The following is a 142,938-nucleotide window of genomic DNA, read 5'->3' as shown; positions in this document are numbered from 1 at the left end:
TCTCTACCTGCTGACCCTCCTGGAGAACACGCTCATCATTTCCCTTGTCTGCAGTCATGGTGAGCTCTGAAAGCCCATGTACTTCTTCCTGGGCAACCTGAGCTGCCTGGAGACCTGCTACATGTCAGTGACCATGCCCAGCTTGCTCGTGGGGCTGAGGTCCAGTGCATGCCATGTGCCCTTCACAGCCTGCATAATTCAGCTTTTTTTTTTTAATTGACCCTTTTATTTATTTATTTATTTTTAATTAATTAATTTATTTATTTAATTTTGGCTGTGTTGGGTATTCGTTTCTATGCGAGGGCTTTCTCTAGTTGCGGCAAGTGGGGGCCACTCTTCATCGCAGTGCGCGGGCCTCTCACTATCGCGGCCTCTCTTGTTGTGGAGCACAGGCTCCAGACGCGCAGGCTCAGTAGTTGTGGCTCACGGGCCTGGTTGCTCCGCGGCAGGTGGGATCTTCCCAGACCAGGGCTCGAACCCGTGTCCCCTGCATTGGCAGGCAGATTCTCAACCACTGCGCCACCAGGGAAGCCCAATTCAGCTTTTTTTATTCATCTCTCTCACTGGCACCAAGTGCACCCTCCTGGCCTCCATGACCTACGACCACTATGTGGCCGTCTGCCGCCCACTACACTACCTGCTGCTCCTGAGGCCCCAGATCTGCCTGGGTTTAGCTTTGTCCTCATGGCTTGGTGGACTGCTGGTCTCGGTGGTCAAGATATCATGCATCGCCAGCCTGTCCTACTGTGGCCCCAATGTCCTCAACCAATTTTTCTGTGATGTCTCCCCTCTGCTCAACCTGTCCTGCACCCACGTGACCCTGACGGAGCTGGTCAACTTCATCTCTGCCATCGTCATCTGCGGGACCCTGCTAGTTGCTCTGGCCTCGTATGCGGCCATCACGAGGGCTGTGCTCCAAATGCCTTCAGCTGCTGCCGGCAGCAAAACCCTCCACCTGCGCCTCCCACCTGATTGTGGTGGACATCTTCTGCTCAGTGGTTCTCTTCACGTATTACCGCCCCAGTCGTGTCGAACCCACTGACCTCAACAAGTTGCTGTCCGTCATCTACACGGTGGCCACGCCCATGTGCTGCCTGATCTAGTCTACTGCCTGCGGAACAAGGAGGTCCGTGCAGCGCTGCGGAAAACCCTCCCCCAGCGCCGAGTCTCTTCAGCGAGAACTGACATTTCCTGCTCCTGATTTTTAACACTTTCGTGGCCAAAACACGTGCACAGCTTTCAAAGGCAAATAGAAATCCGGAGGAAAATATTTGCAACATAACGTATAAAGACTTCTTTAAATAAAGGAGAAAAATATGAAGACCTCCACCGAGAGAAAAACCAAAAGGAAAATGGTCATGAACAGGAAGGCTATTGAAGGAAACATGTAAGTGGCTGATAACCTACAAAAAAGATGTGCACGCCCTCTAGTAATACAAGAAATGGAAATTTACTCCTTGCCCACTGTAAAAAAAATGTATAATACAAAATTTAAGTACAAGAATTTTTATTGCAACACTGTGAGATTTGGAATAAACATTATTTTATTGGAAATTTTTGCAAATAACTCAAATGTCCACCAACGTGAAATTATTTAAATATGTTACATTATATACATAGTGTGAAATAACAGGCATTCATTAAAGACATTAAACCAGACTTGCAGATACTGCCATGGGGAGACGGTAGGTTGTTTAGTTAAAAATGAAAGAAGCAGTATAAGAGTATGTCAAAGATTTGTAAAACAATAATAATAGACTAATTGCAGTAGTTATTTATGTTAATAACTAATAACCTAGAAAGGAATCTGAAAAGATATATATCAAAGAGTTATTAGCTATGTTTTTAGGCATGAGACCACAGGGGACTCATATTTTCTATTTTATACATTTGAATATTTTGCAATAAGCTTGTATTACCTTTATAATTGAATAAATATGCATTTTATAAGAGAAAACAAATTCAAAGAAAGACCTTCTATAGAATGACTTACTACCATACTAGCATATTTTTCATTTTTATTTTAAGTAATAAAAATTCATGTTGGGGGACTTCCCTGGCGGTTCAGTGGTTAAGACTCCGTGCTTCCGCTACCAATGGCCACATAGGAGCGACTCATAGAAATGACCTGCATAGGAATGCAGGTCAGAGCAGGCAAGCTTGAGCAGGGCCAGGAGCTCACACGAGAAGTGGTTGATTACCTGGCAAGCACAGAACTCCAAGGGCATGGTTATCACAGGGACTACAGTCAACAGGAAGCCTGAAGTCCATGAGGTCCCAGCCAACAGGCTACAAAGTCGGGGCCCCATGCGTACTGAGTAGTGCAGGGGGTCACCAATGGCCACACAGCGATCATAGGCCATGGCAGCCAGCAGGAGACACTCACAACACCCAGGTACTGTCCTGCAGCCATCTGGGCCAAGCCCTGTCCTAGCAAGATGATAGGGATCGTCGCCAAGCAGTTGACCAGCATCTGGGGCACACTAGATGTGGTGTAACACATGTCCAGGAAGGACAGTTTACTGAGGAAGAAGTACATGGGCATGGAGAGCCGAGGATCGTAGTAGCAGGATAAGGCTGTTCCCAAGAAGGGTGACGACATAGGACATGAGGAGCAGGCAGAAGAACATGGTCTGAACCCGTGGGTACTGGGACAGCCCAAGCAGAATGAAGTAAATCTTCTTTGTGCTATTCTGGATGTCCATGCTCCTTCTGAAACTTAGCTGGGTGGGAAAATATGGGTCATCTTGAGTGAGTTGTTCAGAAACTGACAGCTTCATATAAGTATGGTTTGATTCTTTCAAGGCACAAACTCTAGTGGGTTCCTTGGCACTGCTGCTCAGATCACTACTCCTTTACCCTGCATTGCTATGTCCCTTGGTGGGAATGTTGCTTAATATAATCCACCATTCAGCATCCCTCATTGACTCATCCTATCATATAATCATTCATTGATTCATGGATTGATGGATTGTTGGATGGATTGGGTCAATCATTCATTGACTCTTTTACATGTTGGCTAGTGGATTATTTCATTCATGCATTTCTACTTGAGTCATTTATTCGTAAATCCATTTATGGTTTGATTCGTTCATCGTTTCTTTTTAAAAAAAAATACAGGTAATTTTTTTTTTATGTGAACCATTTTTTTTAAAGTCGTTATTGAATTTGTTACAGTATTGCTTCTGTTTTACGTTTTGGTTTTTTGGCCACAAGGCATATGGGATCTTAGCTTCCCGACCAGGGATGGAACCAGTGCCCCCTGCATTGGAAGGCGAAGTCTTTACCACTGGACTGCCAGGAAGTCCCCATTCATCGTTCCTTTAGTAGATTCATTCACTCATTCAACAAATATTTTTGAGCAGCTACTAACTCAGTCCAGACTCTATCCCAGGCAATGGAACTACAATAGTGAGCAAGGAGAATAGGCTCTGCTCTCAAGGAATTGGCAGCCTAAAGACAAATTTGAACAGTAGCACTAGTATGTTCAGTCTGGCTCTCATCTATGCTTTAATTGGATCACTTCTTAGCTGTGAAAACATTTAAAATCATCTAGAGATTGGAATGTGGACCTGCCCTCTTCGGATGAGGATTCTCTCTAGCTCACCACAGTCTCCAGGACAGTTGCCATTTATCATCTTCCTAAAGCTGTAGAACTTTTCCTTCCAGACTGATTCACCTATGGATAGATCTCCCTGGAGTCCATATTGGAATTTATGAGTCATCATCTAACAGCAAGTGTGGGATATAGAGATGGCTTTCTTCCCTCCTACTTCACTCATTTAATTCCTTAAATGAACCAACTAAAATTTTTTAGGTTTCAAATTAATATACATAAAACGGATATTCTTGGTCTACACTTCTATGTGTTTTAACATATTTAGATTCCTGTAACCACAACCAGAATGGAGATAGTGTTGTATAAGACCTCGGCTGTCACTATAGCCCAGGTTTAAATCCTAGCTCTGTCCTTTAGTAGCTGTGCAAACTTGGAAAAGCTCACTCAGAATACTGAGCTCATCTGTAAAATGGGAATCATTAAAGAATCTCCCTCACAGCAATGTTGGAACGATTACAAGCAATTATGGTTAAGAAGTAACAAGCACAGCCACCAGAAAATTACTAGAGCTAATCAATGAATTTGGTAAAGTTGCAGGATACAAAATTAATGCACAGAAATCTCTTGCATTCCTATACACTAACAACGAAAGATCAGAAAGAGAAATTAAGCAAAAAGTCCCATTCACCATTGCAACAAAAAGAGTAAAATACCTAAGAATAAACCTACCTAAGGAGGTAAAAGACCTGTACTCAGAAAACTATAAGACACTGATGAAAGAAATCAAAGATGACACAAACAGATGGAGAGATATACCATGTTCTTGGATTGGAAGAATCAATATTGTGGAAATGACTATATGACCCAAAGCAATCTACAGATTCAATGCAGTCCCTATCAAATTACCAGTGACATTTTTTACAGAACTAGAACAAAAAATCTTAAAATTTGTATGGAGACACAAAAGACCCTGAATAGCCAAAGCAGTCTTGAGGGAAAAAAACAGAGCCGGAGGAATCAGACTCCCTGACTTCATACGATACTACAAAGCTACAGTAATCAAGACAATATGGTACTGGCACAGAAACAGAAATATAGATCAATGGAACAGGACAGAAAGCCCAGAGATAAACCCACACACCTATGGTCAACTAATCTGTGACAAAGGAAGCAAGGATATACAATGGAGAAAAGACGGCCTCTTCAATAAGTGGTGCTGGGAAAACTGGACAGCTACATGTAAAAGAATGAAATTAGAACACTCCCTAACGCCATATACAAAAATAAACTCAAAATGATTAGAGACCTAAATGTAAGACCAGATACTATAGAACTCTTAGAGGAAAACATAGGAAGAACACTCTTTGACATAAATCACAGCAAGATCTTTTTTGATCCACCTCCTAGAGTAATGGAAATAAAAACAAAAATAAACAAATGGGACCTAATGAAACTTAAAAGCTTTTGCAAAGCAAAGGAAACTACAAACAAGATGAAAAGACAACCCTCAGAATGGGAGAAAATATTTGCAAACGGATCAACAGACAAAGGATTAATCTCCAAAATATATAAACAGCTCATGCAGCTCAATATTATAAAAACAAACAGCCCAATCCAAAAATGGGCAGAAGACCTAAAATAGACATTTGTCCAAAGAAGACATACAGATGGCCAAGAAGCACATGAAAAGCTGCTCAACATCACTAATTATTAGAGAAATGCAAATCAAAACTACAATGAGGTATCACCTCACACCAGTTAGAATGGGCATCATCAGAAAATCTACAAACAACAAATGCTGGAGAGGGTGTGGAGAAATGGGAACTCTCTTGCACTGTTGGTGGGAATGTAAATTGATACAGCCGCTATGGAGAAGAGTATGGCGGTTCCTTAAAAAACTAAAAATAGAACTACCATATGACCCAGCAGTCCCACTACTGGGCGTATACCCAGAGAAAACCACAATTCAAATAGACACATGCACCCCAATGTTCATTGCAGCACTATTTACAATAGCCAGGTCATGGAAGCAACCTAAATGCCCATCGACAGACGAATGGATAAAGAAGATGTGGCACATATATACAATGGAATATAACTCAGACATAAAAAGGAACAAAATTGGGTCATTTGTAGAGACGTGGATGGATCTAGAGACTCACATACAGAGTGAAGTAAGTCAGAAAGAGAAAAATATTGTATATTAACACATATATGTGGAACCTAGAAAAATGGTACGGATGAACCGGTTTGCAGAGCAGAAATAGAGACACAGATGTAGAGAACAAACGTATGGACACCAAGGGGGGAAAGTGGGAGGGGGGTGGTGGTGGGATGAATTGGGAGATTGGGATTGACATATATACACTAATATGTATAAAATAGATAATAAGAACCTGCTGTATAAAAAAATAAATAAAATTCAAAAATTAAAAAAAAAAAAAGAAACAAGCGCAGAGGCTGAAACATTGTAGATGCAAAATGAAGGCAAATCTGGGCTTCCCTGGTGGCGCAGTGGTTGAGAGTCTGCCTGCTAGTGCAGGGGACACGGGTTCGAGCCCTGGTCTGGGAGGATCCCGCGTGCCGCGGAGCAGCTGGGCCCGTGAGCCACAACTGCTGGGCCTGCGCATCTGGAGCCTGTGCTCCGCAACAAGAGAGGCCGCGATAGTGAGAGGCCCGCGCACCGCGATGGGGAGTGGCCCCCGCTTGCCGCAACTGGGGAGAGCCCTCGCACAGAAACGAGGACCCAACACAGCCAAAAATAAATAAATAAATAAATAAATTTTTTTAAATGAAGGCAAATCTTTATGTTACTCATTATCCTCAATGTTCAATTAATCATGTTTAAATTTTTCAGAAATAGAAAAAATATTGCAAAGATTAAAATAAAATAAAACCCGTGAGTCCATTACCAATGTAGCCACTGTTAATATTTTGCTATAACTCTTTTGCAACGTATTTCTTGGCATACACAAAAACCTAGAAACACACAAATGCACACCCAGAAGCAAAACGGGAATGTATATTTCATTCTGTTTTGTAAACTGCTTTTCTTCACTTATGAAGTTAGCACTGACATGTTTTCAGACAAATGAATCATTTTTCCATAATTCTTTCAAATCATTTTATATTCCAAAGCATTGATAAGTGTGTCATGGTTTATGCATTTAATCCCTAATTTTGAAATTTTAGATTATTTCCATTTTTAAATTACAATGAACAATTTTTTGTGAATCATTATTATACATTCATCTTTACACACTTGTAAAATTATTTCCTTAAGATAATGATCAGGAAGTGAAATTACTTAGTAAAATGATATGGATGGATATTTTAAAATAATTCTAAGAACAAAGTGGAGATATAAAGGAAAAATAAAAGGAAAAGACCAAGCCCTATCTATCATTCACTCACTCATTACTCCAACAAATATTTATTATGCATTTCCTATAAGTCTATTCTAGGTACAGAGACAGTAATAAAAAAGTAAAGGTCCAAACTTTAAATAATTCCAATCAGTGGTGGAGACAAGGATATAGACAATAAGCATGTAAATAAATTAACAATCAAACCCTCAGACCCTGCAGTGCAATATCATGGGAACTGAGGATAAAGGGATACCAGACAGTGCAGGGTTTTGGGGGCTTGGTGAGGAATTTGAGCATCTTACAGCAAAGGGTCCCTAAGGGGGGCTGTACATGGCACCTACCTCACAGGAAGAGTCACCGCACTCCAGAACTGGTGTCATCATCACCAAGTCCCTTCGCTGTTCATGGTCTCAGCTCTTCGTCTGGGAGATGGGAAGAATCACCCCCACCACGTAGAGAGGAGTGTTGAGGGGTTGAATTAGAAGAGAGTAGTAAGGCAGAAAACTGTCTGGTCCATCCTGGATGCTGAAGTCTTTTCTAGTCTTCCCTTTACAAGTCCAGGGTCTCCCACTGCTCCTGGAGCATCCACGGACCTTGATCTGTTCCCACTGTGCTCCGTTCCCTGACAATCTATAGCTGCATCCTTTACCAAGTTCTGCAACTTCTAGGACGTTTTCGTACCGATGTGATCACACGTGCAAAACGAGAGAGCAACAGGACTATTGTCAAACATTTTTTTTTTTAATGTAAGTACTAGGTTATATTCCAGAAGATGGAAAACTATCTCAATATCTATAAATATGGGACTGGGTAAAGAAACTAGGATCCATCCGTAACACAGAATACTATGCAGAAATGAAAAGAATAAGGAAACTTTTTATACTTATAGAAATAGATTTCTAATACATTGTTAATGAAATGGATGGAAGAGTGAGTTTGGTGGGGGCAGTAATTAGGATGCCACAGTGAGGGAGAGAACAGTGGGTAGGCTACAATTTTTTTAACATGAAGGAGGAAATATACGTATATCTTTATCTCCTCCTCTGACCTGACATCCAAATTGAACGCTGTCATTTGAAAGGGATGAGAGAGGACATGCCTGTACTAGGATATGGAAACACAGTGGGAACACTAAGTACCTGCCTAGCACTTGTAGGAATCTGAGTTTCTAACATGAGCAAAAGGGACTCTGCCTTAATCTGAGAGGACAGAAATGCTTCCTGAGGAAGTGATGGAAGAGTGTTGGGAGGGGAAAAGGTGACCCTATTAGCATGGCTGGGAGAGGGAAGAGGATACCAGGCAGAGAGGACATGATGGATGGATGGATGGATGGATGGATGTTGGATGGGTGGATGGATGGATGGATAGATGGATGATTGGATGCATGGATGGATGGAAGTATGGCTTGGATAGATAAAGCTACATCAGGTAAAACATCCTCTTCCCACACTTCTCCCTTACCCAACCACACACCTGGATCCAGTAGGGTCTAATCCAGGAACTTCACCCATTCTTTCCATGAGGAGACCACACACGAACAGGAGTCAGGCTGCTCTGGAACCTAAGGGAGAATAAGAAAGTAAATCTGAGGAGCCCATGTGAAACTTCTTGGATCCCAGCACTTTCTGAAGCGGTCTCCCTGAGAATAAAGGCATCCCATCTCCCTCTCTCTGTATTTTCCCCTTCAGTCTCCCACACAGTCTCCTGAAAGTCCTGCGGGAATGGGTGGAGAACTGAGTAATTGAAGACCCTTCCCCCTGTATCTCTGGAGATTCCTGGGCACCACCCGGGGAATTGTGCTCGTTAGCAGAGATTGGGCTGGGACGTTGGAAAAAAGAAAACTTTCTGCATCGCTCAGAGTCGTAGAGGAAAAGGTCTGTGTGAGTGGATTCCTCCCTCCCACCAGAATCTGTGTTGTTGTGCCATGCAGGTGACTCCAGATGAAAACTCACAGGGTTGTCATGGCAGCTACATCCTGGATTGGTTAGGGGGCCTTTCTAAGAGTTACATTTCTTGTGTGTGAAATGGACAGAGAAGTCCAGTCGCCGTGGCCCAGAAAGGGCTCACAGACCTGGAGTGAGAAGTCTGCAGGTGACTTTAATCTGAGATAGAGAGAAGCAGCTCTTGACACGTACGAGTGGCCTGGCAGTCACGGCTAGGCCTTGGTGTCCTCCTGAGGAGCAGCCAGAATGTCATAGCACACGGCCAGCAGACATGGCCATTCTGTGACCGTGTTGGAGGGAAACATAAACAAGACCTGTAATCATGGATGAACTCAGACAAAAACGAGTGTTAGCCAAAGAAAACAAGGTCTCTCCAACGTTAAGGGTGAGCAATGTACTCTGGTTTCCCCAAGTCTGCCCTGGTTTCAGCACTGAAAGTCCTGCATCCCAGAAACAGTGCTGAGCAAACCAGGAGGGCTGGTCAGCCTGCTTGTAACCTGAGACAGCACATGCTGTCCTTGGAACTTCTTCTATCCAAAGAAATTGAGGAGACTGGACTCTGTTACTAGTTTTCAAAATCCCTCTTTGCAGAAAGTTGGGAGTTTTGATTTGTTTGTGTGGTTTTGGTTGGTTGGTTGGTTGGTTTCTTTTTTGGCCCCAAAGAAAAAAAGGCAAAGCTTTCTGGAAAAAAATTGCATGATCTCACTTGTACATGGAAGCTAAAGAAGTTGAGTACATGGAAACAGATAGGAGAATGATGGTTATCAGGGGCTGTGAGGTGGGGAAATGGAAAGATGTTGGTTAAAAGTTGCAATTATATAGGATGAATAAGCCTAGAAATTGCGCATACAGCATGTAGACTGTAGTTAAGACTACTGTATTGAATACTGGATATTTGCTGAGAGAGTAGTTTTCAGGAACTCTCAGCACACACACAAAAAAAATTGGTAACTTTGTGAGGAGACGATACGTTAATTTGGTTGACTATAGTAATCATTTTACTATGTATATGTACGTCAACTCATCATGCTGTAACCTAAATGTCCATCAATGATGAATGGATAAAGTAGATGTGGCATATATATACAATAGAATATTAGTCATAAAAAAGAATGAAATAATGCCATTTGCAGCAACATGAATGGACCTAGAGATGATCACACTAAGTGAAGCAAGTCAGAGAAAGACAAATATCATATGATACCACTTATATGTGGAAACTTAAAAATGATACAAGTGAATTTATTTACAAAACAGAAACAGACTCAGAGACATAGAAAACAAACATATGGTTATCAAAGGGGAAAGTGGGGGAGGGATAGATTAGAAGTATGGTATTAAAAGATACACACAACTATATATAAAATAGATAAGCAACAAGGATTTACTGTATAGCACAGGGAACTGCATTCAATATCTTGCAATAACCTATAATGGAAAATAATCTGAAAACATATGTGTATAACTGAATCACTTTGCTGTACCCCAAAATTAACACAATAATGTAAATCAACTATACTTCAATTTTTAAAACTTTTAAAAATTATCATGCTGTATACCTTAAATAGATACAATTTTCACTTAAAAATTAAATGACATTAAAAAGAAGAATTAAAGAGGACCTACATAAATGGGCACATGTTATAAACTTGAGTAGTCAGTAATTTTCACTTTTCATTTTTACCTATATTAGTCTGTAGATTTTGTGTCATCCCAGTCAAAATCCCACAAGGGTATGTGTGTGCATGTGTAAGTGTGTGTATGTGTGAAACTAAGCAAACTGAATCCTAAAATTTATATGCGAAGGTAAAGGACCAACTCTAGTGGAAAACAATGCTTGTCTCAAAGCTACAGAAATTAACAATAAGGAAATCTGACCAGTGAGCTAGCAAAGAGAGCAAAGAACTGAGCCAACACACAAATGTTTATTTAATTGATAAGAAAAAATGGCATTGCAGAGAAGTGAAGAAAGTAAAGGCATTTCAATAAACGGCCTTAGCCCAATCCACCACTACTAAGAGAACATGAGGGGACTTCCCTGGTGGCACAGTGGTTAAGAATCCACCTGCCAATGCAAGGGACACCAGTTCAAGCCCTGGTCCGGGAAGATCCCACATGCCTCGGAGCAACTAAGCCCGTGTGCCACAACTACTGAAGCCCTCGTGCCTAGAGCCCGTGCTCCGCAACAAGAGAAGCCACGGCAATGAGAAGCCCGCGCACCGCAACAAAGTGTAGCCCCTGCTCTCCGCAACCAGAGAAAAGCCTGCGCGCAGCAACAGAGACCCAACGCAGCCAAAAATAAATAAATAAATAAATAAATTTAAATTTAAAAAAAGAGAGAGAGAGAATGTGAAATTTTCTCAAGCTCTTCTTAAAACTATGTGCCCTCTATAATATACATATATCGAAACTAACACAACGTTGTAAATCAACTATACTCCAGTAAAATTTTTTTAAAAAGATAAAAGACCAAAAAAAAATTATGTTCTAAAGGAAGAAGGAAAAGTAAATTCAAAATCAATAAAACTCTTAGAAGATGGTAGAAGACACATTGCTTTGGGGTCTGTTTAGACTTGGAAACAAGCGCAACTGGTTTAATTATATGAAAACTAAGCACTCTATCACACACACACAGTGAAAGGACTGAAAAGTCAAGCTATAGTGTGGGAAATTCTTTGTAACACATATATTTGAAAAAGAGTGTATATCTTGAACACAGAAATAACGTCTATAAAGCAAAAAGAGGGAATTCCCTGGCTGTCCAGTGGTTAGGAATCTGTGCTTCCACTGCTGGGAGCCCAGGTTCGATCCCTATTCGGGGAACTAAGATCCCACAAGCCGTGGGGCGAAGCAAAAAAAAAAAAAAAAAAAAAGCTAAAAGAGAGGAAAATACTTCAGAAGAAAACAGTGGGGAAGAAACTTAAACTAGCCCATCAGAAAGAAGAATATTGAACTGCCATTCAATAGATGAAAAAATACACAAACTCGTTAGCAATCAGGAAAATGCAAAAGAAAAACATAATGAGATACAACTACAAACCTCATATACAGCTAACACCAAATCGTGCTTACTGCCAAGTTTTGGAATGGGAAATAGATGGAAATACTCATTCACCACTGCTGGGGGTGTAAATCGGTCGACTGTGGCAATAAAATTGGCAGTATCTACTAAAGGTTAACACACACAAATTTATGACAAAGCAGTTCCACTCCTACATGTGTATTTAGGGGTAATGCATGGACTTGAGCACCCAGACACGTATGAGAATATTTATAGCAGCATCAAACCAGAAACCACACAAATGTCCATTAACACCAAAATATGAGAAAAATTTAACCAAAAACAAACACAATGAGAAAAAAAAGAAAAGAAAAAATAAAATAAATTAAAAATGTCACATTCTTGAGATAAAATTTCATTGTAAAAAGATGGACCTAAATGATGGGGGGGGGGGGAAAGCAATGAAAATGACCAAATGACACCTAAATGCAACAACATAGTTAAATCTCACAAATGTGTTGAACGAGATATCCAGAAACATATAGTGTACGAAGCCACGTATATAAAGTTCAACAGCAGCTAAAACAAATTATCCTGTTAGACACCAGTATTGTACTCATGTCTGGGGGGAAGCAAGAGGGTAGTGAGGAAAGGAATCAAGAAAAAGTCTTTGAACATAAGAAAGTGTATGATTTTACTAGACAGGGGTACGGTTATATGTTAAATATTATTCGTTGCATTGTAAAATCTTGTCCTGTGTACTTTTTCTACATGCGTTATTTTTCACACACACAAACATTTTTTTAATTAAAAAAAAAAAAAAAAGCCTGTTTACTTTCCTACGATTCAATGGCGCCGTCTAGCGACCTCACAGGCACTTCATGAACTCAAAAGCATTCCCTAAAATTGAAACAGAAAATAACCGAGATACTTTTGTTACTTCGTATTTTTAAGGGTTTTTTGTTTAATATGACTTTTCCCCCAAATTATGATAATCATGCACACGGCCTTGGAAGTCTGTAGAGCTTTGGATATACAGCACAATATTCTGTGGGATTCCTGCAGCCCTGGCGTGGACGTGGCGTGGGGATGGAGTTAGGCTGGGTTTCACATCCCCACATCTCCTCGGACGGTGCCTACCGGCAGCGTGAAATATGCACACCGTGCCCAGCAGTCCTGACTGTCAGCGAGGTCCTCGGAGCATCTGCCCCCGACAGATGAGAACGCTGGGCTCAGAGACGGGAGGGTTCCCGGCTGTCTGGTCCTGAGACCCTGTTCCCCGCGTCAGCCCCCCATCCTGCCCCCGAACATCCAAGGAAAGGTAAACTGGGCCACCTCCAGTAATACCTGCTACACACCTGCTTTTTCTGTCCTCAGACATCGACCCTCTCATCTTCATTGTCACTGGATTCCTGTTTCCCTGATAAAAGTAGCAACAAGAAGAGAATATTTCAATAATTTCATAGGAAATCAGGAACAGTTAGTTGTTATCTTTTCTCTTTGGATCTTTTCAATTCCCAGTGAGAAGTATGCACCAGCAGAAACCCAGAAACTTAGCTCCATTCTTTGTGCCATCGTCCTAAGAGTTTACATTCCGATGGGGGAACATGCAGTAATGAAATAAGCAGACAAGAGAAGCATCAGGTTTGTGATGGAAACAAGGCAGAGGTGTGCACGGAGGGCCTCTGGGGATGGTAGTCAGGGTGGACTTCCCTGAGGAGGTGACCTCTGGCCAGAACCCTGAATGGAGACAGGAAAGAACCACATAAGGACTCAGGGGAGGAGGGACGGGAGGAACAGCAGGTGCAGAGGTCCTGAGGTTGGTTCTTTGAAAAGGCAGAGAAGCCAGTGTGGCTGGAGTCCAGTGACCAAGGGGGAGATAAAGTCAGCAGGGCCTGGCCGGCCACAGAAGAATTTGAGTTTTATTCTGAGCAAAGAAAGAAGCCCCTGTGGGGTTTAATCTGACTTGTACCTTAACTTCATTTCCTCTGAACATTTCTTTTGTCTGCTGAGTGGAGACTTGAATTGGACTGAAGGGGATTGGAGCGGACAGGAGACAAGGGAAGGGGGTCTTGGGGATTCAGGTGAGACACCTGAATGAGACACCTGGATGAGGTAATGGGGAAGGTGGAAAACACCAAGAACATTGGCCGCTTCTAATCCTGCCTCAGACGTCTGTGCAGGGAGATTACAGATAGTGTAAAGAGAGCTTGGTCTGTGGGACCTCGGGCAGCAGCAGCCACCCCGGGAATCATGGAGTTGGGGTCCCTGGGGAGATGTCTGCTGGGAAGTTCACCTCAAACCTCTCACCCCAGCTGCGGGGGAAGGGTTAGGAATTCCTAACATGAGCTGCAGGGGAGGGGATGGATCTAACTGCCCCCCCCCTCCAACAAATCACTGTGTATGTTCTTTCTCTCAATTCCTGAATTCCTTTCTCTAAGTCAAGCTTCCTCCTGCAGGTTACCACGGCAACCAGGACATTCCATCCTCTTAAAGATGTCTTTGATACACGTGTACGATATTCTGGAAAATGTGAAATTACAGAGATGACAACCATATTGGTTGTTGACAGGGGTTAGGGGAAGAGACAGGAAGTGACTATAAAAAGGGGAAATGAGGGGGGATTTGGAGGTGGTGGAGTCATTCTGCATCCTGATTGTGGTGGTGTTGGTGGTATTGAATATATGCATGTGTTAATACTCATAGAACAATACAGCAAATAAAGTCAACATTTTTAGACAGTGTTGTTTCAATACTGGCAGCCATTAAAAAAATATGTTGCAGAAAAAGTCTTAATGACAAAAAAAAATAGTTCCTGGTATGTGTAGTTAAGTGAAATAAAAACGAGATTACCAAATGCTATACACTGTATAATCTCTTTTTTTTTTAACATCTTTATTGGAGTATAATTGCTTTACAATGGTGTGTTAGTTTCTGCTTTATAACAAAGTGAATCAGCTATACATATACATATACCCCCATATCTCCTCCCACTTGCGTCTCCTTCCCACCCTCCCTATCCCACCCCTCTAGGTGGTCACAAAGCACCGAGCTGATCTCCCTGTTCTATGCGGCTGCTTCCCACTAGCTATCTATTTTACATTTGGTAGTGTATATATGTCCATGACACTCTCTCACTTCGTCCCAGCTTACCCTTCCCCCTCCCCATGTCCTCAAGTCCATTCTCTATGACTGCGTCTTTATTCCTGCCCTGCCCCTAAGTTCTTCATAACCATTTTTTTCTTTTTAGATTCCATATATATATGTTAGCATACGGTATTTGTTTTTCTCTTTCTGACTTACTTCACTATGCATGACAGACTCTAGGTCCATCCACCTCACTACAAAAAAACTCAATTTCATTTCTTTTTATGGCTTAGTAATATTCCATTGTATATATGTGCCACATCTTCTTTATCCATTCATCTGTCGATGGACACTTGGGTTGCTTCCATGTCCTGGCTATTGTAAATAGAGCTGCAATGAACATTGTGGTATATGACTCTTTTTGAATTATGGTTTTCTCATGGTATATGCCCAGTAGTGGGATTGCTGGGTCGTATGGTAGTTCTATTTTTAGTTTTTTAAGGAACCTCCATACTGTTCTCCATAGTGGCTGTATCAATTTACATTCCCACCAACAGTGCAAGAGGATTCCCTTTTCTCCACACCCTCTCCAGCATTTATTGTTTGTAGAGTTTTTGATGATGGCCATTCTGACTGGTGTGAGGTGACACCTCATTTTAGTTTTGATTTGCATTTCTCTAATGATTAGTGATGTTGAGCATCCTTTCATGTATTTGTTGGCAATCTTTATATCTTCTTTGGAGAAATGTCTATTTAGGTCTTCTGCCCATTTTTGTATTGAGTTGTTTGTTTTTTTGATATTGAGCTGCATGAGCTGCTTGTATATTTTGGAGGTTAATCCTTTGTCAGTTGCTTCATTTACAAATATTTTATACCATTCTGAGGGTTGTCTTTTCATCTTGTTAATGGTTTCCTTTGCTGTGCAAAAGCTTTTAAGTTTCATTAGGTCCCATTTGTTTATTTTTGTTTTTATTTCCCTTACTCTAGGAGGTGGGTCAAAAAGGATGTTGCTGTGATTTATGTCATAGAGTGTTCTGCCTATGTTTTCCTCTAAGAGTTTGATAGTGTCTGGCCTTACATTTAGGTCTTTAAACCATTTTGAATTTACTTTTGTGTATGGTGTTAGGAAGTGTTCTAATTTCATTCTTTTACATGTAGCTGTCCAGTTTTCCCAGCACCACTTATTGAAGAGGCTGTCTTTTCTCCATTGTATATTCTTGCCTCCTTTATCAAAAATAAGGTGACCATATGTGCATGGGTTTATCTCTGGGCTTTCTATCCTGTTCCATTGATCTCTGTTTCTGTTTTTGTGCCAGTACCATACTTTCTTGATTACTGTAGCTTTGTAGTATAGTCTGAAGTCCAGGAGCCTTATTCCTCCAGCTCCATTTTTCTTTCTCAAGATTGCTTTGGCTATTCGGGGTCTTTTGTGTTTCCATACAAATTGTGAAATTTTTTGTTCTAGTTCTGTGAAAAATGCCAGTGGTTTTTAGATAGGGATTGCACTGAATCTGTAGATTGCTTTGGGTAGTATAGTCATTTTCACAATGTTGATTCTTCCAGTCCAAGGACATGGTATATCTCTCCATCTGTTTATATCATCTTTAATTTCTTTCATCAGTGTCTTATAGTTTTCTGCATACAGGTCTTTTGTTTCCTTAGGTAGGTTTATTTCTAGGTATTTTATTCTTTTTGTTGCAGTGGTAAATGAGAGTGTTTCCTTTATTTCTCTTTCAGATTTTTCATCATTAGTGTATAGGAATGCAAGAGATTTCTGTGCATTAATTTTGTATCGTGCTACTTTACCAAATTTGTTGTTTAGCTCTAGTAGTTTTCTGGTAGCATCTTTAGGATTCTCTATGTATAGTATCATGTCATCTGCAAACAGTGACATTTTTACTTCTTCTTTTCCAATTTGGATTCCTTTTATTTCTTTTTCTTCTCTGATTGCTGTGGCTAAAAGTTCCAAAACTATGTTGGATAATAGTGGTGAGAGTGGACAACCTTGTCTTTTTCCTGATCTTAGTGGAAATGGTTTCAGTTTTTCACCATTGAGAACAATGTTGGCTGTGGGTTTGTCATATATGGCCTTTATTATGCTGAGGTAACTTCCCTCTATGCCTACTTTCTAGAGGGTTTTTTTTTTTATCATAAATGGGTGTTGAATTTTGTTGAAAGCTTTTTCTGCATCTATTGAGATGATCATATGGTTTTTATTCCTTAATTTGTTAATATGGTGTATCACATTGATTGATTTGCATATATTGAAGAATTCTTGCATTCCTGGGATAAACTCCACTTGATCATGGTGTATGATCCTTTTAATGTGCTGTTGGATTCTGTTTTTTTGTATTTTGTATTTTGTATTTTGTTGAGGATTTTTGCATCTATGTTCATCAGGGATATTAGCCTGTAATATTCTTTCTTTGTGGTATCTTTTTCTGGTTTTGGTATCAGGGTGATAGTGGCCTTGTAGAATGAGTTTGGGAGTGTTCCTCCCTCTGCTATATTTTGGAAGAGTTTGAGAAGGATAGGTGTTAGCTCTTCTCTAAATGTTTGATAGAATTCGCCTGTGAAGCCATCTGGTCCTGGGCTTTTTTTGCTGGAAGATTTTTAATGACAGTCTCAATTTCAGTGATTGTGATTGATCTGTTTATATTTTTTATTTCTTCCTGGTTGAGTCTCAGAAGGTTGTGCTTTTCTAAGAATTTGTCCATTTCTTCCAGGTTGTCCATTTTATTGGCTTATAGTTGCTTGTAGTAATCTCTCATGATCCTTTGTATTTCTGCAGTGTCAGTTGTTACTTCTCCTTTTTCAGTTCTAATATTGTTGATTTGAGTCTTCTCCCTTTTTTTCTTGATGAATCTGGCTAATGGTTTATCAATTTTGTTTATCTTCTCAAAGAACTAGCCTTTAGCTTTATTGATCTTTACTATTGTTTTCTTCATTTCTTATTCATTTATTTCTGATCTGATCTTTATGATTTCTTTCCTTCTGCTAACTTTGGGGGGGTTTTGTTATTCTTTCTCTAATTGCTTTAGGTGTAAGGTTAGGTTGTTTATTTGAGATGTTTCTTGTTTCTTGAGGTAGGATTATATTGCTATAAACTTCCCTCTTAGAACTGCTTTTGCTGCATCCCATAGTGTCACCTATTTTTAAAACTGAGAAAAACCAGATGTTGACAGCAACATCCTTCATCCCAGAGAGAATGTGGAAATCACATAAATGGTCTTCAGTTGAGGATTCGCTAAATAAATGTAAGGTGTAGTTTAGGTACTTGCCAACTTTGGACTTCTTTAACCAATAAGGGATAGAGAGTTTCAAGCCATACTTGGGAATACATTTTAGCATGGTAATAATTATGCGTTAACGGGGTTGACCCTGAAAGAAGAGGTCTGGAAACAACGTCACTTGAGGAGTAGTTGAAAGATCTTTGCATCTATTTTTTATAGAGGAGGAGTGTGTGCAATTCCACTAGTGTGTGTGACCCCAGACTATATCCGATTCCTTATATTTATGTGTGTGTGTAATAGATTACCCAAAAAGTGAAGCTAATTTTCCACCCTTTCTTGCATCCACCTGTCTTGCAACATTTCCATTTTCCCACTCCTTGAATCTGGACTGTACCTGTAGTTTGCTTTGGCCAATAGAATGCTGTGAACATGGAAATGCATCCACGTGGAGCCTGGGACTCAAGTGGTTTTGCAGATTCTGCTCACACTCTTGGAACCCCACCCAGCTGCCATGTGGACAGGCTTGGGCTAGCCTGTTGGAGCAGAAACGAGCCATCGCAGGTGAGGTCACCTCAAATGAGCCAGTCCCCAGTCAGCCTGCGGCTGACCAGTGATGCATGAGTGGGCCCAGAAAGACCAGAAGAACTGCTCAGCTGAACCCAGCCCACAGCTAACGAACTAAATCACAGCTGTTGTTTATAGCCTCTGTATTAGTTGCTAGGACTGCCGTAACAAAGTACAATGGACTGGGGGGGGGTGCTTAGGAAAGAGAAATGTATTGCCTCACAGTTCTGGAGGCTGGAATTCTGAAACCAAGATATCAGCAATGTTGGTCCTTTCTGAGGGTCTTGAGGGAAGATCAGTTCCAGGCTTCTCTCCTTCCCTTGTGGATGGCCTGTGTCGCTTTACATCATCTTCCTTCTATGCCTGCCTGGCTCTGTATCCAAATTTCCCCTTTTTATAAGGACACCAGTCCTATGGGATTAGGACCCACCCTAATGACCTAATTTTAACTTGATTTCCTCTGTAAAGCCCCTACCCCCAAATAACATTCTGAGATACTGAGGGTTAGGACTTCAAAATATCATTGGCGGGAGGGGATGGGAGGGAGACACAATTCAGCTCATAACAGGTAAATATAACTTTATAAAGAAAACTATTTTAAAACTCACATTTATCACTTATATGTGGAATCTTTAAAAAAAAAATGACACAAATGGGAATTTCCCAGCAGTCCAGTGGTTAGGACTCAGCACTTTCACTGCTGGGGCCCAGGTTCAATCCCTGGTCAGGGGACTAAGATCCCACAAGCCGCATGGTGGCACGGCCAAAAAAAGAAAAAAGAAAAAACCACAAATGAACTTATTTACAAAACAGAAACAGACTCACAGACATAGAAAACAAACTTATGGTTACCAAAGGGGAAAGGGGAGGAAGGGATAAATTAGGAATTTGGGATTAGCAGATACAAACTTCTATGTATAAAATAGACAAACAACAAGGTCCTACTGTATAGCACAGGAAACTATATTCAATACATTGTAATAAACTATAATGGAAAAGAATCTGAAAAAGAATATATATATTCAGTTTTATATATACATATGCAAATATATTTATATATAAATATATGTATATATAACTGAATCACACCAGAGACTAACACAAACTTGTAAATCAACTCTACTTCAATAAAAAATAAAAACAAAAATATTTAAAGGAAAAGAACTTTGAGCTGTTTCCATTGTCCATTCTTTGAGGAAAATGTCCCCTCTCATGATTTCAGCAAGGGCGGACAAGTATCCATAAACCCTTAAGAGTGAAGATAATATTGGGTTGGCCAAAAAGTTGGTTCGGTTTTAAGTAAAAATAAAAGACATTTTTCATTTTTCCGACGAACTTTACTGAAAAAATATTCATTAACTGAACAAACTTTTTGGCCAACCCAATTTATATCACTGTAGTAAAATCACCACTATTTTTCATTCAAGAAAAAATATTTTTTCTTGGTATAAATTGAACTATTTCTGCTTTTCTTTGGTAAAATCATACTTGGTGTTGTTGTCTATCCAAAATGAGGCTAATTTTAGTTAAAAACCACCATGGACTTCTGCTTCTGGCCAAGTTGGAGTAACAGGGACCGTATTTTCCCTCCCTTATGAAACAACCATAAAAGGGGCAAAACATAAAACAGTGCTTTTTAAGACAGTGCACATCAGGCTACGAAGGACAGTGGGACATGGGAAATGAATGAAGGGAGCCCTACAATTTCCCTGGCTTACTATCTTAAGAGCATTTCTAGGTCACGGTGCAGGGGGAGGAATCCAGGCAGAGTCCTGGGGACCCCCTGAGTTGAAGAGATGGAGCTGAGAATCCAGGAAAACCAACGTGGCCTAAGTTCCTAGGAAAGGGTACTGAAGCGAATAGGGCCGCCCGGAGAACCCAGAGATCTGCAGAGGGTCCCCCTTGAGCGCTTAGCAGAACCATGGTCCAAGGCCAAGGAAAGAACTTCCCAAAAGGGTTAAGGAAACCGTGTTCAGTACTCACACCAGGCAGGCACACGTAGTATCATAAATGCAGACTATTCCAGCTTCCTTTTTTTTTTTTTTTGCCGCGCTGCATGGCATGCGGGATCTTAGTCCCACCACCAAGGATCAAACCCTGGGGCCCCAGCAGTGAAAGCGCTGAGTCCTAACCACTGGACCGCCAGGAAATTCCCTCTTCCAGCTTTAAAAGATAAAAAGCACAGCAGCGATTGCCTCGCACATTCAGGAAGAGTTCTTAGCATGGCCCACAAGAACCTGAATTACCTGGTCTACACTTCAGCCTCATCTCTGGGCCCTGCCTCTGTCTCAGTCAGTTTATTGCCAATAAACTGCTATGTAACAAATCGCCCCTCCACTCAGTGGCTTGCTCCTGGCTTACTCCTGTTGAAGCCTGGAACCACTGTACAAGAAGTTCTACTACTCTGGGTCTACTGTGCTGTGAGGAGGCCCAAGCAAGCCACATGGAGGTGTCTGGCCAGTCCCAACACCCACTGCATGGAGAAGAGCCAGGTCCCAGATGTATGGACCAACTGAGCCATCCCAGCCATCCCCGGCTCGTCACGCCACCCCAATAAAGTCCCACTGTGGGGCAGAGACGGAGCCCTCCCTCTGTGCCCTGCTTGAATTGCTACTAATGGAACGTTTTTACCTAATAACCACAGAATAATGAAATGAGCATAATAAAATGTTTTTCTTCATAATACTTCCACATCATATACTTGAATAGAAAGGTCCTTTCCTGTATTTGAGTAATCCCTGCCTTTTTTTTAACGGGGGGGGGGAAGCTTTTTAGTTAAAAAAAAAAAAAAAAAAAAACCTTCAGCCTTCTGAGCTCCCTACATGGTTTATGAGGAAAGTGTAAGAGGTGTTGTTTATTTTTATTTATTTTAATTAATTAATTAATTAATTAATTTTTGGCTGTGCTGGGTCTTCGTTGCTGTGCGCGGGCTTTCTCTAGTTGTGGTGAGTGGGGACTGCTCTTCATTGCGGTGAATGGGCTTCATTGCGGTGGCTTCTCCTGTTGCGGAGCCCGGGCTCTAGGCGCGTGGGCTTCAGTAGTTACGGCACGTGGGCTCAGTAGTTGTGGCTCACGGGCTCTAGAGCACAGGCTCAGTAGTTGTGACGCATGCGCTTAGTTGCTCCATGGCATGTGGGATCTTCCCAGACCAGGGCTCGAACTTGTGTCCCCTGCATTGGCAGGCAGATTCTTAACCACTGCGCCACTAGGGAAGTTCCCTGATGTTTTTTAAATATTCAAATGTAAAACTAAACCAGAAAAAAATTTTAAAACCTTGGTGGTTTAAAACAACAATCCTTTCTTCTCATGCTTACAGGTCTGTGGATTGGCTGGGAGGCTCTGCTCCATGAGTCCCAGGCTTGGAGGGGCAATGGGCGTGTTCTTACTATGCAAGGCCAGAAGCTTCCAGAAGGATGAGGGGAAACCCACAATGCCTCTGGACATCTACACATAAAACAAAAACTTGAAAGGTAAAGAAAGCATGTGTCCAGTGGAGTGAGGGAAGGGGGGAGGGGTAAAATAGAGGTATAGGATTAAGAGATACAAGTTACTATGTATAAAATAAATAAGCTACAAAGACATATTGTACAACATAGGGAATATAACCAGTATTTTATAATAACTATAAATGGAGTATAACCTTTAAAAATTTGAATCACTATGCTGTACACCTGAAACTCATATAATATTGTACATCAACTACACCTCAATTAAAAACAATAAAAAGCAGGTGTCATGGTTTAACGGGCAGCCTTGGGAGTACATAAAATAATATGGTATCTCACAATCTGTAGCATGTTGATTCTGGTGACATACATACATCTTCCCATTGTATATTCACACGTTTCTCTGCTTTCCCAACTGTCTAAAAATGAGCTTGTGCCTATTTCTCTAATGGCTGAAGGAATGATTTATGAAGGCTAATCCTATGAAGGGAATAATTTAGGGAGCCTAACTCTATGCAGAAGCACTTTACAAAAACAGCAGGCCAGTAGTGACTCTTATGTCGAGTTCTGTACTATAATCATTTGCCCACGTCAATGGATTTGTCACCTTTTTTGCTCTGGTCTAGAATTACATCACATCTCTGAGACAAATGACTTCCATGGCTTAAGGGTGAACTGTGGGTTGCAAACTCCAGCTCAAGCCCTTTCTGTGCTGTGTGGCCTGGGGCGACTCACTTAGCCTCTCTGATCCTAAGGGTCTTTTTTACCCTCACCTGTGGACTCCGCCCCCTCCTTGAGGAAGAAGAGTCCCGCCCCCATATTACTGACCCCGCCCACCAGGGAGCCCAGGTTGTGGTGAACGGAGCTCGGGTAGACACGCCCAAGCCCCGCCCCCAGCCGCCCTGCCCTCCTCGGGCTCCCGGAGCCGCTGAGATTCGTTGTCCCACTGTGTGCCGACGCACGGCCTTCTGGGAGTTGTAGTTTCCGTGACACCGGCGCTGCGGGCCCAAGTCGCTGTGCAGGCGCAGCGCGGCGCCTTCTGGGAGTTGTACTTCTTGCGGGACCCGAGCGAGCCGCAACTCTCCCAGTGCGCACGCGCAATCCGGGCCGGCCTGGCGCTTGGGCCAGTTTGTGGCGGCTGCTACCTTGACCTGTGTGGCTCGCACGTCCGCGCCATCGCGGGACGAGGGGTCACCGGGGCTCCGCGTGGGCCGGATAGGGCCAGAGACCGTGGAGAAACTGACCCAAACCCGCCAGGCTCGGCGGGAGCCGCCCAAGGCCTTCAGAGCTGGTCCTAGAGGCGAGGGCGCCGCGGTGCGCATGCGCGAGTGCGTGTACGCTTGTCCTCTGAGTGTGTGTGCCGGTACGATCCCGACTCCAGCGGCGTGTTCCTGTGCGTGTGAGGCCTGCCCTGCGTGCCGCTCCAGAACTTTGTGCCGGTGCGGGCGTGTAACTGTGTGTGTCACTGTGCGCGTAGGCCCGCCTGTCCCACCTGTGCATGAGACTTCATGTGAGTCCGTCCCCAAGTGTCACCATATGTTTGCACGTGCCTGACCCTAGCGGCCTGTGCCCGTGAATTTGAGCATTTCGGGACCTCTGCCTATCTGTGAGTTTGGGCATGTGTGGAACTTGTTCTCCTAGGTGGGTGTGAGGTGTATAATTCCACAATTCTTGGCTGTGCAACTGCGTAGGGTGGCTGGGTGGGTGTGCCTGCCAGCATGGAGCTGGATGGTCAGGGTGTGCCTGAGCGGAGGGCTGTGCACAGGATGTTGATGAGAGACACTGCAAGGGTGGGGGTGCTGCGTGTGTGTGTGTGTGTGTGTGTGTGTGCATCTGCGCGTGGGGGAGACCCTGCAAACCTGCGGCTCTGGACACGTGCGGAGCTCTGCCCACCGCATGACTCTTCCTGCGACTAGGGGTGCCACTGTGGGTGGTGTCCCAGGCCAGGCCTGCCCGTGGAGCAGGGCGGCATGTGTGACTTTGTTGTGTGTGTACCCACGTGTGCATGGGCAGGCGTGACCGCAGACGCGCTTGGAGTTGTGTGGGTGTGCGAGACTGCCTGCCTCCTTGTGTATGGGAAGGACTGTGCCACAGCATATGGGTGACTGTGTAAGGGCATCTGAGGGCCAAGACAAGGGGTGGTATAACTGCCCCCCCCACGTGTGGTTGCATGCAGTTCCGTGTGTGTGTCTGTGTGTGATGTGACACGTGTGTCTGCTTCTGAGCATGTCTCTGTCTCCCTTTTGGTTGCTTGCTTGTGTACCTGACTGGCCCAGGTGTACCCCGCCCTGAAGCCACTTACCTTCCCCACGTGCACACAGAGGAAACACCCTGCGTTCTTGCTCCACCCACCCACCTGCGCCTGCCCCAGCATCTTCCTTCAGGGGTCCCTGTTTCTTTCTCTCACAGATGCCGACTGGACCCACTGAGGCATGTGTGGCCACGGCAGGGGCCACAGCCTGAGTGACATGGACAGGACCCGATGCTCCCAATCCTACGAGGTGGGTACCACTGCCTGCTCTGGGGATCCAGTCAGGCCCCACTCAAGCCTGAGGGCTGCCTGTGGGGGTGGCACCAGAACTGAGACTGGACCCATTTGGCTCCCACCGGCAAAGTTCTCACCTCTGCACAAAGACCCTGCATGATCTGGCCCTCACCCTGCCATATCTAATCTCCCCTGCTCTCCGCCTAAGTCACTCTTCTCCAGCGCCCCCCAACCCTGCCCAGCCACTTAACTGTTCCTCCATCACCTCCATCATGGTCCTGCCTTAGGACCTTTGCACTTGCTGGGCTCATGGCCCGGAATGCTCGTTCCGTAACTTCCTCCAAGTCTCGGCTCATTGATCCCTGCACTGGGGGACAAGCCTTCCAGGCAGATGGAACGGCCAGTGCAAAGGCCCTGTGGCAGGAGCATGCTTAGAGTGTTTGTGGAACAGGGAGGAGGCCTCTGGCTGGAGCAGGGCAAGCCCAGAGCAGGTGAGGGCGCTGTAGAGGCTGAGGTCAGGGAGATGCTGTGCAGGCCATGGAGAGGAGTGTGGCATTTATGGAGCCATTAGTGATTTTTTAAAAGTTATTTATTTGGCTGCACAGGGTCTTAGTTGCGATGTGTGGGATCTTTAGTTGCGGCATGTGGGATCTTAGTTCCCCAACCAGGGATCAAACCCGGGCCCCTTGCATTAGGATCTCGGTGTCTTAACCACTGGACCACCAGGGAAGTCCTGCCATTAGTGATTTTAATTGGGAGAGAGAGGAAGAGGAAAAGCTCTGGAGCTGGGCAGCCCAGGTGTGGGTCCTGCCTGGTATTGCCACTTCTGGGAGCCTCATTGAAGAATAAAAGAGCTTAAAGGGTGCTGGGCACATAAGTCTGTGTTCAACGGGTGCTGGTTATTTTGGCCACTATAATAATACACCCGAGTTGGCTTCAGAGTGGCCGGGACCAGCGCCTCTTAGATGTTCCTGTGCCCACAAACCACCCGGGGCTCTTATCAGAAGGCAGATTCCAAGTTACCAGGCCTGGGGAGGGGCCTGAGCTCTGCGCTTGTCCTCAATGCTGATGCTGCTGGGCCTTGGGCCAGGGTGGAGCAGTGTTGATTTCAGAGTGGAAATCAGGATCTCTGTGTTGACGTCTGTCGCACTCTGTGTGCTAGTTAAGATGAAATGTCTCCTCCTGGTCCGAACGTGCGGCCCGCCCGCCCGTGAAAACTTTCACTGGCTTCCTGTACCTGCTGTGCGTGTTCCGTGCGCCACACATACCTGCTCGTCGCCACCTCCAGCTCGTCTTTGCTGGGGTTAGGGTGGGGAGTACCAGGGGGATGAGGGGAGCTCAGAGCTGAGAGAGGCTCAGGCTCAGCCTGTGAGTGTGACTTTGCACATAGCAGGGAGCAAGCTGGAAGCTGGTTGCTGCCGGTGGGAGGCAGACACAGGGCCTTCTGGACCCACGTGAGCAGGGTCTTTCAGGGAGGGGTGTGCTGCTGGTGATACCAGGAGGAACTCATCACCCCTAGGATGGCCCCCACTTGGCCCACCCACCCCAGGGGGCTGAACCCAAAGCAGGTCACTGACTGCTCTCTACACGTGCACATGGTCACAGGCACCAGGGATTAGGACTTCAGTACATCTTTTGCATGGACGCAACTGAACCCATAACATCAGGGTTTAGAAACATTTTTGGTTGTCACACCTGGGGGCATCCGGTGAGCAGAGGCCAGGGACGCTGCTCAACATCCTGCAATGCACAGGATGGTCCCGCAACAAAGCATGATCTGACCCAGACTGTCGGTAGACAGACGCTGCTCTGATCCTTTTCCAGCCCGGGACAGGGGACAAACCTGTTTGGTTTTTTGTTGTCTTTCTTTCTTTTTTTCTTTCTTTCCTTCTTTCCTCCTCTTCCTTCCCTCCCTTCCCTCCCTCCCTCTTTCCCTCACTCCCTCTCTTTCTTTCTCATCCGGTAACGAAGATGTGAAATCAAAGCAGCAGCTCGCAAAGCCGGGATGGAAGGACTCTTGACGGTTGCCGTCCAGCAAGACTCTGAGTTGGGAGAAACCCCGAAACACGAAGGTCATTTCAGGGATGGCCGGAAGAACCAGGAAAGTTGTTTGAAGCAGGAGGTCCACGAGGAAGACCCCACTGAGGACTGCGTCCCCGAGCATGATGAATGCACCAGAACCCTCAGGACCAGATCGAGCCCCCCAACTACCCAGGCTGACCACAGGCCCCAGAGGCACGGCGGACCAAGAAAGAGCCCGAACCAGAAGAACGCAGACGCCAGCGTGGAGGAGGAGGAGGAAAGAGGTGGTGGCACCAGAAAGCCGTGGAAGTGTCAGGACTGCGGAAAGGCCTTCAGCTACTGCTCGGCCTTCACCCTGCACCAAAGAACCCACACGGGGGAGAAGCCGTTCTCCTGCCCCGACTGCGGCAAGGCCTTTAGCCAGAGCGTGCACCTGATGCTGCACCGGCAGACGCACACGGGCGAGCGGCCCTACGCGTGTGGCGAGTGCGGCAAGGCCTTCAGCCAGGGCTCCTACTTGGCGGCACACCAGCGCACGCACACAGGCCAGCGACCACACAGCTGTGCGGACTGCGGCAAGGCTTTCATGCGCCCCACGCACCTGGCGCAGCACCGGCGTGTGCACACGGGCGAGCGGCCCTTCATGTGTGGCCAGTGCTCCAAGGCCTTTCGCAACCGCTCCTCCCTGCTGGAGCACCAGCACATCCACACAGGCGAGAAGCCATTCGTGTGTGCACAGTGCAACAAGGCCTTCCGCTTCTCCTCGGCACTCATCCGCCACCAGCGAACGCACACTGCTGAGCGGCCCTACGCCTGTGGCCAGTGCACCAAGGCCTTCACGCAGATCACGCACCTGGCGCAGCACCGTCGCGTGCACACGGGCGAGAAGCCCTACATGTGCCCCGAGTGCGGCGCGCCCTTCAGCCAGAGTGCCTCGCTGGCTGAGCACCGGCGCATCCACACGGGCGAGAAGCCGTACGCGTGCGTGCAGTGTGGCAAGGCCTTCACGCAGGTGTCGCACCTGAGCCAGCACCGGCGCGTGCACACTGGCGAGCGGCCCTACGCCTGCCGGGACTGTGGCCGCACCTTCAGCAACCACTCGCACCTGGTGCAGCACCACCTCATGCACACGGGGGCGCGGCCCTACAAGTGCCTGGAGTGCGGCACCGCCTTCAGCCACGTGTCCTCCCTAATCGAGCACCAGAAGGTCCACACCGGAGAGAAGCCCTACCGGTGCGGGGACTGTGGCCGCGCCTTCAGCCAGGGCTCATTGCTGACGCTGCACCGGCGCACGCACACCGGCGAGCGGCCCTACGCGTGCCCCGACTGCGGCAAGGCCTTCAGCAATCGCTCTTACCTGATCCAGCACCACATCGTGCACACCGGGGAGAAGCCGTACGAGTGCAGTGGCTGCGGCAAGGCCTTCGGCTTCTCCTCCGCCCTCATTCGACACCAGAGGATGCACGCCGATGAGAAGGTGGGGGACACCTTTGCCCAGCTGCCACACCTGACTCAACACCTGAGCTCCGACCGGGAGAAGGAGCCTGTTGACGGCAGTCCTGCAGAACCTGTGGTGGACCAGCCCAAGAATGAGGGCTGAGGGCTGCCAGGGCCTCCTATAGGCAGACACCCCGTTGAGCCTTTTATACCTCATGCTCGGGCTCTCAGCACTAGTGGGTAGATACCGTACCATCCCCATGTTGCCGATGAGGAAACCAAGGCTCTGGGAGGCTCCGTGGGGTGCCCGAGATCACACAGGAAGGATGTCACAGGGTCAGGACTGGACCTCGCATCTACCAGCCTCACCTCCACCACCTCCCTGGTTCAAAATTATAATTGTGACCCATGGAAGTAGACCCGAAGATATATCTGTGGGTCTCTGGCTGGCCTTTTGATTGTTCATTTTATGACTGAGTAGATATTTGGTCCACATATTTAAATAAATAAAAGGTTCAGTTCCTTTGGTGCAGTTGGCATGGTAACAGGGAGCAGGGTCTTAAGAATAAATGTGGGGACTTCCCTGGTGGTGCAGTGGTTAAGAATCCGCCTGCCAATGTAGGGGACATGGGTTCGAGCCCTGGTCCAGGAAGACCCCACATGCCGCAGAGCAACTAAGCCCATGCACCACAGCTACTAAGCCTGCGCTCTAGAGCCCGCGTGGCACAACTACTGAAGCCTGTGCACCTAGAGCCTGTGCTCCGCAACAAGAGAAGCCACCCCAACGAGAAGCCCCTGCACCACAACGAAGAGTAGCCCCTGCTCGCCACAACTAGAGAAAGCCCGCACGCAGCAATGAAGACCCCACGTAGCCATAAGTAAATAAATAAATAAATTTATAAAAGAATAAATGTGGATCCCTAGGACTGAAACAGTGCTTCCAAAATTAGAGAAAAATGAGCAGAGAACTCCAGGGCAGGGAAAGTTGTTTTAGAAGGAAGCACCTCTCCCGTGACAGACCTGTGGAGGGTGAATTTTAGAGTGGACCCCAGTCTTTTTTTCAGTATGAGGAAACACCTCCCCTTTACAGATGTTTTCCCCCAACTCAAAGTCCTGACTTTCATGGTTGTGTCTGTTAGCTCTTGCCAAGTAACAAATCACCCAGAATGTCCGTTTAGTGTTTCCCGTGCAGGGTGGTTCTGGAGGTCTGGACCAGGTTCATTCGATGTTGGAAAGGGGAGGGCCTGCCATACCAGCCTCTTTCTCGGACCTCTGGGAGTGTGGGAGCGCGTAAGCACCAGCGATTGGCCACAGAGTGGAGGCGGGACTGAAATCAGAGCTGATCCCCAGCGGCTGTCCACTCCTTGGATTTACGTTACTGCCACCGCCTTTGTAAACTCAGTGCCTGCAGGACAGCCAAGTGGACTGCAGGTGTTCCCACAGTTGGGATAGTCTGGCCTTAGCAGCTGTGTGGCTGGCCTGGAGTCTGGGCTGCTTCCGCTGCAGTCCTGATACCTGACTTTAGTGGATCAGTGGCTACAAATCTGTGCTTGTAGTTTTGTGAACACAGCACCTGAGGGACATCTGGGCTGATATCTTGCCTTCCCACAGTGGAGGTAGGGCCGAGGGCAGTGCCAACAACAGTGTACTTTGTGAGCCCACATGACAGGTGACAAGTGACACCACAGCACGCTGCCTGATGGGCAGCTCTAATTGAGGAATACTCACTGACTCCTCTCCCATCCCACCCACCTCACACCACAGCTTAGAAATGGGTCTGGGGGCCTCTACTCCAACAACTAGGGAGCATGCCCTTACCCCAACAGGGCAGTGAAAACCACAGAGCAAAGAGGAGGCCCCACTCACTATCCAGGGCAGGCTCTGGTCACCGCAACATCAGTCACACCCCCATCAAGCGGATAATGGCCAGCACACACTGAGGAAAGATGCAGTAGGCATCCATACTAAAAGCAGCCCTCACACCAAAAGTGTTAAAACCATGCAGGCTACACAGGGACATTCCATATAAAAATAGCCCTCGGGAGTTCCCTGGTGGTCTAGTGGTTAGGATTCGGTGCTTTCATTGCCATGGCCCAGGTTCAGTCCCTGGTCAGAGAACTGAGATCCCACAAGACACACAGCGTGTTTAGCCAACATAAAAAAAAAAAGCCCTCTAAGACCACAGTAGATAACTGTTTCTCCTAAACCCATAGGGTAAGAGAAATATAAGTAAAATGAAGAAGCAGAGGCATCACTCCCGATAAAAGATCAAGAGAATTCCCCTGAAAGAACAAACAATGAAACAGACCTCCTCAGTCTGATAGACACTGAATTTAAAAAAGGAGATAATGAAAATACTGAAGGAATTAAGAAGAGCTATTGATAGAAATGCAGATTACTGTAAAAAGAAACTAGAAGCTATAAAAGGAACCAAGAAAAATTTTAAAACTCATTTGGTGAGATGAAAGCTGAGCTAAAGACAATAAATAGCAGATTGAATATGGGAAAGAATGAATAAGTGATCTGGAAGATAGAATAATGGAAATTTCCCAATCAGAACAGCAGACAGAAAGGCAAATGAAGAAAAAAAAAAGGAAAGCAATATAAGAGACCTATGGGATAATATAAAGCATGCCAATATATGCAAAATAGGGATACTGGAAGGAGAAGAAAGAGAAAAGGGGATTGAAAATGTATTTGAAGAAATTATGGCTGAAAATTTCCCAAACCTAAAGAAGGAAACAGATATCCAGGTACAGGAAGCACAGAGGGTCCCAAACAAGATGAACCCAAACAGACCTACACCAAGACATATTATAATTAAAGTGGCAAAAGTTAAAGAGGGGATTCTAAAGGCAGCAACAGAAAAACAAAGTTAATTACAAGGGAACCCCCATAAGGCTATCAGGTAATTTCTCTACAGAAATGTTGCAGGTTAGAAGGGGTTGGCAAGACACATTCAAAGTCCTGAAAGGGAAAAATCTGCAACCTAGGATACTCTACCCAGCAAGATTATTTAGAAGAAGAATAGAATAGAAGAAGAGATAAAGAAATTCTCAGACAAGCAAAATGTAAAAGAATACAGCAATACTAAACTTAGCCCAAAGGAAATATTGAAAGGCCTTCTCTAAATAGAAAAGCAGCAAGACTCTATAGGAAAGAGAAAATCACAACTGGAAAGTAAATCACTTAAATAAGCCAGTGCACAGATTTTTAAAAAAACTTCTGCAAAATTTTCTGTGAAAGCACTGATAACCACAATGAATGGCAGAAGGATAAACATGAAGATGTAAAAGAGGACATCAAAATCATAAAATGTGGGGGAGGAGAGTAAGAAAATGTAGTGGGGTTTTTTTTCAGAATGTGTTTCAGCTTATACGACTACCAGTCCAAGCAAGTAGATAAAGGAAGGGGTTAACATACTTGACAAACAGGGTGACCATAAATCAAAAAACATACAATAGATTCACAAAAACCAAAAAGAAGAGAACACAAGCATAATACAAAAGAAAATCATCAAACCACAAAAGGAAAAACAAAAATAAAGGAACAAGAAGAAATACAAAATGAATGGGAAAACAAGGTTTAAAATGGCAATAAGTACATATGTATCAATAATTACCTTAAATGGCAATGGACTAAATGCTCCAATCAAAATGGACTGGCAGGTTGGATTAAAAAAAAAGAAGCCTACAATATACTGCCTACAAGAGACCCACTTTGGGGCAAAGGACACACATAGATTGAAAGTGAGGGGATGGAAAAAGATATTTCATGCAAATGGAAATGACAAGAAAGCAGGGGTCACAATACTCATATCAAACAAAACAGGCTATAAACAGAGGAAAGATAAAGAAGGACACTATATAATGATAAAAGAAGAGGATATCACACTCGTCAACATATATGAACCAATATAGGAGCACCCAAATGCATAAAATAAATACTAACAGACATAAAGGAGGAAATCAATGGGACTACAACACCCCACTCACATCAATGGACAGATCTTCCAGACAGAAAATCAGTAAGGCAACAGAGATCCTAAATGATACAATAGAACAGTTAGACTTAATTGATATTTTCAGGACATTACATCCAAAAAAAAAAAAAACCAGAATACACATTCTTTTCAAGTGCACATGGAAAATTCTCTAGGATTGATTACATACTAGGGCATAAAACAAGCCTCAACAAATTTAAGAGTATAGAAATTATTTCAAGCATCTTTTCTGACCACAAGAGCATGAAACTAGAAATCAACCACAGGAAAAAAAAAATGAGAAAAAAAAACAATTACATGGAGAATAAACAACATGCTACTAAAAAACCAATGGGTCAAGGAGGAGATCAAAGAGGAAATTAAAAAATACCTTGAGACAAATGACAATGAAAACACAATCATACAAAATCTATGGGAAGCGGCAAAAGCAGTTCTTAGAGGGAAGTTCATAGCGATACAGGCCTTCTTCAAGAAATGAGAAAAATCTCAAACAACCTAACCTACCACCTAACAGAATTAGAAAAAGAAGAATAAACAAAATATAAAATTAGCAGAAGGAATGAAATAATAAAGATCAGAGAGGAAATAAATAAAATAGAGATTTTTAAAAGCAATAGAAAAAAATCAATAAAACAAAGAGCTGGTTCTTTGAAAGGGTAAACAAAATTGACAAACCTTTGGCCAGGCTCACCAAGAAGAAAAGAGAGAGGACCCAAATAAAACAAGAAATGAAAGAGGAGAAATAGCAACTGATAACACAGAAATGCAATTTAAAAAATGAGAATACTATGAACAATTATATGCCAACAAATTGGACAACCTAGAAGAAATGGACAAGTTTTTAGAAACATACAGTGCACCAAAACTGAATCAAAAAGAAATAGATAATTTGAACAGACCAATCACTAGAAATAAAATAGAATCTGTAATTATAAAAAAAAAAAGACTTCCTACAAACAAAAGTTCAGGACCAGATGGCTTCACAGGTGAATTCTACCAAACATACAAAGAAGAACTTATATACCAATCCTTCTCAAACTCTTCCAAAAGATTGAAGAGGAGGGAACACTCCCAAAGACATTCTATGAAGCCACCATCACCCTGATACCAAAACCAGACAAAGACACCACCAAAAAAGAAAATTACAGTCCAATATCTTTGATGAATGTAGATGGGAAAATTCTCAACAAAATATTAGCAAACCAAATCCAACAACCCATAAAAAAGATTGTACACCACAACCAAGTTGGATTCATCCCAGTTTCACAAGGATGGTTCAACATACACAAATCAATCAATGTGATACACCACATCAACAAAAGAAAACCAAAAAAACCACATGATCATCTCGATAGATGCAGAAAAGGTATTTGATAAAATTCAACATCCAGTCATGATAAAAACTCTTATGAAAGTGGGTATAGAGGGAACATATCTCAACGTAATAAAAGCTGTTTATGACAAACCCACAGGCAAGATAATCTCAATGATGAAAAGCTGAAAGCCTTCCTACTAAAATCTGGAATCTAACACAACATTGTAAATCAAGTATACTTCAATAAAATAAATTAAAAAAACTCTGATAAGACCAGCCCTAAACATGTAAATGAATAAAAGCGTCAGCTAACTCAGATAATGATGAACGTTATGGAGGGGATTTTAAAAGGTATGGGGAAGTCATTCTGCATTTTACATGAGTTAATTTGAATTTTATGCTAACTAAAATAGCTTGTTTGTGGCCTGGCAAACATGCATTGTACATCTGCTTTAATTATTAAAGAAAAGGGCACACTGACCAGAAGTAAAGAACGTCTGTGTTAAAAAGAAAGGTTAAATGCCTCCCTTCCTGGGATGCCAATGCTGGGTCCTCCCTCAATAAGACTCCCTTCCCAGGTGCCAAGGCCATACTGACTCTCTGTATACTCGCTGTATATGTGCTGGTCTGTTTTTGTTTGGTTTGGTTTTGGTTTTGAAACCTTGAAGAAATGTACCTCTGACTTATTTAATGTTCTTTGTTCTGACAGTATATAACACTTTGCTGAAAACCATGCTTCTCTGGAGAAATTTCTCAGAATAATCTGGGAGGCTGTCTTCTGGACTGTAGTCCTCAGTTTGACTCAAATAAAACTCTTTTCTATTTTTATTATATATTTATTGATTATTTTCATTGACAAGAGGTTGGTGGCATTTGCGGGGCTGGGCAGCTCTCTCCCAGGAGATGAGAGATGAATGACAAAAAGGAGCCAGCCCAGGGGAAAGTTTGGGGGAAGACTGCTCATTCCTGCTGGTCCCCGAAGCCTGGCATTTGGAGGATGGGTGTGGGAGGTGGGGGAGGCCCCCGTATCAGCAGAGGGGACCCACCTGAGGTGAAAGGGGGGATGCAGACCGGACACACGAAGGCACGCTGTGCTCACACATACCCCATCACGATCACATTCTGGACCTTGCCCTTCCCCCACCGCACATCCCCCAGTTCTGTTGGCTGACACCCGGGAGAAACGAACTCCAAGGACCACACTACCTGCCCCGCCCAGCGACATCATCAACATCCCCCGAGGTCCCGCCCCTCGCCATAAGCCCCGCCCCGGCTTGCAACTGCTCCTGCGCGCTCCAAGCCGGGAGCGACTCCCAGAAGCCCTTGGGGCGCTGTTCTGTCTAGCGGCGTGGCCTGTACTTCCGGCCGGACTCGGTTCCTGTGTGGACAACCACCTGGGCAGCCGCGGTCCGGAAGGGCCAGGAGCCGCTGACTTGGGGCCGAGTCGACGGACGCTGTGTAGGCCCAAACGGGCCCTCTCCTCCCCGCCCGCGCTTCTCTTGGCGCCGCCGGGACGCCGGCCGGGACTCCGTTTCCCAGAGGGCGCCGCGGCTGACGGACACGCCCACTTCCGGCGGCGGCCCGCCGCCTGGGTTCCAGCTGGCCAGGCAGGGTGGCGGGCTCAGCGGCCGGCAGGGCGGGGCCCGCTGGGTGCCCGGCGTGCCCGGGCGGGCTGGGTGTGTTTGCGCGACCCCGGGGGCGTGTGCGCGCACGGTGGTGACATGCGGGGGGCGGCGAGCGCGCGGGCCCGCGGCCTGGGATCGCCGCCGCGGCAAGGCGTCCACCGCACAAAGCCCGGAGCGGGCCGCGGCCGGAGCGCGGGGACCCCGGTCGCTTTCCCTTGCCCTGTCCGGGGAAGGCCGCGCGCAAGGAGTAGCCTCACATCCAGGGGCCAGGGGGGAGCGGCGACCACGGGGCCTGAGAACAGAGGTGAGTGTGACAGGTGGCCCGGCGGGTGGACGGGGACGAATTCATCCTCTCAGGGTGAGGGGAGAGTGGGGTCTGGGACAGGAGGCCTCTCGGGGCCCAAGTGCTGGTGAATGGCGTCCCTGGGCTCCGGGGCTGTTGGACGGGGGCATCCAAAGGCTTGGAAATTCAACGCGAGAGCATCAGTCCGCGGTACAGGACCACTGTAACCGGAAACCTCCCTGTTTCAGGGCTCCCAGAGAGAAGAAACGCCCCCTCCCTACCCGTGACAGCCCCTAGTAGAGTAGCGACCACATCCCAGGTGACCTTTCAAAACTGGTCCCATCCTACACACGCTCGAGCATTTGACGCTCCACTTGTTGAATCCGTTTCTGATTTACAGCTGTCGTTTAAGACTCAGCAGGAAGGGATCGTGGTGTAGATCTGGCCTGTAGCTACTTCTCTCTCTTCCCCCAGCTCTGCCTTCCAGGGACACGGCCTTCGTGCAGGTGAGGAGACACAAGCAGGAGGCGGCAGGGACAGGAATTGAACGGCAAGCCACCTCCCAGGTGAGTTGGCATTTCCTCTCTCCTCTCTGAAATACAAGCTTGCTTTTCAGGACTTTATTTTCTTTTAAAAGTTTTCAATCTAAGAGACCTGTCAGGGGAGCTGGTTCCCATTTCCTCACATTCTGGTGAGTGAGGGGCGACAGGGACAGCCCAGGGCCTCCCTCCCTGCTTCCTCTTCATCCCACTCAGAGTTCGTTCTTCACTGAAGAAACGATTCAGCCCCTCCTTGTGCAGCTTTTCTCAGAGGGACTCTGACGGAGCAGAAAGGTACTCCTTAGCGCAAACAGGACAGCCCCTTGTGTTGTACCTGATGTGTTTGGTATTCTCTTTGTGCCAGCCCCTGGAGAGACAGATGGTTAAGCCCCAGGCCCTGCTCCCAAGGAGCTCACAGCCTGTGGGTGGAAAGTCATGGAAGCATACAAGGTTCTGAGTGTGAGTTTTAGGACCAGGTACTGTGAGAGCAGGCGGGAGGAACTCTTGGCTCCTAGCTGCCTGTCGGGGAAGAGTAAGGAGGTGATTTCTGAGCCTCATGTTTTGAAGGGAGAGGAGAGGTTTGGCAGACAGAAGAGGAAAGGGCAGCCCTGGTGCAATATGGAAGGCTGTCTTTTCCTCACTTGATTGCGTTGCTTCTTAGAATGCTAATAAATTTTTTGTTTCTGTCAGCTGCGTCTCCTAAATATGTGATCGCCAGCTCATAAACGTATGAGCTGGGTTCCAGTTGCCCAGACTGCATAGATTACCAGTGATCTCCATCCGCATTACCAAAGGCAGTGCTCAGTTCTTCGTCTTCCTTGATTATCTTTGGCACTTGACGACCGTTGGCGTTTGAAATAGTTCAGGGGTTGACAGGCTTTCACTGTAAAGAGCCAGGTAGTAAATATTTTGGGCTTTGAAGGCTGTGAGGTCTCTGCTGCAGCTACTTCCCTCTGCCTTCTAGAGCTAAAGCAGCCACAGACAATATGTGATTGGGTGGGGGTTGCGTTCCAATAAAATTTTACTTACAAAAACAGGTAACTGCCACCCCCTGAAAGAGCTCGCCCTGGCCCGCCCACCTTCCTGACTTCTCAGCTTTCACTGCTGGTTCCTCCTCATCCTCCTGACCTACAGCTGTCGCTGTGCCTCTGGGCTCTGTACTTGGTTCTCTCCTCTTGTCTGTCTGCAGCACTTCCCTTGGGGAGGTCAGCCCGTTGTTGTCTGCACAGACCAGCCAAGCACTGGCTTCTCCCAATCCGCCTTTCCAGCCCAAAGCTCTCCTCTGAGCTCCAGGCCTCTGTGTCCAACTGGACTCCTCCGCGTGAATGACGAATAGGTAACGCAAACCTAACACGTTCAGACCCAGGTTCCTGGGGTTCCCCCCGACAGTTGTCTCTGTCTCTGTGGCAGTTTCATGCTCTGAGTTACTCAGGCCAAAAGCTCTGCTGTCATTCTTGTCTCCTCTCTTGCCCTCACCTCCCACATTTGGTCCATTTGCAAATCCTGTCAGCACTGTTTTCATGTTGTGCCCAGAATCTGACGGTTATCACCACTGCCGCCACTGCCTCGGTCCTCGTTATCTTACCGTTGGCCCCTTCTACTCATGCTCCCCATGGTCGCTTCCCAGGGCAGCAGCCGGAGGAGTCTCTTCTGTCACTCTCTGCTCAGACGCCCCGACGGCTTTCCCAAGTGAAGGCCAGATCCTTAATGTGACTGACAGGGCCCCGGGTGACCCGGCCCCCGGACCTCTGACACGTGCTACCACACTCCCCCATCACTCACTCTGCTTTCTCAGAAGTTGCCTTCTCGTTTTCCTGATCACTGTGTCTAAAATTTCAGAGCCTCCCACCCAAATTCCTCACACCCCTCTTCCTTGCTTTACTTTTTAAGACTCTTAGCACTTTTCAACATACTATATACTTAGTTTATCTGGTTTTCTCTTGTCTGATTCTCTTGTACCACAAAGTACATTTGACACAGGCAGGGATTTTGGATACTTTTGCCCCAACTCCTGATACGGAAAATATGGGGTGGATGAATGTGTGAATGTAGTCTTAAAGTTCTCTTGGAGCCAATGTTTCACTATTTCATATAGCATTACAATGATACTTTTTATACCTGAAAATGTGCATTATCTCTGATTACTTTCTATGAGTATATTCCCAGAAGTTTTTCTTTCCTTGTGGATTAAAGTTTACCAAACTTACATGAAAACAAAATACTTTAAAAATTATATGTGGATGGAACAGCAGTAGGGCCTCAAAAGCTAGAATTCTAGATTTTACTTTTTTACTTTAAAAAAAAGTAAACTTTACCCCCCTCAAAAAAAATTATTACAGACTTTTCATTTGTGTATTTTAAAAATTAACTGAATTGAATTGAACCAAAAAAAACCCCTTTGATGCATTTTTTTTCCTGTAAAATACTTTTTTTTTTTTTGAACTGTAGTTTGTTTGTTTTAATTTTTATTCATTTGTTTGACTGCACCGGGTCTTAGTTGCAGTGTGTGTGATCTTTAGTTGCGGCACGTGGGATCTAGTTCCCCAACCAGGGATCGAACCCAGGCCCCCTGCTTTGGGAGCATGGAGTCCTAACTGCTGGACCACCAGAGAAGTCCCTCCTGTAAAATACTTTTTACTTGTTTTTTCCTGTAAAATGTTAACACAAAGTATTTTTCTGTAAGGATAAGGTTGCTTTTTGGTTTTTATTTGTTTTTAAAGTTTATCTCGTCTTTATTATGATTGAGAGTTAAAGCACCAGATCAATTTCATATTATCAGTACAGATTCTGTACCTGTATGTTTCCTCTGTGGTGTAGTATGACCCTGTGAAACCCACTTGAAAGTCTACACGTCTGTATGATGGCAACAGGAATAAGACCAGGACCTGCACATTCTCGCTGGGTCCTCACATGGTGGAAGGGGCTGGGGAGGTCTCTGGGGCCTCATCTGTAAGGACACTAATCCCATTCATGAGGGTGGGCCTCCCAGAGGCCCCCACCTCCAAATACCATCGCACAGGGCATTAGGATGTCAACATAGGAAGTTTAGGGGGACACAAACATTCAGACAAAGAGCTAACAAAAGTCATTGATTCTGTATATAAGGAGCAATCTGTATAAACTGGGAAAATGTCTTAAAAGGATATGCACATACTGTTACCTTGGGGTCCCTCTGGAACATGGGATTGGAGAGATGGGGAAGGGGATGTTTCTTATTAAGAAGAAAAATCAAACCCAAAAAAACCCAGTTGCCAAGTATAAGAAAGTATTTGAACTTGTATTCTTCTCTTTAAGGGCCCCCAAATTCCAGTTTTACCAATAACAAAGTAGTAACAAATGCTAGAAATATAGGCAACATTTTCTCTGACTCCAACAGACTTATAAAGTTACTGTAAAGATCCTGTGAAGATATTTTAAAAGATAGTGTAATTTGTTTACAATTTATATACTACATGTACTGTATATATTTTGTTTCATTTAGTAAGGAATATCTGAAAGCTATTTAAATATCTGAAAAAAAATAAGTGCAAGACTTCCCAGCCAAGGAGCAGGCAGTTAGAATTGTAAGATTGGAATCTGCAAAAACTCATCATTCATTCATTCATTCATTCATTTCATGCTGTGCCAGGTCTCAGTTGTCGCACGTGGGATCTTTGTTGCGGCATGCGAACTCTTAGTTGTGGCATGCATGTGGAATTGAACCCGGGCCCCTGCGTTGGGAGCACGGAGTCTTACCCACTGGATCACCAGGGAAGTCCCCAAAACCCATCTTTTAGAATTGGGTCAGAAAAGTAGCCTCTGTCTCAGCACCTATGTCTTTGAATGCAATTGAGAATGTTTGCCAAAAAAAAAAGTCTGCATTGAAATGTTTTGTTTGTTTTTAAACCACTTTGTTGAGGCAAGATTGACACATAGAAAGCTGCACATTTTTAATATGTACAACTCGCTGAGTTTGAGGATAAATATATACTCATGAAACCAGCACCCCCATCAAGACCATAGACTTATCTATCAGTCCCCAAAGTTTCCTCCCTTCCCTCTTTAGTATTCTTACTTTTTTGGCAGTGAAAGCACTTAGCATAAGACTTACCTTCTTGTCCGACTTTAAGAATGCAGTGCAGGGAATTCCCTGCCGGTCCAGTGGTTAGGACTCCGCGCTTTCACTGCTGAGGGCCTGGGTTCAATCCCTGGTTGGGGAAGTAAGATCCCACAAGCCGTGGGGTGTGGCCAAAAAAGAAAAGAATACAGTGCAGTTTTTTTAGCTATAGGCACCGTGCTGTACATTAGAACTCCAGAACTTACTCATCCTGCATTACTGAAACTTTGTACTCTTTGATCATCACCTCACCATTTCCCCCTCCACTGGCCCCTGGAAGCCACCATTCTACTCTCTATTTCTAAGAGTTGGGACTATTTTAGATTCCACATATAGGTGAGATGGATCATGCAGTGTTTGTCCTTCTCTCCGGCTTATGTCACTTAGCATATGCTTCGAAATGTTTGGGTTTTCATATACCTGAAGATTTCCACTGCTGAGTCTTGCGCAATTTTCAAAACTTGAAGGCATTTAAGGAACCGCTGGTGCAAAATGCAGGTCAATAACAGATCAGGGTGAACAACCTGGGGAACAAGAGCCGAGCCTGCCTAGCGAGGTAAGCGCCCCTGCCAGTCACTCAGCCAGCAAATCCGTTCCTCTGCCTTCGAGGCTGGGTGCGCTCACTTGAGGACTTGCTGCTGTGAGCCGGCCTGCATTTGAGTCTTTGCTCAAGGCTGACTAAGCAGTTCCCGGCTGTTTCCCGCAAGTATTACCAGGTGTTTTCCGTGTTTTATGGGGCCTTGGCGTCTCCCGCTTAGGAGAGCCCTGCGTCGGGACTTCACCATCTCCCCACAAAGCAAAATACCACTCACAGAACCCTTTACACAGTTCAGTTAAAAATCTTCAAAGTTGGTGCAAGTTAAAGAACGTGTGATAGTATTATATATTATTCAACAGATACCAAATCTCCAAGGGGCTTTTGTTGCTGGTAGAATTTAAATGGAAAGGTTGAGCCGTGGGTCAGCGTCAGCACAGCGAACGTTCATTTGGCGTTTACAAGGCACCTCACATTCTGAGCGCCGTCCTTGTGCCATCCTTTTTAACCCACGTCACGGTCTGTGAGGTTGGTTTTGTTGATGTTTCCCTTTTAAACATGGGCAACTGAGACATAGAGGGGTTAAGTAACTAGCCGAGGTTTCAGAGCCGGTGAGTGGACGGAGTCCTGAATTCAGCCTTCGGGGTAGTTGGACTTTTTTGCTTCCTGATTTGAGTCTATGCTTTGAAAAATCCCAAGGCTGCCAGATATTTAAATATACCTTCTGTTAGCCTCAGATTCTGGGGGTCAGAGTTTGAATTGAATAAATGTTCAAAATACATTAGGTTGTATCAGCATTGTACACTGAAATCATAAAAATATGCTACATAAAATTCCACCAGCAGTGCATGAGCAGCAGACCCAGTCGTAAGCGGGCTTGCAATGCCTCCTCGATATTTGCCCGCTTCTCTGAGATGGCACCTTGATTCTCTTTTTGTAATTGTGTAGTTGACAACATAGTGATTCACAATTTTTAAAGGTTATACTCCACTTATAACTATTGTAAAATGTTGGCTGTATTCCCTGTGGTGTACAATACACCTTGATTCTCAAAGGCATCTTATTAATGAAAAGCCTTATCATAGTTTTCATTCTAATTATACACTCATCTTCATTTCAGAAAAAAAGAATTCGGTTAGTTTGTTTGTTTTAAGTGAACATTCAACATGTAGTGAACACTAAAAGCAAATAGAAATCCTTAGAACACACTTTGGGGTTTAGTCATGTGATGTTCACCTCCAGGTTTATTTCCCCATTCTTTTTGGTTTTTTTTCCCTGGGAGAAAGAAGGATTTATCATTACTTGCAGGAAGTGATGCGAACACTGGGGATCCTTCCCAAAGCAGTGTCTCCTATTTCCCCATTCTTGTGCTGAGCCAGGGCACTTGACTATCCTCGTGGTAAAAAATGCTCTGGTACCTATTGTGCGTGGAACAGTTTAGCCTCCGTTCTTTATTGTTTCTAATTGATGTCACATATTTCTCTTGTATGTACCTCCTGTCACCGGCACAAAATTGCCAGTTCTCCAAGGGTAGAGGCTCTCTATTTTTCTCTTTTCTGTGAAGTTTACGATGTAATGAGGCCCGCTGTCCAGTAGTTAACTAGATTTCCACATCACTGGGTATTTTCCCTTACATATAATCTCCTATCTAAAATTAAGAGGGGGTAACCCTTAGGCCCCTATATTAACTTGCAAGGACTGCCATAAGGAGAACACCACAGGCTGGGCAGCTAAAACAACAAACAGTATACCGTTCTGGAGGACAGAAGTTTAAGACCAAAGGATGAGTGGAGTTGGTTTCCCCTGAGGCCTCTCTCGTTGACTTGCAGACAGTCGCCCTCTCGCTCTGTTGTCACATGGTCCTCCCTCTGCGCTCACCCATCCCTGATTTCTTCCTCCTCTTACAGGAATACCAGTCAGATCGGATCAGGGCCCAACCGTGTGACTTCATTGAACTTTTAGTCACCTTTTTGAAGGCCCCGTCTCCAAAAACATTCACCTTCTGGGTACAGGGGGTTAGGGCTTCGACGTGTGCATTTGGGGGGCAGGGCCTGAGCACTGGTCCAGCAAGAATGTGGTTTTGTCGTTGCAGAGCTTGGTGACATTTGGGGATGTGGCTGTAGAGTTCTCCCCGGAAGAGTGGGCGTGGCTGGACTCTGCTCAGAGGAGTCTGTACCGGAGTGTGATGCTGGAAAACTACAGGAGCCTGGTCTCGCTGGGTAAAGGCCCCTCCCTCCCTCCTCATCACCACGCCCTGCGCCGTCCTCTTCCTTCAAGCCAAGGACAGACCCACAGCATGACCACGTCCCGTTTCTTCTTACATATTTAGGACTTTGTGTTTCTAAGCCCAAAATGATCTCCTCATTGGAACAGAGGAAGGAGCCCTGGGCGGCGAAGAGAACGTTGACAAGAGGTGGGTGTCCAGGTGAGCGTGGGAGACCCAGGTGGGGTGAGGCCGTGGCGGTCGCAGCTCCGTGCCCTCAGACACCTGGGATCATCAGCAGACTTGAGCCTCTGGCCTGGAGGGAAAATCAAGGCCTGGGCTTTGCAAATTCTCCTTCTCCCCATCTCTTCTCTCCACCTCTGCTTCCCCCCCACCAAGTGTAACTTTTTTGTTTGTTTGTTTGTTTTTGTGGCCACGCCACGCAGCCTCTGGGATCTTAGTTCCCCAACCAGGGATCGAACCCGCGCCCCCCTGCAGTGGAAGGCAGGGTCCTAACCCCTGGACCACCAGGGAAGTCGTGTTACAACTCTTGTAACTCTTGTCCTCTCCTCTGGATCTCATGTTTTCCCAGCACCCGTCTTACCCTTTTGCCTTTCACACTTACACAGTCGTCATTTTCTTTAAAAATCTTCGGCTGATTCTGATGTAGTTTTTACTATCTTATTTCTCTTTGATGAAATGACTTTCATTTATAGACTTCTTTTAACTGATTGTTACTGCGCATCAGCTTTCAGTGAGCCCACCAGGTGGTGGCTGGGAAGATGAGCCTAAGCCATTAGAAAACTAACCATCCCGTAGGGACAATAAGACATTTCTGTACACATAAGTGCAGTAGAAAGTGCTGTCCTACATATGATTAGTGTAAATAGGTACCTAAGAGGAAGAAAAAAGTCATTCCCGGTTTCAAGCCAGGGAAACAAGGCACAAGAGTAGAGCCTTGAGCAGAAAGGTGAGAACAAGAAGAAAGAGATTGGTAGTTCAGGAGAGGATTTGTTTTGGGCCGTGATCCGCCTGGGGTCCAGGCGGACTTCCCCCGTGCAAACAGGCTGCACACAGGTGGACGATTGGCTCTCAGAAGGAAAGGACGCTGATTCTGATTTGATGGACTGTTCTTGCAGATGTTGTGATGCAGATATCATCATATTTATACCACTTGGGCGTACAGAGATTTCAACCACAACACTATTTCTGGAATAGCAAGTTAACCAAGTAAGACAAGGAATCAGAATTACAGATTTCTTTTGGAGGTTCCTGTAATAGGAAATGACTACCGTTTCTAAAGAATTGAGAATCTTGTAAGACCTCTTTGTTCAAACCGTACTTCGGCAGAAAAGTTTGTGTCAACAGGACAGTTTACAAACTGTGACGACTCACATGGGTCATCGTATGGCCCAGGAGAACTGGAATGGCGTTTTGGGGGAAAGTTTGCCATTTATCATGGTACTAAATCACATTCTCTGAGCTAGTTTTCTGAGACGGAACTGTTTTTTCCCCTTCTGTTGACCCTTCCTCTCTTGCTGAGACTGTAGTTGATTTTGAAGACTTGTACTTTTAAGGCCAGGATCTGAACATTGGTTAGTTAGCATTGTAATCAAAAAAAAAAAAAAAAAAGCTAGAGAAGAAATTTTTGCTAAATAAAATGGAGAAAGAGTCAAAGTGAGACTTCCATAATAGCACTGAGATAAGGATCATATAGCGTTTCCTTCAATAGGCTCTGCCGCCTCTTTGTCTATTTTGGCCACATTTTATCTTAGATTTAAATCTCTATGAGCTCTCTCACCTCCTGCACTTCGATCTCTTTCTCCAGTCTCCTGCTAAAACCATAACATGCACTACTTGGTCAACATTTAGGTGTGAAAACTCACATTGTGTCCTTTAGGATTAAAGCTACGCAAATTTGTGAATGGAATGCCATTGGTCATATAAAACAGCTTTCGAAACAGTATACTTTTTTTGAGGATTTTTTCCTGTCTGATTACATTTTGGAAGATTTCTTCATACTAGTATGTAATCGAAGAGATATTTACCTTCTTAAAAATATCTTTTAGACTCACGGGCTCTGCCAGAGACCAAGGAGTTATCTTCAAAGAAGAACTTCTGTGAAGAAAAGTCATCCCAGGCGGTGCTAATGGAGAGGCCCACAACCTGCAGTCTGGAGTGCTCCGTTCTAGGGGAAGACTGGGGTTACAGTGCTGTGTTGGAGAGGCATCTGGTGAGTCAGGGTGTAAATGGAGGGGGAGACATGCTTACAGATAAGTTGCACGAGGTAGACTTGGCGAGATTCCTAGTAAGGCACTTACAGAGGCAACGCTGATGACTCCCAGTAGCTTCCTTGTGTCCTTCACAAAGAAACCCTTCCTTAGGAAAGCGATCTTGTCTGCAGGAAGTGTGGGAGAAGTTTCCATTGGAATCCAGGGCTGCTTACCGACAGTGTCCCCCCAGAAGAGAGAGTACCTGCAGTCTTGATACACACAAGGGGGGACACTGGGTCACAGCAAGTCGTAAACAAGTCTGTTTAAATCAGAAATGTTCGACTTGTAATGAATGTGAGAAAACTTTGAATAGGATCTCAACCCTTCCTTTTCATCAGAGATTTCATACGAGAGAAAAACCCTCTGCAGACTTAATTGAACAACGTGTGTTGAATGTCAGGAAGCCTCCAGTGAACTTGAGAAAATCCATACCCTCTGTACCTTCATTCTCCTCCAAGAAATTATAGATTCTCCATGGCACAAACAGTTTCCCCTATTTTTCTTTTCTTTCCCCCTAAATATATACGACATAACTAACTCAGTCAGCATGTGACCGGGATCACTCAGAACCTAGTGAGAATTCTTGGTACAGAGTGCCTCTCACAGCCTGTGGATGCAGCCCACCCCGCAGAGCCATCGTGGGTTCACAAGCACGGTTTGATGAAAAACGTGTTTGTACCATTTCAGGGCTTGGTGACCATCACGAACATGGCTGTAGACGTCTCCCAGCAACCAGGCCCAACTCGGAAGAGTTTCCGTAAGAACGTCGTGTGGGAGGACCACAGTATGGGGGCAGTAGGTAAGGACGTTCCTCTCCCAAATCTGAATCTTCAGGAGCCCCCATTTTCATCCCTCAGTTTTGAATTGTGTGTGTGTTTGGGAGGGAGTGGTGTGGCGGGGTTGTCTTCCAAAGCATTGGGTTGAATTTTCACTCGCAATTCTTAAGAGTGTGATGTTTGTAGAGTTGAAAGTTAATATCTGTCATACTTGAAGCATCATCTTCAATATCCTTAAAATACTCTTCACTTTTCTTCCTGGTCCTTCCTGTAATAAAGCGCTCTTCCTTCAAAGCCAAGGAATTGGTTGTCCATTTAAGAATGCCAAGGGTGTGACCGAAACCCCTGTCTTTTCCCATGTGCAGGACGTTGTGTGTCTGAGCCAGACTTGGTCTCTTTGCTGGACCTTGGGAAGGAACCCTGGGTGGTGAAAGGAGAGCTGGCAAGAGGCCCGTCCCCAGGTGAGCGCGGGAGGCCTGGGGTGGAAACGCCACTGCAGGCCAGAGTGTAGTTCTCACCAAAGAGGCCAGGTGCTCCCTAACGTACAGAGAAAACCCACCACGTCCTCGGGTCTGGAAAGAAGATTGAGATCCGAGCTTTCAAAATTACACTGTTCTCTCCTCCTCCTCCCCTCCCCCTCCTCCCCCTCTTCTCCCTCTCCTCCACCTTCCTCCCCTCCTCCTTGCCCCCCACCCCACCTTCTCTTGGTGGATAACTCCTCCCTGTAGCTCTGCTCCTGTCCTTGGCCACTCAGACATGGATCAACCACTTGGTTCCTTAAATGATCTCTTCCAGACCCCGAGGGTTTCTGGAGCTGTCTTCCAAAGGTCTGATGTTCGTGGTCAGATGGCCACTCACTTCGTGATGCATCCATTCCTGTAAGAACCACAAATTGAAGGAGGGAGCCACTCGGCTTGACATTGGCAGGCGATTGGAGAACGAGGGAATTTACACCTCTGTCCTCAGCCATCAAATATTTACTCCCATGGAGGGGATGACATGTGCATGGATGACTTGCATAAACCAGAGCTTGTGAAGTTCCCATCATGGCCTTACAGAGGCAAAGGAGAGGGTTCTCCCCAGAGAATCCTTGTCTGGGTTGGAGAGGGTGGGCAGACGGATTGCAAGAAGACGTGGGCGGAGGGCCATTTCTTCGATACACAAGGAAGGAAAAGAAACTTCTTTTGAAAATAATGGTTTTCAGAAAGTGTAATCCTGTCACCTGTGTGGGAAAGGAATAGAAAATCATAACCCGTAATCACAATATGTTAACAAGACAACTTTAGGCCCTTCAAGCCCTGATGAACACATATGTTGTTTTACGTGGTAGAAATAGAGTTTGCATTCCGTCCTGCGTACTGATGTTTTCACGTGAGTTCCGTGTTCTGTGTGCCACTGCTCAATTAGGTTGCATCACATTTCTTGGTGTTAAAAATATACTTATAATAGGCACCTTTATGTTAGTGAAGGCTGTACATTTTGGGGATGCCTGTATCCCTGGAAGTGAAAATCTGCTGGGCTCTGAGAATTTTCTGTTCTAGTGACTAGCAATGAACAGATGACTAGATGTATGGGTTTAATTGCATCATCATAGCATTGGGTAGTTTGGTGAAAATGTTTAGCTTATTATTTGGTGAAAGATTATAGCCTAAAGTTATTTTTATATTATAAAAATGAGTTGAATACTTTCCCCAAATTTTGTTATTGTCTTTGCCCTTTTGTAAAATGTCCCTCATTTATATCCATTTCTCTATTTGTGTCTTAAATTTTTTTGTTTTTGATTTTTTTTTTTTAATATTTGGCTGTGTCCGGTCTTAGTTGTGGCATGCAGGATCTTTCATTGCGGCGTGCAGGCTTCTCTCTAGTTGTGGCGTCTGGGTTTTCTTCTCTAACTGTGGTGCACGGGCTCCAGAGCGTGTGGGCTCTGCAGTTTGCAGCACACAGGCTCTCTAGTTGAGGTGCACAGGCCCAGTAGTTATGACCACGCAGCATGTGGGATCTTAGTTCCCAAACCAGGGATCAGACCTGTGCCCCCTGCAGTGGAAGTGCAGAGTCTTAACCACTGCACTGCCAGTCCAGTCCCAGTGGGTTTTTTCTTAATATAAACGTTAATTTCTTAATGTATTATCTCAAACTGTCTTTCACATATGGTAATTATTTTTCTTTTCACTAGAATTTTTTAAATTGTACATAAAATTTAAAAAAAAATTTTATAGTCTAATATATTACTACCTTTATGATTTCTGCTTCTATTTGTATCCTTAGAAAGTAGACAGAAACTTCATCTAAGTGGCTGTCTAGTATTACAATATATGGAAATACCATAATTTACTTAACTAATTTACTGTTGAGGATATTTGAACCTTTAGGTTTTTTCCGGTTTTCACCTGTAATAAACGGTGGTCCAGTTTGTTCATATCTCTTTGCATGATCAAAGTATACATGTTTTTTAAGTTTCATGAACATAATAACAGGCTATAATACCATTGGTAAACAATATATGAGAATACCTGTTTCCATACATCTTCACTAATAGTATTTCAGGTTTTTTTTTAATATTTTCCAAGCTGTGGGGTGAAAATTGAGTTTTGTTTAATTTTTATTTTGCAGACTACTTGTGAGGTTGGGAATACATGTGTTTAAATCCATTCAGGGTTTATACTCTGTTAGTGATGTCTTCATGCCCATTGCCCACATTTCTGCTGGGTCATATTTCCTTGCCTGTATATAGCATGAATGTAAATCCTGTTTTATAAATGTGATATTTTTCCCCCAATTTCCTGTGGCTTGAAAGGTTGCATGTGGTGTTTCTTGCTATCCAGTATTTTAGATTGTGTGGTAGCTTCATTTATAGAAGCTTTAGCTTTGATTTTTGTTTCATTCATGGTTTTTTGTTTTTGTTAATAGATATATTACTCCCATTTGTACTGTACGACAAATTTGTTCGGTCTTGTTTCTGTTGCTTATTTAATTCTTCCTTGTTTCTCTCCATGAATACATTATTAAGTCTTCCTGTCCATGAACACAGGATGTCTTTCCATTTATCTAGCTCTTAATTTTATTAAGCAGTGTTTGTAGTTTTCAGTGTACAGTCTTGCACCCTTTAAGGTAACCTTATTCCTCAATAATTTATTCCTTCACTGCTATTTTTCATGGAATTATTTTCATAATTTCCTTTTCAGATTGTTCATTCCTAGTGTATGGAAATACAGCTGATTTTTGTGTGTTGATCTTGTATACTGCAGTTTTGATGACTTGATGTATTAGCTCTAATACCTTTCTTGTGGATTGTTTAGGGTTTTCTATATATGGGATGATATCATCAGCAAGTACAGTTTTTTTGTTCCTTTCTAATTTGGATGCCTTTTATTTCTATTTCTAATTGCTCTGGCTGGAACTTCCCAGGTATCTTTGTCTTGTTATTGACCTAAGAAGGAAAGCTTTCAGTGTTTAGATGCCATTTTAAAAAAAAAATACTTTATTTTCCTTTTTTAAAGATCATCTTTTCCCAAACGTCTGACTCTCTGCATCATCTCTCTCCCCAATACCACTTTCATCTCTGTACATTTATTGTGATATAGCTCTACTTGCACAAGTTTTTGGTACATGCTAAGTGATTTAGCAAAGGGATTTCAGACATAATCATTCCTCCCTGCAAGCTTGTAGTCTGAGGTAAGCTATATACCCGATCAGTGGTTGTATGATGTAATTAAATATAATATCAGCACTCACTATTTTTATAAAAACAGTCTCTCCAGAATGAGAAATTCCATTACTAAACGGCCAGAGAAGAAGTGAGGATTTTGTCAGGCTTGCAGAAGCAAGCAGGTCAGTGTAAAAATGATTTCTATGTGACCGCTGAACTTTAGCCATCAGTTGGCGCCATAGGTTCTGTTGAAATCAGTCAAATAAGATACGGTTGACAGAAACACCGTTTCTGGTTGTAGGGGAGTGATTGGGCTTTCAGGCCTCTTAATGAACATTATAGAATACACTGTCCTTTTGTGTTTGGTGTGCTTCTTGGAACAACTTTGGTGACATGATGACTGCCCTGGCATCAAAGCTGCATAGCCAGGGGTGAGAAAGGGTGAAGAGAATGAGTGTCATAGACTGTATTTTTAGGTGATGTGATTGCAGAACATTTATCCGACTCCTGACGCTTCTGATGAGTGACTGATTCCACATACATTTAACTTTTTTTCTATTCACCTCGCTTGGGTTCCCATATGAACCCAGTCTGGGGTCGTCTTACATACATTGTAGACTGCATTTTCGCATGTTTTAGAGGTGCACAATTTATGTGGTTTAATTAGGGTTTAATTCACCAATTAGTGAGTTTCTTCACAGTTTTCCTTTTAGTAGATTCCTTTTTTCCCAGCCTATAATAAAAGAAATATTTGTTTCTTGTTTATTTTCTTGATATCTTTCAGGCCAGCAGTCTATACATGAAACCCAGGAGTTATTTCCAAAGCAGGATTCATTTGCTGAAGTGGTAACGGACAGAACTTCAAACAGTAACCTAGAGAGTTCCACTTTTAGAGGAAGCTGGGATTCTGAGGGTCTGTTTGAAAGGAAGCTGGCAGGTCAGAAAACACAATTCAGGCAGGAGGCAGTCACTCACAACAAAACCCTCTCTAAGGAAAGAGAGTGTCCATATAACAAATCTGGAAGATGGTTCCACTTGGACATTTCAGAAGAGAGAGTTCACCGCTGTGATTCAGTTAAGAAAACTTTCCCCCCAAGTTCAGTGGTAATAAAACATGCAGGAATCTATGCAGGAAAAAAACTTTTCAAATGTAATGAATGTAAGAAAACCTTTACCCAGAGCTCATCCCTCACCGTGCATCAGAGAATTCATACTGGAGAGAAGCCCTATAAATGTAGGGAATGTGGAAAGGCCTTCAGTGATGGCTCATCCTTTGCCCGACATCAGAGATGTCACACCGGCAAGAAGCCCTACGAATGTATGGAATGTGGGAAAGCCTTCATACAGAACACATCCCTTATCCGTCACTGGAGGTATTATCACACTGGGGAGAAACCCTTTGACTGCATCGACTGTGGGAAAGCCTTCAGTGATCACATCGGACTCAATCAGCACAGGAGAATTCATACTGGAGAGAAGCCCTACAAATGTGATGTGTGTGACAAAGCCTTTAGGTACGGCTCATCCCTGACTGTCCATCAGAGAATTCACACAGGAGAGAAACCATACGAATGTGACGTGTGTAGAAAAGCCTTTAGCCATCATGCCTCGCTCACTCAGCACCAAAGGGTGCATTCTGGAGAGAAGCCTTTTAAATGTAAAGAATGTGGGAAAGCCTTTAGGCAGAATATACACCTTGCTAGCCATCTGAGGATTCATACTGGCGAGAAGCCCTTCGAATGTGGGGAATGTGGTAAGTCCTTCAGCATCAGTTCCCAGCTGGCCACCCATCAGAGAATTCATACCGGAGAGAAGCCATACGCTTGTAAGGTCTGCAGCAAAGCTTTCACCCAGAAGGCTCACCTGGCGCAGCATCAGAAAACTCACACAGGAGAGAAACCCTACGAGTGTAAGGAATGTGGGAAGGCCTTCAGCCAGACTACACACCTAATTCAACACCAGAGAGTTCACACGGGAGAGAAACCCTATAAGTGCATGGAATGTGGGAAGGCCTTTGGCGACAACTCCTCCTGCACTCAGCACCAGAGGCTTCACACTGGCCAAAGGCCCTATGAATGTATTGAATGTGGGAAGGCCTTCAAGACAAAGTCGTCCCTCATCTGTCATCGCAGAAGTCACACTGGGGAAAAACCTTACGAATGTAGCGCGTGTGGCAAAGCCTTCAGCCATCGGCAGTCCCTTAGCGTCCATCAGAGGATTCACTCTGGAAAGAAACCGTATGAATGCAAGGAATGCAGGAAAACCTTCATCCAAATCGGACACCTCAATCAGCACAAAAGAGTGCACACGGGAGAGAGACCCCACAACCATAAGAGAGGCAGAAAGGTCTTCAGGCAGAGCACACACTTTGCACATCAGAGAATCCACACTGGAGAGTCACCTGCATGCCCCTCTTTACCTGCTACATCAAATCCTGTGGATCTGTTACCCAAGTTTCTCTGGAATCCATCCTCACTCCCATCACTCTAGTCCGGAGACATTGTGACTCAGATAGACCTCTCCAGCAGTTTAAAACCTGTTCTCTCTCTTCTTTCTGTCTATTCTGTTCTTGTCCTGTACACGTTTGGTTTTCACGTTGTTGCAGTTAGAACGTGAAGATTTTTGTTTTAAGTGAAAATAGAATTCATTTACTCCTCATGTAAACACTTATGTTGAGATCCTTCATATTGGTTAATGCATAAGATGTGTGTAGCACAATGGCTGGTCCATACTAAGCATTCAGTAATTTTAGCTCTTTTAAAAACATTGTTTTCAGACATTGAAAAGTTACCATAGGCAACTCTGACTGAAAATGATGCATAGAGTGAAGCTAAGAGAAGCCGGATATTAGATCAGGAACAGGCGTTTCAAGATATTCAGTGAGGCTTTGCCTGTTCTGGTTTAAAACTTGATTCCATAATGTTGAGTTAGTATTATGGCTTCTTATTTATCTGCATAAAGTGTAAGGTGCTGTGACCTTGGTGAGAAAATTACATCTGACAACAGTCTTAGAAAGTGTGTAGAGAACATGGGTGAGGAGGCCACCTGGAAGAAAAGAACTGAAACAATCAGAGGAAAAGACAAGGTTCACCTGTGTACAGTTAAACCTTCTGACATGTTACTCAAGAATTAGAAAATTTGGCAAGATTTGATCATTTAAAGTCACCTGGGCTTATGCGTGAATTCCATTAAACTTTCAAAGAACCACTAACCTTGAGGCAGACTGAACTTGACTATGACTCATGGCCAGAGCCTCACTGACTGTTTTGTATGGTCCATGATCTGATTTTTAAAAATTATTTTAGGGCTTCCCTTGTGGCGCAGTGGTTGAGAGTCAGCCTGCCGATGCAGGGGACACGGGTTCGAGCCCTGGTCTGGGAAGATCCCACATGCCGTGGAGCAACTAGGCCCGTGAGCCACAATTACTGAGCCTGCGCGTCTGGAGCTTGTGCTCCACAGCAAGAGAGGCTGCGATAGTGAGAGGCCCGCGCACGCGATGAAGAGTGGCCCCCACTTGCCGCAACTAGAGAAAGCCCTCGCACAGAAACGAAGACCCAACACAGCCATAAATAAATAAATTCATTAAAATAAAATTATTTTAATGGAGGAACAAGTGAAAAGAGTAATAGCTTAAGACAACATGAAAACTATATAAAATTTAAATTTCAGTGTCCATAAATAAAGTCTTATTGGCTCACAGCCATGCTCATTTGTTTACATACTGCCTAGGGCTGCTTTCACTCTACAATAGCAGACCTGAGTAGCTGCAGCAGAGACAGTATTGCCTGCAAAACTTCAAATATTTACTATCTCTCCTTGTGCAGAGAAAGCTTGCCGACTCCTGCTCCAGTGCAGAGAAAAATACACAAAAGTTTCTAATTATTTCTATGAGGATAATACAACTCTTCCATCAAAAACAAGAAAAACTATAAAGCAACTTATGAATAGAAGTGAAAGAATGTTATTAAACTGTTGAACAATAGGAAATGTCAATAAAAAGAGAAATACTATGTTTTTCTAGATGAAGTAATACTGTTAAAATGTTTGTAAATTGTCACTCCCAACAGAGTCCCCAGTAGGATGTGTTTGCTCTGACAGTTTTAGTTGAAAACCACACAAGGAAGGATGATTTGTCAAACATAGCAGGACATTTAAAAAATGTTTTGGTGGGACTTTCCTGGCGGTCCGGTGGTTAGGATTCTGTGCTTCCACTGCAGGGGGTGTGGGTTCGATCCCTGGTGGGGGAGCTAACATCCCCCATGCTGCGTGGTGAGGCCAAAAGAAAAAAGAAAAAAAAAGAATCGTTGAAAAAATGTTTGGTATGTAATAAGATTAGTGTTTCATTATTGGGGAAATGATGTTGTAACAATTGATTATCCACTCTCCAAAAAGCGAAGCCTACCTAGACCTTACAGAGAAATATAATACAGTTGTATTTATTGGCTCTAATTATGAAATAATATGTTAGAGGCAAACACAGAAAGGAGGAAGGCTTTACTGAGTAGGACATGGAGCCCTGGAAGACATGAAGAGAGTAAGCTGGCCTGTACAAAGATTTAAATAAACTTCGATATGGTGAAAGGTGTCAAAAAAGATGTAAGAGACAACTGGCAGAAAATACACAACATATATGAAAAAATATGTCGTTTAAGAACAGAGTGCAATGACACAAAGCAGTCGGGGAACTAGGCAGTGCTTACCAACAGGGGTGTCACAGTGGAAGAACTCGAATAAAGAAAATTTGTTAGGTTCTTAACCTCGTTGCTCAGAAAATTACAGATTTAAAACGACTCTTCTTGACTCGCAGATGGATTAAAATCTAAACTGCAGTTAATTTCCCATACTAGTTATCATTGTGGGAAAACAGGAGGTTGTTCATCATTACCAGTGTAGATTTGTCTCCTCCTGTTTGGGGTGGCAATATGGCATGACCTCTCCACACTATAAATATGCATTCCTTTTGAAACAGTAATTCTAGATCTAGGAGTTTCATCCCAATGGAATAAATATATAGATATAAATAATGTTTATTGCAAAATCTTTTTAATTACAACAAATAGGATTTCAGTATCCTGCCAAGCAGATTGATTAAATTGTGATTATTCAATACAGTATTGTTCAGTTAGCAGAGATTAAGCTCTACATATGCTCCTATGGAGTATTGTCTGTCCACAATATATTAAATGCAATATGTGATTTGCAGAACTTTATGTGTAAAATAATCTTGTAGTCATAGAGTCAAAATTAATATTGAATATATATGTGTGCGTGTATATGTGTGTGTGTATATATATATTTTTTTCAGTATATATGTTGAAATCTGTTTTTGTCTTTAACACATGCGTTTCCTAGCTCTTTGTTGGCACTTTGCCTCCATTCTGTATTGTTCTGTTGGACTGCCAGTCACACATGGCACTAATTAAGCCAGTCAGGTTTTTCATTCTTTGTATTTTGACCGGAGACACGGGGCAAATATTAGGCTTTATGTATGGGCCATAAGGGATGTTTTCTTTTAGTCAGTATTCATTTTGATTGGTTGGGCCACTTGTTGTAACAGCTATTATAAAGATACGGAACATCACTCCTGGACCGCAAATAGGTGGAATTGAGTCAACCTTTGGCAGCAACCTAAAGATTTCTGCATCTCTACCTGTCTGATCCATTAAAATGATTCCTGCATCCTCACATCCTAGTTTTGTTTGGTTCTTTAAATCTTCAAGGTATCTGGTATCCTTTCAATATTTAACTTCTAAGTTGGAGTCATCTTTTATTCTCATATAGAAATTGGTACTAGAGGATGATTCTCAGACTACAGAGAAGCAGAATATTAAGGGCTGATTGAAAGAGATAGGTTAAAAGACAGAGAAACTTGTAATCCTGTGTTGTGTTAGGAAAGGATACTCATGATGCAGCAGGGTCCAGCCCACTGCACACGAGGGGCTGGATAGCTCTTACCAAAAACTAAAGGCAGCAATGCTAGCTCCAAAAGTAAGTGTGATGCTTGTTTACAATGAAATTAGATAATTAAAAGTGAAAGGCCACTTGAAATTCTGACCTTAAGAAAGGCATTGAAGTCAGATCTTTCTATGATTGTGTTGGGAGTCTTCTTAGCTGCTTCTAACCGCGGGGCTGGCAAATCCTGAAAGCCAAGTGCAACGGTAGATCCAGGTGTTTGCTGAGCTACGATACTTACTGAATTCCCAACCTCGCCACTTCTCTTAAATGAAAGTGAAGTGTTGGGAAAGATTTGAATCCATGTAACTGGAATGGGGCTATCATGAAAGATTCAAGCATCTTAGAAAACTTTGACTTTCTCAAACCTTAAGAAACCTCCCTACTCATTCTCTTTGCCATAAATCTGTGACAAAACTCTTGAGTCTGCTTTTCTAGTCCCACCATTATTGCTTTCTTGGATTTAAAATGACCTATAGTTTGAAATGCAGACAGGGAGGAAATTCACGTCATCCAGAAATATTTAATATCCTTTATTATACTATCAAAAATCTAGGACACATTTTTGGAAATGTCATTTTGAGGGTTAGAATCTACATTGCATAATATGTAAGGACTTGAAAGAATTCAAGAGTTTATAGTGCTGGAGTGGATCATTTATGTCCCTACCCTCGACTTATCTTTTGCAAGTTCCCCTGTCAGGGTCCAGTAGCTTTTCTATGTTCTTTTGACATGAAGTACCAGCATATTAAAAATCTGTCTCCTTTAGGTACTGGGATTTCTCATGACAGTGATTACATTTGGAAAGTGTACTGAACTAGGGCATGTGCAGTAGCTGGAGTATAGGGCAACGGTTAATCATGAGAATAAAATGAAATGGTCACAACACAGAAATCCTAAGAATGTTCTGATATCTGATACTTTTACCTTATTTCATCATTGATCCCCAGGGTTGAAACTGCACTAGGGTTTTATTTTAGTTAGAAGCACTCCATGGCATGGCATCCAAGTCCCACATCGACTTGAGTCAACAGAAAGGAGACTGAGTACCCTTGAAAGATTGTAATCTAAGTCTCTATGAATATTTCCACTGGAATTCCTGAATGACGTATTTGTGCAGAGTGAGGGCTCCTGGGGGGATTCTTATCTAGTGTAGCTTGTAGCAGGTACAATGACCACAAACCCATATGGTTATTTTCCAAGGTCCTGGGTATGTAGCATTTGTTAATGATACCTATGATATGATTAGACAACTGCCCAAAGTTTGTGCTTCCCTTTCTGTTGCCTGAAAATGGATTCCAGAATGTGACTGCCGAGGCACATCCTGCATTACTCAGCCACTATTGCTTCCAGTTCTGGCTGTGGTTTGAATAGGAAAAATGTGTGTCACTCAGGGCTCGGTTATTAAGAAGAGGATGTACCACCCAGCTGGAAGAAGAAGAATCTCAATTGTATGGAATGGCAAAACTGCAAGATGGAAGAACTCTGGGCCCCTAAACCGCTATTTGGAGGAAAGCCATCAGTCACTCAGGAGCAACAGCAGTGGATTATTATGTTGAGTGAAAAACAAACATATGTGCAGGTAATGACACTTGGGTTTTAATTGTGATAGCAGCTGCTGTAGTTCTATCAATGTGGTATCTTTGACTACTGATAGAATCCCTATTTTAACTCACTGAATCACAGAGTAAGTGCTGTGATAGTATGTTCATTAGCTGTTGTGTAACAAACTACGCTAAAGCTTAGTGGCTTAAAACAAACATACATTTGTCATCTTACAACTTCTTTGGGTAAGGAATCCAGGCATGGCTCAGCTGGGTGCCTCTGGCTCCTGGGGTCTTTCAACAAGACAGCAGTCATCTGAAGGCTTTATGGGAGGAGAATCATCTTCCAAACTCACTCATTAAAACTGTTGGCTGGCCTCGGGTCCTTGCTAGCCTTTGGCTGGACACATCAATTCCTTTCCACATGGGCAGCTCACAACATGGCAGCTGGCTTCCTTGTAAGTGAGCAGGCAAGAGAAGGGTACCCAAGGTGGAAGCCGAAGCCTTTATGTAACCTAATATTACAAGTGGCATCCTCTCATCTTTGTACTTGGTTAATTAAAAGTGGGTCACTAGGTCCAGCTCACTTCCAAGGGGAGAGGATTACATGAGGTTATGAATAGCAGGAGGCGGGGATCATTTGGGAGCCACCTTAATGGATGCCTACCACAGTCTGCCCTCCGGCCCCTGGTGATTCATTTCCCTTCGGCATACAAAACAATCACCGGTTTCCAAGGCCCCCTCCCCAAATCGCATCTCATTATAGCATCAGCTCAAAGTCAAGAATCTTGTCATGTAAATTAAGTCCAGATGCTGATGAGGCTCATAAGACGTCGTTTCTTAAGTACAGTTCCTCTTGATCTGTAGACCTTTAGAAATAAATTATCTACCTCCCCTAGACCCCAGCGCGCGCGCGCACACACACACACACACACACACACACTCCCCGCAGCGCACACACCACACACACATCCGCAAGTGCACAAAGCACCAGGCAAAATCCAAATCTCCGTTCTTCTATCCCGAAGGCTCCGCCCCTAGACCCGCCTCTCCTAAGCTCCGCTCACTTCCCTGGCTTTTCCCCTTGCTCAAGGCGCCTGCGCGCTCCAAGTTCTTGCGACCCCGCCCACCTTCGGCGGAGGCGCGGGTGAGCGGCTACTCGGGTCTCGGCTTTCAGTGCCTGACAGCTGCGCCTGCGTACTCCGAGCCCGGCGAAGGCTCCCAGAAGTCCACGGGACTCGGCTCATTTCATGGAGGCCGCCAATACTTCTGGGACCCAGAAGCTAAAAGGCTTCTAGGTAGCTCTATTCCGGACCAGGAGGCACCAATAGGGGACAGAGGGCAGTGATCACCAGGCCGGGGAGAGGAACCCTGCCTAGCAGCCTAGTCCTCAGATTTCAGAAAGCCGCCGCCACCCCTGTCTGCACTACGTTTCCCAAAGGCCCTTGCGCTGGGAGGACACGCCCACTTCCGACGAGGACTTGAAACCCGGACGTGAGCGAGTCTGGCCGGTTCTGAGGAGAAAGTCTGAGTGGAGTGGCGGCGACGGCAGCGGCTGAGCCGGGCGCGGGGAGGCGCCGAGAGGGCAGCGTCCCGGTCTGCATGCGGGGGCGGGGGGGTCGTGAACGTGCGCGCGTGACTTGGCTACTGTGACCGTCAGCGCGTGGTGTGTGTGTGTGACCGGGAGGAGGAGGCAGGTACGTGTGTGAATGGGGGGGAGAGTGTGTGCGGGTGTGAGATGTGACTGGTGGGGCGCAGAGGAGGCAAGTGTGTGACTGGGGCCCGTGTTTCTGCGCGTGTCTTTTGTGCACCTGGCACGTCCCAGCAGCATGTGAGCGACGGCGTGTATTGGGACGAATGAAGGATTTTACGTGGCTGAGAGCTGGAAACGCCTACGGAGGAGACCACCCCCCGACACACCCCCCAGCCCCCCGCACACCCTGACTCCACCACCAAGAACCCAGTGTGGCCCAAAGCCCTGGAGTCCTGGGAAGGCGCCTGGTTGGGCCGGTGCGGCTGAAGCATTTCTTGCCTGCCCCGCCTGGAGGGTGTGGAAATCGGGACACTACACACGTCCACGGGACTAAGTATGGAGGTAAGAGTGGCAGACGGCCTCGGTACGGCTGCAAGAGTGAAAATTAAGGTGTGGGGGTGCTGTTCCTGGGCCCAAGTGCCGGAGGAGGATGTCCCTGGCCGCAGAGTCTGGTGGACCCAGAAGTCCAAAGATTTGGACGGTCACCTCGGGCCGGAGGGTGGAGCTGAATTCAGGGAGGGGTCTTGACTTGCCCAGAGTCTCCTAACCAGACACTCCCCTTCCAGGTCTGTCTGCGTATCTCCAAGGGCCCAGGGGAGAGAGCATTCCCCATTAGAACATTACCTCTGAGTGCTGTGTTGCTCTTCAAGGAGGACCTCAGTATTTAATATTTTTATTTTTTAATCTGTTAAGAGTCCTGTCCCATATTATCACTGTGGGATGCGACTTGGGAGGAAGGCGAGATTCACAGCTTCATCTGGAAGTGCTGAGGGATCCCAGCCTTTCCATGGCTTAGTCACTTTTTAGTAGATGAACAGAAAAACTCCCCCATTTCTATCTCACACTTCTCTGTCTCCCGCTAGCCCCCCCCCCGCCCCGCCCCTAGCCAGAGTGAGTAAAGAGAGAGAGAGAGGGGAAAGAAGCACTGCTCATAGCCTTATTGTTCTTTGCTTGTTTTACTGCGTGCAGTAACAATAGGTAATGTTTACTGAGCGTTTACTGTGGCCCAGACATGGTTCTAAGATCTTTTGGGGATGGTAACACCAAACCTCACAACATTATGAGGTGGAAACAATCTTATCTCCTTTTTATAGATGAGGACACTGACGCGTAGAGAGGACAAGTAATCACTAGTAAGTGGAGGAGCCAAGATTCACATCCAGGACAGGCTGACTCCAGAGTCCCCTTCTGTACTGGCCCTCATGTAATCCCCTCAACAACTGCTTGAGGTGGGTATTCTTAACCACTTTTCACAGTTGAAGAAGCTGACCCTAAGAGTTCAGATCCCAAGACCTCCACTGAGCAAGTTTTTTTTCTTAAACTTTCTGACCCAGTTTCTGTTATGTAAAATGAAGATGATATTCTGTACCTCATAGGACTGTTACGAGGATTAAGTGAGCTCATACCTGTAAAGCACTTCGTGTAGTCTCTATGTCACACAGTAACTAGTGCTCCGTAAGCGTTCATTCTTACATTCATCATTATAATAATGCTTTGAAAAAGCAGTGGAGTTTAGTGGAAAGAAACCAGAATTAAGTCAGATATTTTTATCCTCTTCCTGATTGAATAAGCTTGGCTGGAGGCCTGGGGGTGGGGTGAGGTGGCCAGGGACTTCTTCAGAACTATAGTTTGTCAGAAAGCAAAAGGAGAACTTGGGTCTCCTGACAGTTTTTTGGTCCAGCTATCTGTAAGCCACATGGACTCTATTGAAACAAAGGTAATACCTCTTTCTGGGGAAGATGGCTTTTTTCAAGTCTCGTAGACTCTTTATAAGTCCTGAGTAGTTAGTTGCACATGGGGTGTTTTTTTTTTTGTTATATTCTGGCGTCTGCTTGAGCATATAGCTTGTGTGGTAGAGTCACGCAGACCTAGGTTGATGAGTGGGCTCCATTATTTACAGGCTGTGTGACTTGTGCAAAAGACTTCACCTCCCAGAGCTTTCACATGTGAAACAGTGACAGTATTCCCTATTTTCATTGAAGGTCGTGAAGGTCACATCAGAGTGTGAATATATGCAGCACGCCTAATACATCTCTGTTGTTAATGAATGGGTGGCTTTGAGCAAGAGAGAGATTGTCCTCAGCCTGAAAATCCAGAGCAGAGCAGGACCCCAGCTGTAAATTATAGGTTTCCCAGGGAGTGCCTGGGCTGTGAGAGGAGGGTGGAGTAGGAATAGGGGAGTGAGAACAGAGGGAGCTGAAGGGAAAAGTTTCTAGGTTTTGATTATTCGAGCTACTCACCGTTCTTAGAGTCTCTCACTAGAGTCTGTCACCGTTCCTTTCTCTTCTTCCCAGCTGTGCCCTCTCAGGGTGAAGCCCTTCTCCATGTGAGGAGCCAGGAAAAGGAGAAGGTGATGGGAATTGAACTTCTTAAAGCCATGTCCCTGGTTAGTATTCCCTTGCTTTTCAGGATTTGGTAATGTTTGTTTCCTTCTGAAAATTGTCCCACTTTGAGGCCTGGCTCCTATTTCCTCTCTTTCTGACGAGTAATGGGGCTATAGGTAGCTTCAAACAGCCCAATACTCTCTTACAGAGCTTCCACTTTTTCCTGTTCAGTGTTTATTCTTCACTCAAGAAATGACCCACTGTGAGCCCTTCCCTTGTACTCATTTTTTTCATAAGTATCTGACAATACAGAAATACAGTCCTTAGAGGAGATTTGAGAGCCACGATCTGCCTAGTCCCTAAATCCCCATCCTTGCTCTCAGACAGCTTACTATCTGTTGGAGAAATGAAAAGGTAACAAACATTTATTTTTACAGTGTGATCAGTGCTGCAGGTGGAGAGTGGACTTCCTGTGGAGTGGAGGGGAAGGGCCATTAATAGCCTGAATGAGTGCCTTTGGGTGAATTACAAGAAGGTGCCCCTTCATCTGTACTGATGAAGCTCTGTGATAGGCCACAATCTGGCAGGAGGAAATCTGCTTATTTTAGCTCCTTTTTACCACCTTGGTGAGAAATCCTGCACAATCTTACTCACTGTTGGAAGGAGGAGGCATTGGGAGGGCTTGAGTCACAGAGGAAGGGATTTCTGAGTTGCATATTGAAGGAAGTGGAGGAGATCTGCAGGCGCAGGTGAGATGGGTGACGTTTTTGCCACAGTAAACAAAGATTTCCCCTCCCTACTTGACTGGAGCCATAAGTGTCTTAAAATGCCAGGGAATGTACTACATCCTTTTTTCTTTCTAGGATGAATACCATAATCTATTTAACCAGCCCTTTGTTGTTCCATAGTTAAATTGTTGCCAATATTTTACTATTTAATAGAGAGCGTTGCAGTTATCATCTTTGTATTTGAATTTTTGCCCTCATCTCTGATTTCTTTGGACTAAATTCCTAATTTTTCATTTCTTGCAGATGAGAGTTTCTCACACTTACTCTACTCCAGAATGTTTTTAATATTAATATCTTATTGACCAATAATAGAACCTTAAGAACTGTAACTCATATTCTGATTAAACTGCTGAACAAGTGTCACCAGCAAATTAATTATTATAAAACTATAAAAATTGGTACATAAATTTTAAAATCTAATCAAATGAAAACAACTTAGAATATTAAAAGTGTTTTATTTTACATCAAAGACACAATAAGCAACTTAAAGCAAAATACCTTTTTTTAAAAAAAAAAAACAGATTTAATGCCACAGAACATGTACTACCAATGGAACTTGTTTCTTAGAGCATATATACATTTTAAACAAAAGCATTATTGTTATTTGTCAGAAGAAAATATTTTAAGAGTGCCAGAGTATGGTATAAAGGTTAGTAACAAGGACTCTGGAACCAAACTGCCTGGGTACAAATTCTAGCTCTACCATATACTAGATATAGCACCTTAATTTCAGTTCCCTCAACCGTAAAATGGGAATAATAATAGTACCTAATTTATAGGACTGTTGTGAGTATTAATGAGTCAATATATTTTAAGTGTCTAGAAAAGTACTTGGCACATAATAAACACTAGCTATATGTGCTACTGAAGAACTACAATATGATGTTTAATGCACAAGAAGCCCTGAACATCTGGAGTGTTTATATTTCCAATGGAATATTAGTTTTAAAAATAATAACATTTTGCACTGAATTTGGGAGAGTCCTGGTTCTGGGTAATGGACTAAGCAAGCTCCACCTGTCTTTCCCACTGAAAGCTGGGATGCATGCATGCATGAAGCATGCATGCTCCAGAATGCATGAAGAAGCAATTTGAAGTCTCTAAAAAGTACATAACAGGCAGATTGGGAAAGAAGCCCAAAATGTGAAGTCCCACCAAACCTGCAGTGTGATTACCTTTTTTTTTTTCCTCCCAATATCTCTTAACATGGATTCAACAAGCACAGAACTCAGAAGTAGGCATTGGCATGGATAGAAAGAACTGCAGGAGAAACTTTCTAGTTTAGACTCAAGAAGTGGGAAAGGGATCTAATGCTCAGAATGAGGGGGAGGGGAGCAGAAATCCCCCTTTTAAAGTGGTAAGTGCACAATGGAATGTAATAAATAAGGCCCAGTTATCTGACCAGAGAACGAAAAAGGGGAGCCCCCTGGGAAACAAAGTACTGGAGAGATCCCAGAGAGGGAGAAAGTCACCCACATCAAGTTGTTTATGATCTCATAAGCAGCTCACTCTGAGCTGCTCATGTATGTATCTGACCCTGAAGAGCATACCATAGTCTATGAGCATGAACTAAGGTCTCAGGCTGGCCTTAGACCAGGCTGACCACTGACTGGTGCATAAGTAGGACAAAGGTGAATATCACTGCACAGAGTTGAAAATGGAACTGCTGTTGAAACCACCACCCACAGAAAGCTGGTTAGAACTTGCAGCCTGAACAAAATATCAGCCAACATTCTCCATAGAATTTAAACAAGACGTAGAGTCTCATAATATCCAGAATGTCAGGAATATAATCCAAAATTACTCAGCTAACGAAAAGCTAGGAAAATTTCAATTCGTAGGGAAAAAGGCCACCACCAGATACTAACGTTGATGTGACACCGATGTTGGAATTATCTGATAAAGACTTTAAAGCAGCTCTTATAAAAGTGCTCCAACAAGTAAAGTTGAACATTCTTGAAATGAGTGGAAAGATAGTCTCAGCAAAGAAATAGAAAATATGAACAAGAAATGAAAAATACAGTAACCAAAATAAGCTCACTGGATGGACTAGTGGCACAATGGAGATGACAGAGGAGAGAGTTAATGAACTTGAGGATAAACAAACTATCTAATCTGAATAACAGCGAGAAAAAAAGATTGAACAAAGCCTCAGGGTCCTATAAGACAATACCAAAATGTTTAACATTTCTATCATTGAAGTCCCCCAAAAAGGAGGAGAAAGTGAAGTGTAGAAAAATTTGAAGAAATAATGGCTGAAAAATTACCAACTTTAGTGAAAGAAATAAACATGTGCATCTATAAAGCTCATCAAACTCCAATATGATGAACCCAGAGAAATCCCTACCCAGAAATGTCATAATCAGACTGCTGAAACTAAAGACATGGGAAAAAAAACTTCAAAAGCAGCCAGAGAAAAACTGTGCTTAACATACAGGACAACAGTGATATGGATAACTGTGGGTTTCTCATCAGAAACCATGGAAGTCAGAAAAGTAGAACAACTTTTTTAAAGTGCTCGAAGAAAAGAACTGTCAACCCAGAATTCTATGTCCAGTAAAAATAGCCTTCAAGAAGGTGAAATAGTTTCTCATGTGAACGAACACTAAGAAAATTCATAGACAGATTTTTAAAAGAATTGTAAAAGGAAGTTCTTCCAGTAGAAATTATACCAGAAGGGAATTTGGAACATTAGGAATGAAGGAAGTGCAACAAAAATGGTGAATATTTATATGTAAATGCAATAGACTGTTCTTTTGAAGTATTTAAAGTATCTTCAACAGTTGAAACCAAAACTAATAGCTTAGGTTTGCTGAGCAGGACAGGATTTGAACATAGGTGATCTGGCTTCAGAGACCATGTTCTTAACTACTATAGCATACTGAAATTACTAAAATAAAATATAGGTAAAACGTTTATTGAAATACTAAACCAAATGTTTCACCTCTTCCTGGCCTCCTGCTCTTCTTTCTTTCCCATCTCTCCTTCATAATTATCATAGGTAAAAATTCTTGAGTACTTAGCCAGGTACTGTGCCTGTTACTTCATTTAATTCTCACAGTGCTGCCATGAGGTAGGTACTAAAATTATTACCATTTTTTTAGGAGGGAAATCTTGAAGCACACAGAAGTTAATTGGCTTGGCAAAGATCACCCAGCTAGAAAGTGACAGAGTCTGAATTCTTTGGAATAATAATCTAACCTTTTTCTCTGGTTTTATTTAAAACTCATTCTTAGATGTTGGTATAAGTGAAATCACACACACAAAAAAAGAAAGAAATGAAAAATCTGCCATCAACCATAGAACTGGCCTCACTTCCTGGTTGGTTAGAAATTCAGCCCATGTAACAAAACACAGGTTACCTGTCATGTGCTTACCTCATATCATCTCTTGATACTTCTCTGCAGATTATCAAAAAATAACTTGCCAAATGAGTTCTTTCCTAATCTAAATATATTTGTTTTTCAAAACAAATAATAGTGCTGGGCATTTTTTTCTTTCATTCTTTTTAGGCATACCCCTTAATATCTCGAGAACACTAAGATTTCTTAGAATATATTGTGGAGATTGAAGGCATACTGATCAGGTCAGCATCATTCCTTGAAACTTTCTGTTGCAGTCCCAGAGCTCTTTAGTTTTTCCATGTAGAAAGTGAGCTAACTCCTAACATAGATAAAATAATTTAGTGCCTGATGCTCTTCTGTTTTGAATGCAGTCAACACTTTTTTATGTGAGAATGTCTTCTCACACCATAAAATGCTTCAAGAACAGAGAGTTATCGCTCATATTTTTTCTTTTTCTTAATATATATAAATATAGGCAGAAAAGTTTTTCAGTAAATAACTACATGACCTTGATCATTTAGATCCCCCCAGGGCAGTTACTCACAGTTTTTTTTTCCCAAATGTGAACAACATAACTCTTTACCCTAAGGCCAGCTAAGTCAGGGCATGAACACTGATTGAGCAAGATTATATTTGTGTTGTTTCAGGATTCAGTGTCTTTCACGGATATAGCCATAGACTTCTCCCAAGATGAGTGGGAATGGCTGAATCTTGCTCAAAGGACTTTGTATAAGAAGGTGATGTTAGAGAACTATAGGAACCTGGCTTCATTGGGTAAGAGTATATTCCTCCTTCCACCTCCCCCTAGGAGTCTTTCCACTTCAGTAGTCTTTCATGACTTTATCAGCATTTTCCTACAATGTTTCTCTTCTCTCATTACCATTTAGACTGTGTCATAGCTCTGGAATATCCACAGCATAGCTAATTTTCTTATTTCCTCTTATATGCAGGTCTTTGCATTTCTAAACCAGATGTGATCTCCTTTTTGGAGCAGGATAAAGAGCCCTGGATGATGAAAGGAGAGATAACAAGAGGCCTGCACCCAGGTAAATGCAGGATAACTAGAGCTGGGAAAACTATCCTAAAGGTGTTTCTTCCCTCTGATATTTGCTGGAAAATACTTCTCAAAGTCCCTCCCAAATTGAAACTTCTTGTTCTAACACTATTTTTTTTAAAGATTTTATTTATCATTTATTTATTTATTAATTTTGGGCTGCATCAGGTCTTAGTTGCAGCACGCAGGATCTTTGTTGAGGCATGCAGGATATTTCCTCGTGGCTCACGGGCTTCCGTCTAGTTGTGGCGTGTGGGTTTTCTCTCTCTAGTTGTGGCACGCAGGCTCCAGGGCACGTGGGCTCTGCAGTTTGCGGCACGCAGGCTCTTCTAGCATGTGGGATCTTCGTTGAGGCATGCAGGATCTTTTGTTTTGGCATGCGGGCTTCTCTCTAGTTGTGTGTGGGTCTTCTCTCTCTAGTTGTGGCGCGCAGGCTCCAGGGTGCGTGGCCTCTGTAGTTGTGGCGCACAGGCTCCAGAGCATATGGGCTCTGTAGTTTGTCGCACGCAGGCTCTCTAGTTGAGGTGCATGAGCTCAGTAGTTGTGGCGTGTGGGCTTCGTTGTCCTGTGGCATGTGGGATCTTAGTTCCCTGACCAGGGATCGAACCCACGTCCCCTGCGTTGTAAGGTGGATTCTTTAACACTGGACCACGACGGAAGTCCCTCTAACACTATTTTTTAAGTGTATCTTTTCTTCCCCACTGGTGTGACATACACCTTTACCTTTAGTGATTTCCTATATATATATATATTTTATTTATTTATTTATGGCTGTGTTGGGTCTTCGTTTCTGTGCTAGGGCTTTCTCTAGTTGTGGCAAGCGGGGGCCACTCTTCATCGCGGTGCGCGGACCTCTCTTGTTGCGGAGCACAGGCTCCAGACGCGCAGGCTCAGCAATTGTGGCTCACGGGCCCAGCCGCTCCTTGGCATGCGGGATCTTCCCAGACCAGGGCTTGAACCCGTGTCCCCTGCATTGGCAGGCAGATTCTCAACCACTGCGCCACCAGGGAAGCCCAGTGATTTCCTATAAATACCACAGTCTGTTTCTGAACTCTGTTATGTTCCATTGCTGTTTACCTAGTTCTGCTCAAGTACTGTATTGTTGTAATCATCCCTGACTTTCAACATTTCTGGGTTCTTCAGACAGATTTGTGTTTAGTTTTTCAAACTTGTTTAAGTATTTTCCTTTCTTTAAAATGTGACTTATCAAGTTAACAAGTATTATAGCTATGTTCTTCTCTCTGCTTTTAATTATTTTTCTCTTTGGTGTTTCTTTTTTATTGTTGTTGTTTCTTTTTGTTTTGTTGTTTATGTCTTTTTTCCCCCTTTAGTTGGAAAGGTTTTAGTTCTACAGTTTGTTAACTTTATGACTTCGTCTATTTTTAAATTTGTACTTTAAAATTCATCCACTTGAGATTCAAAACATTGTCTTTTGATACCGATATGAAAGATGAAGAAATTAGCCCACTAATGTTACCTCCTCTCTCTTTGTCCATCATCTTCCCACTTTTACTGTACCTATTGGGATTTTTGACTCAGGTTATTTTCTTCAGTTTATTAATTTTTTTCCCTGTCATGCTTGAAAGCTGTTTTTCTGGTTTAGAAAGCCAGATAATAGCCTATAGACATATATTGCAGGGAAATGATCTTCAAGTGAGGAGGTTAGTTTATTCTGTGGCCTGTAGTGTGGCCTTTTACTGCTTTCAGTTCTCAAAGTTTTAAGAAGTGGATGTTGGTATGTCACTTATAGCCCTAATGATGTACATTAATAAATAATTTAAAAAAATGAATTAAGCATCCAATTCAAGATATTAGAAAAAGAACAGAATGAATCCCAGGGAGACTGAAATAAGTTATATATAGTGATTTATATTGCTAGAGATAAAAATAGATATAAATGAATCAAAAAACAGTAGATCTAATGAAAATAAATCCAACATAGGCTTCTTTAGAAAACCAATAAAATATATAAAGTATCCAGACAAATGAAAGAAAATACAAGAAAAGAAATAATGGTAAATGACCACTGATGCCTGAGTATGTAAGAGAATCATATGGATCTATTTTTGGAATGCAAGTCTCTGCAAATAATTTGAAAACCTGGATGAAATGGATGACACTTTACGAAAATATAATAACCACAACTGACACCAGAGATAGAAAATTTAAACAGACTGGTTACCATTGAAGAAATGTTGAAAGTCATCTAAGAACTGCCTCCCCCAAGAAAATAAGCCACAACCCCAAATAGTTTTACAAATAAATTCTATAAAGCCTGTAAGGAACACTATCAACATTGTTTAAAGTGTTCTATGACAGAGAATAAAAAGGAGAACTATAAAAAATGTGTTTATGAAGACAGCATAACATTTGATACCAAAATATTACCAAAACAGCACCCAAAAAAAGGAAATTACAGACAAAATCAATTATGAATATTGGTGCAATATCTTAAATAAAAAGGCATGTTGAAATAATATACCAGAGCCAAGGAGGGTTTATTTGAGAAACGCAAGGGTGGTCACAGTGCCTAACTTTAAGAACTGTCAAAAACGTTTACCTTTGTGGGCTTCAGCAACTGTTTTGATTCACATGGTTTCATTTGGAAGTTTCCGTTGTTTTGGCATTAAATAAAGGAGACGTTTGCTTTCTTAATATCTTTCAGACTTGGAGTTTGTGTGGATGAGAAAGGAATTATCTCCAAACCAGGACATCTATGAGGAAAAATTGTCCCAGGCAGTGATAATGGAAAGACTTACAAGCTGTGACCTCGAATGTTCCACATTAAGGGAAAACTGGAAATGTGAAGACCTGTTTGAGAGGGAGCTGGTAAGTCAGAAGACACATTTTAGGCAAGGGACAATCAGTCATATAAGTACCCTTATTGAGAAAGGAGACCACTCTAACAAATCTGGGACAGTTTTTTATCTGAATACATTATCTTATATAAAACAGGTATTTCCTATCGAAGAGAGAATATATAATTTTGACACAGATAAGAAAAGCTTAAAAGCACATTCCTTTGTGAAAAAACGCAAGCAAGTCTATGGAGAAAAGAAACTTTTGCAATGTAATGACTGTGAGAAAACTTTCAGCAAAATCTCAACTCTTACTCTTCATCAAAGAATTCATACTGGAGAGAAACCCTATGAATGTATCGAATGTGGAAAGGCCTTTAGCCAGAGTGCCCACCTTGCTCAACATCAGAGAATCCACACAGGAGAAAAACCCTTTGAATGTACTGAATGTGGGAAAGCCTTCAGCCAGAATGCTCATCTCATTCAACATCAGAGAGTTCATACTGGAGAGAAACCTTATCAATGTAAGCAGTGTCATAAAGCCTTCAGCCAGCTTGCACATCTTGCTCAACACCAGAGGGTTCATACTGGAGAGAAACCCTATGAATGTATCGAATGTGGGAAAGCTTTTAGTGATTGTTCATCTCTAGCTCATCATCGAAGGATTCACACTGGGAAAAGACCCTATGAATGCATTGACTGTGGGAAAGCTTTCAGGCAGAACGCTTCTCTTATACGTCATCGGAGGTATTGTCACACTGGAGAGAAACCCTTTGATTGTATTGATTGTGGGAAGGCTTTCACTGATCATATAGGACTTATTCAGCATAAGAGAATTCATACTGGAGAGAGACCTTACAAATGTAACGTGTGTGGGAAGGCTTTTAGCCATGGCTCATCCCTGACTGTCCATCAGAGAATTCACACAGGAGAGAAACCCTATGAATGTAATATCTGTGAGAAAGCCTTTAGCCATCGTGGCTCACTCACTCTTCATCAAAGAGTTCATACTGGAGAGAAACCCTACGAATGTAAGGAATGTGGGAAAGCTTTTCGGCAGAGCACGCACCTCGCCCATCATCAGAGAATTCATACTGGGGAGAAACCTTATGAATGTAAGGAGTGCAGCAAAGCCTTCAGCCAGAATGCACACCTTGCACAACATCAGAAAGTACACACTGGAGAGAAACCATACGAATGTAAGGAATGCGGGAAGGCCTTCAGTCAAATTGCACACCTTATTCAACACCAGCGAGTTCATACTGGTGAGAAGCCTTATGAATGTATTGAATGTGGGAAGGCCTTTAGTGATGGCTCCTATCTTGTTCAACATCAGAGGCTCCATTCTGGCAAAAGACCGTATGCATGTCTTGAATGTGGGAAGGCATTCAGACAGAGGGCATCCCTGATCTGTCACCAAAGGTGTCATACAGGTGAGAAACCTTACGAATGTAACGTCTGTGGGAAAGCCTTTAGCCATCGTAAATCCCTTACTCTGCATCAGAGGATTCACACAGGAGAGAAACCGTATGAGTGTAAGGAATGCAGCAAAGCCTTCAGCCAGATTGCCCATCTGACGCTGCATAGGAGAATTCATACTGGAGAAAGGCCCTATGAATGTAAAGAATGTGGAAAAGCCTTTAGGCAGAGTGTACACCTTGCTCACCATCAGCGAATTCATACCGCAGAGTCATCCTCAATTATTCCCTCATCTTCACCTGCATACCACCAGGTCCTCTAGCTTCAGTATTCTAAATCTATCTATCCACTTCTTTCCAACTCATGCCATTATCATGGTCAAAGATGCAACCATCTCGTTTGGATTTCTGCATAGCGTTGCAACCATTTTCCCTCTTGCTTCCCTCAAGTGCATTTTTAGCACTGTAGCCAGCTTAATCTTTTAAAAATAAAGAACTATATTCATGTTACTTTTCCATTTGAAACACTTGTTTTGAAGAATATGTTAGATAATCCACTTAAAGGGTTTAGCATGCCTTCCTGGGCTTATAATTAATGCCATTAAGGTAGAGTTTTCCTTACAGTTATGTTCAGCTGCAAGTGTAATGAACCAGTAGGTCAAGACTAAGAAGCCTACAAATTTTAGAGTAGGCGGAGAACTCTTTACTCTCCTAGTAGGTAGGAAAAATGAACCCATTCAGAATTGAAAGATTGTATGATATACAGGGTAACATGGTGGCTTGCACCCCCCTCTATGAATAAATATAATGACGTCTAGCATTGTTGATGAGAGAGTCTCACCTCACCTGGCACTTACAAGTGATAATAGGCCAATTAGAACAAAAGGTAGAATGTAGGACTAACTAGGGGGTAGTATTAAAAATGAACTAAAATGAACAAGCTAGAAAACTTGAATAGGTTAATAGCCATGAAATAAACTACAAAAGGTAGTTCAACACTTTCACCTGTGGAAAAGCATCACAAGCCCTGTGATGTTTAATTGTTCTAGAGCATAAAATAAATACAGTAAAGCTTCCAATCTTGTTCTGTGAGACTGACAAGACTAATACCAAAACAGGAAAGCATATATATTGCAGCTGGCTTATGAATGTGAATGTTAAAAGTTAAATATTTTTTAAGTATTAAAAAACAGAGTAAATGAAAAGCTAGACATGTCTCTGTATAGACAGACTCAGTCTGGCAAAGATATTTCTCCCCAAGTTAAATACGTAAATTCATTGATAGTCCAAAAAAAGTCCCTATGTGTTTTTAAGTTGACAAGCTCATTTTGACCATCTAGAGAGTACTGTGATATAGCAAAGAGTGTAGTACTGTAGTAATCATTAAATTAACATTAATGGAGCATTTACTAATGTTCCAGGCATTGTTTTAGGTGCTGGGGATACAGCGAGGTGCAAAATGTACAAAAACGTTTTTCTTCACAGATCCGGTGGGAGAAGACAAACTAAAAACTGAAATACTATATAGTAAGTATGTGACATGTACATACTTGTACATGATGAGAAATGATCTAAAAAGGGAGCCAGGGAGTGCTGGGAGGGGGTGCTTTATTCCCCCAGAACATATGGGCATTAGAACCAAGGGACTAGGGAAGAACTAGAAAAAACTCAGCCCCAAAAGGCATGATGAGAATAATCATGATAGTCTCAAAGCAGATAATTATGATGCTCTGAGTATTGCAGGAAGGGAGAATTGATGGCTTAACAAGGTTCATGAGAGTTCTGTTCACTCTTTGTCAATCGTGATTTAGAGGCTGGTGGAGGGTTTTGTTTTGGGTTTTGTTTTGTTTTGGTAGCGGTCTTATTGAGATATAATTCACGTACCATACAATTTGCCCACTTAAAGTATATGATTCAGGGAATTCCCTGGTGGTCCAGTGGTTAGGACTCGGCACTTTCATTGCCATGGCCTGGGTTCAGTCCCTGGTCAGGGAACTAAGATCCCGCAAGCCATGCGGCACAGCCAAAAAAAAAAAAAAGTATATGATTCAATGACTTTAGTATGTTCAGAGTTGTGCAACCATCACCACAGTTAATTTTAGAACATTTTCATCACCCAAAACGAGATCCCCTGCCCTTTAGTAGATACTCTTACACCTAGAGGAGAATACTTACCTGGAGCACCTCCTACACCTGAAGGTACCTGGAGTACCCAGAGCTCTCGGGTTTCCTCTTGGTTGCTGCCTGTGGCCATGTGAGGGGAGCTCTTATCCAGAGGACACTGGAAAATGGAGCTTTGGGGCTTCCTCTTTACTTTGGCATCAAGGCTAGGAGATGGACGGTCTTATCCAGAGCATGTAGAGGGTTTTGAGTGCCCTTATATATGATAAAAAGGATTTTTCATTTCAGTGGGGCAAAGACGGATTGATCAGATGGCCTTGGGACAGTTAGCTCTCTGGAAAGACATAGATCTATACTTTGCACACTGACTGATGAAGTCCTGATGGATTAGAGGTCTAAAGGTACAATATTAAAGTACAAGAAAAATTTAGAATATTTCTATAACCTTGGCTTGAGGCAGACCTTCTTAAGCATTACACATAACCCAGGAGCTGACATTAAACTGAGTAACACTTCTGTGTGGAAAACATCAAAGTTAACAGATAAATGAGAGACTGAAAGAAAATGTTTGCAACAAATATGATAAAGGGAAATAATCCCTGATATTTAAAGCACTCTTACAAATCAGTAATAGTAACATCTGCAACTCAGAAAAATGGACAGAGCTAACAGCCTCTTTAAAGAAGATGAAATAAAAACAGCTAAGGAAAATTACCCACTATCATTAGTAATCAAGGCAATGCAAAATAAAGTGATGATATATTGACTTTTTCCCCCAATAGATTGATTTTAAATCACAGAAGAGTGATAATCCAGTTTTGGTGAATGTGTGAAAAACAAGACAGTTCCATTGTTTGTTATATAAATTGCTGTATGTATAGACCATTCGAATCAATATTCCTCAGAAACCAAAGTGTACACAGGTAGGTAAATGTATAATGGGAAACATTTTTAATGATAAACTCTTAGTAACTTAGGGTAAGGGGAAAATGGGTAAGTTAATTATGTTGTATTCTTTCAACAGAATTATATGCAGCTGTTGAAAAACTGTAAATGTGTATATAGCCATAAAAGATAGTTGTGCTATATTAAATGAAAAGAATTTTTTCAGACCTGTATTCTAGTATAAATTCATAATCATAATATCAAAAATAAAACCAAAAATACATGTTTTTCTGTTTTCCTCTGCCCAGATTTCCTTGCCTTCTTCTTCTTCTTTTTTTTTTTTTTCTTCTTTTTTTTTAAATTTTATTTATTTCTGGCTGTTTTGGGTCTTAGTTGCTGTGCTCGGGCTTTCTCTAGTTGCGGCGAATGGGGGCAACTCATTGTGGTGCCCGGGCTTCTCACTGCGGTGGCTTCTCTTGGTGCGGAGCGTGGGCTCTCGGTGCGCGAGCTTCAGTAGTTGTAGCATGCAAGCTCAGTAGTTGTGGCTCGTAGGCTTTAGAGCACAGGCTCCGTAGTTGTGGCGCACGGGCTTAGTTGCTCCGCGGCACGTGGGATCTTGCTGGACCAGGGCTCGAACGCGTGTCCCCTGCATCGGCAGGCGGATTCTTAACCACTGTGTCACCAGAGAAACCCTTGCCTCCTTCTTTTGACTACACTCTCTCTTTTCCTTTGAGTAACTGGCCATACCCTGTCTTACAGTTCTGAGGGACCTAGTCAATCAGATTCTCTCTGGAGCTTGAAAGGGAGAAGGATCTGTTCCCTAAAGGGATGATGCTGGTGTCCTTGTGGTTGTGATCTTTGGAGCCGCCCTAGTTTTTGTGCTTTCCAAGGCTGCAATTCCTTAAACGACTCACCATCCTCTCAATACTTCATTTTCTGCTTGTTTGCTTGCAATTAAAGAAACTTAACCAAGTCAGAGTTTGGTATGAAGATTATGTAATAGACAATAGAATCTTTGGAATATTGGAGGTGTTAGGGATTGGTGTTTGGGTGAGATGGGGCAAGTGAGACTCCTGTTTCTTTCCTAGCCTAGGAAAGTAACAACTCATGGTGTGCACTGGGCAAACACCCAAGTGAATTATTATTAGTTGTAGTCGCCTGAGGTGAATAGAGGTCTAGAGTCCTGAATAATGACAGTTTCAAGAGGAAGAGGAATGCCAAGTCCAGAGTGTCTATGATGCTTGTAGCTAACTGTTTTGGGTAATTTAAAACTCAAATCTTGAACTTTCTGAACTACTAGCAACTAAGGGTCTTTGTATGATGTTGTTGAAAGATGTTTTATACTGTTTGAAGTCATAGGGTTAAGATTGCTTAAAACCAAATTGAGAGACTCCTTTTATGGGTTGCTAAGGTGGAATGCTGGTTAAATTCTGTATTTTGTTGTAGAGTGGTTGTAAGGTCTGAATTGTATCCCTCCCACCCCCAAATTCACATATTGAAGCCCTAAACCCCAGTGTGACTGACTGTATGTGGAGAGAGACGGCTTTGGGGGAGGGAATTACGGTTAAATGAAGTGATACGGGTGGGGCCCTAATCTGATAGAACTGGTAACCTTATAAGAAGAGGGAGAGACATCAGAGGTACTAGAGAGAAGTTACGGTGACAATTGAGAAAAGTTTCTGGCAGTTTACCCCCAGAAGAACTGACCTTGACCTTTATAGGAAGTTGGTCTGGAGATGACAAGGAGCCACGTGGTAAGTTGAGGGAATCAACATTTCTGGATTACAGCAGGAAAAATTCCCACCGCTCGCTCCAGATATGGCCTTCACGGGAAGTGTTTGTGCTCCTTGTATCCAAGGAGCCTAGAACTCAGAGTCCATGTACCTCATAGATCATTCTGGAACATTCCTCATAAGACCAGTGAGTGGTCATCTGTGGGCCGCAGTTGTTGTTACTAAACATTTTGAATACGGTTCCCAAAAGGAGACAGTCTGATTTACAGACGATCCAGAGTAACTCAAATTGGGACTAGCACCGCTGAGGATTTCTTCTAGCCAGTATTCCTGAGATTCTAATACCATTGTTGTCATTTTAAGATACAGTGTTTTCAGAGGAAGTGAGAGACCTTAATCAAATTCTGAATAATTTTAAAGGGAAGGTGATCAGAGGGAGAAGATGTGCCTCGACAAGTAGGCATAAGTGGCTTAAAACGAACGTGAACATCAAGGAGTCGGAGTAATTTAGAAAGCACATCTTGTTTTGAAAACGCATAATACAGATGTAGGGCTTTTGGGGGGGTCCATAAAAATCAATCAATTATGTAAACTTACCCATTGAAACTTTTTTTTTTTTAATCTGTTGAGTATTTCCTTCTTTGGGGAACTAAAATTTAGATATCCTGAAAATGTCACCTCAATAAGTCTAACAAGAAGAACAAGGGTCTGGAGACCAAGACTCTTTGGGAGACAGTTTGGCAGCTTCTTACAAGGCTAAACACTGTCCAGCAACCATACTTCTAGGTATTAGCTCAAATGAATTGAAAACATGTCCACACAGAAAGCTGCATGTGGGTGCTTACAGCAGTTTTATGAAAGCAGCCGAGATGTCCTTCAGTAGGCGAATGGATAAACATACTGTGGCACAACCAATAGATTATTATTTAGTGATAAAAAGAAATGAGCCAGGGGCTTCCCTGGTGGTGCAGTGGTTAAGAATCCGCCTGCCAATGCAGCGGACACGGGTTCGAGCCCTGGTCCCGGAAGATTCCACATGCTGCAGAGCATCTAAACTAAGCCTGTGCACCACAACTACCGAGCCTCTGCTCTAGAGCCCGTGAGCCACAACTACTGAAGCCCGCATGCCACAACTACTGAAGCCTGCGCACCTAGAGCCTATGCTCCACAACAAGAGAAGCCACCACAATGAGAGGCCCGCGCACCGCAGAGAAGAGTAGCCCCTGCTCGCTGCAACTAGAGAAAGCCCGCGTGTAGCAACGAAGACCCAATGCAGCCAAAAATAAAATAAAAATAAATTAATTTTTTAAAAAAAGAAATGAGCTAAAAAAATGGAGAACTTTAAGTTCATATTAAATGCTAAGTGAAAGAAGCCATTCTGAAAAAGGCTATGTATTGTCTGATTCCAACTCTGTGACATTCTGGAAAAGACAAAACTATGCAGATAGAAAAAATACCGGGTTCATGAAGATGGAGGAGGACGAACAGGTGCAGCACAGGACATTTTTAGGGCACTGAAATATATGCTACTGTAATGGTGGATACATATTATTATGCATTTGCCAAAACCCACAGAAGTGTACAACACAAAGAGCAACCTTAATGTAAACTATGGGGTTTTGTTAGTAATAATGTATCAATATCGGTTCATTAATTGTAACAAATGTTCCATATTAATGCAAGCGTTTACTAATAGGGGAAATTGGGTGCAGAGAGGTGGGTGTATGAGAACTCTGTACTATCTGCTCAATTTTTCTGTAAACCTAAAACCGTTCTAAAAAGTAAAGTCATTAGTAAAAACAAAAACAAAACAAAACAAGAAACCCGTAATGAGATATCACTACACGCTTATCAGAATGGCTAAAATAAAATATGTATATGTATAATGGCAACATCCAATATCGGCAAGGATTTGGAGAAACTGGATATCACATAAATTGCTGGTAGGAATATAAATGGTACGGCCACTCTGAAAAACAGTTTGGCAGTTTGTTTAAAAAAAAAAAACTAAACTAAAAATGCAAATACTGTATGACCTAGAAATGCACTCCTGGGCATTTATCCCAGAGAAATGAAGATTTAGGTTCATACGAAACCCTGTAATAAGGGACAATTAATAGTAGAAGGGCAACCTATGAAATGGGAGAAAATATTTGCAAACCAAATATCTGATAAGGGGTTAATATCCAAAATATGTAAGGAACCCCTGCAACTCAATAGCAAAAGATAAAATAATTTAAAATGGGCAAAGGACTTGAATAGAATAGACATTTCTCCAAAAAGACATACAAATGGCCAGCAGTTACATGAAAAGGTAAAGAGCATCACTAATCATCAGAGAGGTGCAAATCTAAACCACACTGAGATATCACCACACACCTATTAGAATGAATATTATTTTTAAAAAAAATTGAAGAGGATGTGGAGAAATCAGAACTTTTGTACCCTACTGATGGGAATGTAAAATGGTGCAGCCACTATGGAAAACAGTATGGAGTTTCCTCCAAAAAAAAATTAGAAATACCTAATGATCTCACTTCTCACTTCTGGGTATTCGAAAGTCAGGATCTCAAATAGATGATTTGCACTCCATTGTTCACTGCAGCATTATTCACAGTAGCTGAGATGTGGAAGCAACCTAAATGTCCATCAGTGAATCAACGGATAAAGAAAATGGGGTATACACATAAAATGTAATATCCTTTAACCTTAAAAAAGAAGGAAATCCTGCCATATGCCACAACATGGGTGAAGCTTGAGGACATTGTGCTGAGATAAGCCAGACGCAGAAGGACAAATACTGCGTTTATATGAGGTATCTAAAATAGACACACGGAAGCAGAGAGTAGAATGGTGGTTGCCAGGGTCTTGAGGGAAGGGGAAATGGGGAGTTACTGGTCAACAGGTATAAAGTTTCATTTAGGCAAGGTGATTAAGTTCTAGTGTTCTGTACATCGTGCCTCTAGTTAACAATACTGTATTGTACACATAAAATTTTGTTATGAGGGTAGATTTTATGTTAAATGTTCCTACGGAAATGAAAAGAAAACTGTAACTGGAATAGCCCCAAACTGGAAACATCCCAGATGTGGTAGCCAAACTGTGGTAAATCCCTACCATGGATTACCACTCAGTAGTAAAGTAATGAACTATTGATACAAATAACAACTTGCATAAATCTCCAGAGAATTATGCTGAATGAAAAAAAATGCCTATTGATATAACATTTTTGAAATGACAAAATTATGGAGAAAAAATTAGCGATAGTCAAGGGTTAAGGAAGGATGGGGTATGGAGGAAAGTGGGTGTGGCTATGAAAGGGCAACCTGAGGGATCCTAGTGGTGATGGAAACGTTCTGTATCTTGACAGTATTCATGTCTGTATCTTATTTGTGACTTTGCAAGTGAAACCGTGCCCTATAGGGTTAACAGAAACTGGTGACTAACAAATTCTTTTTTTTAAAATAAATTTATTTTATTTATTTATTTTTGGCTGCGTTGTGTCTTCGTTGCTGTGCATGGGCTTTCTCTAGTTGCGGCGCACGGGCTTCTCATTGCCGTGGCTTCTCTTGTTGCGGAGCACGGGCTCTAGGCGCGTGGGCTTCAGTAGTTATGGCACGTGGGCTCAGTAGTTGTGGCTCGCGGGCTCTAGAGTAGAAGCTCAGTAGCTGTAGCGCACAGGCTTGTTGCTCCGTGGCATGTGGGATCTTCCCGGGCCAGGGATCAAACCCATGTCCCCTGCATTGCCAGGCGGATTCTCAACAACTGCGCCACCAGGGAAGCCCCTAACAGAAATTCTTGACCTTGTCTTACAGCTCGTTAAAACCACCTCCACTTGTAACCAGCCTTCACTGATCAAGCTAATTTTAATTTTTGCTACAGAAGATTTGCATGTGCTCCAAGCCACACGTAGCCTATACAGTAAGATGTTTGCCCAAGTCGTTTTCCAGGAACTTGGACTGAGCTGTGTCCAGTTCAAGCTCAAGCCAGTTAAGAGTGGTTGGGACCACTGACCCTACACCTGGGCCTTTACAAAGTCCTGATGTGTCTGATGAACAAACTTTTGACATCAGAGGGCCAAAAACTCCTCCCTCAGATCATACTAAGTGCCTCCATTTTGGGACATGCATCCCATGAGGAAGCATGTAACTCAGATTTGCCTGCACAGAACACAGATTACCTCACCTTTTCCCTACCGCCAATACCTTTTCCCATGCCTAAGATCACCTTGCTTCTTTAACCCATAAATACCTCATCCCCCTCGCCTCAGGGAGGTGGATCTGAGATGTTTTCCCATCTCCTCGCAGGGCTGCCTCTGAATAAACCTTTTCTTTGTTGCAAACCTTGGCTTTTTGCTGTGCCTTGGGCAAATGAACCTGGTTTGGTAACACAAGACTTCACCCTTGGGGGAACCAGATAAAGGGTACACTGGATCTCTCTCGGTGGTTTCTGTATTTTTTACAACTGCAGGTGAACCTACATTTGTCTCAAATAAAATATTTAAAGTCATTAATCACCCCTTAAGACTAGCCTCTGTTTCACTACTATATATAAAATATATAACTAGCAAGGACCTACTGTATAGCACACGGAACTCTACTCAATAGTCTGTAATAACCTGTATGGGAAAAGAATCTAAATGAAGAGTGGATATAGGTATATGTATAACTGATTCACTTTGCTGTACACCTGAAACTAACACAACATTGTAAATCAACTATACTGCAATTAAAAAAAAAAAAAAAAAAAGACTAGCCGCTGTTTACATTTCTGTGGCCACTGAGACATTCAGCAAATGCTTTCAGACTTGGCTTTGTGGTTTATGGTGTAACAGGCCCAGCCAGGAGCCCTGGTTCCTACCCCAGCTCCCCCACTGTCCCCTTGTGCCACCTCTTTTGTCAGCACCACTGTCCTCACCTGGAAAGTAGCATGGTTGTGAGAATTAGATATGTTCGTAAGTCATAAAACGCCCAAAACAGGAGCTGGCACGTAGGAAACTCAAAATAAGTGAATACTTTTTTTTCTTATTATTTTCTGGTTTGTATCTCTGTATGCCTTACAAATTTTCTACAATTCAGCATGATTATCACGCTCAACAAAATTGCCCAGGATCCTCCCTCAATCCAGCCCGGAAGTCTGCAGAAGGGTGGGCCACAGCCTCCTTTCTCCACCTCCACCCACGCCCCCTCCCTTTCTGGAATTCTCCCTCCTCCCTCCCCCACCGGCCTCCCTAAGCAATCCCCTCTCCCCTCCTACCTCTCCCCCGTCTCTCTCTTCTCCCCCTTCCCTTTCCCCCCATCTCCTCTCTCCCTCCACTCTTCCTCCTCCCCTCCCATCCCTCAATACCACTCCCCCAGCACTCCCATCCCCTTCGGCCGCGGTTCCGGTGCCGCGGGGGCCTCTGGGAGCTGGAGGGGCGCGGTCGGGTCTCGGGTAGGTTCGGGTCCGCTCGGCTCCATTCGGCTCCGCTCGGCTCCATTCGGCTCCGCGGGCGGGAAGGCCAGAGCGGAGGCGGAGGCGCGCGGGCTTCTGGGAAGTGTAGTCCGCCCGTCTGCGCAGGCGCAGTGCGGCCTGGAGGCCGTAGGGCGCCGGTCAGTGTACAGACCGACCCGCGCTGGTGAGTCCGGCCGCGGGAAGGGCAGGGCAGGGCGGGGCGGGGCGGGGCGGGGCGGGGGCGGGCTCGGGAGGGGGCATGTTGACTGAGGAGAGGGGTCGTGAGGTCACAGGCGAGGGGCCTGAGGGCTGAGGGGAGGGTGTGCGGGCCCAGGCGAGGGGCGTGAGGGAGGAGGGGAGGGTGTGCGCGCCGGGAGAGGGCGTGTGGACTGAGGGGAAGGTGGGCCCTGGAGGGAGAAGGTGTGAGGGCCCAGGTGAGGGGAGTGCCGGCTCAGAGAGAGGGCTGGGGAGAGGAGTGGAGGGAGGAGGCTGGTACTGACCTAAAGTGATGCGATGGGGAAGGAGGCGAATCTGTGTGTGTGTGTGTGTGTGCATCAGTGTAAGTCGGGGCGGGGGTGCGCACGCGCTCGTGCGCCTACCGGTCTTGGTCTCTGTGGAGGTCTCCTGTGTGTAGTCTTTGCCTTCCCTGTTGGGGTGGGGGCAGTGTATCTCTGGGTGACCGCCACGTCCACATCCTTGGTTGTGTGTGTGTCTGCCTTTATTTCTGCCCACGGTGTCTCTGTGTGAGGGTGTCATCCAGGTGTCCACCTGTGCCTCGTCTTTCACTCTGCAGCTGTGTCCCTGGGTGTGAGTGTGTCTGTGAGCATGGGGTGTGTCTCTCCCGAAGTCCGCCCCGTCAGTGTCTCTACCTCTCTGTGTGTGTGTTCACCTGTGTGTCTCTGTCTTTGGGCCTTTCTGGGTGTTTGTATGCGAGTGCATCTGGGTGCGACCCTCCTAGAAGCACGTGTGAAAGACTGTGAACACTTGGACAGGCCTAGCAGAGCTACCTCCCTTCTCGTCCTGCAGGTCTCCTGGCCTGGGGCCCCCAGACTCCCCAGCTCCTTCCTGCCCCTCAGAGCCTTGTCCGGCTCGTAGAAGGCTCTGGAGGGTTGGGGGGGGGCAGGAAGTGTGTGGGTGACAGGATGTGGGGCTAAGGCTTCTTCTCTTGCCTTCCACAGGACCTTCTTAAAGGAGGGTCAGAGTCCCCTACCTCCTCCTGACCCGGGGTTGATTTGTTCAGGGGATGTGTATTGGGCCCTCAAAGTGCTGTTCTGGGCACTTTGCTGGGACTACTTCATTTATAAGCCTCCCAGTAACTCCAAGGTAGGGACCTCATCATCCCCATTTTATACATGGGGAAACTGAGGCTCAGAGACTTAAGTGAGTGACCCAACTCTATACCCAGGTATCTGGGTTCCAGAGACCCCACACTTAATGACCAGACAAATGGGAAATCCTTTCTTCCTTTCGGCTCATCTGACACAGAGTTGCAGGATTTTTTCCCCCATGGGAATCTTACCCTTAGAAACAATGGAAGGAAGGAAATGCCAGAAGACTCAAGGAAGGAGAGGAGGGAAGTAGCCACCAGCTTTGTAGCCACATAGATTTCAGGCCACATGGGTTCAACAGTCACCAGCCCAGAGCATGTCACTTCCAGGGCCTCTGTGCCTTTGTCGCCTTCATGGGCTCCTTTTTTCATGAAAAAAAAAAAATTATAGTTTGTGATTACACTGATATGAAGACAAATATAATCCAGGCTGGATTAGAGTCACCTTTTTTTTTTTTTTAAATGATCTTAAGACATTCTCGTGGGCCCCTACAGGTATCAGGGGCCTTGGGCTCACTGTGCCTCCTGGGTAAGTCGGCTCTGGTCATGTCCACGTCCGGCCAAAGCCAGTGTTGTTGACCTCACAGTGTAGGGACGGGAGTCACATGGAGATTGCCAGTCTAGAAAGAATACTCTTTAAAAAATTAAATTCTGTTTAAAAAATTATGACATTAGGGCTTCCCTGGTGGCGCAGTGGTTGAGAATCCTCCTGCCAATGCAGGGGACACGGGTTCGAGCCCTGGTCTGGGAAGATCCCACATGCCACGGAGCAACTAAGCCCGTGCGCCACAACTACTGAGCCTGCGCGTCTGGAGCCTGTGCTCCGCAACTAGAGAGGCCGCGACAGTGAGAGGCCTGCGCACCGCGATGAAGAGTGGCCCCCGCTTGCCGCCAACTAGAGAAAGCCCTCGCACAGAAATGAAGACCCAACACAGCCATAAATAAATAAATAAAATTTAAAAAATAAATAAATAAAAATAAAAATCCTTAAAAAAAAATTATGACATTAATATGAAGTCATTCACCCAGGGAAACAAAGGAATATGAAGAAAAAAAATGAATAACTCCCCCTTCCCATTCCCCCTCCACCCCACGAGGCACCATCTGGTGTCCATCATTCCATGGCCTTCCCCAGGCCTTTCCCAGGCTCAGAAACACCTACAGAAACACACACCCACATGGGCTGGTTCATTTTTATACAGAGGGGTTACAGTTAGGTATAAAACCAAGTAACTTGCTTTTCTCATTATGACATCACAAATATATATGTCAGCAGATGCAGAACCCGCTCCTGTTTTCTAAGGAGACCTGATATTTCACACAATGGATGCCCCGCCATTTATTCAACATTTCTTTGCTGATGGATACTTATATTTTGTTTCTGTTTTTTTGTGTGTTTGTTGGTTTGATTGGATTCCAGGAACAGTGCTATAATAAACATCTTTTTTCCGTATATAACATTTTACATGGAGTTTTTGTTGCTATGGGCAGAGTCCCGGGAACAAGGCTGCTGGGTTATGGGGTTCGTGTTTTGCCAGCTCACTCTCCAGAAATGTTGAGTGACTCCCGTTCCTTCAGCTGTGTGTGGGAGGCCCATTTCTTTGCATCTTTGCCAGTGATAGAAGTTGGCTTATTCATTCACTCAGCTCTATGTTTGGGTACCTCTGGCTGTTACCCTAGATGCTGGAAACACAATCCAAAAATGATCATCTCTGCTCCCCGGGGGCTTGCATTCTTGTGAAGGGAAGACAGATGATGAACTTGAAAACTTTTTAAAGAGACAGTTGTCAACAATGATGTGGGCTATAAGAAGATGGCAGGGGTGGGCGTTGGTTGCTACTTGAGCTCAGGGCCGTGGGAGTGGGAGACTTCTCCATGGAGGTGACATATGAGCTGCCAGTGAGAAGGAGCCAGCCAGGGGAAGAGCATTTCTGGCAGAGGAAGCGGCAGATTCGAAGGCCAGTGTACCTGGGGCCAAGTGTTTGAGAGGGGAGTGGAGTGGGAGGGGGAAGACCCTCGGGACAGACTGTAAGGGCCATGTGGGCAGCGGTGAAGACTGGGGATGATTTCTAAGGCTGTGGGAAGCCACCGGAGAGTTTTAAGCTGGAGGAGGTTTTGCGGAGGGGTTGCTGCGGGCCGGGCACACTGCTGTGGGGTTTGCAGACGTGAAGTGATGGGGACACAAGCCCATACCTTTGTGACCCTTTGTGATGTACAGCAGGGCTTCTTTTTTTAAATAATTATATTGATTTTTAATTTGAAATTTCACTGTTTAAAGTTTATAGGGACCAACGTTTAATTTGACAATACTCTTTTTTCATTGAAATATAGTTGATTTACAATGTTGTATTAATTTCTGCTGTACAGCGAAGCAATTTAGTTATACATATATGTATTCTTTTTCATATTCTTTTCTATTATGGTTTATTACAGGATATTGAATATAGTTCCCTGTGCTATACAGGAGGACCTTGTTGTTTATCCATTCTATATATAATAGTTTGCATCTGCTAATCCCAAACTCCCACTCCTTCCCTCCCCCAACCCCCTCTCCCTTGGCAACAGCAAGTCTGTTCTCTATGTCTGTGAGTCTGTTTCTGTTTCATAGATAAGCTCATTTGTGTTGTATTTTAGATTCCACATATAAGTAAAACTATATGGTGAAATGGGGTCGGTGGAAACAGTGCCCACCTTGCAGGGGTGTTAGGAGGATTAAGTGAGAGGCGTTGGTCTAGGGCTTTGCAGGCGGTAAGCACCCTGAATGTTCGCTGTTAACGTGTGTGCGTGTCCCTGTCTCCTGCCCCTCTGTGGGCATGTGTGTGTCTGTCCTGTGTGCATTGTGAGGTGGGCCTAGGCCTGGTCTCTCACCGTGCCTCCCTCTTTCTCCCCCCTGACCAGAGCCCGCCATTCCCGGTCACCGTGGGCAGTGGAGGGATGGCCGCCCAGCTGCTGACTGATGAGGCCCTGGTGAGTCATGTTGCCTCCCTCTCCTTTCCAGAGGGATGACCCTCTGACCCCCAGCCCCGTCCAGGGCCCACGTCCCCACCTCCTGGGGGTTCTGTCCACCCTGAGGAAGGACAGCAGTGCTCAGGGGTGATGCTCCTGTCCCCTCTGCCCCCTCCAGGCCCAGGAGCCTCTCTCTTGCCTGTCCCTGACATTGGCTTTGGTCAACCAAGGAGGACAGGGCAGATGGGGAGTGACTGGTTCTGCCCTGGGGGCCCTCAGGAGACGCAGGAGGGCACCCGGAAAGTGATGGTTTAAATGTGTACAAGGCTCGCTGGAACAAGGCCCACACATTTCAGACAGCAGTTACCTCGGGGGAGGGAGGGCGCCCATGGGGAGGGCACACGGCTGGCATCCCCGGCTCTCACTGTAATGTGTTATGATGTTTTAACGGCTGGTACGTATATAGCTGTGTACTGAATTTTTCTCTAAGCTTGCTTTTATGCCAGAAATATTTCATAATAATAAATATATAAATGTTCTTTATAGAAAATAGGGAAAATCCAGTAACCTGTAGGTAAGAATATAATTCACCCATAGTGCCTCTACCCAGAGATAACCGTGTGGATTATTTGTATATTCATTTATTGGCTTCCTTCTCTGATGATTATTTTTAAAAATTGACCCAGTATTGGCTCTGCCATTTTTATCTTGGAAGATTTTTTTTTTCCATCCCACTTTAATCATTAGGATTTCCCCAGCCTTTGAAAACTACAGACATCACTTGTTTTGGCTGCATAATCAGTGTATCTAAATGTCCATCTGGTATTGGTGAGTTTGACTTTTTAAAAACTCATTTTTCAATGCTGTAAATAATCTACTGTAAAAGTAAAAGAAAATTCCTGATAAATAAGGAAATGCCATGATCATTACAAAAAGCTTAGAAAATCCAGAAGAGCATAGTGAAGAGGATCAGAATGACCCTTGATCTCATCCTAGAAATAACCACCCTCGAATGTTGTGTGTCCTTCTCTCCCTGGATACATGTTTTTTCGCAAAAATAAGAATCACCCCAGCTGAGCAATTTTTATATCCTGCTTTTTCATCGAAGATTTCATCCTGAGCATTTCTCTGCATTGTTAAAAACTCCTTGGTAACATCCATTTTAATGACTCCATAGAAATTTTATCTTGGGGCCATACCTGGTTTACTTAATGGTTCCCCTATTGTTTGATATTTATTTGTCCCTAGTTATTTATGGCTGTCGGGTATTTATTGTTTAAGTTGGATATAAATGATAAATGGATATGTGACAAATGCTATAAACTTTGAGCATGATAGGTGACAAATGGTGTCACAAAATCTTTTCCGAGTAGCATTGTATGTATATTAGTGAGGTTTGATTTTTAGAAAATGTTTATTAGCCTTTTCTGCAGGGGGTTAAATGATCTATCTTGTGCTTTACCAGTCTCCAGGAATCTTAGTATTCTTGAAGATTTTAAAGAAGTGTGTGTGTATGGAAATATTTGTGGCAAATATACTTCCCAGCTTTACTTTTCGTTTCTTATTTTATATTTAAGTCCAAAAGCATTTCATATTTTTAAAATCGAGTCTGTCTCTCCTCCTCTGGTGTCTTCCATTGTCTTTAAACTATAAAAGGGTTTCTCCATCCACAGGTAACACATCATCTGTTTTTCTTCCTTTTTTTCCATTTATCGTTTGGATGTTAACAGTGAACTTCTGAATCCACCTAGAATTTATTTTGATGTCTAAATGTGTCATTTCACTTACCTGTGAGTTTTGGTTTGTCATGCCTTTATTTATTTAACGCCTGTATTAAGATGTACCCCACATACCACAGAGTGTACAATTCATTGGCTTATTGTATATTCAGAGTTGTGCAACCATCACCACAGTCAATTTTAGAACATTTCATCATCCCAAATGGAAGTGTGTACCCAATGGCACTCACTCCCATTTCCTCTCTTGACCCCCAACCGCTGGCAACCACTCATTTACTTTTTGTCTCCGGATTTGCCTATTCTGGACATTTCATATAAATGAAATCATATGATATATGGTCTTTTGTGTCTGGGTTCTTTTAGCATAATTTTTCTGAGATTCATCCATGTTTTAGCATGTGTCAGTGCTTCATTCCTTTTCATGACTGAATAATATTCCACTGTATGGTTAGATCACATGTTATTTATCCATTCATTGGTTGATGGACATTTGGGCTGTTTCCACTTTTTGGTTATCAGGAATGCTGCAGTTCAAACATTAGTTTGAACATGTGTTCTCAATTCTCTTGGGTGTATACTTAGGAGTGGAATTGCTGGGTCCTAATATAACTCTGTTTAACTGTCTAAGGAACTGTCGGACTATTTTCCAAAGCAACTGCACCATGATGTCTTCATTTTTAACTTGTCTGTGATTATCGTCTTGATTTCTTCTTTTTCCTACTTAATTTAGAAGGACTTGTTGATTATTTTTATTTTGGTATGGTTGGGATTTTTTATTTAGGTGCTTTCTTCTTAATTACATCTAGTGCAAATATATTCTGATTTTCAAAAAATAGAGCCTATCTGATTTCAGCTCTTTGGAATTTGGGGAGGTTTTCCTTGTGGCGAACTGGTTTGTGCCATTAGACAGGAAACCAAAACAGATGATGCACGAGAATGAGTGGCCTCAGACATGCACACACAAAGCACTCAGGTTCGGTGCATTTGGGGCTAAACCATACTTCTGGGGAAGTCTTCCCAACCCTCCAGAGGAGGGCGGCCCCTGCTGTCTGCCCTTCAGCATCCTTTGCTGTAAGGTGTCAGCTCTGAGACTTCCAGGACTGTCCATTTTGTTTTTAGTGCACCCCTCTCAGCCCAGCCCCAGAGCAGTGCATGGAGCCTACACAGTAAATATGTTATTTATTGAGTGAGTTCACTGATGTGGGGCATACTTAGAGAAGACTCTCTGAAGGAACTACTATATTTTTAAAAATTAAAATAAATAAAAAGATAGAGGGGGCAGCAGGAAACTTTTGGAGGTGATGGATAGCTTATGGCCTCGATTGTGATAATGTTTCATGGGTGCATACTTTCCAAACTTAATCCAGTGGTATTAATTAAATATGTATAGCTTTTATATGTCAATCATACCTCAATAAGGTGGCTTTTTTTTTAAAAAGGAATTATTAGCAGGACTGGCCAAAGGACGTATGGGCCAAAGAATCAAATAATAATATCATATAATAATAACTACTACTGGGGAACTAGATCCTACACGCATGCCGCAACTAAGAGTCTGCATGCCACAACTAAAGATCCTGCATGCCTCAACTAAACATACTGCAACGAAGATCCTGCATGCCATGACTAGGCCCAGCCTGGCCAAAATAAATAAATAAATAAATATTAAATAATAATAATAACTACTACTACTAATAAGTATATATATAAGATGCATATGAAATGTCAAAATCAATCAAATGTAATAGTTGACATTCATCGAGAACTTACTCCAGCCATACCAGACACTGTGCTGGAACCATATATGCATTACCCCATTCAACCCCCATGACATCTACAGAGGGGGACATTGTTATTATGAACAAATGAAGTTCAGAGAGGTTAAGGCACTTGCCCAAGGAAAAGACAGCCATTGAGGGTAGGGCCAGGATTTCATTGCAGGCTTCCAGGCTCCTGAGCCCACACTCTCAACCACTGCCTTGTACTGCTTCCTCATCAAACAGTAGTGACCCACGAGGTAGAGGAGGCCAGCTTGAGCCCAAAGCCCCTGGGCGGGCACATGGGGACCATGATAGGACTGGCCAGGAGGTGAGGCCTCCTCTCAGGGAGGGTGAGCCAGGGTTCACGGTTCTCGTTTCGGGGGCTCAGAGCACTGGGGAGAGCCAAGGACCTGTGGATGTGGGTGGCAGTAACAGTAGCTGATGGTAATTAAGCACCTACTGTATGCTGTGCACTGTTCTGAGTGTCAAACATGGATAACTCATTTAATCCTCACACCATCCTTACTGACCCATTTATTCATTCAAGAACTATTCATTGAGTGCCTACTATATGCCAGGCATTGTACTAAACACTGGGGAAATAGTAGAGAGCAAGACGGATGTATTGGTTTGGTAGGGCTGCCATAACAAAGTACCACAGACAGGCTTAAACAGCAGAAATATATTTTCTCACAGTTCTGGAGGCTGGAAGTCAAAAATCAAGGTGTTGGCTGGGCCATGTTCCTTCTGAAGGGTCTAGAGAAAATCAATTTCAAGCCTTTCTCTCAGCTCCCATTAGTTCTTGGCTTGTTTTCACATGGTATTTTCCATGTGTGCATTTCTCTGTGTCCAAATTTCCTCTACTTATAAGGACACCAGTCATATTGGATTAGGGCCCACCTACTCCAGTATGACTTCATCTTAACCAGTGGCCCTATTTCCAAATAAGGTCCCATTCTGAGGTGCTGGGAGTAGGACTTCAACACATGGATTTGGAGGAGAGGAAGCATAATTCAACCTATAACAAATCCTTAGAATAGTACTTGGTACATAGCAACTGCCTATGAAGGGATAGGTGTTGTGACCTACAATTGACAACATAATTGTCATCACCATCATCATCACCACAACCATTGTCACCACCACCACCATAACCACCATCACCATCACCATCACCATCACCATCACCACTGTCATCACCGTCATCATCACCACAACCATCGTCACCACCACCACCACCACCACCACCATCACCATCATCATCATCATCTCCCTGCTAAGCCACATTCATTTCATCCCCAGGGCTTACGGCATCAGCTGGAAAGGCTCTTATGCTTCCACCACATGAACTTCTCACGATTCCTCAATGGTCTAATCTGCCTTTTAAGCCTCATATCTTGACCCAAGCTCTTCCTCCCTCTGGAATCTCCCCCCAAGGACCTGACCACTGATCCTTCCCCCAGCCTACACTCAGTGTCACCTTTCTGAAGTCCTCCCGGACGCCCCCTAAAGCTGCCGTTGCTCAGGCGCCTGGAGAATTTTGTTCATACCTTCATGACAGTATTGACCAGATTGTGGGTCAGTTACCGGTGTTTTCGTCTGCCCCTCCTTTGAGGAACTAGTTCTTAAACCTTCTGTGTCTGTATCCCAGCACCTTGCTCAGTGCCTGCAGCTTTGTAGGGGCTCAGGAATCTTTGGTGAACTACTGGGTTCCATCTGGGTTTCTGCCTTTGCTGGGCTTCTAATGAATGTGTTGATTCACTGGGTTATGATCATTTTGCCTTTGATTCCTTCTCTGTCTCTCAAATCTGTGACTTTCTGCTCTAAACAGCCTCATATTTGTTTTATTTCTCTGTCAGAGGACCATCCCCAAATAATGAGGCACCAAGATAACTGAGTGGCTGGTCCTTGTTGAAATCACTTCAGATACATCCTGTGTGCCTTCCCTAAATCCTCTTGGCTTTTCTGGCCATTCTTCCAGACCTCTGTAAGGAGGGCCCTGCGGTGAGTGGTTGTGGGTTTCCTCTTACAGGAGTCAGTGACGTTCAGGGATGTGACTGTGGACTTCACCCAGGAGGAGTGGCAGCAGCTGGAACCTGCCCAGAAGGACCTGTACAGAGATGTGATGTTAGAGAACCTCCAGAACCTGGTCTCGCTGGGTAAGGGGCAGCTTCGCTGAGTTACGTACCATCAGCCTGTCACGTGAGGACTACAGAGAGATAAGAAAAAAGATTGACAGATTTGACTACGTAGAAAGTTTAAATCACTCAAAGCTAAAACTAAAGTTGACAGATGATGAAATGGGGAATAATAATTACCACATGGATAACAGTCAAAGGATTATAATTATGTAAAGAGCTCCTAGGAATAAATAAGAAAAAGAGTGAATGATGGCCAGACTTAATAGCTGGCAGTTCATAAATGTGGAAATACATGGAATCACGCTTTATAAAAGATTTTTAAATCTTACTAATAGTCAAAGAAATACAGAGTCAAAGAAATACAGTTTTTGCTCATGAGGTACACAGAAATGAAAAAGAATAATAGCCTGTATTATGAAGGTATAGGGAAGGGGACTCTGTCCTTTTAGGAGTATAATGTTGGGACAACTCTTTTGGAGGACAGTTTGGCATTATCAGCCAAATTTTGAACAATTCCATTTTTAGGGACCTATCCTTTAGAAATCTTTCTATAAGTGTGCAAAGTTTTCCATAGGAAGAAAAATAGAAATGACCTAAATGCCCACCTGTACAAGACTGACTGACATATCAAGGTGTAGCCATATGATGGAAACCATGCTTTTAAAAGATGAGCACTCTTTGTAGGCACTGACATGGAATGATGTCCCTTGATGTGTTGTTGAAACACTAACTTTCAGAACTAGAGTATGGTCCCATTTCTTCAACAGCTTTTGTGGAAGTATAATTGACCTATAATTAACTGCACATATTTAAAGAATAATTCAATGTATTTCAACATCTGTACACATGCAGGAAACCATCACCATGATCCAGATAATGAACATATCCATTACCCCGAAGAGTTTCTTATGCCCCTTGGCAATATCTCCCTCCCCTACCCGTACCCACCCTCCATCCCCAGGCAACCACTGGTCTGCCTTATGTCACTGTGGTTTAATTTGCATATTCTAGAATTTTATATACATGGAATCATACAGCACGTAATCTCTTTTTGGTCTGACTTCTTTCACTCGGCATGATGATTTTGAGGTTCACCCATGTTGTTGTATGTATCAATAGTTCACATCTTTTTATTGCTGAATACCATTCTGCCTATGGATAGACCACAATTTGTTTATCCATTCACTTGTTGATGAACATTTGGGTTGTTTCCAATTCTGGACTATTACAAATAAAGCTGCTGTGAGCGTGCGTGTACAAGTTTTTCTGTAGGTATATGCTTTCCTTTCTCTTGAGTAAACACCAGTGAGTAGAATGGTTGGATCAGATATGAGGTGTATATCTAACTTTTTAAGAAACTCCAGACTTTTTTCCAAAGCAGTTGTAACATTTGACATTTCCACCAGCAGTGAGTGGGAGTTTCAGCTGCTCCATGTGCTTGCCAAATCTCAGTATGCTCAGTCTTTTTCATTTCAGCCATTCTCGTTGGTGTGTAGTCTTATCATATCATAGTTTTCATTTGATAGTGAGAATCTTTCCATGTGCTTTTTTGCCACATGTATATTCTCTTCAGTGAAATATCTGTTCAAGTCTTTTGCCCGTTTTATTTAGTTGAGTTGTTCGTTTCCTTATTATTGAGTTTTGAGAGTTCTTTATATGTTTATTATTATTATTATTGACATAAGTCCTTTATCAGGTAGATGCTTTGCAAATATTTTGTCTCATTCTGTGGGTAGACTTTTCTCTTTTTTGATGGCATCATTTGAAACACAAACATTTTTAATTTTAATGTGTTCAGTTTATTTATTTTGTTGTTGTTGCTTGTGCTTTTGGTTTTGTATCTCAGAAACCATTGCCCAACCAAGGCCATGAAAATTTACTCCTGTGTTTTCTTCTAAGAGTTTAACAGTTGTAGCTCTTCATGTACATCTTTGGTTCACTTTGAGTTAATTTTTGTGAATGATGTTAAAAAGGGGTCTAATGTCACTCCTTTGAATGTGGCTATCCAGGTTCCCCAGCACCATTTGTTTGAAGAGAAGTTTTTAATTTGAAGTCCAATTGATAAATTATTTTCCTTAGGGATCATGCTTTTGGTGTCAGATTTTAGAAATCTTTGCCTATCTCAAGGCCACAAAGGTTTTCTTCTGTATGTTGTATAGTTTTAGGTTTCATATTTTGTTCTATGATCCCCTTAGAGTTAATTTTTCTAATGACGCAAAATGTTAATTTGAGTTCACTTTTTTTTGTCAAATAGATGTCCTGTTGTTCCTCCATGTGTTGAAAAGACTGAATTTTTCCACTGAAAAATTTCCACTGAATTTTCTCCACTGAATTGCCTTTGCACTTTTGTCAAAAATCAGCTGTCCATGTATGTGTGGGTCTAATTCTGGACTCTGTTCTGTTTCATCCATCTATTTGTCTGTCTTGACACCAACACCACGTCATTTGACCTGCTTTCATTTTTGCCTTTGTGGCTTGTGTTCAGTCTAGGACGACTTAATCTCCACAAGACCCTTCTGAGTGTTCTGCCCAACGCCCCATGAATTATATGGTGCGAGTTACATTGCTGGTGTGAGGAGGCACTGTTCACAGCCCTGCGTTGGCTCTGGGTACTGTTTTCAATTCCTCTCGGGTGGTTTTTCTCCAGCCTTGGGTAGTTTCTGTATATGAGTGTTCTGATCAGTAACCCAAGTCCTGGAGGGAGGACCTTGCCTGTCTCCAGAGCCCACTCTCCACACTTTCCTGTCCAGTGCTCTGTCAAGTGCACCTGCCTCCATCTCTCAATTCCATCTCCTCAACTCAAGGAGTCTGCCAGGCTTCGCCTCAGTTTCCCCTCCTGTGCTGTGGCCTGCGAACTTTCCTGTAAGTTGGGTGGTCGTAGGGCCTGCCTCTTTTGAGTCCTATGTCTCAGGAGTCACTGCACTTTGTTCCTGATGTCCAGTGTCTTGAAAACCTTTGCTTTATATATTTTGTCCTCTCTTCCTCCCATTGCTTTAGGCTGTAGGCTGGAGGGAAATCTTATCTTTGTTACTCTATCTTGGCCACATTTTAGAAAAACAACAGCAACAGTGTGTGTTCATATGTATGTGTGCATACAGGGTGTGTTGTGCGTATTTTTCTTAAAGTATGCCCTGAGAAAAAATTCTAAAAATATACATCAAACTGTTAGATGGTGAGATTGCAGGAGACTTCCATTTTATGTTATTTTTTGATGTTTGATGTTTTAGTAACAAGTGTGAATTACTTTGTGATCAGAAGCAATTGTGGAAATACATAATATGGGAAAAGAAACTATAAAGGACAAGAAATCTAGTACCAGGAAAAAAAAATCCACATTTAGACCAAAAGGAATGAATAACATTTTGGATGTTTGTAGCTTGTTGCCAAAATGGCCTCTGCAGACATTGTCCTGTTAACATTTCCCTTGACCGTGGGCAAGAAGGCCCATGTCCACACACTGTCACCAGCCACACATCATCAAATGCTTTGCTCCTTGCCAATCTGATTGGTGAAAAGCCATATAGCAGGGTCCTTTTAATTTGGCTGATATTGAGCTGTGTTTGCATAGCTTTTCACGAGTAAGAGCTGATGTTTGCTTTTTTGCAAATTATCTCTCCTGAAGGGTGTTTGTGTTTTTTTTTAATTGAAGTAGAGTTGATTTACAATAGTGTGTTAGTTTCAGGTGTACAGCAAAGTGATTCAGTTATATACACGTATACATTTTTATTTTCTATTATAGGTTATTACAAGGTATTGAATGTAGTTCCCTGTGCTATATAATATATCCTTGTTGCTTATCTAGCTTATGTATAGTAATGTGTATCTGTTAATCCCAATCTCCTAATTTATCCCTCCCCACCTTTCCCCTTTGGTAACCGTATGTTTGTTTTCTGTGTCTGTCTGTTTTGTACAGATTCATTCGTATTATTTTTTAGATTCCATATGTAAGTGATTTCATATAATATTTGTCCTTCTCTGTCTTACTTCACTAAATATGATATTCTCTAGGTCCATCCATGTTGCCACACCTCCTGAAGGGTTTTAATCCCTGAAAGGGAGGCCGCCCCCTTTCAACTGCCCTTTAACTCTGAGATTTTGCTGGCATGCTCCCTCCAGCTCTCATATTTATTCCAGAAGACTTCCAACTGTATTCACAACCAAGACTCCGCTGCCTCCCATCTCTGCAGGCTCAGGCCAGTGTATGTCCCCAGCACGTCTCAGACCCCATGCACCCCAAACCAAACCCACCATCAGCCTTCCTTTCCTCTTCCTACTGAGAAGTTACCCCCACCCATGCCACGGGGCTTTCATGCCCCATGCCGCCATCTGCCCTAACATCTGGGCGTCACGCCACACCCCAGGGTCACTAAGCCAGGATCACTCTCAAGTATTTCTCAAATCCTTTGCTCTGGCATGGGAAAGCATAAAAACACAGCAAAACAGTGACTGACCAGGGCCCGTGGCTCTGTGGTCATAGGCTTCAATCTCAGCTCTGCCTCTAGTATGCTGTGTGACCTTGAGTATGTGACTTCATTCTCAGAGCTTCAGTTTCCTTGTCTGTAAAATGGGTATAATCTCAAACATAACTACATGGTCTTGGGGACCACACAAAATGATCTGTGCCGATGGCTCAGCCCCGTACCGGGCACATTGCAGGTGTGCAGTGCATGTTTACCTGCTACCTTCTGTGTGCCAGGTACTGTAACTGACCAGGCACAGGCCAGGGTCTTGCCCTCCTGGAGCTCACTTTCCACTGGGGGGCAGGGGCTGGTAGTAAACAGATCAAGGGACAAAGACAAGTTGCCCCGGGCCATAACAAACGCTCACTAGGAAGCAGGCAAGAAGATAGCAAGAGAGATCTTCCTTTCCACCGTAGGATGAAGGATAAATGCTAACTGAGGCCTGAGGATGAGCATGCAAGGAGTATCAAGGAGCCAGCAGGTGCAAAGGCCCAAGGCAGGAAGAGCTCAGCACAGACAAGGGGGTAAAAAGGGAGCCGCAGGGCAAGTGTGCCTGAGGAAAAGGAAGGTGAGTCAGTCGGGCGTGGTCGGCAGGATCTAGGCTGGCTCTGTCTGTCCAAGGGCCCAGGAGGGAAGGTCTTGGCCCTGATTCTCAGTGTGCTGGGGAGATGCTGGAGGGCTTGGCCTGCCTGAGAAGATCCCCACCACTGAGTGGACTGCGCCTTGTAGAGGGCAGAGGGTGTAGGCAGGAAATCCGCGGTGCCTGACTCGATGGTTGGCTGTGTTGGTGGAGAGATTTGGTCTGGCTCAAGCTGCTTTGCCCATCCAGTGGCACTCAACAGCCTGGATGATGGGAGGGAAGGGGCGAATCAAGAATGACTGCTAAATCTTTTTTATTTTTAAAACACTTTTTTAAATTATGGTAAAATACATATAACACAAAATTTACCATTTTAGCCCTTTTTTAGGTGTACAGTTCAGTGGTATTGAGTTCATATTGTTGTGCAACCATCACCACCATCCATCTCCAGAGCCCTTTTCATCTTCCCCAACCTGGTCCCCAGTAAACACTCCCCGTTCCCTCCCCCCCCCCCAGCCCCTGGGACCCACCATCTACTTTCTGTCTCTGTGAATTTGACTCCTCTGGGGACCTCATATAAGTGTCCTTCTGTGTCTGACTGTGTTGCTACGTCTCTTTGATGAGCCTTTCTTTCTTTTTTTATCATTTGGGGTGGGGGTGAGGGTTCCAAAATCACAAGTTTCCCGTTAAATGGGTTTGCCATACCCAAGAGGGACACAGGAGGCTTCTGAATAGTCCTCAGCAGAACTCAGCAGGTCTGGGTGGGGGGCATACATTTGGGAGGCATCACTATATAGAAGATACTGAAGTCCAGACTCCCTTGGCGGGGCCATGATGGCATGACATGACTGAGGGGAGGGGATCTCAAACTCAAGTGTCGGTGGGGCCAGGTGGGGTTTCAATGAGGGGTCGGGAACAGCTGCTGCTCCGCTCCTGCGTTTTATCGCCTCACAGGAGTAAAGGCTTTGTGTGGTCATATCGTCACACTTTTCGTGACATTTTTGTGTAAGATCTCACAACTTTTAAGTGTTGGGAATGAAGCCATTAGGTCCACGATACAGAGTCCGGAACTCAGACTGGAAATAGAAATGAACAGGATACACGTGGGAGGGGATTGGAGACTCCGCTTGATGACCAGGGAGGGATGGATGTGCAAAGAGGAGAGGTCTGGAGCCAGCCCCACGGGGACACCTGCGCTCCAAGACTGGGCAGTGGAGGAGGGGAGTGAGGCCTACGGGGCAGGGGAGGGCGGGATGGAGCTGGGCTGGGGGCCGGTTAGACGGGGTAACCTGCACACGCCATAAACATCAGCTGTATTTGTATCATTTCTAATACAAAACCGATGCTCTGAGAAGCATGACTGGTTGGGGATATTCAGGATGGACCCTGGAGGGGAGGAATCCATTGCAGAAACTCCTCAGGTTTGCGAGAGCCTTTATGACCCGCCCCCTCCCAGCCCAACTTGTGTGTCTCCTCCGAGCTCCGAAAGGGACATTTCTAGTTCTCTGCTCACCTCCTAGGTTGGTTCTGCCTTCTTAAACCACGTGTGTCGTCAGCGCATTGCTTTGCTCTTAGCTTCTCCATCCGTGCCCTGTCGTTTACCCACCCCCGCTTGGGAAATTACTTCCACCCAGCATTAACCGCGTGCATTTCTTCTCCTTCTCCTCCTCCCCCTCCCCCGCCAGACTTGGAAATGAGACCTGAAATGAAAGAACCGGACCTGAAGGAGGAGATTTCGGAAGACAGACCATCCGGGGCCTGGGGTTCGGCCGTGGACGGAGCGCGGACGCAGGGTGGCAGGGTGGAGTCGCGGCGGGGAAGCGCTAGCACCTGCCCGGGGCGGCTGGATATCTCCCGGGAGTCGGCCCCCGAATGTCGTGAACTGCAGGCGTTCGTTAACCAGAGCCCCACCCCGGCGCCACCCAGGTCGGGGGTTCCGAGAGAAGCAGGGATCCACCCGTTTGCCATGCGGGGCAAGAACCTCGCAGGTAACTCGGACCTTGGTAAACCCTCCAGGCCGGACGTGGAGAAGAAATCCTACGACTGCAGCGAGTGTGGCAAGGCTTTCGGCCGCAGCTCGTCGCTGGTGAAACACCAGCGCATTCACACCGGGGAGAAGCCCTTCCAGTGTGACGTGTGTGGGAAGCACTTTCTGGAACGGTCGTCGCTGACCATCCACCAGCGGGTCCACACGGGCGAGAAGCCGTACGCGTGCGGGGACTGCGGCCGCGCCTTCAGCCAGAGCATGAACCTCGTCGTGCACCAGCGCACGCACACCGGCGAGAAGCCGTACGCGTGCGGCGTGTGCGGGAAAGCCTTCCGGAAGACCTCCTCCCTCGCCCAGCACGAGCGGGTCCACACGGGCGAGAAGCCGTACGCGTGCGGCGAGTGCGGCAAGGCCTTCCGCCAGAACATGCACCTGATCGTGCACCAGCGCACGCACACGGGCGAGAAGCCGTACGTGTGCGGCGAGTGCGGGCGCGCCTTCAGCCAGAACATGCACCTGACGGAGCACCAGCGCACGCACACGGGCGAGAGGCCGTACTCATGCGGGGACTGCGGCCGCGCCTTCAACAAGAGCTCGTCGCTGACGCTGCACCGGCGCAACCACACGGGCGAGAAGCCGTACGCGTGCGGCGAGTGCGGCAAGGCCTTCAGCCAGAGCGCCTACCTGATCCAGCACCAGAGGCTGCACATCGGCGTGAAGCCTTTCGAGTGCGGCCAGTGCGGCAAGGCCTTTAGCAAGAACTCCGCGCTGACGCAGCACCAGCGCATCCACACCGGCGAGAAGCCGTACGCCTGCTACATCTGCAAGAAGCACTTCACCGGCCGCTCGTCCCTGCTGGTGCACCAGATGGGCCACACCGGCGAGAAGCCCTACGCGTGCGGCGAGTGCGGGAAGGCCTTCAGCCAGAGCGCCTACCTCATCGAGCACCAGCGCATCCACACGGGCGAGAAGCCGTACCGGTGCGCGCAGTGCGGCAAGGCCTTCATCAAGAACTCCTCGCTCACGGTGCACCAGAGGATCCACACCGGGGAGAAGCCCTACAGGTGCGGCGAGTGCGGGAAAACCTTCAGCCGGAACACCAACCTCACGCGGCACCTGAGGATCCACACCTAAGACGCTTGAGGCGCCCCCGTCTACACCAGGTGGGCGGGGTCCTTAGCACGGGCCGTCGGCTCCGGGAGTTCTCATAGTGGGGACCCAGGGTGGCGCAGCCCCGCGGCTCTTAGGAATTGTGGGGGTCTTGGTTCCCACGCGCTCCTTCCCGGCCAGGCGTCCACACCACCGAGCCGGAAGGCAAGTTCCTCCGTGCCCAGTGTACTTGGGAACGTTGCAAGGTTGGCTGCGACTGGTAACTCACGGGAGTTCCAGGAACGGAGCGCGTCAGGGTTGCAGACCAAGCGCTCAGTAAATTGTAAGCGCTGAGATGGAGCGTTAGAGCATCCGGTCGGTCTCCGTTCCGATAGTAAAGTTGGGGAGAGGCGTGCAGGACTTGATAAGAGCGTGGGGACGTTTCTCGCCTTGTCACACACACCCTCGGTCTAGTCCAGACGTAGGTTGTCTGTGAGTTTCCTCTATGGGGAAGAGCTAGAGGGGGACCCTCCGTCGTCCTTCCGCATCCCAGCCCCCCTGCAGTCTCCCTAAACCGTACTGGAAGCCCCCTCGCCCCAGGCTAATAAGCGGTAGAAGTTGGCAAGTTCGTGAGAGGAAAAAAAATTTTTTCAGAGTTAGCAATAAGAGTAACCGCTTTGGATACCAAAGTTTCTCATAGTGGTCTGTTAAATTTTTTTTTCTAATAAAACTTTTCATGAAGGGAGACCAATGTCATCTTAAACAGTCATCAGATGAAAAAGATACAGGTACCAGGTGTGCTGTCAAAGTCGGTTTCAGTGCTTGTGGGAGAGGGCAGGGGAGCGGGTAACAACAGGCTTGATATTCAGGTTTAAATACTTAACCGGATTCAATAAGTTGCGCATCTGAGTCTCTTTACGTAGTTATTTTTTGCAGTTAAACTTGAAAGAGTCTCCTAAGGCTGACCTGAACCTTTGTGTACACATAGAGTTCCCCCAGTCTCCCCTCTCTGGGACCTTTTCCACCACCCTTTTTATTTTAATGTTCTTTGCTACTGGTCGCAAATGTCCTGGCGTGTCTGAATGTCCCACACTTCCTGACGCCGGGGTACACAAAGAATAAATAATTCATTTTAAGCAACCACTTATATCAGTAAGCACACTTCGTGTTGCAGGTAGGAAAAGCAGCCATGTAGAAACATGGACAGTTTTTGAATGTCTGGCAGGGTGCAGGCATCAGGGTGGGCTTGATCCAGACGCACGGCGCGTCAGAACCACAGCTCTGCCTCCCCGTGGTCTGCTGGCTCTCCCTTCATGCACTGGCCTCGTCTTCAGGCTGGCTTCCCTTGTGGTTTCATGGTGGTTTCCAGCAGCTCCTCTTGACACATTTCCTCAGTCTCGTCCAGATGGAGAGAGACCTCTTCCAGTCATTGGCAAAAAAGCCCTATGCTTCATTCTGCTGGACTCACCAGGGGCTGATTGTTCTGACCAGAGAAATGCCATGTGCTGATTGGCTTAGATCTGGGTCTCGCCCTCATCCTTGAAATAGTAGCTGTGGAAGGGGAATGAATGGGAGTGACTGCCCAGATCGGCCTGAAACCACTGTCCGCCCTTGATGTGGGCGTGGGGTCCATTCGGCCCAGGTCACAGTCGGGGAGAAGCGGGATGACACGGAGAAGCCGGCCCCAGCGTCATCGGATGGCCTCTCTGGCTCTTGTTGTGACAGTGAGGTCCTGCTGCGTGTGACTTTTTCTTTGGGGAGCCTTCTCATTGCCTCGGTCACCACGAGGGCCCCCGGTCCTGGCTGTCCTCTGTGCTCTCTTGACCACGGGATGGGGGCAGGGCCCAGAGAGACTGAGAGGCTCCGGGTCACATCTGTTTGCACCAGCTTTGGTCGCCATGCCCCCATTCCCGTCGGCAAGAACAGATGTCATGTGACCAGGTTTCCTGCTTGGTGGGGGGCAGGGGTGGCCAGGTGAGTGGCTGTGACCCACAGGGCAAGTGTGAGCCTTGGATGGATCCAAGGTGAGCCCCAGCTGTGAGCGAGTGAGTTCCTTCTAACCCTCTGTGCTGCTCTTCCCTCTGCTTTAAAAAGGGGGTAGTGGGCATCTCCGAAGTCGATTGTTAGGATGGTCGGGAGCAGGCTAAGCTGCAGGTCCTGGGAACACAGAGCCTCAGACAACAGAGCCCCCAGCCTCTCTGTCTCTCTCCTGCTCCCTCACTTCCCTCTCAGTCTCAGACCAAAAAATTCACCCAGTCCCACTCCTTGTGGTCACTGAGGACCTACATCCCGTCCACCCCTGGGGACACAGGGCTGGTCAGAGCTGGCTGCCAGCTACCATGAGCGTTCCAGCGGCAGGTCAGGGGAGGCAGCCTGGAGGAGGTAAGTCTGACCCACGCCTTAGCACCGGACCGGACGTGGCCCAGTGTCTCCCACTCACATGCCACGCCTTTGACAGCTGCCTCCCCTCAGACCTACGTGGAGGCTGGGAGGTGTCGTCCAGGGGTGTTTCCAGGACGAAGTGGAGACAACCACCCCTCAGGCTGCACCCTGAGGACCTGTCCAGGCAGATCGTGCGGTCAGGCAGGGGCATGAGACACGGTCTTTCAATAAAACGAGCACAGGGAGCTTGGCAACCTTCTAGGCCCCCCAGTAGGAGCTAAGAGTCGGGGTCTCTGACGGTTTGGCCTAGCAGCCACGTCGCCACCCTCCTCCTGTGCTTCCCCCCATCACCTCGTACTCATGAGCTGGGCCACTCAGCCTCTCCCCGCTAGACCTTTCCACACCCGGCCCAGTCCGCTCATAACATGGGAAAGGACGGGGAGGAGGGGTGTGGGAGCACCCTCTTCTCTCGGCGCCACCCGGTCCCTGGTAGGTCAGGACGGGATGCAGGTAACTGAGACCTTGGACAGAGACAAGCCCTGGGGAGTTATCAGAGGCCCGTGGTCACCGTCCAGCATTATTCACTGAGGGCCTGGACACAGATTCAGAAGCTGGTGATGGCCAGGAATCTCCTGGAAGTTTTGGAATTTCAGGAGAGGTGCAAACCATCCTCTCTCAAATCACAGATTTATGAGCCCCCGACATACTGGATGGGATTCTTGTGAACATAAAGTGCTTTGAGTCAAGCAGGCTTATTGTCTAATATATGCCTCATTCACAGCCTTAATAATAATCTTATTATTTTACTATTGATAATAGTGCTGTACTGTTATTATCATTAATTAATAGTAAATAATAAATACAGTGCTCTATTATCAACAGTCAAATAAAATATTAATAAGTACTATCTAGAATGCTATTATTATCCTGGTTTTTCAGCTGAGGAAACTGAGGCTCAGAGTACTAATGCTTTGCTCAAGATCTTGGAGCTGAAAGCTTTTATGTGCAATGTTTCCATTTCCTAAACAGCACCAAATTCCCATATTTAAGAAATGCTACTTGGTCCAGGCCCAAGCAGGCCACATCAGCGACATCTGGGGCAAGAAACAGATTGGACCCCTGGTCTGCAGCCCCTGCAGAGTGGAGGAGTGATCAAGTGGGCTCTGGGGTCAGGGGATCCTGGGCTCAACCACTGGTACTGCCAGTCACCCAGTGGTGAACCTGAGCTTGCTCAGTGCCTCCTTGTCTGTTCAATGGAGGTGATGCGTGACCTCCCACACAGGGTGGAGGTGATGGTGAGGTCACAGAGCTGGGTCAGCATGGACGAAATGCAGCAACAAACCCCAACGACCTGGGGCCTAATTCCTTGCAGCCGATCGTAGGATGATCTCCACAGGGTGACTCGGGGGTCCAAACTCCCTCTACCACCTTCAGCTCACCGCTTCTGGAAACACCCTGGGGTCGGCATCCAGGGGGCGGATGGGGGAAGGGCAGGTGACAAAGGCCCAGCCTTTTCTGGACACATCCCTCTCCTCACCTTCCACAGGGAGGAGTGGTCCATGCCCCCTCCTGGATGCAAGTGGGAAATGCGGTCTCTGGCAGGACAGCTGCGTCCCAGGACTAACTGCACCAGGAAGGAAGGAAAATGAGGAGTGTGGGGGGTCGCTCTCTCCCCCTGCCACCCAAAGTGCAAGGTGGGTGCTCATGCTTTCTAGTAACATGTAGACAGCAGCTACAGTTGCAAAAGGCTAAGTTTCTAGCCATTTAAGGATGTTATAGATTGCATGTGTTCTCCCCAAATTCATATGTTGAAATCGTAACACCCAATAACTTCAAAATGTGACTGCATTTGGAGATAGGGCCTTTAAAGGGATAATTAGGGTTCTGTGAGGTCATATGAGTGGGCCCTAATCCAATGACTGGTGTCCTTCTAAGAAGAGAGAGAGAGATGCCAGGCCGCACATGGGCAGAGGGACAGCCACGTGAAGAGGCCACAAGAGGGCCGCCATCTGCAAGCCAAGGAGAGAGGCCTTAGGAGAAACCAACCCTGCTCACACCCTGATCCCGGACGGTGAGAAAATAGATTTCTGCCATTCAAGCCCATTGCCTGTGGTCTTTTGCCATGGCAGCCGGAGCAAACGAATACAGTGAGTGAGCTACAACAAGCTCCCACTGGACAAACCTTTCTGGCAGAGACGCCAGATCCTGCAGTGAATAGCAGCCATTTAACAGAGAATCACGTTTATTCCCGGTAAAGTGCCAGGTACGCAGGTGATGTTAAACACCAAGGACAGCAGCTGGTCTGAGCCACAGTAAGGGCTTCCCTGGTGGCTCAGTGGTTAAGAATCCACCTGCCAATGCAGGGGACACAGGTTCGAGCCCTGGTCTGGGAATATCCCACATGCTGCAGAGCAACTAAGCCCATGCGCCACAACTACTGAGCCTGCACTCTAGAGCCCGCGAGCCACAACTACTGAGCCCACGTGCCACAACTACTGAAGCCCGTGCGCCTAGAGCCCGTGCTCTGCAACAAGAGAAGCCACTGCAATGAGAAGCCCGCACACCGCAATGAAGAGTAGCCCCTGCTCACCACAACTAGAGAAAGCCCACGTGCAGCAACAAAGACCCAACGCAGCCAAAAATAAATAAATAAATAAATAAATATTTTTAAAAGGCCTAGAGGGAAATGAAAGAACAGAGCCGGACAGTCTCCTCCACTTAGTCCCAGGAGCCCACCTGAGGGAACCACCAAGAGGGACCATGAGACCAAATGGGTTTTGCCAGCCTGTGTTGAGGAAGGGTGTGGAATTCCCACAAGTAACTGTTGCTTGATGGCAGGGGTTGGCCAACCTTTTCCGCAAAAGGCCAGAGACTATGTAGTCTTTGCAAGCCACAAAAGCTCTCTCTGTGTCATATTCTTTTCGCTTTATTTTACAACCCTTCACTTTATTTTACAATGTGAAAGCCATTCTTACCTCGGGGGCCATGTGAAAGCAGGTCTGGCCCTGGGGCTGCGGTTTGCCAACCCCTGCCTGATCTAATCTCTCCCCTGGGAATGGGGATAATTTTTGGAGCCTGGTGCAGAACGAAAATATGGGGCCCTCTGTCCAGAGATTATTCAGCATTTCAAAACGGTGACTGCAGAGCGTGAGACCGAGTGTGGGCCGGGCCCTGTGTGGTTGCACAGGTCGCACACTGCTGAAGTAGGGTGGCTGTCGCCTGTCCTGAGGAAATTCTCAGGAATGTGTCACAAGCCCCAAGGGCGTCTCTTGACGTCCCTAAGTTGATTCTAAAGTGATGACGGGAGGCTGAAACTTGGCCGCCATCTCAGGCCTGACCTGTGACAGGTTATCTGGGAGGGTAGGCAGAAGGCTGGGCTCCCTGGCGGGCCCCCCGCGGCAGCATGGGTCTTCTGGTGGCAGGTGAGGTTCCCGATGCGCCTGAAGCCTTGCCGCACACCTTGCACTCATAGGGCCACTCCCCGGTGGGGATCCTCCGGTAAGCCGTCAGCGTGGGCTGGTGCGGGAAGTCTTTCCCACACTGCCCGCACTGGTAGGGCTTCTCCCCTGTGTGGATTCGGCCGTGCTGGATCAGGGTGGGCTTCCGCACGAAGGCCTTGCTGCACACGCCGCACTGGAAGGGCCTCTCGTCGCTGTCGATGGCCTGATGCTGGAGCAGGAAGGACACCTTCCGGAAGCTTCTCCCGCATTCGCCGCAGCGGTAGGGCTTCTCAGCCGTGTGGACCTGCAGGTGAATGCAGAGGTGCGCCTTCTGGCTGAAGGTCTTGCTGCATTCCGTGCACTCAAAGGGTCTCTCTACGGTGTGGGTCCGCCGGTGCACGGTGAGGTAGCCCTTCTGGCTGTAGGATCTCCCGCGGGCGCCGCCATGGAAAGGCTTCTCGCCCGTACACCACGAGCTGCGCCTTCTGGCTGAAGGCCTTGACGCACTCGGCGCAGCGGAGGGGCCGCTCACCGTCGTGGAGCCTCTCGTGCAGGCTCAGCGCGGAAGACTTGGTGAAGCACTTGCCGCCCTGGCGGCACTGGTAGGCCTTCTCCCCGGTGTGCGGTGCTCCACCAAGGTCATGCTCTGCGCGAAGGCCTTGCCGCACTCATAGCACTTGAACGGCCGCCCGCCCGTGTGCGTGCGGTGGTGGTTGACCAGCTAGGATTTCTTGCGGAAGCCCTTCCCGCACACCCTGCACGGGTGGGGCCTCTCGCCTCTGGGGGCCCACTGGTGCCCGAGGAGGGAGGAGCGCTTGGTGAAGTGCTTACCGCACAGGTCACACACGAAGGGCTTCTCCCCGGTGTGGATGCGCTGGTGGTCCACCAGGTTGGTGATGAGGGCGAAGGCCTTGCCACACTCGCCGCACTTGTAGGGCCGCTCGCCGGTGTGCGTGCGCCGGTGCACCGTGAGGTTGGCACGCTGGCAGAAGGCCTTGCCGCCCTCGGCGCACGTGAACGGCTTCTCGCCGGTGTGGACGCGCCGGTGCACCGTGAGCGTGGCTTTCCTGCGGGAGCGTCTCCCACACTCGCCGCACGCGAAGGCTTTGTCCAGGGCGTGTGCGCGCGCGCGCGCTGGTGCTGCGCCAGCTCGGTGCAGTGCGCAAAGGCCTCCCCGCACTCCTGGCACACACAGGGCTTCTCAGTGACGGCAGGGGCTCTGCCAGTCGGGATTCCGCGGGCCGCACTTGTGGGGGCCCCTCCCTCCTGGAATTCCTGGCTGATGCCCGGAAGGGGCCCTTCCTGAAGCTGTCCCGGCCTCTCCTGATGCACAGCCCCAGGGGCAGCCCCCTCCCAGCTCTTCCAGGTCCAGCTCAGGGGATACTCCTGCAGGGACAGCTTCCACTGGGCCGTTCCTCTCCGGTCTAGACTCCATTTCTGAAAGAGACGGAAAACACGAATGTCACCCATGTCACCTACTCCCAGAGCTGGAAGGCGTGAGGGCTGGGGGCTGGGAAAGCAAAGAGAATCCTCCTCAAGTACTTGCCAAGGGCTCTGGATGAGGCCTAGTGTGTGCGTGCAATGGACAGAATATATGTGCCCCCCCCAAATTCATATGTGGAAATCCTAATCCCCAGGTGATGGCGTTAGGTGGTTGGGAGGTGATTAGGTCATAAAGGCAGAGTACTCACAAATGGGATTAGTGAGACCTCTTTCACTCCTTCCTCCTTGTGAGGACACAGCGAGAAGGGGCCACCTATGAACCAGGAATAGGGCCCTCCCCAGAACCCCCCGTTTTACCCAGGGAGCTCAAGTTCTGGAAGTTCTCAAGCATCACATCCTTGTACAGGTCCCTCTGAGCCAGCTCCAGCTGCTGCCACTCCTGTGTGAAGTTCACGGCCACATCTTTGAATGTCACCAACTCCTGTGACAGCAAAGATGTCTGGTTCAACCAGGCCGGCAGGGCTGGAGGAGCCAGGGAGGTGGGGCAAGGCCCTGGCCTCAGTGGGTCCTCCCAGGGAATATCCCCCTCCCCCAGCACAGAATGGCACTGGCACACAGTAGGTGCTCAAGAAACGTCAGCTGTCATTAGGATGACATCATTATTACAGGGCTGGGACTGGATTTGGTTTGGGGCTTCAGGGCTGTGTGGCGGTCCCCAAGGCCATCCCAAAGTTTGATGATTCTCTATGAGGACTTGTGGGACTCGGCATAAAGTTGTATTCGTGGCCACCCCGCCCCAGGTGACAGGGCACAGGCCCCGGAGGGGGGGCTCCAGCAGGGCCTCATTTGACTCTGGCCGCCCACAAGGAGGAGGGCAAGGAGCTGACACTACTCACCAGGGCCTTGTCAGCCGGCAGCTGGGTAACCATCCCTCCACTGCCCACAGTGACCAGGGGATGGGTGGTGGGGTCTGGGGGCTGATGGAGCTGTGGTGGAGGGAGAGAAAGAGAGGGGGGGACAGTGAGAGACCGGGCCTAGCCCTGCCCCCTGGATTCACACGCACACACACACACACACACACACACACACACACACACACCCAGCTCTTCTCATCCAGAGAAACAGAGACACAGCACACACCTCCCATGGGCTCACGCTACCCAGGCACCCCCACAGTGTGGTGGCTGGGGAAGTGGGGAGTGGGGGTGTCTCTCCCAGGTGGGATCAGACCCAGGGCCACTCTGCCTAGACACCCCCATCAGGACCTGGACTTGAGATCCACCCTTAGGGCCAAGCGGCTGAGCCCCCACCACTGCCCCAGGCCCCGGCTTACACTTGGGGTCCAGCTCTGCTACCAGATGAAAAAGCCCCCAGGAACAAAGGCCCAGGGACAGAGAAATCAGTCCCCAGCTGCAGAGTGTTCATCACGCCCTTGACTGCTCCGTACTGCATCAGCTTCCTCTGGCCACCATCCCTGACCCAGCTCGTGGGGCTCTGGAGAGAACCAGGGCCTCTCACCTAGGCGCTGACCCAGGCCTTGCCTGCCACTCTCCTTTGACACTTGTTGCCTGGGCTGGTGAACTGTGAGGCCGCAGGAGCCAGATACCTGGGTTTCAATTCTGGCTCTGCCACTTACCTGCTGTGTAGCTTTGGGCAGGTTACTCAACCTCTCTGTGCCTCAGTTTCCTCATCTAGAAATGGGCATAAGGTCCCCATCTCATGGGGTCATTATGACGTTTCAACAAGTTAGTGTAAGTAACTTGCTATGAACAGTGCTTGCCGTATGGTAAGGGATATATGTTTTATTGTTGTTGTTATTTTATTATCGCCATCTATATACTCAACATTCTTCCTACTAAACTGGGCTTCCCTTTATTATCTTTTATTCCAGTACCCTGCAAAGGATTTGGCCCACAACTAGCCGCCCCTCACCCCCTCCTTTTTTATTATGCTCAAATACACATAAAATTTAACATTTTACCCATTTTAAAGTGTACAATTCAGTGGCATTTAGTACATTCATAATGTTGTGTAACCATTACCGCTATCTAGTTCCAAAACATTTTCATCACCCCCAAAAGGAAACCTCGCACCCATGAAGCAGTCCCTCCCCATTCCCTCCTCACCGCAGGCCCTGGCAACCACCAATCTGCTTTCTGATTCCATGGATTTGCCTGTTCTGGACATTTCATACACATGGAATCCTACACTATGTGGCCCTTTGTGTCTGGCTTGTTTCACTGAGCTGGGTGTATTTGAGGTTCACCCATGTGGTAGCATGTATCAGGGCCTCATTCCTTTTCATGGCTGAATAATATTCCCTTGTGTGACCATACCACGTTTTGTTATCCATTCCTCTGCTAATGGACATTAGGGTTGTTTTCACATTTTGGCTGTTGTAATGCTGCCATGAATATGCATGGTCAGGTGCAAACATACCTTGGAGATGTTGTGGGTTAGGTTTCCAACCACCACAATAAGGCAAATATCGCAATAAGGAGAGTCACACAAATTTTTTGGTTTCCCAGGGCATATAAAGTTATGTCTATATTATACTGTAATCTGTTAAGTGTGCAGTAGCATGATGTCTAAAAAAAAGTACATATCTTAATTTAAAAATCCTTTATTGCTAAACAATGCTGACCATCATCTGAGCCTTAGTGAGTGGTAGTTTTTTTGCAATAGTAACATCAAAGATCACTGATCACAGATCACCGTAACAAATAATTTTAAAAAGTTTGAAGTATTTCCAGAATTGCCAAAATGTGACACAGAGACAAGAAGTCAGCAAATGCTGTTGGAAAAATGGCACCAATAGACTTGATCAATGCAGGGTTGCCACAAGCCTTCAATTTGTAAAAAACGCAGTATCTGCGAAACACAATAAAACGAGATATATCTATATTTGAGCACATAAGGTGCACACACATTCTAAATACCGTATCTATGTGCATATGAGATGTAACCACACACTAAATACCATATGTACATGCATATAAGATATATAGAAACTGATATACATGACATGTGTATAAGATATATACACAAAATATCACATATACATGTATATGGTTCAATCACACACTAAATGCCACATATATATGTATATAAGATATATGTGATCTTATATCTGTGTGCTATGGTACTAAATACCATTTATACCTGTATAAATGTGTAATGTGTAATCATGCACACTAAATACTACATATGCACGTGTGTAAGATATATGTAAACTGATTATATATATACTACAGTTCTGAATACCATATACATGGGCATATAAACTATTTACACAGAACAAATACCATATATACATATATATAAGGTAAATAAACTCTAAATACCATATTCCCTTGTAAATAAGGTGTATATATAAAGATATACTAAATGCTGTACATGTATATAATAAGGTCTATTAATACATGCTCACATGAAATACCATAATTACATTAATACACGTAACTACACCAAATACCGTATACATGTATATACATGTACTCTAGTAAAAACTGTATTTCATTTACTCCAAGAGACCATAGGTTAAAAGAAAACATGATTTTATCTCACTAAGGAAAAAAAAGAATCTGCCAATTAAACCACAACATACCGTCAGTGGTAAGACACATCCTAATTTCGGAGATATTAAACTATGAAAAAAAACGGATCTTCGAATTAAGGAGTAAAGTTGAATCACTATATGTTCGGACTGAAACGACGCAGGAACACAAGCTCTAACATTCTCTGGCTGCACCCCACTGCATGGCCTGGCAGACGCCCCACCCTAGAGAGCACTATTCTGACAGCGGCCAGACCCTGGATCCAGACTGCCTGGGTTCCAATCTCGGCTCTGCCACATCCTAGTTGTGTGTTCCTGGGCAGGTCACTTAACCTCTGTTTCCTCCTCTGTAAGGTGAGGGACATAATACCCCTACTTTATAGGGTTGTTGTGAGAATTAAGTGAGTCAGTACAGATAAAGACCCCTAGAATGGTGCCGGACACGGAGCTTCCTAAGTGTGGTTATTAAGTCGCACTTAATAACCCCCCGGTGGTGATGGTGCGGGGGGGTGGGGGTGGGGTGGGGAGTCTTTTCTTTTCGGTGCCTCAGTTATGGGGAAGTCACAGTGCGTACCGGCTGAGGCTACTGCAAGGGTTTAACGAGCTGAAAGGGCGTCTCTCTCACTTCATCAGCATCAGCATCAACGGGAGAGCTTAGGAGGCCACGGCCCCGGGGGACACACCCAGGGAATCTGGGTCGGTCTTCCCGGGAGAGGGGGCCCGAGGATCTGCATCTCTGACGACCTCCGGGCGGGCGACGCTGGCATTGCTGGAGCGGGGCACCCTCTGCGGGGCGCGGAGTGAGTATTCAGCTAAGCACTCAGCTTAACTGACTAAGCACTGAGCACTCAGCTCAACGCCCGGCACTGAGGAAATCAACGCTCCGTGACTGCCAGCAGCGGCGGGGCCGTTACTATTACCTAAACAGTAGCGAGAACGGAGCAGATCCGGCGGATGGAGCCCCGCGGTGCACCTCGGCTACAGGTGCGGTCCTCGCACCCACTGTCCAGGCGGGGAAACTGAGGCACGCAGGGGCGGGGCAGGGATTCAGAGCCCCCGCCGGGGTCCCTCCCGCGATCCAGGGTGTATGGTTCTCCCCCTCGACGAAAACCCGGCGGACAAGTGAACCCGGCGGGGCGGGCTGCGCGGACTCACCGGCGGCCGCGGGGCCGCTGTGGGGCTCTGACCGCGATATGTCCAGCGAGAGCGCGGTCTGCGCCTGCGCGGCTCCGCTGCTCCCGCCCCGCCCCCGCGCCGCGCGAGGCCACACCCACCCCGCGCTCCCAGACTCCTCCGCGCGCCGACCGGGATGGGCGGGGCCTGAGAGGTGGGAGAAGAAGAGGGATTAGTGGGGAGGAGGGAGATGGAGAGGGGATTGGAAAGAGTGGGAGGGGAGGGGGGAAAGGAAGGAGGGAGGAGGAGTTAGGGGAGGGGTGGAGGGTGGCGGGCGAGATGGAGAGGGGCGGGGAGGAGAGTGGTACTCCTACTGGGAGAAGGGGAGGGGAAACAGGAGGGAGAAATGGGGAGGAGGGAAGAGAAAAAGAGGGGCAGGAGGGGAGGGGCTTGAGAGAAGAGGGAGGGGAGGGGGAAAGGAAGGAGAGGGAAGAGAAGAAGGAAGGGAGGGGGTTGGGAAGGAGAGCGGGGAGGGGAGGAGGATGAAGGAATGAAGAAGGGAAGAAAGGAATTGCTTCAACAATACTGAAAAAAAAACAACAAGAATTGATTAGGACTGGTTGGGAGACAGGTCTGCCCGGTTCAAATCCCAGCTCTGTGTCTTTGGACCCGTGTCCTAATGTTCTGAGCCTCTGTTTCCTCGTCTGTAAAGAGGTTGCAGTCAGGAAACCTGCACTATAGATGGGGTTGTTGTGTGGATGACGTGAGTTAATTGGCATAAAATCCTTTCAAAAGGAACTGGGGCCCGCAAAACAGCGCTGTCCGACCCAACTTTATGCACAGATGCAGAAGTTCTCTGTCTGCGATGTTCAGTATGGTGGCCACTGACCACGTGTGGCTCTTGAGCACTTGGCATGTGGCTAGTGTGGCCATGGAACTGAATTCTTAGTTGTACTTAATTTGATAAATTAAAATTTTCGTAGTTGCTATGGCTACTGGCTACTGCGTTGGACGTTGTAGTTCTAAAGCCTTAGCTGTTTTCGTGACATATACTAAGCTTCTCTTGTGTTTTATAACAGTTTGATGGGGCCTCTTAAAAAACCCACAGCAACCACAATAGCAACAGCACTTTGGGGGTCTTTTTTAAGTGCCAGGGATTGTCCTAAGGACTTGACGTGGATTAACCATTTGAATCTTCTCATAGTCATGGGACGTTGCCTCTCACTGGGTATAACAAGTCTTACTACTATTATCATTTGAGTGTGTACTCTGCCCTCCGCCCCACTGAAACTCTTAACACATATGTCATTTAACTGCAGGAGGAGAGGCTTAGGTATAATATATTTGGGAAAGGCCACAGGACAGGGTCAGCAAGATGGGAGTAGCACGTGGTTGCGTTTTGTCTCTCTTTGGATCTGCGCTAGAAGATCCTGAAGCTGCGACCACCGTCCCAGGGCATGTGTGTGGTCCTAGGACTGGGTCCTTCATGCTACCTCTTCCCATAAGCTTTTTTTTTTTTTATTGCTCCTCTTCCCCCCCCCCCATTTCCTTTTTCCATTAAAAATTTTCTCTGGGAATCCCCTGGCAGTCCAGTGGTTAAGATTCTGCACTTCCACTGCCAGGGCCCTGGGTTCGATCCCTGGTCAGGGAACTAAGACCAGGAACTAAGATCCCACAAACCAGGTGGTGCAGCCAAAAAACAAACATACAAATATATAAATAAATCAGTAAATTCTCATTTTCGATATTAAAAATGGCCATGATTTTTTGCAGCTTCTGCTCTCAGGAGCTGGACTCTGTTTTCCCATTCCCTGAACATGTGCTGTCTTCGTGGGTTGCTTTGACCAATACGATATGGCAGAAGTGATGCTGTAGGATTTTGGAGGTTAGACCTTCTGATTCTGGCACCAGTTCCAATGTGTGTGTGTTTTTCCCAAAACCACCAAGCAGTTCTCTGACACCAGCTGGGAGTTGGAGACATTATCTACCTGGAGATAGCATCAGTTAGCGATACCAGTACACCTTCCCAGAATGATTTCCCTACTGGCACTCCCCCTGCCAATGTATAAGAATGTCTGTCTTAATTACTGCCTGGCCCATTATGTGGGGTGGCTGGGCTGTGCGTTCCTGAGTTTTTGGATCTTAACTACATGGAAGAAAGCCAAGGTTGGGGGTGAGCGGGTAGAGACTGCTCAGTGTCCCGCAAAACTTGTCTCTACTTCTATTGTGCCAGAACCCCTAAGTTTTAGCTGCATTTCCCAGTCTCTCTTGTAGCTGGATGTGGCCCGGTAACTAGGTTCTGACCAACGAGGTGCAAATGACAGCATCAGGTTATAGCTTCCGGGGTGGACTGCTGCATTCAGATTCTGGCTTTGTTGTTCCCCTGTTAAGGAATGTTGGGAAAGTGACTTAATTTCTCTGCACCTCAGTTGCCTCATCTGTACAATGGGGATAAGGATAGTATCTACCTTATAGTGTTGTAATGAAGAGCAAATGAAGTAATACAGTGAAGCAATTAGAACAGTTCTTGGCACAAAAGGGTTCTATTATGTGTCATAATTATCATTATAATAATTTTATTATCACTTCCTAAGGTTGATGTGAGGTTCAAGTGCAACCATGCTCCATGCCTATTATCAGAACAAATTTCCCTGGAGTTTATTGGTCTCCCACGACCAGGGAGAAATATTAGGAGGGAATTAAATCCATCCATCTCCCCACCCACTCACCTCCAGCGGCATCATCACCCTCGGAGGCACCATAGATTTTCCATTTCCTTCATCATAGATACTCATTTACCCAACCGATATTCTCCAATGCATGAAAATTCATACGGGGAATTTTCCTTTTGCCCAAGTTTCTTTAAAGAGCTGCCTACAGGGAATGTGGGTGTTTATTTACAGGTGACCACCTGCTTTACAGAGAGAGGCAGGTGTGAAGTTGCCATTTTTCACTGCTGAATTCAATGTATCCCAGGGAGGTTGGTGTGAGCAGAAGTGTGTGGAAAGGGGGAGGAGAGAATTAGGTCAAGGAGCCTGAGGTTGTTTTCCTTTCTTTCCCCCTTAGTGGTGGAGGAGAGGCGGTTTTAAGTATGTGCATATGTAGAATTTCTGCATCTTCTGATAATCAGGAATCTCAAGAGACAAGAGGCTTCAGGGTGAGTGGAGAGTCGTTCATTCAGCGAATATCTGAGCAGCTCCTCTGTGCCAGGCACTGTTCTAGGGGCTGGGAACCCAGCAGTGAGCAAACCAAAGCCCTTTGTCATATGGAACCAGGAGCACTCATTTCTGAGCATGATCAGAGGTAATTAGGTGGAGGGTGAAGGGGAAGGCTACTTCAGCTTGGGCAGTCGGGGAGGCCTCTCTAAGGAGGGGATATCTGAGCAGAGCCCCAGTTAGCAAAGACCGCTGTGTGCCTATCTGGAGGAAGGATAGCCTCCTCTCACCCCAAGGTTCACTGGAACCTTGCTCAGAAGACAGGAAAAATGGGCAGCACCCAAGAATCTGTCCTTAGAAAGTTGGCTAAGTAGCTTAGGATTCGTCTGGGTAAGAAGTGGTGAGGAAGACTTGAATATACTGATATGGAAGGAGCTCTGGTTACAGTATTAAATGAAAAATCAAATGAACAATTGACCACAGTGTATCTTGTGTATTCTCATTTATGTTTTTAAAAAGTATATATATACACTATATATATAGTGCATATATATACTGTACATATATAACTATGTAACTATATATAAAGTATATATACTTATGTCTATATAACTATATAACTATACAGCCTTATATACATATATATATATATAGAGAGAGAGAGAGAGAGAGAAGTATCGATAGAAGAAACGCTACTACTTCTGTACAGGTTGTTAATCTATTGAGATGCTTCTCTGAAAGTTGGTAAATAGCTGCTGACTGAACGCCTCTGACGCTGCTGCCTTGTCCTGTCCTACATATCACCCAAAGGGTGCCAGCTGTTGGTGATTAAAATTCTCAGACTGACTCCTGCTTCTTTACAGGTTGCTAATTTATTGAAACGCCTCTGTGAGAGAGACAGGGCAGAGTGTACTTACTGTACCTCACCTGAAACTGGGACCCTCCTGTTGCCCTTCAAAAAGTAGTGATGAAATCCTACAAGCCTATGGGACAGTAAAGAGAATAAGACAACTTACCTCCCATGTCTTTCTTTATTGACATATAGTTGATTTATAGTGTTTTGTTAGTTTCTGCTGTACAGCAAAGTGATTCAGCTATACATATGTATGCATTCTTTTTTTTTTTTTTTTTTTTTAATTTATGGCTGTGTTGGGTCTTCGTTTCTGTGCAAGGGCTTTCTCCAGTTGTGGCAAGCGGGGGCCACTCTTCATCACGGTGCGCAGGCCTCTCGCTATCGCTGCCTCTCTTGTTGCGGAGCACAGGCTCCAGACGCGCAGGCTCAGCAGTTGTGGCTCAGGGGCCTGGTTGCTCCGCGGCATGTGGGATCTTCCCAGACCAGGGCTCGAACCCGTGTCCCCTGCATTGGCAGGCGGATTCTCAACCACTGCGCCACCAGGGAAGCCCTGTATGCATTCTTTTTATGTTCTTTTCCATTATGGTGTATCCCAGGATATTGAATATAGCTCCCTGTGCTCTACAGGAGGACCTTGTTGTCTATCCATTCTCTATATAATAGTTTGCATCTGCTGACCCCAAACCCCCACTCCATCCCTCCCCCATTACCTCCCATGTGTCTGCCACTCAGAACTATTTGATTTTTTTTAAGTATGTGGGTACATGACTGATTTCAGAAAGAAGTTTTTTTTTAAAGTAATTTAATATTTTATTTATTCATTTATTTTTGGCTGTGTTGGGTCTTCGTTGCTGTGTGTCGGCTTTTCTCTAATTGCGGCGAGCGGGGGCTAGTCTTCGTTGCGGTGTGCGGGCTTCTCATTGCAGTGGCTTCTCTTGTGGAGCATGGGCTCTAGGCGCACAGGCTTCAGTAGTTGTGGCACGCGGGCTCTGTAGTTGTGGCTCACGGGCTCAGTAGTTGTGGTTCATGGGCTCTAGAGTGCAGGCTCAGTAGTTGTGGCACATGGGCTTAGTTGCTCCGCCACATGTGGGATCTTCCCAGACCAGGGCTCGAACCCGTGTCCCCTGCATTAGCAGGCAGATTCTTAACCACTGTGCCACCAGGGAAGTCCCAGAAAGAAGTTTTAAATCACTGTACATCTCATGTCAACATTGTATCCCAATTCTTTATTCATTTTATCCTAATGTTTTAAAAACATACATATTTTTCCACCTTATGCATTTATTATTTATTTAAGAGCTTATTTGATACAACACTCAAAAGGGACAGAGAATATAAGACAAAAAACAGCGTTCTCCTCATCTTCCAACACCAGATTCTCTTCTGGTAACCACAATTATCAGTTTCTTTAGAAACCTGCAAGGGATGCTGTACACACACATACACACACACAGCCCTCATCTTATCCTATCAGGCCCAACAAACCAGGGAATCAAACGGTAGGACTGTCTTTCCCATCGCTGGTGGTCTGGATCTTTGGGAGGACGATGTGGGTTTCCATGGCAATCAACCGTCTCCCAGGGATGGAAAGAAAAACAGGTTGGCTGCCCAAGGATGGATCCAGGATCCTCTCTGGGAGGAGAGGACTCTTGTGGAGAACTGACCGCCATCCCCCAGCCCCCTCCCTGGCGAATTTACAAACCCTATTTTGGGGTGAGGCTGGGAAGGGGAGGGCTGTCTCCTGTGGTGTTGAAAAGCCTTCTGAAGTAGGCTGTCTGTGGGGCGGAGTAGGTTTTAGAGCCTGTGAGTTTCGGGTCTGAATCACAACTCTGCTACTTACTGGCCGTATGAGCCAGGTGATCTGGTTTAATAGGGACCAGAAGGGTGACTGCTGTGTGCTAGACAGTGGGAATTAGGGGTGAGCAAGACCATTCATAGTTCACCTCTCAGAGAGGGACTTAACTTCTCCAAATCTCTCTTTTAAACTTATTATTTTGTTTTTCTTTCTTGACAGTCAACAAGTGCACACATTTTCTCTGTCAAAGATCAAGATTTCCTGCTGATCTCACTTCAGCAACCCCAGTCTCTGCTCTAGAGGTGAGTGACTGCTGTGGATTTGGGGTGCACTGGAAGTGTGCTTTTACTTTTCATTTACATACGTAGTCTCTGTGCCTACAGAAGGAAATGGGATTTGTGTGTGCATATCTGCAAATGCATTGATACTGGCCTGACTTTCCTTATCTTGGCTAATATTACCCATCCCATAATAACAATGCCAAATGCATATCAGCCTCTTACTATGATATACGCACTGTTGTTATTGACTAAGTTGTCATAATTAAATCGATATGTCATATTTCATTGATGTTAAGGTGCACTTTTACTTTTTTTTATTGCTAACATCTCTGACATTGAAATACAATGGTCAGTGTTTGGATTTTAGGATTTTTAACTTCTTATTTGGTAAACAATACACGTGGAAGCAAAACTGTCACATTCACGGCGTGCCATAGTCCAGGAAGAAAAATTAGTTTATACCCTGAGATTAACCAAATATAACAGGGTCATCCTATTTAGTCCTGATCCCCAAAAAACCAAAAACTTCCTGTAAACCTGGAATTTAAGCAAAATCAACTTTATCCGTGAGTTTTGCCATACTGAAATTTGAGGGTCTGTCATGAACTTTCTGACTGTGATAATCGTTTAACAAAATTAGTGGTTTTTTGGGGGAAATTCACTGGCAGTTCAGCGACTCGAGTCCTTCAGTGAAAGGACTCTGCACTTTCACTCCCGGGGGCCCGGATCCAATTCCCGGTTGGGAAACTAAGATTCTGCAAGATGTGCAGTGCGGCAAAAAAAAAAAAAAAAATTAGTGGGTTTTCATCATGAACAAACAAATGTAACCTTGATAAACTCGGTAATGTCTTGTGAGCTTTTTCTTTTAAATACGTTTTGTGTTTTAAATTTGGCAAACCTTTACATACACATCTATGCATCCACAGAAAATATCTGACATTGTTTTACGTGTTGTTGGTTTTTTCATGTAAGGGATGTCAGACTCCATCTGTGGCTTTGCAACGTGCTTTTTTCCCATACAATGATGTGTCTTTGAGACCTTTCCATATTGGTCCACAAAGATCTATTTTGTTCTGTAAAATGAGGATAATAACATCACCCTATGGATAGCATCTTGTTGAGGACACGATAAGCTATCAATAAATGTTACTTGATTTATAAAGATTCTGTCTTTAGAATGTGAACCCCATCAGTCAGACCACAGAAAAGCTCTGTGGGCACATATTTCTCTAAGCAGACGTGGCAACTCTCTGTCATTTTATATTTCACCCTAGACACCCCAAGTGACTGGATGCTTTAAGGTTTTTGGCAACTAGGTGAGTTTTTCTCACATCAGTCATTCTACTTTTTGCCTGCAGAGTAAACTGAAGAATCTTCAGTAGTCGTGAAACAAGAAGGTCTTTGGCAACAGATTGCCCTGGGTTACATCATGGCTGTGTGGTTTAGAAGTTGAATTTGGGTCTCTCTCAAGGGGTCTGAGGCTTCCAAATGATTACTGTTTGGAAATAGCCTAAGTGTCTGCTAGTTGAGGGAAGGGCCATGGTAAATAGATGCAACCACACAATGTGATTAATTTTCCCTGAAATTGTTAAAAGGGATAAAGTAAGTTCTTCTCCTTGTGGGGTGATCCTTACTGACCAGATTCCATGCTTGGTGGCACACAACCCTGCCTTCTGGGCCACCACTGATGGACTGGAGGAGGGAACATCACTTCACCTGGCCATGACGTGGTCCCATGGCAGAGTCTTGCTCAGTAGGGATTCCATGACCTTGGACGACTCAACCAGGCAAATCTTGGGCTGCATCCAGCCAACTGATGTGCTTAGTTCAGTTCACTCATTTTCTTTTTAATTTAGTGAGTTACCAACTTTAAGATATTGGGATATCTTGTCTTTACAAACATCACCTTTCATTCATTTAACCCTTCAAAAAATTCATAGACCATCTAGAAGAAGTGTTCTAGATGCTGGAGGCTTGGAGATGAAATAGAAACAGATAGTCCCTACCATCATGGAGCCTAAATTCTAGAAGTTGAGACAGACAGTAGGCAAGAAAAATATATAATGTAATGAGCTACAGCTTCTTTAGAGAATTTGGAATATCAAAACCCACTGGGCTGACAATGCCATGAGAGGACAGAAAAGTATGTAAGAGCCAGATTTCAGTGTCTCTACCTGATCAACGAGCTCAAGTCAAAGACGCAAATCTTCCTCCCCCTTGAAGAGGTGTGGAAATCATCCACTTAGGAAAAGGGGAAATGCCTCAGGCATCCTGGGTGTCCCCTGCAAAATCCATCACATAGTGGGTGCTTTGTGAATGTCTGTCTCTTCATAGTGGTGGGAAAAGCTGTGGCTTCCCTGGTGACCAGATCTTTGGGAATGACAAACGTGTTCATTCATTCATCAATCCCAGAATGGTTGGATTTTACCCCAGGGACTCATTTTTTAAGATCTTACACAATTCAAAACCTACATAATTCAAGACTAATCCTAACAAAAGATGGCCGGCATGTTTATTCACCAGCTAAGATGGTACAAAAATAACAAACACAGTTTACACAATTGAACATATTCGCAAGTATGGATTTTTGAGGAATTTTTTTCTAAATTTTAAAAAAATATATATGTTTTATATATATATATATATATATATATATATATATGTATATATTTATTTATTTATTTATTATTTGGTTGTGCTGGGTCTTAGTTGCGGCAGGCAGGCTCCTTAGTTGCAGCATGCGAACTCTTAGTTGTGGCATGCATGTGGGATCTAGTTTCCCCAGGGATCGAACCCGGGGCCCCCTGCATTGGAGGCATGGAGTCTTAACCACTGTACCATCAGGGAAGTCCCGAGGAATTTTTAAATCACAAGGCTTCTTGTCATTTCAAAAAGTGCCACCCAAAGCTCATGATTTCAGATGTTTGCAGTTCAGGTTGGCATGAAATATAGCCGTGATGTATTTATGTAAATCTACAATAATTTCCTTCTTGTAGCCCCCACATCACAACATAGAAACGAAGGGCTCGTCACTCCCCATCTCATTTCCCTGCCTCCCCCAATCCAACGTAACCAACAGCCTGAGTTCTGGCACACCTTCCCCTTGTTTTCCTATATTCAGAGATGTTTTGGAAACTTCGTGTTAATAATTCCAGTAAGATGTAGCCAGGTCCTGCAGTCCTAAGAGCCAAAGCTGCCTCTTAAAAATGACTGCAGATTTTTTTTCCCCTCATTTGCTTTCATTCCAGAGAGCTTTGTTTCCAGGCAACAGCGGGGCCTTTCCCAGGAGGGTGGGTACTTTGAAAAAGTGACAGAGAGAGACGGAGGGAAGGAGGGAGGGAGGGAGAGAGAGGGAGAGAGAGTCTCCAGCTCTTGTGCCTAAAGGTTCAGCACCACGGACAGATCCACCTGAAGGGTTTCAGAACCGCGGACAGTACCGGGAGCCTACTTTTGCCACTGCCCCTGCTAGATGCATGTGCTCTTTGAGCAGATTTCTGAGCCCACTCCCAACCCTCAGCCCCAGAGTCTTCGAATGCTGATATCTGAGTAATCCAGGCTCTCCTGGTGCTGACCTCAGAAACTCGGGCATCGAACACTTAACATGCCCCAAAGGGAGTTTTGGATTTTCTCCACACACACAAAAACGTAACCCTACTTAATGCACTGCAAGACACTCAGCTGGTCAGGTTCATAGCCCAAAAATCGTGCTTGATTCCTCCCTTCCTCTCACTCTTCCCATTCCGACCATCCGTGAGGGCTCTCAGCTCCACCTCCAAAGTATTCCCTGAATCTGTCCACTGCTTTCCACACGCACTGCGACCACCAAATGCAACTGTTTCTCACCTGGTGTACAACAACCTCCTAACTGATCCTCTGTACCTATAGCCCCTTCTGTATCATTCCTTACATAATAGTTTCAGCGATGCCTTGAAAATCTAAATCAGATTATATCACACCTTTCCTCTACCCTTCCGTCACTTCCCAACGCACCTACAATAACATTCAAAGATGTTACTGTGAGGGACTTCCCTTGTGGTCCAGTGGTTAAGACTCCATGCTTCCACTGCAGGGGCAACGGGTTCAATCCCTGGTTGGGGAACCAGGATCCCACATGCCATGCGGCACGGCCAAAAAAAAAAAAAAATGATGTTACTGTGGCTTTCAAGACCCTGGATGCCTCTCTGACCCTATCCCCCATCACTCTCTCCTTTACCTGACCGCTCTGGCCACACTGGCCTCCTTGTTGTCCCCCTGCACCTTTGCACATGCTGTTCTACCTGCCACAGATTCTTGCATAACTGGCTCCTTTCCACCTTTCAGGATTTAGCTCAAAATGCCACCTCTTCAAAAAGACCACCTCCCATCTAAAGTGGCCTCACCATTACTATCACATAGTTCTACGTCATGTACCTCATAGAACTAGCACAAACTATATTTTATTTTATATTTTTGGGTTTATTTGTCCGTTGTCTGTTTTCATCACTAGCAGGTAAACTTCATCAAGTCATTTATCTTGATTGTCCTAGTCAACCAAGACAGCATCTGCCACATAGCAGCTGTTTCATAAGTCTTTGTTGAATGAATGAATGAATGAATGAATAAATTGTCAGCTAGTCATGGAGCCCCAAAGAGATGTCAACAGCACTCAACTTCTGGTAGAACGGTGGTCATCTGTGCTGGCCCAAGGTTTGAGAGCCGTGTTGCCAGTCCCCAAGATGACCCCCAAGTTTGGTGATTCACTAGGAGAACTCACTGAACTCATCATGGCTGTGGTTTATCCCAGAGAAAGGATACAAAGCTCAATCAGCAAAGGGACAAGGCTCATGGAGATAATACATCTTTACCCTTTACCATAGCCTCACGGTAATCAGAGTTTACTTCTCCACACCCTGGCTTGCCATGAGGCTACAGCAAGAGGAAAATGTGTTATGCTACAGCAGGAAGATGGCAAACGTGGGCCAGTAGTTCAATTTACCACACCAAGCAGCAGCTTCTAACTATGATTTATTAATCTTGATTTTATTTCCTTTTTTTTTTTTTTTTGTAATGGCACACGAAACTGGCTTTCGGTTTATAAGGCTGCTCTAAAGTTTCCTTTGTAAAGGTCCTTTTGAAAGGGTTTTACAAAACGAGATCATTTACAATAAAAATATCAGATAAATGATTATTTACTTATATTCAGATGTTATGTGGAAATGGAAACAGTCATAAAGTGGTATCCATTAATGCAGAGACATGGCAAACGTTGATAAAGGGATATATGAATGACGGAAGTTTGAGAAAAATGAGAGTTAGACATAGAATGAGATTCTAGACACTGTCTCCTCACTGCCTTCTCCTCTTTCGGGAAGAAATCTTCACCCAAGAAGTCATTCAGCAGTCTTCCCCAGCTCCCCAGGGCCTTGAGGGAGCTCCTCAAACTTGAGTGTATTTTAAGAACAACCTTTAATTATCTGAACTATCAGGACCACTTGTGGAATTTTCCCCGTGTTGAGAACCTGGTGCTCAGTAATAATGATAACATGATGTCATTTCTTGAGCAGTCAATATATGTGAAGCATGTGTATTATTCACTTGATGTTCACCATAGCCTGTGAGGTAGGAACTTCATTGTCCCCATTCTACAGATAAGGAAACTGAGACCGAGTTAATTCACTTCCCAAAGTTGCACAGCTGGTTTGTGGTAGATCTGGGTCAGGAGGCCGAGCTCTCAACCCCCTGAAGGCTCCCCGACCTGGTCTCCTGCACTAAATGACTGGTTATTATAGGAAGTAGTGAGGGGTCAGGCATTCCATGGTGGTCCAGTGGTTAGGACTTGGCTCTCTCACTGCCACGGGTTTGATCTCTGGTCTGGGAACTAAAATACTGTAAGCCACTCGGTGCGGCAAACAAACAAACAAGGAAGGAAATAGTGAGGGGTGAATTAAGAGTCTTACTCTAAAATCTGTCTCTCCCCTCTTCACACTGACCTATCCTTGGAATGCCTGGAAACCCACCTCCTAAACAGTTAAACAAAGGAAGTTTCCCCTCCCAATTATGTGACATAGATGGATACTCGTAAGAAAACCAATCTCAATTCTTTCATAGTCTTGTCATGTATCCTCTGGACAAATCATTTAATTCCTTTACACCTAGTTCCCTTCTCTGGAAAAAAAGAAAAAACAAAAACAAAAAAAAACAAGGCTAATAATACCTGCCATTTGGGTCTGCTGGGATTAATAAGATAATTTACATACGATGCATTTGCTCATCCTATCTGTTGGATAAATTAGTTATTTGGGCTGTTTTTCTGAGTAACCAGGATTATTCAGTTGTCTCTCCATTGGGAAAAGAAAGTTAAATCCTTACCTCACATCATTCAAAAAAATTTCAGAAGGTTCAAGCAACTAAACATCTAAAACAAGACTGTAAAGTATGAGATCTTATAGGAAAGTGTGTTTATGAGATAAAGATGAGGAAAAGCATTTAAAAATTGATTTCTTGGACTTTATCAAAATCCAAGACTTCAGGCACTGTGTAAGCAAAGTGAAGAGAAAAGGGACAGGCCAGGAGAAAATATCTGCCACAGAGTAACAGGCAAAGGGTCAATATCCAGAATAAAGAATTCCTGTAAATCAATAAGTAAAAGCTAAAAAAAGAAACAAATAGAATAATGCAGGGAGGGTACAAATGGGCACTTCACAGAAGGGAAGATAAATCTGGCCAACAAACATGTACATTTCCTCCATCTCCCTAGGAAATGAAATAAGACTCTAAAGGGAGACTATTTCCCCCCCATCTATGGCTTTGTCAAAAGTTTAAAATTTGGGGGCTTCCCTGGTGGCACAGTGGTTAAGAATCCGCCTGCCAATGCAGAGGACACGGGTTTGAGCCTTGGTCCGGGAAGATCCCACATGCCGTGGAGCAGCTAAGCCCGTGTGCCACAACTACTGAGCCTGCGCTCTAGAGCCCGCAAGCCACAACTACTGAGCCCACGTGCCTAGAGCCCGTGCTCCGCAACAAGAGAAGCCATGACAATGAGAAGCCTGCACACCGCAACGAAGAGGAGCCCCCGCTCGCCACAACTAGAGAAAGCCCGTGCTCAGCAATGAAGACCCAACACAGCCAAAAAAAAGTTTAAAATTTTGATGTAACCTTCAGGAGAGGCGGTGGTCATTGCATTGTAAAGGTGAATAAACAATAATAATAGCAGGTAATAGCTATTAAGCAGTGTATATGCGTTACTTACTTTTTACCTTCAAAGCAATCCTGGCTGCTCTGTTTAATCCTCTCTGCTCAGTTGTCTTTCTCCTCCTGGAGATTGTGACCTTGCTCAACTGATCTTCAGATTCTCAATGCTTAGCACAGGCCTGGCACAAAGTTCCAGCTGAGAAATGGTTTGAAAAAAGTCATTTCCATTCGAGCACTTTATGGGTGGCAAATATTCACGGGGTCTCCCGGGGTGGTGATGTGTCAGCTCAGCTTTGGAGTACGGGCAGGATGTCTAGAAGCCCACACAGAAGGGCAAGGATGAGCCAGGAAGAGGAAAAAACCTTTTTGTTCCTTCATTCATTAGGTACTCACTGTGTATGAAAGCTCACAATGACTGTAGGAGGAAGTTGCTGTTATCATCACCACCCTCGTTTTATTTTATTTTATTTTATTTTTTAATAAATTTATGTATTTATTTATTTAATTTTGGCTGCGTTGGGTCTTTGTTGCCATGCGCGGGCTTCTCATTGCAGTGGCTTCTCTTGTTGCAGAGCACGGGCTGTAGGTGCGCAGACTTCAGTAGTTGTGGCACACGGGCTCAGTAGTTGTGGTGCACGGGCTTAGTTGCTCCACGGCATGTGGGATCTTCCCGGCCCAGGGCTCGAACCAGTGTCCACTGCATTTGACAGGCGGATTCTTAACCACTGCGCCACCAGGGAAGTCCCACCCTCCTTTTATTTTATGTTTTTACTTATTTATTTATTTATTTATTTATCATTTTTGGCCTCGCCGCTGAGCTTGTGGAATCTCAGTTCCCCGACCAGGGATCGAACCTGTGCCCCCTGCAGTGAAAGCACAGAGTCCTAACCACTGGACCACCAGGGAATTCCCAGCACCCTCATTTTGCAGCTGAGCACACTGAAGCTCAGAGAGGTTAAAGTGACCTGTCAAAGTCACACAGCTAATGCGTGGCAGAGCGGAAATTCACGCCATGCACTCGCACCCACACCTTGCTCTTTAACCACTCTGCTGTGATGGCTGCAATTAGCATCTTATTAACACCAGCCCTTCTTTCCCCACCTTCGAGATTACCCTCTCATTCTAGCACCCCAACTAGGATTTACCCCTCTTTTTCCTTTAAATTACCTCCCTTCTTTTCTAGCAATAATGTCCTTGAGGACCCTCTGCTAAGTGAAATAAATCGGTCACAAAAATACTGTGTGATTCTAGTTATACAACGTGCCTACAGTAGGCAAATTCAGAGAGTCAGAAAGTAGTCTGGGGAGTTCCCTGTTAGTCCGGTGGTTAGAGCTCCGCACTCTCCCTGCCGAGGGCCTGGGTACAATCCCTGGTTGGGGAACTAAGATCCCATAAGTATGGTGGTGGCCAGGGGTTGGGGGAGGGGGAGGGGGAGAGGGGGATTCTGCGTTTAATGGGGACAGAGTGTGATACACAGAGTTCTAGAGATGGATGGTGGTGATGAGTGCACAACAATGTGAATGTACACTTTAAAATGGTTAAGATGGTAAAATTTCTTGTTATGTGTATTTTACTCTTTTTTTTTTTTGGCCGTGCGGCATGTGGGATGTTAGTTCACTGACCAAGGATTGAACCCGTGTGCCCTGAAGTGGAAGTGCAGCGTCTTAACCACTGGGCCGCCAGGGAATTCCCTACTCATTTTTTTTTTTTTAAGATTTTTTGACGTGGCCCACTTTTAAAATCTTTATTGAATTTATTACAATATTGCTTCTGTTTTATGTGTTGAGTTTTTGGCCCCAAGGCATGTGGGATCTTAGCTCCCCGACCAGGGATCAAACCCACAACCCCTGCATTGGAAGGCAAAGTCTTAACCATTGGACCACCAGGGAAGTCCCTACTCAACTTTTTAAAAAAGAAATTTAAAAGGGTGCTGAAGAGGGGGAATTCTCTCCCTGGGATTCAGTGTTCTGTAGTCCTGGGTGTGTTAAACCTGCCTCCTGGGCTGACCTGATAATGGGCGAGTGCAGGGACTGTGGTGGTGGAGGGTTAGAGACCAAGAAAGGAAGCTGGCCTCTGCCCTGCATGGGATGCCTTGAAAGCGTCTTGACCAGCAAAAGTCTTGTGCAGGGTGAAGCTGGGGGGATAGACTGGGGATTGGGGTTAGGGGACAGGATCGGGGTGGGGGGTCAGGTGTGGAGTGGACCACAGGGGACAGAGAAGGGACAGAGCAGGTGGACTCAGGGATTGATCAATTGGATGTGAGGGTGAGGAAGGGGTCGAGTTGCCAGTGAAGCCTGCAGAGACTGATGGGGAAGATGGTGGAGCCGGAGTCCCAGGGGACAGGGAGTGCTGGGGGGAGAGGACAGAGGTGTCTGGGGAACGTGTTTGAATTTGGGTTTCAGGGGCCTGTGAGCCTGCCCTCTCTGTAAGGAAGACCTACGTGATGATTGGCGAGGTAGAAGAAAAGAAGATATTCTGCATATTTGTAAATTATATGTTAAGTTCTACTATGAAAAAGCTTCATATCTACTCATGGGTACAAGGACAGCACTGCCTGCCACTGTCTCTCCATTCTTGGGCTCAACAATCATCATTTGCATGTTTGCTCTGATCCCCCTTTGTCTCTTTATCTCTTTACAGAAGAATTTTAAAGCAAATCTCAGCCATCCCGTCAATACACCCCTGCATACTACAAAAACATCTCTAAGAAATAATGACGGACATTTTCTTACCTAGTCATAAGGCCACTTCCACATTCAACAAAACCCTTGAGAAATCCTTGATATTATCGAACACCCAGTCCATAATCAAATTTCCTTGAGTGTCTAAAAAATAATTTTTTTCTTCACAGCAGGTTTCCTTGAATCTGACTCCAAACATGGTCCCCACATACATTTGATTGTTGAGTCTCTAACTTCCCTTTGAATCTAGAGTATGTACTCTGTGGTTTTAAAATCTGATAAAACACTTTCTGTTTGCATAAACCTAAGCAAGGAAGACCACACTTACAAAAGCTTTTTCATTCACACCAGGAGAACGTACTCCTTAAAAAAAAAATACTATTCACGAGGACAGTCAGTGGGTTATATCATGCAACATGGGTAATACATACAATGTCCTAGAACAGGAAATGAAACCAGCTTTAGAGTCTCAAGGTAAATGGTTATACGTCAAGTTATTTTAGTTCAGGAAGATAGCTTCCTGCAAACAGCCTCCTGAATTTCAAGTTGCCAAGATATAGAATGAGAATATTAAAGAATATTTAATTTAATTTAATTTTTTAAAAATAAATTAATTTATTTATTTATTTTTGGCTGCGTTGTGTCTTCATTACTGCACGCAGGCTTTCTCTGGTTGCGGCGAGTGGGGACTACTCTTCGTTGCGGTGCGCGGGCTTCTCATTGCGGTGGCTTCTCTTGATGCAGAGCACGGGCTTTAGGCGCACTGGCTTCGGTAGTTGTGGCACGCGGGCTCAGTAGTTGTGGCTCGCGGGCTCTAGAGCGCAGGCTCAGTAGTTGTGGCGCACGGGCTTAGTTTCTCTATGGCACGTGGGATCTTCCCGGACAAGGGCTCGAACTCGTATCCCCTGCATTGACAGGCGGATTCTTAACCACTGCGCCACCAGGGAAGCCCTAAAGAATATTTAATTTTATATTGGATTTTTTAACCCTTATTTGGCAAATCCTTCTCCTCCTCCTTCTTCTTCTTAATGACAGCAGAGGAGAAAGTCATGCTATAGGGGGCTGGAGGGAAGATTAGGGTCCTTCTCTCTGCAGCTACAGGGATTATGGGGGTAATTCTCTTTTCCTAAAAACTTCTAGCTCTATGCTTTGGGTTGTGGAATGTGTGTATGTGTGTGTGTGTGTGTGTGCGTGTGTGTGTGTGCATGCACGCAGGCACGCACGTTTGCCTTTACTTTACCACTCTCTGACCCTCACCTCAAGACTCATTATTCCCTTTCTTGCTTTGTCTCTAGAGCACTTATCATTTGGCATGCTGTCTGTCTCTCTCCCCCCACTAGAATGTAAGCCCCAAGAGGGAAAGGAGCTTTGCTTCCCTCACTGCTGTATCTCTGGCATCTAGGCATCATGCCTGGCACAGGGCTGGCACTCTGTATTTGTTGAGTGACTAAATGTATGTCTCTCCTCAGGTTCTGAATCCTGTTCCCTGGGAAACCCAACAGAACCCTGGACTGGGGAGAAGAGGAGAAGCCTGCCTTTAAAGTTGAGCCTCCTGGAGAGATGCAGAGTCTCAGGCCTGAGAAGATGCAGGGGCTGCTGTCTTGGGAGAGCAGGGCCTGGGAGAAGCATGCTGCCCTCACCAAGGACTGGGTGGCTGTGGAGGTTGGGGCCTCCGGCTGTAACAGTGACAAGAAAGGTGAGGGGCAGAGGTCCTGTGTTGGGGGGTGGGGAGGTTGTGGCAGAGCCTAGGGAAAGACACGACTTCATTCCTTTGCTCCTTTCAACACAGTTTTATGGAGCCTTGTGTCAGTCAGCTTTTGCTATGTAACAAGTCAGCCCCAAACTGAGTGGCTTAAAGTAACAGTCATTTAGCTGCTAACGATTCTGTGGTTTGGCAATGTATGTGGCCGCAGGGAACAGTTCTGTTGCCCTTGCCTGTGTCGGCTCCCGCAATGCAGCTGCAGTGAGCTGAAGGGCAGCTGGTTCATCTAAGATAGCCTTACTGGTGTGTCTAGCTGGTTTGATGGTGCTGACTTAAAGCCATGTGTCTCCAGCAGGCTAGCCCAGGCTTATTCTCACGGGGATGGTTGCGGAATTCTTGGGACCAGCAAGCGAGGGAAAACCCCAGGTCACAAGCACTTTTTTTAGCCTCTACTGGCAACCCAGCTGCTCACGGGCCATTGGTCAAAATAAGCCATATGGTCAAGCTCAGAATCAGTGGGGCAGAGTGGGGAGGGCAGCCCAAGGGTGTGGACGCAGGGAACAGTGAACAAGCTGGAGGCCACTGGGGGCAAAAATCTATCACAAGCACCTACTATGTGCCAGGCATTAGGGTCTTGCAGTGAACAAGATGGCCTTTGTAGAGCTCCAATTCTTTTTCTTCTTTTAATATTTATTTATTTATTTCCGGCTGCATTCAGTCCTAGTTGCATCATGCGCGATCTTTCATTGTGGCTTGCAGGCTCTCCTATGGCATGCGGGCTTCTCTCTAGTTGTGGCACGGGGGCTCAGTAGTTGCGGCATGTGGGCTTAGTTGCCCTGCAGCATGTGGGATCTTAGTTCCCGGACCGGGGATCGAACCTGCATCCCCTGCATTGGAAGGCGGATTCTTAACCACTGGACCACCAGGGAAGTCCCAAGCTCCAATTCTAGAGGAGAAAACAGGGACTAAAGAAAGAAGTTACAAAATAAAGAGAAAGGTCATGTCTGACGAGACCTATGGAGACAGTAAAACAGGATGATTGGTGGGGTGTGACAGTGTGATTGGGGAAGGTGTGAGAAGCATGAGAAGGATCAGTTGTTCCAAGGATGGGGGAACAGCTTCAAGGGCAGCCAGAGCTGCATGTGCAAGGACCCCACATTGGCAGCAAGTTTGCTGTGTTCAAGGAGACCACGGGGAACAGAGCAGGGAGATGGGAGGGAAAAATGATAGAGATCAGCTGGGACCAGTGATGGGGCATCTTGTCGACCTTGGCAAGGAGTTTGCATGTTACTTGAGTATTGGGAGACCACTGGAAGGTTTTGAAGAGGAGAAGACAGGATCTCATTTGTATTTCAAAAGATTCTTCTAAATCAGTAGTTCTCAACTGGGGGCAATGTTACACCCCCCTCTCCTCCCCAGGCAATATAAGAGATCTTGAATTATCAGAACTGGGGAAATGCTGCTGCCATCTAGTGGGTGGAGGCCAGCAACGCTGCTTAGTGTCCTACAGTGCACAGGACAGACCCTCCCCCCCCCCACCACAAGGATTTCACAGCCTGAAATACCAGCAGTGGCCAGGTTGAGAAACTCTGCGTCCAGCTGCGTATGAGAATGAACCGTAGGATTAGGAGGTCAAGAGTAGAAGCTGGGAGGCCAGCTGGGAGATTCCTGCAACTGTCCAGGAATGGACAGGGGAGGAACAAAGAGATATCAAGGGTGACCCCTGGGATTTTGGCCCAAACATCTGGCAAAGAGTGGTGCCATTTGCTGAGATGGGGACACCTGAAAGGCACCCCCACAGGAGAATGGGGGCTGGACCTTCTACTAGGAAAGGGTCCTTCCTTCCACGGGAGATGAGCAGATCTGGGACAGAAGTTGTGGGAAATAGAAATGTCAGTTCTGGCAGTGAGGAGGAGGTTTGGGGCTCCCGGCAGGATCTGGGTGCAGAAAGAGTGGAAAATGGCCATCTCTGGTCCAACCCCCAGTTCTATCCAGTTGAGGAGTGAGAAGGATGTTGAGGTTCGAATATGGGGAGATTTCTTCACCGGAGGCTGGAAGCTGGGGAAGCCTTGTTCCTCCTGGTTTAACTCTGTGGCTTTTTCTTCTGCTTTCTCACTCAGTTTTTGCCAGAGGCCTGTAGAGAAGGAACTATTGTACCCATTTGACAGGCGAGGGAATAGAGGCTCAGGTGGTGAATCACATCAGGTGACTCGCTTTAAGTCTCCCAGGTAGTTAGTGACAGAAATGGGATCAGAATTCAGGTCTCTCCTTCTCTCCACCCCCACCTGAACCACATGGGCAGTGTGTGTGTGTGTGTGTGTGTGTGTGTGTGTGTGTGTGTGTGTGTTAGGATATCATCAGAAGAGGGATGGCAGGCGGGAAGAAAGCAGAACCCATCCAGCTGGCCTGGTCACTCACTCATGACTCCTTTCTCCTCCATTCCCCCCCTCACCCAGACCTACCTTCTCCCGAGACTGGGCATCCCCAGAAGTGGAGCTCGGTGGAGGAAGACGATGAGTCAGAGGACTCCCAGGTAAGCTGGCGATTCCTTCCTCTTTTGATGATGCCCCACTCTGCAGATGTCAGTGGGTTGTCACACTCCCTTACTCAGCTTGGGATTTCCCTGCCCCACAAAAGTCTGTTTGGGGATGTGAGCCCCAAGAGGCCTCCCATGGGAAACAGGACATATTCCATGGTAGTCAGACATGGAGTGGAGGGTCTCAGGTGGTGGGGGTAACTCCACCCATGTGTACCCTCCAACCCTTCACTCATAAATCCTTCATAAATTAACCATTCATTCATCTGTCCTCTCATTTGTTCACCCAAGCATTCATCTGTCTACTCACCCATATACCCATCCATCCATCCATCCATCCATCCATGTGAGGTCATCTGTCTATTGACTTATTCATCCATCCATCGACCCTCCCAACTACTCACCCTTCTACCTATCCATTCATCCATCTACCCATTGAACGTCCACCATCCATTCATCTGTCCTCTGATTCACCCACCAGGCTTTCATTTGCCTACTCATCCACATACCCATTCCATCCATCCATATATCCAGTTATCTATATACCCAATCAGCTGCCATTCATCCGTATCCAACCACTCCATCCATTCAACCCACCCACTCATCCATCCATCTATCCACTCATCTATCTACCCACGCATTCATCTATCTACTACCTGTTGGCTGTTGGAAGGATGTGGCTACTATTCCTCCACCCATATGCCTACTCATCCATCCATCCATCCATCCATCCAACCAACCATCCATCCATCCACTAACTACCTACTGGGTTTTAATCCAAGTACTGCGAATAAAACCAAAAAGAGTTATCAAGCACATTACTTTCACTGAAATACCTAGTGTTTTCTGTGGGGAGCATAAGACATCAACATGTGAAATAATAACAGTGGTTCTTTTATTTACATATTTATCTTATACATTAGGAAAAAACCACATAACCACTCTTGGCAACACATGAGGGTCCCATCTGCCAATCGTATATCAGAAATCCAACTTGGACTGGCTCAAGCCAGGAAAAGGTTTATTGACACAAGGTAGGGGGAGGCAAGCTGAACAACCAACCATGATAGTGTAGAAATAAGTGCTGGCTGCATGTGAGATGGCTCAATGGAAGAAGAAAGTAACTCTGTGGGCCAGGAGGTTTATTCTTGAATACCCAAGAGACACCACACCTGGGATTTTAGGGATGAGTAATCTCCCAGGCAGAGCAGGGGAGGAAACAGCATGTGCAAAGACGGAGGCATGATGTAACAAGGCACATTTGGGGAACACTGGAGTTAGGGGCATAGCAGGGACTGGGATGAGATCATTCATTCAGTCCACAACTATTTGTTGTGCACCTACTATGTGCCAGGCAGTGTCCAAGGCAATGAGGGTGCAGCAGTGAATGGGAGAGCGATGGCTCCTATTTTCATGGGCTCACAGTCACCGAGGTAGACAGACAATTGGCAAAATGAGTAGCTAACCTATACTTCATGCTGGATGGTAATAAGTGCTATGGAGAAAAATTAAGCAGAGTTATGGGTGTACGAGGTGAGGGTAAATGTTGCTGTTTTAAGAAGTTGTCAAGGGAGTCCCCCTGAGAGGGAGCTATTGGAGTACAGACCTGAAGGAGGTGGGGAGTGAGACTGGCAGATATATCTGGTGGGAAGAGGTTCTGGGCAGAGAGGGTACAACAAGTGCAAAGGCCCTGAGGTAGGAGTGCGCCTGGCATGCATGAGGAACAGCGGGGCTGGGGGCTGTTGGTTGGCTGGAGAAGAGTGGGAGGGAATAGTAAGATATGAGGTCATGGTGGTGATGGGGGTGTATGACGTAGGGTATTGTCAACCATGCTAAAATGTTGGCTTTCACTCTGAGTTGGGTGGCTACTGTAGGGCAGAGAAGTTTCCAGCTTATGTTTCACAGGACCCTCTCGCTGCTGAGTTCCACGCCAAGGAGGTTGGGTGTATCTTTTTTTTTTTTTAATTTTAAAGAAGTGTTTTTATTTTTATTTATTTATTTATTTGGCCGCGCAGCATGTGGGATCTTAGTTCCCCAACCAGGGATGGAACCCTCACCCCCTGCAGTGGAAGAGCAGAGTCTTAACCACTGGACCGCCAGGGAAGTCCCCGGGTGTATCTTGTAGGCAGTGGGGAGCCTCTGGGGATTTGGGGATCTACAGAAATCACTCTGTTGGCCTCTGTGGAAGGAAGGGAGATTGGTTGAGGCAGAGGGAGAGGCAGAGGTGTAAGAACCAATCAGGAACCTCCAGCTGGTTGGAAGTGATCCAGGTAAGACACGCACTGATGTCGCACGTATTATGGGACTGACATGATTCTAAGTGGTTCTTGTTATTTTATTTTGCCTTTTTAAAAAAATTTTTTTATTGGAGTAGAGTTGATTTACAATGTTGTGTTAGTTTCAGGTGTACAGCAGAGTGAATCAGTTATACATGTACATATTTTCATTCTTTTTTAGATTATTTTCCCATATAGGTTATTACAGAATATTGAGTTCCCTGTGCTAGACAGTAGGTCTTTATTAGTTATCTATTTTGTATACGGTATAGTGTGTATGTTAATCCCCAACTCCTAATTTATCCCTCCTCTCCCCTTTCCCCTTTGGTAACCATAAGTTTGTTTTCTACATCTGTGACTCTATTTCTGTTTTGCAAATAAGTTTATTTGCATCATTTTTTCAGATTCCACATATAAGCAATATGATATGATATTTGTCTTTCTCTGTCTGACTTACTTCACTTAGTATGATCATCTCCAGGTCCATCCATGTTGCTGCAAATGGCATTATTTCATTCTTTTTTATGGCTGAGTAATATTCCATTGTGTATACGTACCACATCTTCTTTATCTATTTCTCTGTCGATGGACATTTAGGTTGCTTCCATGTCTTGGGTGGTTCTTGTTATTAACTCGACACTCACTAGCTCTCATTATTAATTCATGAGCCCTGTGAAGAGTTAGTATGGTTTCCCTCCCTTTAAGATGAAGCTAGGGTGGGGGAGGTGCCAGAGACCTCTGTGACATCATTCATTCATCACTCATTCACTCCATCATGGCTCATTCAACCAGCATTGATGGAGCACAGGCTGGGGCCCGGCAGGGGTGGGCGGTGGGTCCTAACCCAGCTGAGCTTTCTGCATGGACTCAGCCTCCTTCCTGTAGGTAGCCCCCTTCCAAAAAAAAAAAAAAGAGAAGATCAGGCCATATGGGATGAGAGACCTGTAATATCAATAAGAGGCAGGCTCCACAGCCCTCACCATGGGGCTAACTCAATTTATTTGATTCTCTTAATAGTTCTTGAGTGGGATCCGTTACGATTGTATTTTACAGACGGGGAAACTAAGGCACAGAGAGGTCAAGTAAACTTTCCCCAGAGCACTCAGCTTGTAAGTGGTGGGGGTGGGATTTGAATCCAGTGCCTTTCTTAACCACTGAAGTATCCTGTCTGTCTGGGGACTTTATCCTCCCCCAAGAGAGGACTGGGGATAAGGGGTGAGGGCTTCTCCCCATCCCACTACTCAGTTATGTCCCTCCACCCCTCAGGCGGGGAGGAGTGAGTGAAGGAATGGAGGGGAGGAAAGGAGTTACTTTCCTGACATTTCTCTTTTTTTAAAATTTATTTTACTTATTTTATTTTTGGCTGCATTGGGTCTTCGTTGCTGTGCGTGGGCTTTCTCTAGTTGCGGCGAGCGGGGGCTACTCTTCTTCGTGGTGCGCGGACTTCTCATTGTGGTGGCTTCTCTTGTTGTGGAGCACGGGCTCTAGGCACGCGGGCTTCTGTAGTTGTGGCATGTGGGCTCTAGAGAGCAGGCTCAGTAGTTGTGGCGCACGGGCTCAGTAGTTGTGGTGCATGGACTTAGTTGCTCCACGGCATGTGGGATCTTCCCGGACCGGGGCTCGAACCCATGTTCCCTGCATTGGCAGACAGATTCCCAACCGCTGCACCACCCAGGGAAGCCCCCTGATATTTCTTTTCTTTTTTTTAAGATTTTTTTTTTTTGATGTGGATCATTTTTAAAGTCTCTATTGAATTTGTTACAATACTGCCTCTGTTCTATGCCTTGACTTCCTGGCCGCAAACCATGTGGTATCCCAGGTCCCCGACCAGGGATAGAACCCGCACCCCCTGCATTGGAAGGTAAAGTCCTAACCACTGGACCGCCAGGGAAGTCCCCTGACATTTCTAAGAGGCAGAAATTCCCACTCTATGGCCCCGGACGTAGGAAAGCAGGGAGGAAAAAATAGTCCCATCACTCCCATACCATAAAATACAAGCATGTGTCACAAATGCAAACCTTCTAAGAGTATGAGGTAAGGAAAGAAATAGACATGGTAAAAGTTGCTATAAAAGCAAAACTCATCTACAACATTAGAAATCCAGATACTGGTTCCCTTCGAGGTGGGGTAAATGAGGGAGGAAGGGAGCATGAGAGGGGGACATTTTGGGGTGCTGATAATGATCTGCTTCTTCTTCTGGGTGCCAGTTACACGATTCACCTTCCGGAGATTCATCATGCTTGTAGGATACATGCAATTTTCTCTTTGCATATTATACTTCAACAGAATGTTTTTAGAAGGTTGTCCTGTTTCCTTGCAGGCATTTTTTTCCTGGAAGTTGAGACTGAACTAGGATTCTTGTGCAAGGGATTTATTGAGGAAGTGTGTTCTCGGGTGGAACCCGTAAGGGGTGAGGGAGGCTGGGAAGGAGCAGAGGGAGTGAGGCAAATATTATATGGGTTTAACGGAGGTCCAGCTTCAGTCTGATCCCACAGGGAGCTCTGGAGTGTAAATAGTACCAGTCCTTCTCTGAGCCAGTGGGGAGGCTTTTATCTCCCATCGCTGGTTGTGGACAGCTGTCTGGGGTGAGTGTAACCTTCTAGGTAACTCTCTAGAGAGGTGGCTCCTCTTAGCAGAGGGCATTTCTCAGGAGAAAGGGGGCAACCATAAATATAAACCATAAACCATCAAGTTAGCAGCCAACACTCACAGCAGCTGGAGGAGAAACAAAGAGGAACTAAATGAGGCACTGACGGGCCCATTACATGTGGTGTCGTGTGCGTGTGTGTATGTGTAAAATTTTTGGATTTCAGATGAGTCATATTCCCTACATTTTCTTCTCTTTTAAAACTTTTTTTTTTTACATTTTCCTGAATTTATACTCTGCTTTTTAAAAATGGAGGCATACCTGGGACTTCCTTGGTGGTCCAGTGTATAAGACTCTGTGCTTCCACTGCAGGAGGCACGGGTTAGATCCCTGGTCGGGGAAATAGGATCCCGCATGCCGCGCAGCACAGCCAAAAAAAAAAAAAAAAAAAAAAAAAAAATTGAGGCATAAGTATTTCCAATAAAATGCACATATCAGTAAGTGTCGACACACATATATGCTTGTGTAACCAACCTGCCATCATCCTAGAAAATGCCTTCATCTTCCTTTCCAGTCTGACTCACTCCCTCATCCCAGTTCTGATTTCTGGTTGCATAGATTCGTTTTGCCTTCATATAAATAGAGTCCTACGGTAAATGACATATATTTCTTAACCCCCGAAAAAGAAAATTATAGCAAGATTATTATTCTGCCATTTGGTGTTTTCACAACAATATCGTCTGGATCACTTTCCATCCTTTTTAAAAATTACGTTTTACAGCTGCCAAATATTCTATGCTGCAGTTGTGTCATGCCCATTTCCTCAACAGGTGAATTGTTAGGTTATCCTTGTTTTTGTTGCCACAGGAGAATGAATGTTTATCCAGTTGGCTTCATTTTCTGTAGGGTGGATTATTAGGGACTTCATAAGATCTCTGAATGTAGATCCACTGAATCAGAAATTCCCAGGGTGGAGCCCAAAATATGTGAAAAACTCCCCCAAGAGGTTTCTGATGCTCTGCCAGGTTTGGGAACTGCTGATGTGGGTTATTCTCTCCAGGTTGTAAAAGGAAGGTTTGAAATGAGGTGGCATCTGATGGGGGAGAGCAAGCTAGAGGGAGGAATTGGTCCTTTCCCGAAGATTAGAGATGTGAATCCCATTAATGGTTTATAACATGCTTTAACATCTCATAGTAGTATCCCCTTCATTCCTCTCCTTTTACAGAATTTTTTTAATGTTCACCACTGCCTACCTTTCCAGATAACTCATTCATGCCCATTCCCAAAACTTCCCAGATATTTTAATAGCAATTGCATTTAACTCATCGTTATTTTGCAGAATTGTCACCGTTTTAAACATTTTGTCTTCCCATCCTTCTTTGTTATGTCTTTTTTTTTTTCTTGGCCGTGCCACGGAGCATGCGGGATCTTAGTCCAGGGATCAAACCCGTGCCCCCTGCAGTGGAAGCACAGAGTCCTAACCACTGGACCACCAGGGAACTCCCTGACTTTCCATTCATTCATTCATTTGAGAAATACTTATAAACTTGGACTCTGGGTCAGGCACTGGAGATACAGCCACGAGCAAACTAAAATCTCTGCCCTCTCTGGACACGGAAGAAAGAGAGCTGGGGAGGGGAGATGGGTGGTCTACCGTGGGGAGGTATTGGGGGATGCTGTTCTATACAGAGTGGTGTGGGAGGGGGTTTCTAAAGATGTGGTGGAAAATGTGGAGCTGGAGGATGTGGTGGAGATATCCAGGCAGGAGAAAGCATAACTGCAAAGGCTTGGAGGTGAGAGCGGCTGGGGCAGAGTGACTTTAGCTTTGGAGGGATCGCTCTGGCTGATGCATACAGAAGAAATTGGGGGTGAGGGGAGTGTCAGGATAAGAAACAAGAGTGCCCAGTTTTTAACCCAATTGTTTGGAGTTGGGTTTTTTTGGTATTGAGTTGCATGAGTTCTTCATATGTTTTGAATATTAACCTTTTGTCAGATGTATGATTTACAAATATTTTCTCCCATTCAATAGTTTGCCCTTTTGTTGATAGTTTCCTTTGCTGTGCAGAAGCATTTTTGTTTGATGTAGTCCCACTTGTTTATTTTTGTTTTTGTTGCTTGTGCTTCTGTTGTCATACAAAAAAAAAAAATCATTGCCAAGACCAGTATGAAGGAACCGTTGCCTTATGTTTCTTCCATGAGTTTTGTGATTTTAAGTTTTACATTCAAGTCTTTAGTCCATGTTGAGTTAATATGGTGGTATGGTGTAAGATAGTGGTACAGTTTTCCATAAAATAAACTCAGAAATTGAATTAAAACAAAGAAAGAGGGGCTTCCCTGGTGGCGCAGTGGTTGAGAATCCGCCTGCCAATGCAGGGGACACGGGTTCGAGCCCTGGTCTGGGAGGATCCCACATGCCACGGAGCAACTAGGCCCGTGAGCCACAATTACTGAGCCTGCGCATCTGGAGCCTGTGCTCCGCAACAAGAGAGGCCACGATAGTGAGAGGCCTGCGCACCGCGATGAAGAGTGGCCCCCGCTTGCCACAACTAGAGAAAGCCCTCGCACAGAAACGAAGACCCAACACAGCCATAAATAAATAAATAAATATTTTTTAAAAAACAAAAAAAAAAAACAAAGAAAGAAACAAGAGTGATGGTGACTTTGACCGGTGTGATGGTACTGGGGGGAGTGGATGGAAGTGGTCAGCGTCTGGATGTATTTGGAAGGTGAAGCCAACAGCATTGGCTGATGGGTTGGATGTGGGCATTGAGAGACAGGAGTTAAGGGTGCCACAGTTGGATGCCTGGAGGGACCTGAGAGGTAGACTGGGGGAAAACTGCAAGAGGAGCTTTTTGGGGGCCAGTGGGGAGGGATATTAGGATATTTGGGACATGTAAAGTTTAAGGTGCCCATGAGATATTCAAGCGGAGATGGCAGGTATACAGTGAGATTTATGTCAGGAATTTAAGAGAGGGGTTGGGTCAAGAAAAACACACACACGTACATGTGAAGGTCATTAGCGTACAGGTGGTATTTGAAACTGTGAGAATTTATATATCATTTTGAAATTTTCACCACATGTATCATCATTCTGATATTTCCTCTGCTAGGACATAGGTATAGTACTTACTTTTGTATATTTATATCTGGTCACTTTGTTGTATACTTTTTTATTTGTTTTTATTGAGGTATAGTTAATTTACAATGTTGTATTAGTTTCAAGTGTACAGCAAAGTGATTAGTTATACATATACATAAATATTCTTTTTCAGATTCTTTTCCATTATAGGTTATTACGAGATATTGAGGATAGTTCCCTGTGCTATAGTTTGTAGTTTTTAATTCAAACAGCTTTACAGCTGATACACTGTCTCATTCCCAATCCTGTAATCCCATTTTCTTGTGCGTGACAATGGTGGCTCCTCCTCTGATATTTATACTTTTTCTTTCTTTTTTTTTTTTTGTGTGTGTGTGTTTCAGGGCTTTGTGGAGTGGTCAAAAGTTCCGCAACAAATGACCATAGTCTTGGTAGTGTGTGTGCTTTTTTTGTTCCTGGTTTTAACAGGGATGCCTATGATGTTTCACATTTAACTGTAAAAGTGGCTATTGTTTAGAAATAGATGCCTTGTGTCATGTTAAGGAAGAGCCCTGATTAAAAATCAGGAATAGGTCTTGAATATTATCAAATGCCCTTTAAACATCAATTGAGATGATATTTCTTTTGTATTTAACCTTTTTGTGTGATGTTTTGAATTACTGTATTTCACTGACCTTAAGACATCATCGATTGTAAAACACGCATTATTTTGCATACCCCTGAGAAAGAAAAAAAATGCTGCTTAAATGTAAGATGCCACCAAGTGGAAGATGCATCCTGACTTCAGAGAAGGTGAACACGTGCAACTTAGGAGTGATGAAATCTGGTAGATTTCTTAATTACAGATCATCTTTGCATTCTTAGGATGGTGGTACAGCAGTCTTTTCAGATATTGAATTCTATTTCTTCATATTTTCTGTAGGATTCTTGCCTCTATCTTCTTATGTAAGACTGGTGCTATCTTTGTTAAGTTTTGGTATCGTGGCTAAGCTTGCATCATAGAAGGACTTGAGTAAAGTTTAACCTTTTGCTGTGCTTTCGAATACTTTCTGTAGCTTGAGAAGTATCAATTCCTTGACATTTTGAAAGAATTCACCAGCAAAGTAATCAGGTCCTAGAGCTATGGAGGGGAAGTTTCAGTGAGTTCTTGGATGGCTTTCTCCATTTCTTCTCATGTTATCAGCTTATGAATACTTTTTACTCCATTATTTTTATGATTTACAGTGTTCTTTTATCCCCTAGGCTATGCTTCATTCCACCGAGCTTTTCCCCCCCCAGATGATTAGCTTATTTGTGCATAGTATTTTATAATTAAACAAAATCTTCTCTTTATTTTGTTCTGTCCCCTTTCTGCCTTTCAACTTCTGTTTGTGGTTATTAGATTTGTCAAAGTTTTATCTAGTTTATTATTAATTTTCTGAAGAACCATCATTAGGATTTATGTCCATTATTTCTCTAGTTTATCATTTGTTTTCCTTTAACATGTATTGGGTTTATTTTTTATTGTTTCTATTTCTTGTCTCAATTTTTAAGTTGAGTACTTAGTTCGTTTATATTCTTTTTACAAAGTTATTTACTATAATAGTGTTCTTAATAGTATAAATGTACTTCTGGTTATAGCCTTGGCCACATCTTAAAGTCTGATAATTCAGGTTTTGTTTATGTTGTTAAGTATTATATTGCAGTGTTTCTAAAGAGTGCTTTGAAACTCAGTGATTGGGTTTATTTAAAAAGAGTTTGGTTTTCTTAGTTAGCATTTATTCTTATGTTTATTCTTCTGGATTTGGTGTCTCTTTTCCTCTGACTGGTATTAGAATTTTCTTATATCTTACATTTGTATCTTTGGTATTTGGTAGTTGTACATGCCTAAGTATGATTTTGTCTTTTTATCTTGTTTAGGATGTATTGAACCTCTTGGATTTCTGCATTTATATTATTTATCAAGCATAAAAAATGGTTCACACAATAATGAGAAATATGATTGATACTCATACTCGATTTAAGAGAAAAAAAATCTACTAGAAAGTAGATTTATAATGCTCTTTTTGCAGTGAAACTTGACATAAGAGAAAGAGATAAGAGCCAATTTAAGCTATGCTTAAGCATTTCAAATTTATCATGATAAAAAGTCACAATATAAGAGGAACATATAGATGCTATTGCAATAAAATATTAAGCAAAAACTTGAATAATTCAGAATACATTACTAGAAAAATGGGTATGAAAGATATGTAATAACAAAATTTTGCATGCATAATCATAAATATCCTGTCAGCATAGAGCCTCAAGTAATAAACTGTAAAAAAGTTCCTAAAAAAAAAAAAAAAAAAAGAGTTTGGTTTTCTTGATTTACTGCACCGTGAACAGAGAATGTGGCCTATAATATATCTGCTTTCAAACCTTTTTTTTTTTTTAACTTTTGGGTTTATTTATTTTTATTTATTTATTTATTTATTTATTTATTTATTTATTTATTTATGGCTGTTTTGGGTCTTCGTTTCTGTGCAAGGGCTTCCTCTAGTTGCGGCAAGTGGGGGCCACTCTTCATCGCGGTGCGCGGGCCTCTCACTGTCGCGGCCTCTCTTGTTGCGGAGCACAGGCTCCAGACGCGCAGGCTCAGTAATTGTGGCTCACGGGCCTAGTTGCTCCGCGGCATGTGGGATCCTCCCAGACCAGGGCTCGAACCCGTGTCCCCTGCATTGGCAGGCAGATTCTCAACCACTGCGCCACCAGGGAAGCCCCACTGCGCCACCAGAGAAGCCCCTCAAACCTTTTAAAAAGCTTTTATCATGGCCTAGAACATATCCAGTGTTTGTATATGTTTCATGGACAGTTAAGATCAATATATATTTTCTGTCTGTAGAATTCAAAACTTTACATGTCAGTTAATTAACTCAGTCTTATCAATTACGTTGCTCAGAATCATGTGCTGTTTAATTTTGGCCGACCCTATATGTCAAAAACCAATAAGGTCATGTGAAAATCTGTTAGTATAATTACGTTTGTCAATCTGTTTTTATAATCTGTACTTTATGTATTCAGCAACTGTGTAATTTGGTGCATATAATACATACAGCATTGTTATGTCTTTGCCAATTAAATAATATATGTAAAATACCAAGCACAGTGCCAGGCATATAGTAGGCACTCAATAAATGTTGGTTAAAATCTGATTCTGAATCCTTTATCAAATATAAAATGATTGTCTTTAACCAATTTAATCCCTTGCTTTAAATTTTACCTTGTCTAATAGTGGTTGATATTACCATCCTGCTCTTTTAAACTTCCTGTGTATATGTGTGCATATTTAGACTTTTTGAGTCATTTTGTTTTAATAGGAGTTTCAGTGGCCTCCCCTGAGTTTGCTAGAGAAATCAGGGCAGGAGAAGTATGGGCTTCTCTCTCTCTCCATTCTTCTCTCTGGATGATTGCACCCAACAAGCCAACAACTGGCCCTTAAAAGAAAGAAACACAAGCCTCAGCTGTTTCATTCATTAGTGTTTTATTGGTTGCAAATAGGAGAGTCTCAATTCAAATGAACTCAAGCAAAGAGATTCGTTATAGATTCTCTTACACCAAAGTTCAGGATGAAATTGGCTTCATTTAGAGCTGGAATGAACTGTTGTGATGACTGAATATGTAAATGAGGATATGTAGGCTGTGTTAAAGGTGTTATTTGTAAAAGGCATTGACCAGTGCAGAAAATAATTTAAAATAAAATATCTCTTTTCAGGAATGATATTCTTGGAAATGTTGGGGAAAGATTCCTGGGTCTTGGAAGATAATTACTAGAAATATGCAGGGGAGGTAGTATATCTTTTTTTTTTTTAATGTATTAAGTATTCCTGGAACAAAAGCAGTGAGTTGGAAGGGGAGGATTGTCCAAGTAAAGAATGGATTTATAAGGAACAAAATTTAGAGCTGGTTCTCCAGGTCTAAAAATATTGCTGAGGACTTTCCTCTCCGCTGACCTCCTAGTTACCTTCCTTTTGGGGGTGACCTCCTTCTCCTTCTCCACGTGGCTGGGAGGATAGCTACCACCCCCATCACCTCTTCCACTTGGCAAGGCGGAGAGGCGGGGGTGGTTTCAGGGCAGATTCTCGTCACACACACCCCACCTCCCATCGCTGCTTGGCTGCAGGGACCAGAGTCTTGCAATAAAGGATGCAGAGGCCCGAGGCAGGAACAAGCTGTCGGAGGAGCCGGCGAAGAACGATGCACAGCTGGGCAGAAGTGAATGGAGATGCCTGTGGAGA

The 142,938-nt window shown here is 44.9% G+C and overlaps 5 protein-coding genes and 1 pseudogene across 21 annotated transcripts; 5 read left to right on the top strand and 1 right to left on the bottom strand.

Moving 5' to 3' along the window:
• LOC103011324 (olfactory receptor 5-like) overlaps positions 1-1,201 on the top strand; it is a 1,311-nt pseudogene extending 110 nt beyond the window's left edge.
• A 22,102-nt stretch (positions 1,202-23,303) lies between these two features.
• On the top strand, positions 23,304-34,296 carry ZNF835 (zinc finger protein 835). The gene is given in 4 exon segments (XM_007175452.3): positions 23,304-23,640; positions 24,611-24,702; positions 26,658-28,182; positions 28,185-34,296. Coding segments are annotated over 2 exon segments (1,566 nt in total). The 5' UTR covers positions 23,304-23,640; positions 24,611-24,702; positions 26,658-26,691; the 3' UTR covers positions 28,260-34,296.
• A 516-nt stretch (positions 34,297-34,812) lies between these two features.
• ZFP28 (ZFP28 zinc finger protein) lies at positions 34,813-55,124 on the top strand. Of its 3 annotated transcripts, none has more exons than XM_057534046.1 (8): positions 34,813-35,392; positions 35,846-35,937; positions 42,634-42,760; positions 42,871-42,954; positions 44,814-44,977; positions 45,705-45,816; positions 46,159-46,254; positions 50,224-55,124. In XM_057534046.1, exons 1-8 carry the CDS (start codon positions 35,185-35,187, stop codon positions 51,927-51,929), a joined length of 2,589 nt encoding a protein of 862 aa, XP_057390029.1. In that variant the 5' UTR covers positions 34,813-35,184; the 3' UTR covers positions 51,930-55,124. The 3 variants fall into 3 exon arrangements, with proteins under 3 accessions (XP_057390029.1, XP_057390030.1, XP_007175515.2); XM_007175453.2 differs by having other exon boundaries at positions 34,831-35,392; positions 42,871-42,966; XM_057534047.1 differs by lacking the exon at positions 46,159-46,254 and having other exon boundaries at positions 42,871-42,966.
• A 3,077-nt stretch (positions 55,125-58,201) lies between these two features.
• On the top strand, positions 58,202-128,019 carry ZNF470 (zinc finger protein 470). 15 transcript variants are annotated; one of them, XM_028164822.2, is made up of 8 exons: positions 58,202-59,030; positions 59,783-59,917; positions 60,983-61,074; positions 65,792-65,918; positions 66,095-66,190; positions 68,864-70,429; positions 71,900-71,941; positions 73,318-78,594. In XM_028164822.2, exons 3-8 carry the CDS (start codon positions 61,042-61,044, stop codon positions 73,320-73,322), a joined length of 1,869 nt encoding a protein of 622 aa, XP_028020623.1. In that variant the 5' UTR covers positions 58,202-59,030; positions 59,783-59,917; positions 60,983-61,041; the 3' UTR covers positions 73,323-78,594. The 15 variants fall into 15 exon arrangements, 13 of the variants coding, with proteins under 13 accessions (XP_028020623.1, XP_057390045.1, XP_028020624.1 ...); XM_057534062.1 differs by lacking the exons at positions 71,900-71,941; positions 73,318-78,594 and adding an exon at positions 97,556-99,625 and having other exon boundaries at positions 68,864-70,685; XM_028164823.2 differs by lacking the exon at positions 71,900-71,941.
• LOC103019377 (zinc finger protein 28 homolog) lies at positions 103,680-113,290 on the bottom strand. Its single transcript, XM_007175457.3, has 5 exons — positions 113,279-113,290; positions 110,592-110,756; positions 106,777-106,866; positions 106,238-106,361; positions 103,680-105,874 (listed from the first exon to the last, which is right to left on the bottom strand). The coding sequence occupies exons 1-5, from the start codon at positions 113,288-113,290 to the stop codon at positions 105,639-105,641; spliced, it is 627 nt and encodes a 208-aa protein (XP_007175519.2). The 3' UTR covers positions 103,680-105,638.
• SMIM17 (small integral membrane protein 17) lies at positions 128,013-139,176 on the top strand. The gene is made up of 3 exons (XM_028164848.2): positions 128,013-128,180; positions 130,643-130,719; positions 139,066-139,176. The coding sequence occupies exons 1-3, from the start codon at positions 128,045-128,047 to the stop codon at positions 139,174-139,176; spliced, it is 324 nt and encodes a 107-aa protein (XP_028020649.2). The 5' UTR covers positions 128,013-128,044.
• The last annotated feature ends 3,762 nt before the right edge of the window (positions 139,177-142,938 follow it).

This window comes from Balaenoptera acutorostrata, chromosome 19, assembly GCF_949987535.1.
Source record: "Balaenoptera acutorostrata chromosome 19, mBalAcu1.1, whole genome shotgun sequence".
Classification (NCBI taxonomy): domain Eukaryota; kingdom Metazoa; phylum Chordata; class Mammalia; order Artiodactyla; family Balaenopteridae; genus Balaenoptera; species Balaenoptera acutorostrata.
This window is presented reverse-complemented; position numbering and strand designations above follow the sequence as displayed.

What these genes read in the sequence shown, in the direction of transcription:
- ZFP28 (XM_007175453.2), top strand. Translation starts at nt 35,185, where the DNA reads ATGCGGGGGGCGGCGAGCGCGCGGGCCCGCGGCCTGGGATCGCCGCCG. An exon ending in CACGGGGCCTGAGAACAGAG is followed by an intron (nt 35,393 to 35,845) that starts GTGAGTGTGACA and finishes CTCTTCCCCCAG; the next exon opens with CTCTGCCTTCCAGGGACACG. An exon ending in CAGGAGCCTGGTCTCGCTGG is followed by an intron (nt 42,761 to 42,870) that starts GTAAAGGCCCCT and finishes TTACATATTTAG; the next exon opens with GACTTTGTGTTTCTAAGCCC.
- ZNF470 (XM_057534062.1), top strand. Translation starts at nt 61,042, where the DNA reads ATGGGAATTGAACTTCTTAAAGCCATGTCCCTG. An exon ending in TTCTTAAAGCCATGTCCCTG is followed by an intron (nt 61,075 to 65,791) that starts GTTAGTATTCCC and finishes GTGTTGTTTCAG; the next exon opens with GATTCAGTGTCTTTCACGGA. An exon ending in TAGGAACCTGGCTTCATTGG is followed by an intron (nt 65,919 to 66,094) that starts GTAAGAGTATAT and finishes TCTTATATGCAG; the next exon opens with GTCTTTGCATTTCTAAACCA.
- LOC103019377 (XM_007175457.3), bottom strand. An exon ending in CAGCGGCCCCGCGGCCGCCG is followed by an intron (nt 106,867 to 110,591) that starts GTGAGTCCGCGC and finishes CCTCCACCACAG; the next exon opens with CTCCATCAGCCCCCAGACCC. An exon ending in TGCCGGCTGACAAGGCCCTG is followed by an intron (nt 106,362 to 106,776) that starts GTGAGTAGTGTC and finishes TTGCTGTCACAG; the next exon opens with GAGTTGGTGACATTCAAAGA.
- SMIM17 (XM_028164848.2), top strand. Translation starts at nt 128,045, where the DNA reads ATGCAGAGTCTCAGGCCTGAGAAGATGCAGGGGCTGCTGTCTTGGGAG. An exon ending in CTGTAACAGTGACAAGAAAG is followed by an intron (nt 128,181 to 130,642) that starts GTGAGGGGCAGA and finishes CCCCTCACCCAG; the next exon opens with ACCTACCTTCTCCCGAGACT. An exon ending in ATGAGTCAGAGGACTCCCAG is followed by an intron (nt 130,720 to 139,065) that starts GTAAGCTGGCGA and finishes TGTGTGTTTCAG; the next exon opens with GGCTTTGTGGAGTGGTCAAA.